Source organism: Erinaceus europaeus, chromosome 7, assembly GCF_950295315.1.
Source record: "Erinaceus europaeus chromosome 7, mEriEur2.1, whole genome shotgun sequence".
NCBI lineage: Eukaryota > Metazoa > Chordata > Mammalia > Eulipotyphla > Erinaceidae > Erinaceus > Erinaceus europaeus.
This window is the reverse complement of record NC_080168.1, coordinates 9,051,328-9,177,396: the sequence shown is the minus strand read 5'-3', so window position 1 is coordinate 9,177,396 and position 126,069 is coordinate 9,051,328. Positions and strand designations below refer to the sequence as shown.

At 42.9% G+C, this 126,069-nt stretch overlaps 1 protein-coding gene across 1 annotated transcript; it reads left to right on the top strand.

The window, feature by feature from the left end:
• The first annotated feature begins 5,615 nt into the window (after nt 1–5,615).
• IRS1 (insulin receptor substrate 1) lies at nt 5,616–72,916 on the top strand. Its single transcript, XM_007520070.3, has 2 exons — nt 5,616–9,770; nt 68,478–72,916. Exon 1 carries the CDS (start codon nt 6,006–6,008, stop codon nt 9,747–9,749), a length of 3,744 nt encoding a protein of 1,247 aa, XP_007520132.1. The 5' UTR covers nt 5,616–6,005; the 3' UTR covers nt 9,750–9,770; nt 68,478–72,916.
• Nucleotides 72,917–126,069: the final 53,153 nt, after the last annotated feature.

Here is a 126,069-nt window from a genome sequence, read left to right as displayed (position 1 = left end):
TGAAGAAATTCTTTTTAAGGTACCTGCTCTGTTTTGCAACCACCATGGGCTGGGGAGACAGTATGATAGTTATGCAAAAGTCTCCCATGCCTGAGACTCCAGGGCCCCAGGTTCAGTCCCTAGCACCACCATAAACCAGAACTGAGCAGCTCTCTGTTTAAATAAATAAAAAAGAGTGGTGAAGCAGTGCTGCAGGTGTGGCTATGTCTCTCTTCTTCTCTATCATCCCTTCCCTCTGGATTTCTGGCTGTCTCTATCCAAGTTTCAGCCTGACCTCCACTGCAGGGGAGGAAGAAGTTTCAATATGGTTAGTCTCTCTCTCTCTGATTTTTCCTATGTGTAAAAATTCGCTGATGAAATAAATAGATGTTCTAACTTTCAAATGGTTGATAGCACCTCTGGCCAACTCAGTTCTAACTTCTGTTATTTATTTATTTATTTATTTATTTATTTATTTATTTATTTTTTCCAATAATGGTAGTTACTCCCTGCCTTAATCCAACTTTCTAGCCCCTTTATCTACTCTGACACCATTCTCTCAAATAATCTTTTATTTATTTATTTATTTATTCCTTTTGTTGCCCTTGTTGTTTTATTGTTGTAGTTATTATTGATGTCATTGTTGTTGGATAGGACAGAGAGAAATGGAGAGAGGAGAGGAAGACAGAGAGGGAGAGAGAAAGACAGACACCTGCAGACCTGCTTCACCGCCTGTGAAGTGACTCCCCTGCAGGTGGGGAGCCAGGGGCTCGAACCGGTATCCTTGCGCTGGTCCTTGTGCTTAGCACCACCTGCGCTTAACCCGCTGTGCTACCGCCCGACTCCCCAACTTCTGTTATTTAGAGCAGTGATATACATCTCTGAGTTGATATAGAGAAAAATCTTTCCTTCAAAATAAATTAGGACGGGGCTGGGTGATGGCACACCTGGCTGAGCGCACAAGTTACAATGCACAAGGACCTGGGGTCAAGCCCCTGATCCCCACCTGCAGGGGGAAAGCTTTGCGAGTGGTGAAGCGGGGCTGCAGGTGTCTCTCTGTCTCTCTCCCTCTCTATTTACCCCTCCCTCTCAATTTCTGATGGTCTCTATCCAATAAACATAAAGGAAAAAGAAAGACTGTCTCCCCTGCCCTATAACAGATTAATTCATAACCAAAATAATTTAATTGCTAAAAGTCATAGCATGAAATATACATATATCCATTTATAGAGTTGGGGTGGTGATGTCCCCATTAAACTATCACACACAGCTCCATACTTCCATTTTAAAGCTAATTGTATTCATTCAACAACACACTACTGAGTTTCACCCAATTTCCCCTATTCCTATCCTTTATAGTGGGTGGAAACTGGACTTTGGTGTTGGTCATGCTATAGTGTACACAGATGTCAAACTGTAATGCTATGTACCAGAAATACACATAGTGTTACAGACCAATGATCCCTCAATAAGGAATCATTAACAATTTTTCCCAACATGTTAGTTTCTGAGTAATGCCTCGGAAGAGTCAATGAATACACTGCGATTTTAACAATTATCAATAGGCCCTTTGATCTCTAGACTTATTATTAAACAGTATATTCGGTAAATTATACTTAGTTAAGAAGAAATAAAGTGGGGCTGCAGGATGACTCACCTGGTTGAGTGCACATGTTACAGTGCACAAGGACCTGGATTCAAGCCCCCAGTCCCCAGCTACAGAAGTGAAGCTTCAGGAGTGGTGAACCAGTGCTGTAAGTGTCTGTCTGCCTCCCCTCCTCTTTATCTCCCCCTTCTCTCTCCATTTCTCTCTGCCTCTAGCCAAAAAAAAAAAAATTAATTAAAAAAAAAGAGAGAGAGAGAGAGAGCAAGTTCTAGATATTCTGCCCACAACACACCATGGAAGGCAAAAGCTTTAACACCTGGAATCATAACAGAATTTATGGCATCAGAATACCCGTCAGCACTATTTTGATAAGCTCAGTTTTTCTAGTTCTTTCAGTTTAAAAACGCATTTTAAGCAACCTACAATGTATTTTAGGATTGGTCACGCTTCTTCTCTGACTTCCCTATAGATGGCAGCATTGAGCAAAACTTTTCGTAGTGGGTTTCAGAGGCTTTTTAGTTAGGAGTGAATTTTTCATACAGTGTATTTCATTACAGTACACCACAAGACTAATTTAGTGGAAGATGACAATATAATACTTGTACCTGCTCAAAATGACTTCAGTTAGATTCCACAAAAGCTTTGCACCGTGTGTACTGTCTGAATCAAAGATGCATCTCCAGAATAATCTCAACCATTAATATCTTTTAAAAAATGTAAGAACTTGAGAACTTACTACAGGATAATTATAATAAATATTAGTTCTAATGTCGGTAGTAAACCATCGACAAATAGGAAGAATGGCAACATCCTATGATCAATGGTTCTCTTTGAACCGAATTTACAATAATCTAGCGCGTTTATTTCTAGTGAATATTTTAGCTGCTTAAGTTACAGTTATTTTACAGCAGAAATCTTTCCCCACCGAGACATTAAAAGGCCTTTATAATAACAATGGCCTTTATATGACCCAGATTCTAGTATTTTGGTGAAGGCCACTGTAGGTCCAGACCTTTGATAGTATTTGATCTATCATATAGATGTATTGCCTTTATTTAACTGTTTGTAGGTTTTTGTTTTTTTTTAAGGGGATGAGGGGGTGTAGTTTTAAAAGTAAAGGTCTCTGGGTCAAGGTTGCTTCCCTACAAAATGTTTCCCTACTCCCTACTCCCTACCCCCATTCTACCTCCATCCCAGCTACAGGAGAGCCTCAGAAAAAGCCCTTTGGCCTTAGATGACATAGTTCCCGGTAAACAACCCTTTTATCTTCCTTTTTTCGTGCCAAGGGCAAAACCCCCACGTAGTTAACACTTTGCTAACTTCAGGCTTCCTTGCTCCGTACCCGCCTCCCCTGCTCCCCAGGAAGCAGGCTGTACCCTCAGATCTCGGTCACTGTTATTGCCGCCTCATTACCAGCCCCGAATAACTGCTATTTATAGCACTGTTGGAGTGGGCACGTGTGCCCAGAGCACCAGGCTGACAGAGGGGGAGTAGGGCGGGCTCTTTCCAGTGTGCACACAAATTATAGATGAACCAGCTTTCCATGCGGCTGGAAGATGGCAGGGGAGGAGATGGTGGGCGCAGAAAGGAGACGTTCCCAGGCTGGGGAGAACAGCCCCTATCTTTGCAGAATCCCCCTCAAATCCAATCTCATGCGCCGCTGAATGGCGCCCAGGGTTCTTTTTCTTTTCCTTTTTTTGACTACGCTTTGCAACCTACCTTGGTACCCTGATCCTCTATCACCATCTCCCCTGCTGCAATGCCAGGCTTGAAAGGCAGGGGGAACCACCAATCAGCAGGCTGCCCCGAGACACTCCCCCGCCTGCAGCCCGCTGGAGACCCCGAGACACTCCCCCCCGTCCGCAGCCTGCAGAAGGCCCGGGCGCGCTCTGCAGTCGGGCAGGTCCGGCCACCGAGCATGCCCAGCGCCTCCGCCGCAGTCCGCCGGCCGCATCTCGCAGTGCGCGGGGCCCGAGGCGTGTGTGTGTGGGGTGTGTGTGGTGTGTGTGTGTCCCAACGCGGCAGGAATGGAGTGGAAAAACAGAGCAGCCTTCACTCCAGTGACAGACGTCATCTTTCTCGGCTACTTAATGCCCGATGGGCACGCGGGGGACAAACGGATGGTTTTTAGGTTAAAATAAATAAGTACATAAATAAATAAAAACTTCGGGGGTGCGCTTGTTAGACGTGGGACTGAGAGCACAGAGTATCCATCTGCGTAGCCCCAAGCTGGTGACCTTTCCTCTTTCCGCAGGACCCATCTTCCTGCAGGGTTGAGCTGGCCTTTCTCCGCATTGCCCTTGTCAAGGGTAAAAAATTTTCTGGGGGTGGGTCAGTGGGTGTGATGGGTGTGGAACAAACACCGAGCCAGTGTTTACTCAGGAGTGTTTTAGCTTTTAGAGTCGTAGGTCCCCTCTGTCTTTTTTATTTTTTAAATCAACAAATTCAGGGGTATAAGGGACATCTCATGATCTCCCTCACCCCTTAGGTGAGTCCCGCCCCCTTGCTAGAATGCGGGAAGGAGGGGCTGTGATATTTACATGTTCTCCCTAATGAATCAGCAGAGAACCCTAGAGCTTCAGATGCGGTGTGTGTGTGTGTGGGGGGTGGCCCCTTACCTGGTTCTGCAAAGACCAGAACCTCCACCCCCCCCCCCAGCCCCTGCCCTTGGGTGTCCGTCTGCGCCTTGGAAGGACCCCACTGCAGCAAATGCGGGGATTCCATGGTGGAGAGGTGACCCAAAAGCCCCTCAAATAAGCCTCACAAACACACAAAAAGACTTCCACATATAAATTTCCCTTGAAAATGAAAAGCCAGCAATTTTATTTTTATTTATTTTTTTGATGGGGGGGTAGGTCTAGACATCTCTCTCTGGAGGGGTCGTTCTCACCTGTTAGGTAAACTCCAGCCGGGCTCCCGCGCCCCCTCCTCCCCGGACCCTCCCACTCCGGGCTCCGCAGCCGCAGTGCCCCCCCGCTGCCCCCCACCCTCGCTCCTGCGTCTTCCCGAGCCCCCCACTCCGGCTTCCCCCGCTTTCCCAGCCTCCCTTCGTGCTCTCCGGGGTGGTGCCACCCAAACACCGCCGCCCGCGCCCGCGGAGGGGACTCCTGCGGGGCCCAGGGGCGCCCTGGGCGGCGCTGCGCCGGGGCAGCGTGGCCGCGCAGGGGCGCTGCCCGAGCGTTGCAGCGAGGCTGGGCGCGGGTGCCGCTGCGGCACGGCCGGGGGGCGGAGAGGGGCGGGCGCGGGGCGGGCTCGGCCGGGAATGTAGAGACCCGGGCGGTCGGGCAGGCGGAAGGCTCCGGCGGCGGCGGCGGCGGCGGCCGGGCTGCGGAGCGCGGAGGCTCCGTCACGTGCTTCTCCCCTCGGAGGGAGACGGCGGGCGGCGCGGTCGGAGGGGGCCGGCGCGCCGAGCCAGACGTTGCAGCCGCCGCTTGTTTTGGTTGGGGCTCTCGGCAACTCTCGGCTGCTGCGGCTGCCGAGGCGGCGGAGGAGGAGGAGGAAGAAGGAGGGAGGAGGGAGGGGAGAAGTAACTGCGGCGGCAGCGCCTCCCGGGGCAGAGGCGTCCTCCCCGGCCCCTTCCCAAACCTCCCCGCCCCCCCACCTCCACCCTCCGCTCCCCCCCCCCCGCGCCCTCGTCCCCTCCCCTCCGCCCCTGCCGACTGGAGCGAGGGGCAGGGATGAGCCTGGCCCCGCTCCGCGTCCCCAGCTCCCCTGGCCGCCTGGCTGCGATCCGCGTGGGGAAGCCACTTGCTCTGGCCGCCGCGATGGGCCCGCGCGGGGGCTGCGGAGGACGCGTCTCCGGGCGGCGGCAGCAACAGCCGCAGCGCCGCGGTCTCCGCGATTGAGCTGGTATTTGGGCTGCAGGGACGGTTGCGGGGGGGGGGGGGTTGTTGGTGTCGGTGGGAGGAGGAGGCGGAGGAGGAGGCGGCGGCGAAGGAGGAGGAGGGAGAACCCCGTGCAACGTTGGGACTTGGCAGCTCGCCTCCCCCTGCCCAAGGATATTTAATTTGCCTCGGGAATCGCGACTTCCACAGGGGAAGTCAGGCGGGGAAGGCGCGCGCGCCTGGAGGGACAACGCGGGGACCCCCGGCCGCCGGACTCCTGCCGGAGCGGCGGGGGATGTCCTCTAGCCCCTGCGTGGCCGCCGCGGCGGGGAGAAACGGGGCTGCTCTCCCCAGGGCATGAGCCGCCCCTGAACTCCGTGCGCCGCGACCTCCCGGGCGCAGCCGCCGAGTCCCCGGGCGACCGCCCCTCCTCGCCGCGGGGGGCGGCGTGGCCTTCGGAGCCCGGGGTTCTGCCGCCTGCTGCCCTGCGTGCATGTGCGGGGCCGCGGCCCGGCGCCTCCGCCCCCCACCCGGTGCTTGTTACCCGGCGGCACGTTTCCCCGCTCGGCGGCCGCGGCGGCGGTGGCTGCAGCAGCATGGCGAGCCCCCCGGACACCGACGGCTTCTCGGACGTGCGCAAGGTGGGCTACCTGCGCAAACCCAAGAGCATGCACAAGCGCTTCTTCGTGCTGCGGGCGGCCAGTGAGGCGGGCGGCCCGGCGCGCCTCGAGTACTATGAGAATGAGAAGAAGTGGAGGCACAAGTCGAGCGCCCCCAAACGCTCGATCCCCCTGGAGAGCTGCTTCAACATCAACAAGCGGGCTGACTCCAAGAACAAGCACCTGGTGGCCCTCTACACCCGGGACGAGCACTTCGCCATCGCGGCCGACAGCGAGGCCGAGCAGGACAGCTGGTACCAGGCCCTCCTGCAGCTGCACAACCGGGCCAAGGGCCACCACCACGATGGCGCCGTGGCCTCCGGGGTGGGAGGCGGTGGCGGCGGGGGCAGCTGCAGCGGTGGCAGCTCGGGCCTGGGCGAGGCCGGGGAGGACCTGAGCTATGGGGACGTCCCCCCGGGGCCCGCGTTCAAGGAAGTCTGGCAGGTGATCCTGAAGCCCAAGGGCCTGGGGCAGACAAAGAACCTGATTGGTATCTACCGCCTCTGCCTGACCAGCAAGACCATCAGCTTCGTGAAGCTCAACTCCGAGGCGGCCGCCGTGGTGCTACAACTCATGAACATCCGCCGCTGTGGCCACTCTGAGAACTTCTTCTTCATCGAGGTGGGCCGCTCAGCCGTGACCGGCCCGGGGGAGTTCTGGATGCAGGTGGATGACTCCGTGGTGGCCCAGAACATGCACGAGACCATCCTGGAGGCCATGCGGGCCATGAGCGACGAGTTCCGCCCACGCAGCAAGAGCCAGTCGTCCTCCAACTGCTCCAACCCCATCAGCGTCCCCCTGCGACGGCACCACCTCAACAATCCCCCACCCAGCCAGGTGGGCCTGACCCGCCGCTCCCGCACTGAGAGCATCACCGCCACGTCCCCCGCTAGCCTGGTGGGCGGCAAGCAGGGCTCCTTCCGGGTGCGCGCGTCCAGCGACGGCGAGGGCACCATGTCCAGGCCAGCCTCGGTGGATGGCAGCCCTGTGAGCCCCAGCACTACTCGAACCCACGCCCACAGGCACCGAGGCAGCTCCCGGCTGCACCCACCTCTCAACCACAGCCGTTCCATCCCCATGCCTTCTTCTCGCTGCTCGCCCTCGGCCACCAGCCCGGTCAGCCTGTCGTCCAGCAGCACCAGTGGCCACGGCTCCACCTCCGACTGCCTCTTCCCGCGACGCTCCAGCGCCTCGGTGTCCGGCTCCCCCAGCGACGGTGGCTTCATCTCCTCCGATGAGTATGGCTCCAGCCCCTGCGACTTCAGGAGCTCCTTCCGCAGCGTCACCCCGGATTCCTTGGGCCATACCCCGCCAGCCCGCGGTGAGGAGGAGCTGAGTAACTACATCTGCATGGGAGGCAAGGGGGCTGCCACTTTGGCGGCCCCCAATGGCCACTACATCCTGCCTCGGGGTGGCAATGGGCATCGCTATGTCCCCGGTGCTGGCTTGGGTCTGAGCCCAGCGCTGGCCGGAGAGGAAGCGGCCACTGCTGCCGACCTGGAGAACCGCTTCCGAAAGCGGACCCATTCGGCTGGCACCTCGCCCACCATCTCCCACCAGAAGACGCCCTCTCAGTCCTCCGTGGCGTCCATCGAGGAATATACAGAGATGATGCCCGCCTACCCACCAGGAGGTGGCAGTGGAGGCCGGCTGCCTGGCTACCGGCATTCCGCCTTCGTGCCCACCCACTCATACCCGGAGGAGGGTCTGGAGATGCACCCCCTAGAGCGACGGGGGGGCCACCACCACCACCGCTCTGATGCCTCTGCCCTCCACACCGACGACGGCTATATGCCCATGTCCCCCGGGGTGGCCCCTGTGCCCAGCGGCAGCCGCAAGGGCAGCGAGGACTACATGCCCATGAGCCCCAAGAGTGTGTCGGCCCCGCAGCAGATCATCAACCCAGTCCGCCGCCACCCGCAGAGAGTGGACCCCAATGGCTACATGATGATGTCCCCCAGTGGAAGCTGCTCCCCTGACATCGGGGGTGGGCCTGGTGGTGGTGGGAACAGCACCACCCAGTCTGGGAGCACTTACGGCAAGATGTGGACAAACGGGGTAGGAGGGCACCACTCTCACGCCCTCCCGCACCCCAAACTGCCCTCTGAAAGCCGTGGCGGTGGGGGCAAGCTCCTGCCTTGCACAGGGGACTACATGAACATGTCGCCGGTGGGGGACTCCAACACCAGCAGCCCCTCCGACTGCTACTATGGCCCAGAAGACCCCCAGCACAAGTCGGTCCTCTCTTACTACTCCTTGCCAAGGTCTTTTAAGCACACCCAGCGGCCGGGGGAGTTGGAGGAGCCCCCCCGACACCAGCACCTCCGCCTGTCCTCCAGCTCGGGGCGCCTCCTCTACGCTGCTGCAGCTGCAGATGACTCTTCATCCTCCACCAGCAGCGACAGCCTGGGCGGGGGCTATTGTGGGGGGCGGCCTGAGCCCGGCCTCCCGCACCTGCACCACCAGGTGCTGCAGCCCCACTTGCCCCGCAAGGTGGACACAGCCGCCCAGACCAATAGCCGCCTCACCCGGCCCACCAGGCTGTCCCTAGGAGACCCCAAGGCCAGCACCTTACCGAGGGCCAGAGAGCAGCCCCCACCCCCACAGCCGCCCTCACTGGGCCACTACCCTCCCGAGCCCAAGAGCCCAGGGGAATACGTGAACATAGATTTTGGGAGCGAGCAGCCTGGCTACTTATCCTGCCCTGTGGCTTCGCACAGCTCGCCTGCGGTCAAGTGTCCAGCTCAGCTCCAGCTGGCTTCCCGCCAGGAAGAGACAGGCACAGAAGAATACATGAACATGGACTTGGGGCCCGGCCGGAGGGTGGCCTGGGAGGATAGCCCCAGAGGCCCACCAGGAAGAGGGGTCCCTGCCCCCCCAGGGGCCCCCAGCCTATGCAGACCGCAGCGGGCGGTGCCCGGCGGCCGGGGCGACTACATGACTATGCAGATGGGCTGTCCCCGCCAGAGCTACGTGGACATCTCACCTGTGGCCCCCGTGAGCTATGCGGACATGCGGACAGGCTTGGCGGAGGAGGCCAGCCTTCCTGGGGCCACAGCGGACACGCCCTGTTCATCTTCAGCTGCCTCGACTTCCCCCACGGCTCCTCCGGGAGGGTCTTCTTCCCTGTTGGGGGCCCCCCAGGGCCCCGGGAGCGTGAGCGCCTTCACCAGGGTGAACCTCAGTCCCAACCACAACCAGAGTGCCAAAGTGATCCGCGCCGACCCGCTAGGGTGCAGGAGGCGCCACAGCTCCGAGACCTTCTCCTCCACACCCAGTGCCACCCGGGCAGGCAACGCGGTGCCCTTCGGTGCGGGGGCTGCCATGGGGGCCAGCGGGGGCGGCAGCAGCAGCAAGGAGGACATGAAGCGCCACAGCTCGGCCTCCTTTGAGAACGTGTGGCTGAGGCCTGGGGAACTGGGGGGAGCCCCCAAGGAGCCAGCCCCTGTGTGCGGGGGCCCCGGGGGCGTGGAGAATGGGCTGAACTACATAGACCTGGATTTGGTTAAGGACTTCAAGCAGCGCCCTCAGGAGCGCCCCCCGCAACTGCGACCCCCGGCACCCCCATCCCCGCGCCAGCCTCTGGGCAGCAGTGAGAGCGGCTCTGCCAGCCGCTCCAGCGAGGATCTAAGCGCCTATGCCAGCATCAGTTTCCAGAAGCAGCCAGACGACCTCCAGTAGCTCAACTGGACATCACAGCAGGTGCGTTTCAGGGGGACAGAGTCCGAAGACACACCTCCTCTTAACCTTGGGCTGGACTTCTGCCTGTGTCCTCTTCCCACTGAGCTCTTAGGTTGTGTACAGACAGACATGGGAGGGTGTGGGGAGATCGGGCGCCCATAGGGCACAACCCCACCATGACACCTGGCAGATAGTTGTACAGGAAGAGCCCGTCTCTTCCCTTGAAGCCCCCGAAGTGAAGAAGCCAAACTGTCAGGTAGTATTTTCAGAACTGTGGTCTGTAAAGACCGGTTCTGAGATTTTTGAACTTGATCCACTAAGGACTTTGGTCTCTTTATGGAAGTTTTCTTTGGACCATATATTTTAGGTTAATCCCGGCAAAGGGGCAATTCTGCACAAGCATTTGTGGAAAACGGCTCAGCCCCTCATTTAAGATATGCTTTCAATGCTCTTAAGGGTGATCTGACCCATTTGCTCTTTGTACTTTGTTTCTACAATTTCACAATAACAAGGCAACATAAGTAGCAGTGGGAAACAGCCATTTTTATTCATGCTGCCTGAAAAAAATATATTGAAGAGGGCTTACATATCTAGAGAGAAATGGACAATCTGGCTGCATGACCGTCTTTGCAAAGTAATTCTGGGTGGTGTTTTCTTTCTGTTTCCCGACCAGAATCTGGGAAACATTATTCACACACAGATCCACCACCTCCAGGCATGACTGCCTTTGCTTTTTTTTTCTTTTTCTTTTTTGACAGGGAGTGAACTCTACATGTGGCTGGGACCCATTATTAGTTAAGAGCTATGGAAATTCATCCCCAGCCTCCCTGCCTTAAGAGGTGTCTGTTCTTGCAAAGACTTGCTCAGAGCCATCACACAAATTATTTGGGGGCTACTGTAACATCTTCTATAGAAACCACTTACTTTTTTTCTTGCTTGATTATTACTATTATTTCTTTTAGTTGAGATAAGGAGCATCAAGTAGGGACATGGAAGGACTGTTTAGTTTGGGGTTCCTTTGCCTTGGATATAAAGGCTCAACCTTGCACTTTTCAGCCTTCAGATATTTATTGTTTGCCTTTTAAGTTCAAGAGAGGCCTCAGTCCATGTTGCAAGTTGGCTTTAGATCTGTGGCTAAGGCTGTACTGAAAATGAAAAACATTTGTAATAGGAAATTAGCCTGCCCTCAGTTCTGTTGAGACTGGTGGTCATAATTGTGGGAAGAAGCGAGGAGTGTAGTTTGCAAATAATATGATGAGTTGGCATTGTAGAAGTTTCCAGCATTTGGAAACACTTTAGTTTGACAAACTATCTTGTGATAGTCTTTTTATATATGTTCCACAGAATGAGGTTTAAAAAAGTGTTATATTCTTCTTAATATGTGCCTGTTGAGAATAAATTAGTCTGTGCATGGGCTCCTTCCGGTAGGTGTTTGTTTACAATATAGCTGCTATCTTTTTCGTTCTAACTTAGTTGATGTATTTTTTAATGTGATTTACTTATAATGTGATTTTTTAATGTGATTTACTTATAATTTGATCAGTATTTAGTCTTTTGTTTTCATGGTTCACCAGAAAAGAGATGTTATTGATGTGTCAACATCAATGTTAAAAAAAAAAATCAGTTCTATCAAATTATGTTTTTAGGACTCTGAACCCCTCTAACACTTTAGCCATCTGTGTTTGCAAGTGTTTCATATGGAAAGTAATAAGGTTGAGGGGAGAAAAACCCTAGGAGAACTAGACATTTGTTTATATAGGAGATGAAAGAAGATACTGAGAACACAGTAAGTTTTCCTCACCTGTTTTCTTAATTTGAACTGATATATAACATAGGATAAATGATATTTGCTCTGAAGAAGATTGGGCCAAGTTGAGTTTTCATTTAAAAAATGCTTTAGAATAAAATCTTTGTTAAGTGGAAGATATAAAAAACAATCAAAACAAATAATTTGTTCTCACTGTTCTCAGCTTTCTTGTAAAAGAAAAAAAATGAAATATTCTGGAAAAAAATCATATAATCACAGTCCTAATGATCGTGAATTAACAGACCATGCTTTGACAGCACCGTGCTAGAAAATAAAATCTACACTGTGTATTTATAAGATGTAAATGGAAAGAGAGGAGGGGTGTGTGTGTGTGTGTGTGTGTTGTCTTAAGTGAGAAACCAAATGCTACTTGGCACTTTTACATCCTGAATTCTGCTGCCTGCTTGCTTTTGCCTTGTTTAAAGATGGGATTTGATAGTTCTCATCATCTGAAACAAAAAGAAATCAAACCTATACATGGCAGATAACTTGTAGCAAATGAGGAAGCTATGCTAGCTTGTGAAACATTTGTTTTCTAACAGCCTGAGTAATTGCTGCCTTTGCCTCCTTTTTTTTTTTCTCAGATGAAGCGCTCCTAGGAGCAGACTCTCTTGGCCCCTTATTTTTAAAGCTCTGGGCTTGTTGGGAACATCTGTGAAGTGTTTAGCTCAGGTGCTTCAGCTTGTTGGTGGCCCATGTGCTGCCCTCCTGTGAAGTTACCATTTATTCCTCTTCTCTGGTCTGTGTGTTCGCTGAGTTTCTGACCTTCTAGGCTGCTCTCCAGAATCACTCCTCTCCCATTCTCTTTGTTTCCTTCTGTCAGCTCCTGTTCCTGCCACTGGCTTGTTTGTCTGTTTGTTTCACTTCAGAATTTCTCTGTTCTTGTGGCCTCCTTTCTGGATAGAAAAAATCCAGAGCCCTTGACAGGCAGAAAAAAACCAGCCAGGCTCAGCTGTGACAACCCAGCTACCTTTCACACCAGCCTTAACCCGCAGATTTGATTTGTCATTTGTGAAACCCCTAGGCCAGGCAGATGGATGGATCAGGCTGCAGCCCAGAAGCAGCCCCCAGCCACCCCTTGAAGATTCCATTTTGATGTTTTTGTCTTCTTCTTGTTATTAAGACCCCCCTAAAAACTGGATTTCCTCCTTGTGGTTGTAAGAACCCCGCTCCACCTCCGGGTCTACCTCCCTCTAGCTCCCTGCTTTCCCCTCCCTGTGTGGCCTTTTTGTCTGGCGCTCTGGCTGGGGCACTCACTCCTTAGGGTCACCTCTGCTTCCTGTGTTCCTCCCTGTTTATTCGCCACTTGGCTCCTCCTCCTTTCACCAAATCCCCTTTCAGGCCTAGGGCTGGAGGGGGCCTTTGGAAGCTGTACTGGGAAGGAAGCCCCCTTCCCTTCTCCGCAGCTCTCTGTCGCCTGTGTGTGTGTGTGTCGTCTTGCAGGGCTTCGTGGACTGCTAGGTGCTTATAGGGGTGGTGGTGGTGGGGTGGGGCAAGGTCCCCCAACCCACTCTGCAAGTAGGCGGAGCAACTTGGCTCTGATTGGCTTCTCCCCAGCCAACCAGCGTGAGAATCAGCCTGGCTGTGGTGGGTGTGGGGCGGGGCCTGGGGAGGGGGAAGGTTCCTGGGTGGTAGGTCACCCTGGTTCCAGGCCCGGAGGACCCCCACCTCCATCCATCCGTAGTAACTGACTGGGCGCCGCCTCCTATACCCTCAGGCTTCCTGAGGAGGCAGTGTGAGCCCCCTGATTCTGGCGCCGGCACCCGAGTCCCAAGAATGAGAGTCCACCCAGCCCACTGACAGGGGCCGGAAATGCTCACTTCCTCTGCTTGTTAATTGAGAAAAATCCGGGCTGGGAGCATGTGACCTGCCCCATGTTGTTTGCCTGTGATCGTTTTACTACGGTTTACTACAGCGCAGCCCTGCCGAGCCTGCTCCTTCCTGTTTGCAGATCCATCCGCAGATCTGGGAGCTCCAGCACGTGGCTTGAGAGCTTCACGTTTCTGTCGGAGCAGAGAACTAGAAGGGAAAAGAGAAAAAAAAATTATATATATATGTCCCGACTGACACTGTCAGGAATTCGTGAGGGACAGGGAGGATTTGACTGGCAATTGCACTAGAGTCAACAGTTTTCCCAGGCGCCTGCATTTTGCAAAAACTCTGGCACGGGACAACATGAACAAAAACAAAACCCAGGCACCGGGTAGAATGAAAACAAGAGGATATGGCTTCCAAATCTTGAGCAATTAGATCTGCTCTGAGAAGCTCCCAGTGGTGGGTTCCTTACCCAGACTGGAGGAAGTGGTGCTTAAATTCCTCGGAACAGATTTGCTTTTTGACTGTCACAACTGCTCTGGGCCCTTTGGGCAGAGAGGTTTTGGGAAAGCTCCGAAGCTTTGTGTTCTGCTTCCTCTCATCACAAGAATGATATGAGATCTGTTACTGTGTGGGGTGGCGAGTGTTTTCTGCATTTGCCCGTTTCCTAAAATGCAGAGGGAAAAAAAGACACAATATCCTGGAAATAATTTCTCCTCCCTGTTCCTGTCTCTAAATAAAGTTATTTCTCTCTAGCCACTTGGTCCTCCTGGATCATAGCCTTCAAGGGCTCCGTCTGCTTTCATTGGTGCTGATTGAATCATCATTACTGAAAATGTAAAGAAGATCTGGCCAGGTGTAAATTTTATGCCCCATTATGGCTTCTGAGCCATGAGAGAGAATGTCTTTGTTGTTTCAGAGAACTTAGAAAGCCTAACACGTTTCTCAGTTCCTGCCACTTTATTTCAGGAGCTTTTAATGTTAAAAAGAAGTATGAAAATTGTCTATATTACAGTCATTGATTTGTCTCCCAAATAAATACAATTTTCAGTATTGCTTGGGAAGATATTTCAGATTTAGAATCCAAACAGGCATACCTGCTTTTTAAAAAATGGTTTTTCTTTTTTAATTAGTTTTTAATTATCTTTATTTATTTATTGGATAGAAACAGCCAGAAATCAAGAGGGGAGGGTGGTGGAGAGAGAGACAGACAGACACTTGCAGCACTGCTTCACCATTAGCAGAGCTGTCTCCCTGCAGGTGGAACCTGGGTGCTAGAACCTAAGTCCTTGGGCACAGTAGTAACATGTGCACTTAACCAAGTGTGTTACCACCCGACCCCAGGCATACCTGCTTTTATCCCCCCCAACACATTTTTTTTTAAGTCAAAATTCCTCGAAATCAGCTCTCTGCTATCATGAGTGATGCAATGGAAAAAGCAGTTCCTAGGAGCCAGAAATCTTGAGTTGTAACATACTGTGCCCTTCACTGAATGACCTTGGACAAGTCACAGCATTTCTCTGAACCTGTTTTCTCTTCAGTTGAGAGTGTTGTTCTAGATAATTCTAGCCTCCGGTGAAGCTCTGAACATGGGAATGTTTAGGAGAAAGTGGCTGTTGCTCTGTAATGGGTCAGTTGTAGTAGGGATTCCTCTCCAAGAAGCTGTTGACAGAATCACAAGGTAATGAATTAGAATATTCGCTCTTGTTCTGGCTTGTTCTAGCATGTGGCTCAGACAGACTCCCTTTATAGTTTGGCTCAGGGCTGATTTTCACCTTTCTTGTTTGGAGGGACGATCATTGGGTTTTAACAGATCCGAAGACAGAGACCTGGTGGAACCTGCTGCCTTGTTTGAAGAATCTCTAGATGAGTTAGCTGCTTCCCACTCTTCTCTCTCAAAGATAAAAATGTGTGCAGGAATGTGGCTCACCTGCTGGTTCCTGCACCCTGAGCTCAGCTGTTGGTCACTCCACAACATAGGTCAAGCTTTAACCAGCCAGTGTCTAGAACATTATTTTGTGGATTCTGTTGGAAAGCATTCTTTCATGTAGGGGTGGTCTGTTTGAGTATAATGTCTTTCACTTCTGACACTGGAATACTTCAGCGAGGTATCCAGATGACTGAATGTAAAAGGAGATCCCAGAGACCAATTGGGGACTACAAGAAGGTTTTGACTTTTTTGTTGTTTAACTAGAGTACTTATTCAGTCTAGGCTTATGCAGGTGCTAGGGACTGAACCTGGGAGTTTGGTGCTTCAAGCACGAAGTCTTTTTACATAACCATGATGCTAGCTCCCTAGCCCATTCATTGTTTGTTTGTTTGTGTGTTTTCTTCCTTGGTTAGATATCTGAAAAAGCTCAGTAGCTCATCCTGCTAGCAAAATGAGTGTTGTCCATTCTCATTCTTTCTCTGTCTCTCTCTCTCTCTCCCTCCCCCTCTCTTCACTTTTGAGAATTTTGATTAGTTAGTTGAACTGTATTCAGAAGTTGCAACCCTGGGGGCATCTCCATGTGCATTTCATGAAGCATCAGAATTGTCTACTGACCCTTTCGTTCAAACCTCTACTGACTGACTCTTTTCCAACCCTCCTGCTATAATCAGATATGTTTCTCAGTGGCATGGTATATAAATGGTTCCTTTTATTTTGGTGGGTTGGTCGTTTTAGTATAATGGAACACTTCACAATTTTAAAGGTTTTGTTTTGTTTTAAAGAAAGCCATTTCCTCAATTATTTCCTCATGTTACAGAGTTACTGGAAATTGTAGTCAAGGAAAATAGTTTCTTGTGAATATACTTTGAAGTCAGTTTCACAATAAAATTCTGTCACTTTTTTATACCAGGTTTTGTGTGTGTGTGTGTGTGTGTGTGTGTGTGTGTGTGTCTGTCTGTGTGTATTGAAAATAACATTCTCTCTATTATTTGTATGTGGTTGACTTAGCATTTAATTATGTTATGAGTATATGGTCATGTGGCAAAGTCTGAAAACTATATTGTTATTGAAACATTCAGTAACAATTTCAGTTACTTTGAATTTTAACTTTGCAAAATTACATTTTAAGGTTAGCATAGGATCATGTAACACACAGTGATCTCAAACTAAGGTCAGAGGGTTTCAACAGTTTTTGTAAAACATTTAAAGGCTAGGCTATTAAGTAGTTATTTGATTTTATTCGTTTCTTACAGATGGCAATGGTAGTATCTCTCCCATTCATAATTCACAGGCAAAAAGGGAGAAGGATAGATTAGTTAAGTATTAGGTACTGCCATCTATAGAAGAAAGAATATTTTTCCATTTTAATAATTCTCTTGCCACAGGCTCTGCTGAAATGGATTTGTGGGAATATATTTGGATAAATGTTATTTGTGCTTCTTCAGTGTATCCCTGATCTTTTGAATAATAGAGCTTTTAAAAAATGATATCTTCCTGTCCTAAAGACCTCTTGTTTTTCAACCCCTTTTCTGCGTTTTCATCAATAATGGCAGTGGAATTGAATGTGTGTGTGTTAGTCTAGCATTTTAACTATATGTCTTCAAGCGCAGAGATTTTGAGGTGTTTCTACCTTTTGGGGATGTTCTAAATTAAGTTTGTACTTGTTATTTTCCATTTGCCATCCCATGTTATTTATTTGTCTTTTCCCCTCCTCAGTGTCACACCACCACTCACCAATGGCCCTCTTGGAAACCAGACCCAGATCCTTTGCATGTTAATTGGTTGGACAGAAGAAGGTAGCAGGGAAACCCAGGCTCAACTGATAAATTTCTCAAGTTAAATTGATAAACTGATAAACCCCCTCCACACAGAGACATTCTTTTTCTATTGGTTGAAAATATACTTTGATGCCAGTTCTCTGATCCGTTCTGACATATTTAGGTCGTGTTGATGAACACTATCTCTTTATCTTGAGCAGTTGATTGTTGTCTTATGTTTGTTGAAACCATCACAGACTTTTTTTTTTTTTTGCTTAATTATAGGTAGCATATCAGGCTGTATTTTGTAGAGAGTGATGATTCTTTTAGTAAGGTTATGATCAAAATGAGACAAAAAAAAAAAGAAAAGAGCAGTATATCATGTAAGTTTTCTGAAATTCTCATGTTTTTCAACTATTGTTCACCTGAAATTCTTCCATTATAAGCTGGAAAATAATCTTCCCCTTGGACTTTAGAGGTTGATTGTGAGAATAATTAGAATTTAAGCACCCCCAGTGCAGTGTCAGAGGTCACTGGCCTCCCTACCCTGACATAAAATATCTGTCACTGGCCCAGCAAACCCCAGACTAAGACTTTTTGTTGGTGCTTTGTTCTCAAGAAATACCACTGAGCACCTGTTGTGTCCCAAATAACACATATTTTATTGAAAGGGTTGGGATGGATACATGGGAGTGTGTGTGTGGGGGGGTGAGATTAAGGAGAACTCATCCAAGTAATCACCACATATCTTATAGTGTCCCTTATCTGGGAAAGAAAGCCAAGATTCACAACATGCAGCCCAAGAAAGTCAGTATTTTTCTCATGCACTATTGGAGCAAACATGCTGCTTTACTTTGAAAGTTCTGTGCTTTCCTTTATCATTGTAACCAAGGCTTCCTGCCTGACAGTAACACCAGCCTCCTTAAGTAGTTGGTGAGGCTGTTGAAACTCATTTGGAATAGTGTTCTTTTTTCTGGGGTATTCAGCTAGCAAGCACAGTCTTGGCAAGAGGCAGGAGAAAAAGCTATCTCAGGATCTTTCATTCCAGTGAAGCAGCCAGGAGAGAGGCCCAGGTGTTAAAGGAACAGACTTGTAATGATTACTTGTTAAAGTGGTGGTCAGTGTTAGAAAAACGTGATCAAGGGAAGACCGCACAAAAGATACTGGCAAGTCTTTTTGTCTTAGACACTATTATTATTTGAGGACCTTTCCCCTCCTTTGCAGGATTTTTTTTTTCTTTAAGCAGTGAAAAAGGTCTAACCCCCTGAACTCTAGTTCCCTTTCTTGCTTCTAGCTGGAAATATAATTTCCTTTGAGACTCTATCTTTGCCCTCTCTTAAATACACACACACACACACACACACACACACACACACACACACACGTACTCTTTTTTTTTTTTTTTTGGCTTTGATGGTATCTAGTCATATTTGGCTTTCAGTTCATTACAGAAGCTTTTTTTTTTCCCAGACCACAGCATTTTATGGTGGCTTCCTAGATACACACACACACACACACACACACGCACGCACGCACGCACGCACACGCAGGCACGCATGCATATTGGTTGGCCATAGGTAATATCTGGACATGCACTAAGTTTCAAACAATTATGCACTTTTTTATTTAAGGTACAGAGTGCAAAATAAAGCTCCCTCCCATTCTTGTTCGGCAACTTTCTTTTCTCTTTCTTTCTTTCTTTCTTTTTTCTATAGGCCATCATTCAATGCTGACTTTTTGTTTATCTTTCCAAAATTGACCTATGTGTAGATTTCAAAGCTTAATAATAGTGAGTTGATTAAATGCCCAACTGCCCAAAGTCTTCCATGGAAGAATGTGTTCAGATCCTAAATTTTTGCTCTGAAACAACACAACAATGGTCTAACAATTGGTTCAGCTTTCTTTCTTTCTTCTTCTTCTTTTTTTTTTTTTAGGAAAAAAAAGATGTTCACTTTCATATTCTTGTTTTCATCCTGTGGGTGAAAAGGTGTCATCTAATGTAAACCATTAGTTATACAGTGATTCACTTTTCTAAATTGGTTAAGAAAGGAAAGATGCCTAGGTTTTCAAATATTGTCATTTAAGATCCTGGTTATTTTCTTCCTTGCTTTACTTTCATGCCAGCACTCAGGATTCTCCCCTTCCTTCAAGTCTGAATGAGCATCTAGTTCTAATGTAGTGTAGAAAGGCTAAGGATACTTTGACAAACTTTCTGAATACTAAGAGCTCATATTTTTGAGAGTTGAGATTGTATTTTATTGGACTGGAATTTTCACCACTTCATAATCTGGGGGTTGTATATTTAGACATACTATTACACATAAATTATAGAAGACATTCTCTTTTTCCTTGAGGTTTCCTATTACTCATTTTCTCCAGAGTTATTGATACTGGGCAGGAGTAGCATTTATAGACTCCCTTACATCTCCAAAGGAAGTTATGTGATTGACTGAGATAATTTCAACTTTGAACTAAAGAGGAACTCTTCAGTGGTTAGATAACATTATGACCAATGCCTTGATATTCTTGCTGATTGTGGTAAAGTACAAAGAGAATAGGGTACCTGCAGTTACAAAGTTAAAATCTTTCAAGAACATGAGAACAGATAACATTTCAATCAAGATTATCAGGTTTTTTGTTTTTTTTTTTACCATTTTTTTAGTGGCTCGTCAGTAAGAGTATACTCAAATCCATGTCTGTCTTGTTCCAGATTACCTAGGGTAAGGAGGAATGAAAACAAAATATATGGAGGTGCAGAGAGATAGCTTAATGTTAGAACAGAGGACTTGCATAATATAAGTCCTCAGAGACAATAGGTTCAGCACCTGCCATCACCATATACCAGAACTGAGCAGTGCTTTGATCCCTTATTTTAATTTTATTTTACTTTTTTTTTCCTTATTGATTTAATAATGATCAACAAGACCATAGGATAAGAGTGGTACAATTCTGCACTATACATACCACCTGAGTTCCGTATTCCCTCCCCTCCATTGGAAGCTTTCCTGTTCTTTATCCCTCTGGGAGCATGGACCCAGGATCATTATGGTGGAAGGTCTGGCTTCTGTAATTGTTTCTCCACTGGACATGGGTGTTAGCAGATCAATCCATGTTCCCAGCCTGTTTCTATCTTTCCCTAGTGGGGCGGAAGTCTAAGGAGGCAGGGTTCCAGGGCACATCGGTGAGGTCATCCATCCAGGGAAGTCAGGTTGGTGTCATGGTAGCATCTGCAACTTGGTAGCTGAAAATGCATTAAGCTATAAAGCAGAACAAATCGTTTAATAATAAGGAACCTAAAGATAAGACAATAGCTGATGAGATTTGGGATCTCCATTTTGAAAAAATAAAAAAGCTAGTAGGTCTATTTTAGGTATATTCCAAGGGGCCCACAACTTTACTTTTGCCTGAACACGACAGCTTACATGCAGGTGGGCCAAAGGTGCTGTCTGGGGGAATGGTATCAGAGTGGGAAATAGGACTGGAAAAGCTAGATCAGGGGAGAGAGTAGCTCCCAATTATGGGGAAAGTATACAAATATTGTTAACTGTAAGCCCCATCAATTTGATCTGGGGCCCATAGTCAGCACAGGAGCCTGTGCAACCTCCACCTCACTGCAGATCTGAGCTCACATTCTGTGGTCATAGCTGGGAACATTCTAGGTTGCACTCATTGTCTTCCTCGAGTAGCAAGAATGCCAATCCAGTCTCCCTTCAGAGAATGAGGCAATCCCCACCAATGTTTACCCACATTGAGGGCAAAGTCCTGTAGAGGCCCACAAGAAGGTCCACTATGCTGTTCCTGATGGCGATGACCAGTGACAGTGCGGAGAGGGACCTGCTAGAGTCTAGTTCTATCATATCTACCTGGGGATCCCTTATTCTTTCTCATAAAAATAGTTAAATAGATGAAGCTATCAGTTTATATTTCTCCTCCTCCTCCTTTTTCTACCAGGACCTTACTGGAGCTTCAAGTCTGCATGATTCCATTGCTTTTGGTAAACTATTGGTTTTTCTTCAAAGAGAGAGAGAGAGAAAGAGAAAGAGAGGAGTAGACACACTGAAACACTGCTTCATTGTTTCTGAAGTATCCCCTTTACATGGTGTTCCCATGTGGCTGTCAAGGACTTGGACCTAGGTCCTTGTGAATGGTAAAGTGTGTGCTCTTATCAGGAGAGCCATCTCCTGGCCCCAAAGTTAACTTGTTTCTTGGTTTTGAGATAGAATGAATCATCCCCAAATGAATTGCCTTAAAACACAGTGATTTGTTAGATTACATTTCTGTGGGTTGATGAGTTGGGCTGTGTTCAGCAAGGCAGTTCTTCTGCTTGTCTCTTGTGGGCAAGCTTGCTTGGGTATAGTACTGGAGGGTTGTGTGTGTGTGTGGGGTTTGCTGGTGGGATTTGGCCGGCATCCCTCCGTTGTCTACAGCATGATGCTATCAGCAGGTGTTTGCTATTCACAGAGCCACATAGATGAGTTCCTCTTAGCAAGAAAATGAGCATGCACCAGCTTCCCTTATACTCCTTTTAGTATTGAGGTGCCAGCAACATTCTCAGCAGTGCCTTGCATGCATGAGGCCCTGGGCTCTGCTATAGTTCCTCCCTCTCTTAAAATACATTAAAAGTCTCTGTTGAGCCCATATTATGCACCAGGGACCAGAAAATGAAGTAGGAATGTCCCTGTCCTCACAGTACTTCTCAGAAATACGGATCTTTAACAATGTAGACTGTGATGTGAGCTCGATACCGGTGGCTGGTCTCCAGATGGTATCTTCTTGAAGTGGCTTTAAGGGGGGGGGAGGATTTATTTATTTATTTATTTATTTATTTATTAATAGGTGAGAAAGGACTGGTGTATTAATGTCAGGACCTCATGCTTGAAAATTTAATGCTTTATCCACTTTGTCACCTCTTGGATCTCAAGAAAGCCTTTAACTAGAGGAGTGATGACTGGAAGTTTGTTTTTGTTTATTTATCTAGCCAGAGCCTCATATAGGCATATCACTGATGCCTTGTTGCTTTTTCATTCAGATAGACAGATAGGCAGGTAGACAGACTAGCTGACCATAACACCAGAGCTTCCCCTGGTGTCATGATGCCTCCCTTATGGTGCTAGGGCTCCACCCTGGCCTCTGCACGTAGCAACACACATGCCCTGCCTGGTAGACTGTCTTCGCTCTGGAAGCTCAATTCTAAGAAAAACATAGAAAACAAACAAATGAAAAAAGATCAAAAAGATGACATTGAGGTTTCCTAACCTCAAAGGCTGTTGACTGTATTTTTCATGCCAGTGGTAACTGTGAAAATAGTAGTGTTATTTGTCTTAGTCTTCTTACAGGGCTAGAAGATTCCACTTTCTCATGGTCCTAAGGTGGCTTCTATAGAATTGAAGATCCAAAATGGGACCAGCAGAGAACCCAGAGCAAGAGGACCATGGTTAGTAAATACCTGGTCCTGTCTTCCCTCTACCCTACTTCACCACTTGTGAAGACTCCCCCCCAGCAAGTGGTGGCCAGGGACTTGAACCCAGGTCTTTGTGCACTGTAGTGCATGTGCTTAGCCTGATGTGCTGCCACCTGGCCCCACTATCTCTGTCTGTCTGTCTGTCTATTTTGACTAGAGCACTGCTCAACTTTGGCTTTTGGTGTTGCTGGTGACTGACTGAACCTGGTACCTCTGGCTCTTCAGGCTGACCATGGGGCTTCTCCACCCCTCCCTCCCCCTGTACCCTTCCCCCAGCTATTTATTTCTGGACCTTGACAAATTTAGCATGTATATGTGTGTGTGTGTGTGTGTGTGTGTGTTTGGAGGCAATAACCCTGTATAAAGGGCTACATTCCTAAAAGTAAGTCTGTAAGAATATTTCACTATTTTACTGCCTAGGCCTTTGGTACCTCTCACAAGTGCCTACAAGGGACTCCCTGCAGAAAGTGTGCTGGCTTGTTTCTGGGGCCTTTGAACTGGGTGAGGAATGTGTCTCTAGATGGAAGAATGAATGGCTGGTGCTTTTAACCCCCAGCTTGAGGAATGCTATTGTATCTTCAAAGCGGCTCCTCACCAGGCTGCTTGAGACTCTCTCTCTCTCACAGGAGACTTTGCATTCTCAAGCACATAACAAAAACCCATGCCACCCAGTTTGAGCTCATTCACTGGCTACTTTTAGGTGGATTTTTCAATTAATGTGTCTGTCCCCTAAGAATGGAGCCCCTCTTCTCCCCAACTGAGGTAATTTATTATCACTCACTAGATAAGGAACTTTCAACTGTGTGTGTGTGTGTGTGTGTGTGTGTGTGTGTGTGTGTGTGTGTGTGTGTTCGTTCACTAGGGCTCAGAAGGGGGACTTGGGAAGACTGTTTTAAAGAATAGTGGTGGGGGGTGGTGTCTGTAGATGGGGATGGTAAGGTAGCTCACCAGGTCAAGCACACACAGTATAAAGCGCAAGGATCCTGGTTCGATCCCCCTGCTCTCCACCTGCATGGAAGTTACACTGCAAGTAGTGAAGCTATCTTTCACTCCCCCCTGTCTCCTCCTCCTCTCTCAATTTCTCTCTGACTTATCTAACAACAACAGCAATAGGAACAACAATGGGGGGGAAAAAGGCCTCCAGGAGGAGTGGATTCATAGTGCCAGCACTGAGCCCCAGCAGTGACTGGAGGGAGAAAAAAAGAGTAGTGGTTGGAGGTATCTAGGAAGTCCTAATTCCTGAGGAATTCAGAAGGAAATTCCGACCCAAGTTAGATTGCATTTACAGTGTAAAATCAGCACATTTAGTTGATCAAGGAAATGTATTGATTGTGTTTTTTATTTGTATATCTGTTTGTTAGATACAAGCATACCTGCAGCTTCTTTCCTTTCAAAAAATCTGCCCTCTCCACTCTTTTTTTTTTTTCACTAAAATTATCCCTAGACCTGTGTTTCTAGAATACTTTTTCTTTCTCTAAGCTAGACCCTGAGTGACAGAGAGCAGGAGAGAGAACATAGCACTGAGCCATAGCCGCTGAAGCTTATCCTGCACAGGTGCTCCTTTATGGTGACTGGGGGCTTGAGCGTGGATCCTAGCTTAGGGTATGCACTCTAGATGGAAGCGAAATGGAAAAAAAAAAGATGGGTATTGTTCCTTTTTTATTTTTTTATTTCTGAGGTTCAGTGCCTGCACAATGAATTCACCACTCCTAGTAGCCTTTTTTGTTTGCTTGTTTGTTTTTCTTTTGAGACGGATCAGTTGAGAAGAAAGGGCAGACAGAGATACCTGTAGCACTGCTTTGTCACGAAGGCCAGTTGGGGATCAGGGGCTTGAACCCAGATCCTTGTGCATAGTGACACTCAACCAGGTGTATCACTGCCCAAGCACACACCCCCCCACACACACAGGTACTACCACTTTTTAAAAATTATTTATTTATTGGATATAGACAGCCAGAAATTGAGAAGGGAGTGCTAGGGAGAGAGACACAGAGACACCTGCAACACTGTTTCACCACTTGCAAAGCTTTCCCCCTGCAGGTGAGGACCGGAGGCTCGAACCCAGGTTCTTGTACATTGTAAGATGTGCGCTCAAATTGGGTGCGCTACCACCCGGCCCTGATACTACCACTTTTTGAAAGATGCTCATTCTTGCTGTAGTGATTGGGTTCAAAGCTCTCTCTCTCCCCTACTAAATCCCGTGTTCTTAGAGATAAGAATGACTTTATTTCATGACTCCTGTGTCTTAGGCAGCACTCACAAAACCCTGGCCATATTTAAAGAATTCTGATGAAGGAAGACGACATCTTTCAAAAAGTCCCAAGTAGAACTAGGGTAGTAGCACACACAGGAATCTTGCTTGCAAGAGGTCCTAGGTTCAATTCCTGACACCACCAGTAACCAAAACTGAGCATTTCTCTGGTCCTGAAACAGGGAAACAAAACAAAATAGAAAAGTTTCAAACATGGGGCTGCTAGCTAATGGTGCAGCAGGTTGAGTGCACATGTTACAGTGTACGAGGACCAGGGTTCAAGGCCCTCGTCTCCACCTGCAAAGGGGAAGCTTCAAACTTGGTGAAGCAGGGTTGCAGGTGTTTTTCTTTCTCTCTTTCTCTCTGTCTCCCCTTTTTTCTCGGTCTCTCTCTGGCTCTATCCAATAAATACATAAAATGTCTTTAAAAATCATTAAAAATAAAGGTCCTAACAAAAACATTATAAACAATACTGGGGAATCTGGAAATCCTCAAACCATTTTGTTCATCAGGTATTTTTAAAAACAAATCCAGATTTACTGATGTGTGTGCATGCGTGTGTGTGTGTGTGTGTGTGTGTGCCTGTGTGTGTATAAAAGTTACAAGACTCTTCCAATTTGCTATCACAGGATGTGAAAATGGAAGTAAAATTAATTACAACTACATAATTTCTCTGCCTGAAATCCGTGGATACTTCCTCTGTTCCTCCAAACCATTCCTTTAAAGATTGACAGAAACTTTGCTTTGTTTTGACAAGATTTATTTCTCTACTACCAACAGGAGCTCATCAACTTTTCTCCTACTAATATAGTTCTTCTGATGTTAACTGTAGCTTGCTGATCTAGGTCAGAACATAATATTTGCACCGAGGTTTAAAGATATCAAAAGCAATGAAAAATTGCTTGAAAAATAATTATTGTGTCGTAGTTAGCTCTCTTTAAAAAAGAAAGAGGCCAGTTATTAAGTGTGTGATTCACAGAACTCCCTTGTAATTTGTCCCATATGCAAATATGGATAATGTCTGGGAAAAGGCATTCCATTTGTTGTTTTCTTTTTATTTGTGAGTCTAGGGAAGGCATCCAGGGATTTGAGTATATGCAATACCTTTAATCTGCTTCCTTGCTTGGCCTAATTTATCTCTTTAAACATTTTTTTTAGAGAGAAAGAGAGGGAGAAACACTAAACACTGCTCCACCATCCCTAGAGCTTTCTCACTGTGCTGTTCACGGTCCTCCTGTGTGTTGCCAAGGATCACACTCAGGGGCTGGAGTATGCAAAAGAATATGTGCCTGTGCTCTTTACCTGCTGAGTCCTCTCCCAAGAAGTTAAATGTAAATAAGTTGATTTTGCCTACGTGATCTTTAGTGACTTCTCTACTAAAATGTTGTCTAGATGTTGAAACCTGAGCCTGGTTGCCAAGATACACTGTTTCCCCCTCCTGCATTCTATTTAGAATGTGTAGCAATTCATATGTTTTTTTTTTCCTTTTTTTCCCTCATGCACAGGGGTTATCACTGCACCAGCACTCCACTGCTCCCAATAACCTTTTTATTTATTTTTTTTCTTTTCTGATGGAGATGGAAGTAAAGAGGGAAGGAAGAGGGAGAAAGAAACACCTGCAGCGCTGCTTCACCTTGTGAAATGTCCCTCCCTGCAGGTGGGAATTGGGAGTTTGACCCCAGATTCTTGAGCTTGGTAACCTGAGTGCTCTAGTGGGTTTACTGCTGCCCAACCCTGCAGCCTTTTCCCTTTTCTCCTCCTCCTCCTTTTTTTGTCAGCTGTTTCTGCTTTAGAGGAAGGGAACCCTGGGCTTCATATATGCAATGCATACTCTGTGCCACTGAACTATGCCCCCAGCCTCTTCTGGCTATTCTTACCAAATATTGCTGGAGATTTTAAGGTTTAAATGAAAATGTAGGATCCAGGCCATTTGGTCTAAATTCGTCTCTCTTTAATAGGGAAACCCTCCACCCCTGAAGATTCTGCGATCTAAATTTTGATTTTTAAATAGGACTTCAGTTTTCTTGGCCCTTCCTGCAGCCATTTGACATTTAAAGCTACTTTCTAAAACTTGAAAGTGTTTTCCAACAGATATGTGTCTAGTATTTAGCTCAGCTATTTTTCTGTCTGCCAGCTCAGTTGACTAAGTTCAAATGCTGAATGCAGCAGGCCTGGCATTTGGTAGATACTGTTTGTTGTAGATACTGAATGAATGAATGTGGGGGCTGTATGTTTTTAAACCACAGCTCGGGAAGGACGCCAACACTTTGTTTTTCTCTAGACCAGAAGCACGTTCTATTCAGGGGGATTGAGCACTTTTCATAACATCACCACTGTGTCATCCTCACTGGGCATTTCTGCTCTTCAGCATTTCCGGTCATGCCACAATGAATCGAAGTTTGGAGAAATCATAACTGGTCACAGAGATGGAGGTGGGGACTTGCCAAAGACTGAAATGTTTGTAGACCAGACATGAGCCCATGCTCTTACTTCATTTATATGACAGGAGTCAGTGAGTTCCCTCTTAGTGCCGGAAAGAACTCCTGCATTCTGGAGTCAGGACCAAGGAAACAGGCAACAATGCAGGCTTTCTAGAGCTTTTATGAGGACTGGTTAAGGGAGAAAATTGTAAAGGGGACAACTTCGCAAGGGACAGTGAGATTCTTGGAGAGCCACCTCAAGTGCTTCTGGACCCTTTAACAGATCTGATGGGTAACAATGTCTGTTTACATGTAAAGTTTTGTTTGATTTTATTTGGTTTTTTTTTTTTTTTTTTTTTTTTTTTTTTTTTTTAGTATTTTTAAATTTTTATTTTAATGAGAAAGAGAATGCTCATCTCTGGCTTACAGTGGTGTTGGGATTGAACCTGGGACTTTGGAGTCTTGGGCATTGTACATCTTCCCTTTAAAGTTCATCCTATATAAGTCCAGGCAGTGGCTCACCTGGCACTTCACCATGTGCCAAGGATCCAGATTCAAGCCCCTAGTTCATACCTGCAGGGGAGGAAGTCTCATGAGCAGTGAAGCTGTGCTGCAGGTATCTCTTCATCTCTCTCTCTCTCTCTCTCATATCTCAATATCAAAAAGGAAAAAAGACAAGCTTAAAAAAAACTCTCATCATGTTCTTTTGCCTGGATTTGAGGTATCCCTGGATTTATCAGTCCTGATGAAGGTTGCCTTGTGGCTCATAAGTGAGCCAAAGGCAGAGGTTACTAATTCAGCAGGACAGATGAACAGGAAGACTGAGCTGAAGGTGATGTGTGTCTGCTAGTGGTTAACAGTTGTTATGGGAGGGAAATAAATATATACCTAACATTAAATTTTGATATTGGAAGTTGTGATGACTGATGGCTCCTGTCCCTGTTTTAAAAAATTAAGGGGTGGGGGGATCAACTATTCTTCCTAGAGGCTGCAGGTTCAGTCCCCAGCACCATCTCTTGCCACAGCTGAGCAGTGTTCTGGTCCTCTCTCTTCCTCTCCTATCTTATAACAAATAACCAGAGAAAGCTTTAAGAAGAAAAATCACATTCAATAATCAGGACTATAAATTATATTTTTATCAGATGATTTACACTTGTATGATGGATCGATTGTAAATCTCAGTGAGGATTTAGACCCAAACAGAAAGCGTAGCATCAGTTTTGACTGCACAGAAGATAAGATGTGAACTACTAACAACTGTGGGACCAAAAACAATCTGTTTGATCAAAGAGGAAATATGTCTGGGGATGAATTCAAACAGAAACTCATAGAAGAAAATAACCATAAACATAAAGTGTTTCAGAAATGATTAAACAATGCTAATTATCTTGAATATGCCTTTCTGGGTTTCAAACAAACAGATATTTATTTGCTGAAATTTAATTATAGAGTCAGTTTCCTCTGAAAGAAATTTCTCATCAACTTTTCCATAAAAACAATAATTCATCAAATACAGTTTATAATCAGAGGTTCTTTAAAGTGGCCAGGAAATTAAAAGGTGTTTGAAAACCATTAGGAAAACACATGAACATTTATATAATTACATAAACTTCTTCAGCACTCCTGTTTTTTTGTTTTGATTTTTTTTTATAAACTCTGCAGAACTTTAAGTATTTCCTTAAAGTTATATTACTCCAAGGTGCTCCAGAATTTGTGAATTTCCTCCTCTGACCTTAGAGTAATGTTTTTCTCCAAAGGCCTTTTATTGGAGGATGGTGTTAGAAACCAAGATGTTGGCACAAGATGTGTTTGTGGCTATCAATGTGCCATTACTCTTTTGCCTTCTTAGCCACCAGAGCAAGGAGAGACATGAATACCTGTGTGTTTCTGTGTATGCCACCTGCGTCTATACTGAGTTAGGCATTCGTTCATCCTACTGTCTCCTAACCCTAATCCATTTCCACATGTTTCAGTCTAGTTTCCTCCCCCTTGATTTTCTGTCTTCTGTTCCAACATTGAGAAAACTGGCTGTCACCATTCTTGCTCACTTACCTGTTCATTTCCACTACACATGTGTACACACATCGTTGTCGGAATTGTCAGTCAGTTCTTGCTTTTGCTTACCACTGTTAATGCTCAGTTCTCAGGAAAGCAAGTTAGTCAAGTTCATTTGAGCATCAGTTCTGGGACCCAGTGGGTATCTGGAACTGACCAAATTCTCTTGCCTGATCTGGGCTAAGGCTGGGTGGAACAAGGTTCATCTCTGGATTACCATGCTGGACTGTGGGGCATTCTAGGACTCATAAAGAAGTCATTCTGAGTGAATCCTTCCTTGTCACCAGTGCATGAAAAAGGCAGCTACTTCAAATTTACTGTTGGCTAATGGACAGGAAAACTGAGTCTTCCAGCACTCAACAAACGTGAGCATTTTCTAGATACAAAATGTAATCAACCTTAAAGCTCCAGCTTTGGGTGGCTGCTGTTAGTCCCCGGAGTGGATATGTGGAAGAGGTGGTGAGAAGAGCAGGTGATAATGGAACCATGAAGGCTCAGATACCAGATTCAAATACCAGGAAAGAGAGACAGACAGGTAGACAGGCAGACAGACACACCATTTAATGCTCTGTTCTATTTCACATAGCCTTTTCTTTCCTATCAATAATATAGACACTGGAGGGATGACAGGTGACTCTCCCAATAGAGCACACCCATTTTCATACTCAAGAACCTGGGTTCAAACCCCAGACCACTACGTGGGAGTGCCTGCAGAGGGGGAGCGTGAGAAGCAGCGGAGCAGTGCTGCAGGCATCCCTCTTTCTCTGCCAGTGTCGCCCTTGCTCTCATGCTCTGTTGCTCATGCTCTGTCTCTAAAGAAAAAGAAAGCACAGACTTGATTTTTCCCCCCCTCTCTGTTCTGGAATTGCCTCAGCTTGTTGTGTAATTCTGGCAGTAGATTCCTGACATACTAGATCATAAAGATGATAGCTGGGCATCTTTTATAACTCTGCGTGTGTGTTTGTTTGTGTGTGTGTGTGTATGTGTGTTCTCTCCATATATTTAAGCTTGGGCTACATGTGTAATTTTTAAACACATCCCCTTATAATCAGTCATATTGCCTGTACTTGTTGACTGTGGAAATCTCTGGAGAAGCCCTTTCCCGTACAAGACGCTGGTTTCTTTCCATGCTTCCTTTGCAGGAAAATGAATGTTGAGAAAAACATTGAATTCCAAACTCTAAAAATTGAGTGACTTGAAACAAGCCTTATGTTCTTTTTGACCCATGTGTGAAAAAAAGAGGAATCTGTATCCGCTTACTGGCCTTTACTTCAAGATTTCCAGAAATATCCCAATAGCATTCTGTAGGTCACTGACTGGAGACATTTATAATATCCTTCATTGGTTTTTGTGGCTCTCTGATTGTGTGTGGCTGGGTTCTGTTTGCATTAAGAGTGTGAGCAGCCCTTCAGAGGCCATATGCTGGGCTATTTATGAACCAACTTTCCGCGGACAGCTGAAGATCAGAAGCGTCTATTTTGGAAAGTATCCTAAATGTGAGATTCTGGAGTGGAAAAAAAAAAAATTAGTGCCCTGCAGATAAGAATACTTAAAACAGGAAGCAGTAGTAATTTATTGCTTCCTGTCTAAGTCTCCTTATCAGTATGATAAGCTTTAGGTTTCAGTTGTGCTTTCCTGATCTGAAGATTTCTTTTCTGGTAATCAGCCTCTTTAAGAGGATTAAAACATTTTATTATCTTTTTCAAGTTGAAAAGGCCCTCATGTGCAGAGGGAGATAGAAAATTTCCCAGCATAATTTGTTGTTGTTGTTGTTGTTGTCATAATAAGATTCTGCTGGTGACTCCCAGTCCCACAGTAGTATTTGCTCCTGGAGAGAAGCACCATGTGCTACTCATTTCATTCACTCATTGAATTTCTGTTTTGTGTACGTGCATATTGATACTCCAGATACCAAAATGCAAGACTGAATTATATGTGAAAAATATCGTTATACCTGAAAGTTTGAATGGGAATGGAACCCAGGCATGGATGGGCAAAAAGAAGAGTTGAGAATTTTTTTTTAAATCTTTTTATTATCGTTATTTATTGGGTAGAGACAACAAGAAATCAAAGGGGAAGGAGGTGATAGAGAGGGAGAGAGATACATGCAACACTGCTTCACCACTTTCAAAGCTTTCCCTCTTCATGTGGGGACTGGGGGCTTGAACCTGGGTCGTTGTGCATTGTAATGTGCACTCAACCGGGTGCGCCACCACCTGGCTCCAAGAGTTTTATCCCTGATTCTGGTATTACCTGGGATTCTGTCTTTTTTTTTTTTTTTTTTTTTTTACCTAATTTTCTGGTCCATAAAATCGCAAGTAGGAATAGTATTTTCCCTACCTAGTCTCAGAGTGCTGTGTTGGGGATCAAGTTGAAGAAGGGGGTGGGGAGGGATTGTTACGGATGACCTGCCTTTTAAGCTTTGGGCCTCTTAATGGTTGGAGACAGTCCTCAGCAACTTTCCTCTTTTGCCCTTAGGACCAGGGTCTCCTTCCTCCTTAAAATTTGTTTTCAAATTCCATCAACTTCCTAGATTTCATGGCTGGATGAGTGTGTTGTGATTGAATGCATGGAAAAAATGCAACATTGTTGGTGCTCTGGTTCCCATATTTGTGTCATGCTGTGTGAGTGTGCTATGCAGTCAACTTCTAAGAAGCTGGGTTGATTTTATTAGCTCGGCTGGCGTAGAAATACAGAAGATCTCCATGTGGGCCGCATTGTTCTGTAAGCACTAGGTATAAATCAGGAATAGAGGCTGACACACATTTGTTTTTCGAAGGAGGTATGTCCATGCATTTTATCTTTCCTAAGGATTTAATCTTACCCTAAATTTGGAAAAACAAAAGTATTGTTGTGTAGCACTGAATGTTTTCTTCCCAAAAAGCTATCTTTGGTAAAGAGCTTTGTGTGATGTGCTATGCCAGGCTGAGAGGATGAGGTATTGAAGAGATGGGTAAAGGAAAGACAACAGCATGACTCATCTGCTTAGTGAGGGAACTGCATCAACTGTGATGATGATGATGGAATCTCAGTGATCCAATTCACTTGTCCCAAAGAAAGCAAGCTTTGGATAATGGAAATTAGCTAAATCCTCTCTTGATCTCTTCCTCTGACTGTTGTAGAATGGTGTTGGTAGTGCTGGCTGGGTACGTAGCCATGAACTCATCCTTGATCCTAAATTGCCCTACTGAAGGTCGCAGACGGTGCCAAGGTCACAGGGTAATGGCAATAGGGTACATAGGGCTACAGAGGAGCTTAAGCAGAATTCTGGTTCCTGTGTCCAAGTGCATGGTGTTAGTTAGCTTAGCAACTCACCAGGCTGATTTGTGTTCTAAAATGATTTCAAGCTTTTGGCTCCACTGGTCAGGAAAAGGAAGGAAGGAAGGAAGGAAGGAAGGGAGGGAGGGAGGGAGGGAGGGAGGGAGGGAGGGAGGGAGGGAGGGAAGGAGGGAAGGAGGGAAGGAGGGAAGGAGGGAAGGAAGGAAGGAAGGAAGGAAGGAAGAGAGAAAGAGGGAAAGAAAGAAGTAAAGAAAGAAAGAAAGAAAAGAAAAGGAAGGAAGGAAGAAAGGAAATGAGAACAAAGCCAGAGGCTAGAGGACTTAGATTCTTAACAGTTTTATAGATATCCATTAACAATAGCTAGTGATTAATCATTACCAAGAAAGAGTCAGAAGTTCGAATTTTAGCTATTTTGTCATTCCATGTAGATTATATTTATCGAATGTGTCTCTCTATTAAGAAAGATTTTAGGCCTGAACATGTCCTTAAAGATAACAAAACTTGGAACGTTTATCACAACACAGTGATGTATGTCAGTTATTTCTCAGTAACATTGAAAAGCAAAATAGAAGTGTTTGTTGTATACATAAAGAAACCCAGATTCAGAGGAGTTAAGTCAGTTGAGCAAGATGATACATCTAGTGACCCAATAAGATAGTGGTAGGAATTTGGAGTTAACAACCATGGGAGTCAGGAGTTCAATCCCTAGCACTGCATATGCCACAGTGTTTAGGTCTCTGTCTCTGTCTCTCTCCCTCCCTCCCTCCCTCCCTTCCTCCCTCCCTCTCTCCTCCCCTCCTTTCAGTTCAGCTCATGGACTAAAAGGATTTTTTTTTTTTAAGATACATCTGTTTCATGGGAAAGTGTGCAGAAACAGCATGCTGGATTATTGCTGCTTGATGCTTTTACTCTGTGCTGCTCAAGATGAAGATACACACACACACACACACACACACACACACACACACACACACACACACACACACGTTGCTTTCTCCATAGTACAGATTTGTCTCTGTCTTACAGGAAGTGTGTAACAAATGTGATGGCACACTCATCTGAACTGAAGATATTGATAATGCCAGGTGCTGGGAGTAAGGGCAGGAAGGCTTGGTTTCTGCCCTTGTGGAATTTACATATCCTAGTAGGAGAGAGAATGAGCAGAAGTTACTTGGTTAGTGACTAGGGCTTTTTCCCCTGCTCCCTCCAGAGTTATCACTGGGTCTCGGTGCCTGCCCTATAAATCCACTGCTCTTGGTGGCCATTTTTTGTTTGTTTGTTTCTTTGTTTTTCATTGGGTAGGACAGAGAGAAATCAAGAGGGGAGAGGGAGAGAGACACGTGCAGATCTGCTTCACCACTTGTGAAGCAACTGCAGCTGCAGGTGGGGAGCCGGGGGAGGGGGGGCTCAACCTGGGATCCTTCCGAAGGCCCTTGTGCTTCGTGCTATGTATGTTTAACCTGCTGCGTCACTGCCAGTCCCCAGGAGAAGTGCTCTTGAGAATCAAGGAGGGCAGGGGAGTTTATGGGAAAAATGCATATTGTGACTTAAGTAAAAAAAGCTAAGTGAGCCACACTCAAATTTGTTTTTTAATTTATTTGAAGGCTTAAAGACAGTTTTTTTTTTAATTGAGCAAAGAACATTCAGATTTTCTAAGATAGATTTTGGGGGGAAAAATCTCATTTTTTAGCTTAATTAGAGGATTTAAATCATGGCTTGTTAAATGTAGTTTCCTCTGTTATTTGTAGAGTGTCAGATTATTAGCCGCACTTGAAAATAATTTATGAATAGTGGTAATTAACTCCCTGTATCTACGATTTAGTCAACCCTCGCCATAAAGCTTTTAAAAATCACATTATGACTACTAGGATTTTATTAGTGTCTTTTTCTTTTCTTTATGTTCTTATTTCCTTTCTGGAAAAGGAATGCATTTCTTGCCCTGTGCTAGCACTGCTCATTAGTGGGAATGCAGTGAAGCTGGGGTGTTGTGTTTTATGAGACTTGAAAGGCCTCACCTACATAATAATAAAGCTGATTCATCTTCACTGAGATAAATGTCTACATGGTATCAGTGATTGGCCCCAATTCATTAAGAAAAGCTGGAGCACATCATTTCATTGCTTTCTGACTCTTTCTGTGTTTGCGTCCTTGGAGCCATAGACTCAAAGTTTCCTAGAGATAATGAAAAAAATGAATCCTCCCTCTTTGAGAGGTGGTAGAGGATGAGAGACAGAGAGTGAAGAATGGGGGAGAGGGAGAGAGATGGAGAGAGAGAGGGAGAGAGAGAGAGGGAGAGAGAGAGATGGAGAGAGAGAGGGAGAGAGATGGAGAGAGAGAGACTGAAGTAGTAACACCTACATCATTACTCTGCTATTCTTATAGCTTCCCCACTGCAGGTGGGTACTGAGGGCCTGGGCCTGGGTACTGCACATGGCAACATGTTGGGTGGTGCCAGGTGAGCCACCACCTAGCTCCTGGCTTTGTTTTTGTTATCTAGAGTCCCCTACAACTCTTTGGTATTGGTGGTGCCAGGAATAAAACCAGATTTTCTCACATGCAAGTCTTGGTGGGCTATCTCCCAAGCCTCAACGGAATGACTTTTTTACTGTTCTGGTAATGGGTTGAAAAGTTGCTGCTTCTCAAAAGGAAGCTAGGTCTCTGGCCTCCTGCAAAAATCTTAGGAAGCCTAAAGTGATATCCTGCCTTTCCTGATCTTTCCACATATGGCTGTGTGTGGTTCTCTGGAGTGCTTTGGTCGTAGTAATGTTTAGCTTTCCTGAAGACACTCTGGGAAATCCTGCCTGACCTGTCTCCTGTATCAGTCACTGATGATTTGAAATCGATTTCTTCAGATTTTCGTTTCCATCCTTTGGCAGAGTGAAAGCCATCCTTCTTAGTTATCTGTAGTTGCCTTATCTTGTCACGATTCTTCTGTCTCTGCTCAGGGGATTGCAGTGTTTGATCTATCTTCTGTGCCATAAGAGTGTTGTGATTTGCTGTTGATGATAACATTGAATAGGAGAATTCTCATCCCTGTCTCTTAGTTCTGATGGTGTCTCTTCAGTTACAGAAACAATAAAGAAATAGATGGACTCTAGTTAAGTTACACAAAGTTCATAGGGCATAAACAGGGCTGTTATACAAACAGGCTATAACATGGGTGGATATTGGATCACAGAAGATCCCATCTGTCCTACATTGGTCAGCTTTCCTGACTCTGAGGAAGAACCAAAATCTTGGGGGCACTTCTCAGAGCTTCACATTGGTTTAGTAAGAGACAGCAAATTCGGAAGAGTCCTCCAGGCAGTTAGAACAAGCAGCTCTTAGCAACGTATAGAAGGACACATGCACCTGAATTTTTGACTTTGCTCTTTGACTTCGGGCTGACAGGTTTTCATCACATCGGTGATTGTTTTGATGGTTGTGATGATTTCATTAGTGCACAGAATATGTTATGCGAATGCAATTAATATAGTCTATTCATTCCACAAGTATTTCTTACAAAGCAGTCACTCTAAGCCCAGATAGGGCTTTTCTTTCTTCTTCCTTTCTTCTTTTCTTTCTTTCTTTCTTTCCTCCTCTTTCTCCTTTTTTTTAATAGCAGACTCTGTAATGAATCAGTTCTGAGTCATGCATTTTGTTCTTCATGCAGTGTGCATTATTCAGGTGAAAGAAACTCATGCTAATGGAGTTGTCAAAAACAAAATAGATTCAGAAAGTAAGAGGTAGGAAGAAAATCAAGTATTGTAAACTGACAAAAGAGAGTAAGGTGAGCGAGCTGGTGTTTTTTTTTTTTTTTTTTTTTTAATAATGTGGGTCAGAGAACTGCTTGAGAAATACCTCAGTGACATGGAGGGGTCCTGAGACCAGGTGCCGGTGATGAAGGGTGCTTGCAGCAATAGCTGAGCTGCTCAGCCCTAAGAACAGTTCCAGCATGGTCTACTGCCTCCAGAGCAGCAGAGAGAGGGCTAGCAGGTTTGGTGCCAGATTTGGGAGGGCTTGCATGGTAAGCTGTTTGGGTTTCATGCTTAATGTGGTGAGAAGCCTAGGAAGAGAGCTTAGTGTGTGTCGGGACCACCCAACCTGCCCTCTTGTGTTTTCTGTTGGAGAGACATGGTGTTCTTCTATGTCGTCTTTCTTTCCCGTGTCATCACTTCCAACAGAGCCAACTAACTGGGACCTCTTAGACAAGAACTGAAGCCACCTCTGACCCAGATTCTCATTCTCACCATCACTCAGGCCCATTTTAGGGATGGTTCCAGAAGATCTCTTCTTTTGTCTAGCTGTGGAAGCACATTACCCTAGAATCTAGATATCCATTGGCCAAATCACAGGCTCTCTGGCTGTTGTGACTGGAGTTGAGTCTTAGATACTTGAAACAATGGCAAAGGCCCTTCAGCTCCTAGGGCAGGGGCCTTGACTTAAGCCTCCCCTAAGCATTCCAGCTGCAAGTGATTTAATCCCATTTGTACATAACTGTACTTGGTCATTCTTGTTTTGGAATTCCTGTCACCTGACAGGACCCGTTGGCATCTTGGCCTCATTTACTAGTCCTTGTACATATTTTAGGTTTATTTATTTATTTATTTATTTTTTATCTTAAGTGGTTTTTAGGTTATGAGATCCAAATTTAAACTTGCTGATAACACTCAGCTGCCAATTGACTAGCCTTGAATGGAAGTCTATATGTTTTAGGAAGTGCAGTATTAACTCATTTTAAGCTTTTAATCTTCCTGAGTGCCAGACAGTGGTCTGCTCTAGCACCTCTATATCTCAGAGTATTTTCCACAGTAATATTTAAAAACTCATTATAGAAACAAGGCATCAGTTAGGTAGAGTGAATTAGGTTTGACTTTCACTGTTAAAAAAAAATAGAGAAAAAAATTAGACCCTAGAAAATGTTTTCCAGGCTATTTAAAAAAAAAATTTTATTTATAAGATGGAAATATTGACAAGGCCGTAGGATAAGACGGGTACAGTTCCACACAGTTCCCACCACCAGAACTCCATATCCAGTCCCCTCCCATGAAAGCTTTCCTAATCTTTATCCCTCTGAGAGTATGGACCAGGATCATTATGGGGTGCAGAAGGTGGAAGGTCTGGCTTCTGTAATTGCTTCCCTGCTGAACATGGGTGTTGGCAGGTCGATCCATACTCCCAGGCCAGGCTAATTTTTTAAATAACAGTTTGCATATAGTTTATTTTGCTTTTAGGTGTTAATTCTGTGATCACTCTTGTTCTGAGTTGCTCTAGACAGCTGATGTTACTGGGTTCTTTAGGGACAAGTTGGTGGATTGATGGAACTCATGTCCCACCAGATGGCTGGGCGATGGCTCTGAGAGAATGATCTTCATTATCTGAGTTCTCATTATTAGAAAGAATAAGTCAGAGAGTAGAAGCTTTGAAAATAAACACTCTTCTTACTTATTAACTCTCTATTTAATATCACGAAGTACCCCTTCATCCGTTCTGCTCAACATTGACAGTGGACATTTTGTAAAAGACGTGAGATTTCATAAAGCCAAGTATCTCTTGGCTCTCTCCAGGATAGCATTTCTTCCCTCCTTTTTTATTAGTGACTTAAGTTTTTCAGAATTGTAAGATGACAGTGACAGTTTCACAACCATGCATGCTGTAAGTCACCGGTCCCTCCGCCCGTGTTCTGTGCCCTCCACCTCCAACTATCATGATTCTCATAAAGTCCAAGAGACAGTTTGATTACCATGACTTTTGCAGGTTCATGTGTTCAATATAAAATGTCAGCATTCTTACTATAAAAATTGCGTCCCAGTCTGGGTGGTACCACTTGTGGTTACTTATCAGACTTTCATGTCTGAGGCCCAGGAAGTCCTGGATTTAATCTCCAGCACTACCATAGCCAGAGTTGAGCAGTGCTTTCTAGTCTCTACTCTTCCTTTCATGCAAACACAGAAATCAGTCTTAAAAACTGAAAAATCAGTCTTAAAAATTGAAAAAAAAATTGGAGCATTTTATGTGGATTTTACTTCTTTTTTTTTTTTTTTTAGTTTTTTTATATTTATTTATTTACCTTTTTGTTGCCCTTGTTGTTTTTTATTGTTGTTGTAGTTATTGTTGTTGTCATAGGAGAAAGAGAAATGAAGAGAGTAGGTGAAGACAGAGAGCGGGAGAGAAAGACAGGCACCTGCAAACCTCCTTCACTGCCTGTGAAGTGACTCCCCTGTAGGTGGGGAGCCGGGGGCTCGAACCAGGATCCTTACGCCGGTCCTTGCGCCCGCTGCGCTACCGCCTGACTCCCGTGGATTTTACTTTTTGAAGTAGCCTTATATTTTCTGGTCCCAGTTTCCTTTTTCGCTCCCTCCCTTCCTCCCTTTCTTCCTTCTTCCTTTCTTTTCCAGCTGAGAAAGACATTCTGCCTATTTTGTTTTATGCAGGTGGCAGAAGAGAGCTGTGTGTGGAAACCTTCCCTCTTCCCCAAATTTTGCAAAGTAAAAGTTGGGGTTTCCAAGTGTGAGCTGTGAGTCCAGTTGTTGAATAGTTGGGTGGTAGAGCTCCAGGATAGTTCATTCCCATAAGCCCAGAAAAAACCACTAATGTTTGTAGCTTATATTAAAGAACTCACTGAAAGTAATGATCACTTTGTATAAAACACAAATAGATTGTCAGTTCCCACTGGGCCACCCTAGGAAACACTCTTAAAAGAAAGAGAGAGAGAAAGAAAGAGGGAGTAGGGTGGTAGCACAGCAGGTTAAGCGCAGGTGGCACAAAACACAAGGACTGGCCTAAGGATCCTGGTTTGAGCCCCCAGTTCTCCACCTGCAGGGGGGTCGCTTCACAAGCAGTGAAGCTGGTCTGCAGGTGTCTGTCTTTCTCTCCCCCTCTCTGTCTTCCCCTCCTCTCTCCATTTCTCTCTGTCCTGTCCAACAACGACAACAATAATAACTACAACAATAAAACAAGGGCAACAAAAGGGAATAAATAAATTAAAAATAAAAAGAGAGAGAAGTAGATTTATTTAATGAGAGAGAGAGAGAGAGAGGATCCAGGGCATCATTCCAGCAAATATGCAATGCCAAGAATCTGTCTTGGGGTCTCCCACACATGTAAGTCTGGTGTTCTACCTGTTATGCCACCTCCTGACTCCTGGACTGCCCAATCAGCATTCTCTACAGCACACCTCAAACAGGTTTGGTTGTTAGCTGATAGCCATTTGTGAAGAACTTTGCAGTAGTTGCTAATTAATCAAATTTAAAAATGGGGAGGCATTTTCTTATTTCTAAACCCAAATTTAGCTCAGCTGTGTGTTTCTTGAAGGAGGTGAAGATTTTCTTCCTCTAAGAGGGACATAGAATTGGTGAATTAGTAAATGTTGAGAATAGGTAAAGGTGTAATTCAAGTGGAGGGAAGTGGGATTATAAGCAGATCTTCTTATATATGGGGTGTGTGTGTGTGTGTGTGTGTGTGTGTGTGTGTGTTCTAAGTACTGTTGGGTTGTCTGAAAAGCCATGGCACATTTTTTGCATAGAAAGACATAGAAAAATATAGCATGACTTTTCTGACAGCCCAATACATTGGTGGCTTTTTCAGAAACACCACTTCAGTGTGATTGTGCACTGTTGGGTCTTCAAAGAACACTTAAATCGGTCCTGTGCAGTCTAGTACAGCACCAGTCAGGCAGGTGATCTTTTCATATGTTGATGCACATTAGGATCTTGGCAGGGAAAAACGGAAAATAAATTGTAGAATATTGACATATACCAATAGATATACTACTGATTACCTTCACCATGATTAGCTTTAACTAGGATTCTTAAAGCCATTCTCATTCATTCTTTTTTTTTTTTCCCCCTCATTTTCATGTTTCGAGCATATGTGGTACTCTGGGCAGCAATTAAAGAATTCATGTTGTAAGTCCGGAAGATAGCTTAATGTGTAGAGCACACACCTCAGCAGGCATGGGACCCAGGTACCCCATAAGAGTACCATGGAGAGCACCAAGAGTCTGTCCCTGGATGTTGTGGTGGTGTTTGAATGTCTTTCACATTTCCTCTCAGGATGGGATGGAAGAGCTCTGGGCTTCTAGTGTTTGATGGAGGAAATGGCCCTTCCCCTTTCTAAGTTAAGTAGGATAAAATTGGGTGGTGGAGATTGTTCAGCATTCCTCCACATGTGTAAGACCCTTTATTCATTCCCTGGCATTGTATTTTTAAAACCATATTAAATTTTTTGATATATATGTATATATATATAGTCTGACACCTTTAGTGCCATAAAAGCAGAAAGCAGAATGTTCTTTAGAAAATCTGGTGGGAGAGAAGTCATAAAATTTATTTCCAACTGGAATGGAAATTGTGTTGAACTGTATGCTCCAGCATTCATCATTTGGCTTGAAATGCTGAGTTTTATACAGGGAATGTCATTTTATTTGTATCTGAAATTCATTTATTATACAGTACTGATACAAATGAGTTTTGAAGTCCTGATTGCTAAGTGATTGACCCAAAGATGATTGATTATGTTAAGTAGGATCTGTTGATACCTTGAGATTCTTTGTTGGTAATGACAATGAAGACATGAATACCTTGGATATTACTAAAGAGACTGGATACAAAATCCAAAGATTTTGTGAAGGGAAAATTTATATAGGCTCTTTTAGTGGCATTTAAAGTTGATGGATGATAATTATGAGTAAAGTAAATAATTCTAGATGGAATAAAAAATAGACTTCAAGAGAGAAAGACCACGGAAATGTTGATACATTGGCCATTAAAAATCATATGTACTGTGATCTGATGTTTTGATTTGCTGCCATTTTGTTTTTGGAAAGCAGATAATACCTTAAAAAGAAGGAAAAAAAAACCTTCTACAGTCAAGTTCTCTGGACTGTTGATTTTTATTTTCATGTTAACATTCCAAGGGAGGAGAAACCACCACAGCCTGAAAGTGGCTATTCTTTTGTTATCTTTCCATTCTTGCATCTCCTTTTCTATGAAAGTCATTAAATGAAGATAATGGCACCTTGTCTGAAGCATCTTTGGGGAATCCCTCCCCTGACAGACTACTTACTTGTTCTTCACTATATCTTTACCTATTTCCTTTTATTACAAAGGTGGCTTGTGTTTGGAGGGTTATTACTCTAAACTGGTTTAGTTTTTCTGTACAGTGCCTTTTGTATTGCTGTTCCTGATTTACCATGAAATGGTTTGCTGATTTTAAGCTGGAGCCAGAGTCCACAAACTAAAGGCTAGACACGAACCTGTGACTTGACTTGTTTCTGTAGTTTTACTGAGATGACTACAACCATTACTTTATATTGCTTTTGAGCAATTAGCAGCAGATCATAGTAGGTGAAATATGACTTTTTTCTCACATGGTGTTTTAGGTGGCAATATCTCAAAAGTTATGAATTATATGTCCTTAATCACCAGTACAAAAAGGATGTATGAATGAGATTCTAGGGAATTCTGGTCAGTAATTGCAAGTAAGGATGCAATATCCAAATGCTGATCTTGACTTTTTTTAATGCACTCAGGAGAGCTTTAAAAAATAAATTGCGGGAGTCAGGCGGTAGCGCAGCAGGTTAAACGTACATGACGTGAAGCGCAAGGACTGGTGTGAGTATCCTGGTTCGAGCCCCCGGCTCCCCACCTGTGGGGGGGGGGTCACTTCACAAGTGGTGAAGCAGGTGTGCAGGGTTAGGGTTAGGGTTAGGGTTAGGGTTAGGGTTCCCCCTCTCTGCCTTCCCCTCCTCTCTCCATTTCTCTCTGTCCTAACAACGACAACATCAAGAACAACAACAACAAAAAACAACAAGGGCAACAAAAGGGAAAATAAATAAATATTTTTAAAAATCACATTTGAATCCATGTTTCTCTGGAAAAGTAATGATTATTAGTTGTTGGAAGAGAGTGAATTTCAGAGTGTGTGTCTAGATTGTCTCTGGTGTGAACAAGAGTTGTGTTACCATAGAGCCATAGACCAACCCATTGTGTTGCTTAGCTTTCTTGCTCTTACATGCTTCTCAAACCACTAGAATGAAATGCCCTGTGTGATCTTCTAAGTAGCCAGGAATCTTGGCCAAAAGTAATGAGAAACTTGTAATTGACATGGGAAAGTCATGCCACTTGGCAACCTGTGTGATTTGTGATGCTTGATGGTTCTGTCATGACTTCTAGATCACACTCCTGAAGCTGGTGTTTATGCTGGCGAACTCACAAGCTGGAGTTGAACTCGGTCAGACATGAACTATGCGCCTTGGGCAGGTTCCTTGGATTTGAAGAATTTCAGGTCTTTTGAGGTGTGCCTATTGAGTTCTAGTTCTGCTAAGACATGAACCTGTATCATCTTCAGTTTGGGATTTTTTTTTGTGGGTTGGAAGCTCTTTGAAATCTTACCTTACTGAGTTTAATGCCTGCTCAGCAGCTAAACTTCCAGCCAAGGAGATAGCTTTGTACTAGAGCACAGGAATGAAATGTATAAAGTTTAATGGGTGTTTTGATCATTCTCTCTTTCACACGCACTAACAGAAATAAATAAATCTTTAAAGGAAACAAAACTTTGTCACTGTGAATGATGTTGGGTGTAGGGACGCTGAGTGGGAAGTTAGGCAGATAAGTGCGGGGTAAGAAATGTATCATTTTCCTGTCTTTCCTGAGGATTAGCTATTGGTAACTGTTTTAGAATGACTCCATGAAGTCCACAACCACCTACCTATACTGTGAAGAGGAGAACTCCAGGAACTGTTTGCACTCTGGCGGTAGTGTAAATAGTACCTCCTGCGGTGGTACTGACAAAACCTTAGTTACAACAAAGGCCAAATTTAAGTGCCAAAATACATTCCAAAGCAATTATGTTGTTGTTGTAGTGAAGTTATCTAGGGAGCTGGAATTTATTGCCCGGCTTTGCTTATTAGAATCAATCATTCAGAATTGCAATCGTCCACACGGTCACATTCCTGCCCACAGCCTGTTAGTCCGGTGGAGCTTGATAGAGAACCCAACTCTAAGTTTAGCTTCACAACGCCAACCAGCAGGGAAACTTAGAGGTGTTGGTTTTCATGGAAGCAGTGTGGAAAAACCTCAGCAGTTCCTTAATCTCTGCTGAGATGCACATAATGTGGTTCTGTTGCCCCGGCAGGGGAGCAGGGCTGAGTTTCACAATGCTACTTGAACAAGTTTGGCCCTCACCTCATGCATCTTCGCTTCCAAGGCTTCTAGTGCCAGTCAAAGGCAGCACCTTGGACTTGAGGCAGCTTTGATGGCATGTTTCCAAGCTTTGTCCTTACAACACCCTTTCAAGGAGGACTCATTTGGTGTCTGAGTAATAGTATAGGATTCAGTTAAAGACCACAACAACTGATTTCCTTGCTCGCCTCCTCTGGAAACAGGCAGAAGAGCGTGTTGGAGGGATTAAACACTTATCCCTGTGTAGTGTGCACATAAGTGGGTTCCTTTCTACGTGCCCAGATCTCCACCAGCTGTGTACTTGTTCTTCTTCCATGGGGGCGGGGGGAGGGTTTTCCTCTGACGTAGGGACATTCCAGATGGAGCAAAGTGTAAATGCCAGGTTACATTTTTAGGGGCTTACTAATGGAGCCACAGCAGATTAAGAGGGCAGGAAAAAGCCTGACTGCATATGCTTGTAGGGAAATGTGGATCGGACACCAGTAGATCTGCTTTCTACCCACAAGCTCCTATTGACATCTTAGAAATGATATTTTTCAGCTCCTCCCCAAGGAACAGAAGATGTTTAATGTCAACTTTTGTTAAAATAATATCCCAGGCAACCTTTTACTGTAAAACCACGTATTGACTCTTGGTCTTAGAAATTAATTTTTAATTTTGGCCAAGAGTACAAAATAAACAACAAAAAAATGCAAAGGAAGAAAAAAATCCACCTAAGCTCAAATGAATTTATGTACATACATTAAATGACTTTTCTCTGGAGGGAGGGCTTATTCTATGGGAGACTTTTCCTTTCTCATCTAAGTCAGGCGCGTGTGTTCTCACAGTGCTAGCAGCAAAGCACTTCAACGTGTTTTTGTCACTTGGTTATTCACAACCCTGACTGTGTTTATGTCTTACTGGGCCTTTTGAGTCTCTTGAATTTTTTTCAAGTGTAAATAAAATGCCATTCTTTAAGTCATATTCCTTCCACGTCCAGTTTCTTTTATTTGTTTCTCCATCCAGTTTTGAAAATTAAAGTTGCTGGGTTGCTGTTCATTCAGCTTGTATGTTCACTTAAAGATGTCTCTCTTGACATGATCTTTATTCAGCCTGTAGGAAGAAATAGATTTCACTGCAGATCAACAGTGAACTTTACTATAGGAAATGCAAAACGCTCCAGAGCGTTGGAATGTGAGTGGCCTCAGCTGCTGCTTGGTCGTTCATGGTCCAGGACAGATGCCAGCTGTCATGGTTTGCTGGTTATGTCAGAACCTTTGTAACTTGAGACTTGAGAGCCCTAGTACTGGTCTACCCCTTTATTAAGTGCAGGTACTATATTTAAAAGTTCTCTTGCTTCAGGCCTCTGTAAAAGTTTTCTCTGGACAAAATGTTTTGCTTTGCAGAAAGAACTTTTCCATTTACCACCATGGCATTATAAAAATACAGCAACTTTATCTCACATTTATAAATAAGCATTTGGAATCAGCTTTCAAAAACCACACGGATACTTTGTGGAGGTTCCTGGCTCATTTTGACTGTTATAAGTGCCTTGAGCCCTGTGTGATACTTTTTTTTTTTTCATTATTCTCCTCAGCCCCTTGGCCTCTATGAGTCATATTCTGGGCACAAACAGTAGTGACTGTGTAATTGCACAGCCTCTGTCATTCTGTAATTACTGGATAAAATAATTTGTAATGTGCACCGAACATATTTGCTAAAGGAACTAAAAAAATAAAAATTTTCAAGACAGTTCTCATATTCATCTGGAGAATCTCAAAATTCCACTTTCTTGAACATTGTAAGGTTCTCAGGCCAGCTGACTGTGAATGGTTAGCTATTTGCAGCTGATAATTTCATACTATCCTTTCTTCCCTGCCACTTTCTTAAACTTCCTTTTAGCATTATGCTCTTTGTGTCCTATTTTTATATTCCTGACTGTGTAATTTATACTCATAAAGATATCTTTTAAAATATTGCACTCCTTTGCTCATAGTTGCATTATTCACAATAGCCAAAGAGTGGAAGCAGCCCAAATGCCCATCAACAGATGACAAAAGAAGTTATGGGATATATATATTCCATGGAATATTACTCTACAAAAAAAAAGTGAGATTGTCTCCTTTGGGGCAAAATGGATGAAACTGGAGGTAGTTATGCTTAGTGAAATAAGAGATGAAAGACAACTATCTGATGGTGTCACTCATGTGGAATCTAGAAATCTGATTTACATGAACTTGCCAAAAAAAAAAAAACAGGCAAGCAAACTGCTTGTAAGACTTGTGAGGGGCCCAGTGGTAGTGCATTGATGCACATAGTGCTAAATGCAAGGACCAGCACAAGGATCGGGGTTTGAGCCTGCAGCTCCCCACCTACAGGAGGGCCACTTCAGAAGCGGCGAAGCAGGTCTGCAGATGCCTATCTTTCTCTCCCCCTCTCTGTCTTCCCCTCCTCTGTCTCAATTTCTCTCAGCAACAATAGCAATGGAAAAAAGATGGCTGCCAGGAGCAATGGATTTGTAGTGCAGGCATCGAGCCCCTGGAAGCAAAAAAAAAAACTTGTGAGAACTATGGTTGTTATCTTTGGGCTTGGTATGGAACTATACATTATAATCTTGTAACAAACCATTAATAACAAAAAATTATTTTAAAATATTACATACCATCACAACCTTCTGGAAACTACAGAAGGGAACAAAGTAATACTGAGTCATTATAATTCTTTCTATGTTAGCTGCACTAAAGTTTAACCCCATAAGTTAAATTATTCTACCTGGGCCTAATGTTCACATTTAGGCATTCAAACTTTATATTTTCTGAAAATACACAACTGTATACTCAGAAAGTGTGTAGAATGAAAAGTAGCAGGTCATTCCCACTGCCAGAGTCCACATCCCATTCCCTCCCTTGAAAGATTTCCTATTCTTTATCCCTCTGAGAGCATGGACCCAAGATCATTACAGGGTGCAGAAGGTGCGAGGTCTGGCTTCTGTTACTGCTTCTTCACTGGACCTGGGCATTGGCAGGTCAATCCATATTCCGAGCCTGGCCCTATCTTTCCCTAGTGGGGCAGGGCTCAGGAGAGGTGGGGGTCTAGGGTACATTGGTGAGGTCCTCTGTCCAGGGAAGTCAAGTTGGCATCATGGTAGCATCTGCAACTTGGTGGCTAAAAAAGCATTAAGATATAAAGCAGAGCAAATTGTTTAATAACCAGGAATCAAAAGGCAAGACAAGAGCAGATGAGTTTTGGGATCTCTTGTTTTGGAAAAAAGCTAGTAGGTCTATTTTGGTCTATTCCAGGGGTTCCATGACTTTACTAATTGTTCCCGGAACACAACAGCTAATATGCAGGTGGACCAGAGGTATTGCCTGGGGAGATGGTGTCAGAGTTGGAAATAGGACTAGAAAGCTGGATCAGGGCAGAGTTTATCTCCCAGATACAGGAAAGGTATACAAGTGTCATTTTATGCTTTTTTTTAGTCTTTCTACTTGCTGTTGTGGCTCACTGCAAATTATTGTACACTTTTGTTTTATGGTGTATATTTTCCCCTAACTTATGAGTACATGTGCATATGTGTTCTGTCTCATGGGCCCAGGTCTGTGTCTAGGTTCTGTGGCTTTGTGAGGAGGTGCACCACCCAATATGGGTTTGAGGAGTCCTATGAGCTAAGAACAGTCTCACTAGAGTACTGGGGCTGAAGGGTTGACTTTCTGTGCCTGGTGTCTCTAGACAAAGTCCGAAGTGAAACATGTTGAGGTGGTACTTGTTGCATTGATTGAGTTGAACTCAGTTGATGCTGTATCAAATGGTATGGATGGAGTGAAGCCTGTGGGAAGATAAGCCATGCCCTGGAGTTTCCAGGACTGGGAGAAATATGGGTTTTATAGAGAATGGGGAGGGTTCCTGCTGTCTTGGAGATTAAGAAGGCAATAGGTAGTTACTATTATTGTAACCAGGTTATTAGGGAATTTGGCTAACTTTGAAAAATCCCATGGTTAGGATTTGCTGTATCATATAGGACCTTGTCATGACTTATGTCTTTAAATGCTATTTGCCTATAGCTGTAACTTATAAAGTGACACAAGCAGTTGCTTCTGGTCTCCCTGGTCTAAGACTATAGGTGATCTAATATTTCACTTAAGCAGTCATTATTACAAATTTGAGCCCACTGTTAAAAGTCAGTCAGATTACCAATTTGAAACCTTGAGTGCTTAGATTGAAGAAATATATACTCCAAGCTGGGGTCTATGCATCAAAAAGTTTGAGAGTTTCAATCCATTTCCCCCCTCCCATGCTAATTAAATATTGATTTACAAGATTATAAGTTAATAGTGTATATTAGCACTGTACCCACCACCAAGGTTCTGTGTCCCAGTCCCACCCCCCTATACTGAAGCTAATTATCTACCCTCTCCACCCACCCAGAGTTTCTTACTTCGGTGAAATACTCCAAACCCAGTCAAATTCTGCTTTGTTTTCCCATCTGTTTTCTTTCTCAATTTCTGTTTGAGCAGGATCATCCCATATTTGCCTTTCTCTTTTTGACTTACCTCACTTAACATGATTCCTTCTAGCTCCATCCAAGATGGGTCAGAGAAGATGGGTTCATTATTCTTGATAGCTGAGTAGTGTTACATTGAGTATATATACAAATGTGGTAGTCTTAAAGTATATTTCTGTGCCTCATAAATTTTATTTTTCAACCTAAAATACATTAATTTTGTTGATACTTGTGTGTAATATATATGTGTGTGTGTGTGTGTTTTATATATTTATGTGGATAGTCTAATATTTTATCAGAATACTTTTTTTGAATAGTGACATCAGGGGAAGATATTTCTGGAGGAAAATTATAATATATAAAAGTATATCTCACAGAATGTTAGAGTTGATATGGAAGAGAATTGACTGCTTGTAAGTTTAGGAAACAGCGTTAAACAAATTATCAGTGGTCTAATGTCAAGAAGATCTTTTTTAAATGTTCCTTCCCACAGAACCTTCTTTCTCATGGAATACATTTTCAGACTGCTGTCCAGGAATGGTTCTTTGGGGCAAGGGGGGTGCTCTGGCTTTTTGGGATCCACCATCTTCCAACACTAGAAGCTTCCCCTATACATTGTCAGTCTCCCCCCCGCCCCCAAAATGCTGCATGATCTGAAGCTATGGCCATGACCCATTAATTGCAGTTATTTCTAATAGGTCAGATACCATTGCACTTTGGGCACATGCCTTTCGTCTTTGAAAGCAAGCAGACAACACACATGACTTTGACTACATGTGAGCCATTCTTGCTTCTCTGTATTTCTATCCCTTGTGTGGTTTGCACTGTTGAGTCTGAATTCACGTTGCTGTTGTAATGCACTGATAAGCATGTAATTGATCAATAAGTCATCTGATCTCATAAAAGATGACCTTCCCTGCTTCGATTCTAATGGGAAAAATACATGTTTTTCATGTATTTATCCTCATTAAACTTTGAGTGTGCGTTAACACTTGAGCCAGTTGAGACATACGATTGCCATGGGTCTGCTGGGCTCGTGTTGACAGTTAGCGCTTGGGAACTTTTGAGTGACAGTGATTGGCTGACACAGGAGGCACAGCCGGAACCATTTTCTCCACCTTCTGTGGATAGTGTGCTTTGATTCATAGGAGGCCAGATTCTAACATCAGAACTTTGCTCACTGAAATGTAGTTGGCGGTTCACCTTGGCTTGTGCCTCAAACACGTGAGTACAAGATAAATGCTTTCTTAATGGTAGGTCAGGCCTGCCAAGTCATTTATCTGTCTCAACTTAGTGGCTCTCCTACCATTGATAATTTGCTCTTCAGGATGGAAGTGGGCTTGTGTTCAGTTAAAACTCAGAAAAAGATACAGCTGGAAGTAAATGAATGAGGCCTGCCGGTGGACATTGTTTTTTAGATATGTCTTGCCAACTACTGATCTCATACATATGCAGTAAACCAGAATCTTGAGGGTTTGATGCTCCCCGGCTCCTCTCCCACATACAGATATGATGTTGGGAGAGGGAGTGCTTTCCTCTAAACATAAGCTTTGTGTTGGATTTGTGTCTTCATGCTTGAAGGCAAGAATTTAAAAAGTGGTTGTAGGTATGGGACCACCCAGTTTTCTAAGCCTGAGATACAATAATGATGATGACAGGTATTTGCGAGTAGTGCTAATTGATAGGGAGAAAATATTCAGGGAGAGGGCTGTCAGTTGGGAAGAAGGAAGGGTTGGATGAAGGCTCATAGCACCCCCCTCCTACTCCCAATAACTTCAGCCAGGCGTGGAGCCGCCCAAATGCAAATCAGAAGAGTTTAGGGGATTATTCAGATTTGTTAAACCATTTGGATCCTATACTATACAATAGAGAACATACGCTCAAATACTTGAGCCCTGTGCCATTTTAAAGGTTACATACATATTTTAGAGTTTTCTGTAGACAGATAATTAACGGGCTTAATTATGGCTCTCCACTTGAGCCAGCCAGCCCAGCCTCTGCCAATTAGAATAACACACATACGCTCAGTTCTGTTTATATGTCAACTGTATCATATCTTAAAGCCCACGTCATTGTTTTCCCCTTCTAGAAGAACAGCATGTTTTGCTGCACAATAGGGGATATTTTTAAAGGGGGGGTGTCTTCTTAGAATGTAAACAACCGAGCCAGGGAGGTACAGCTGCTTCTGCTTTGCTTTTTAATCTTCTGCTCTCCCAAAGGACTTCATCTCCTTACCTATTATAGTGCATGGTTTGTGACTCTATATAAGGATACTCCCCCCCCCACCCCACCAGGGTTTTCTAAATAAAGGACAGAAGAACTGAAAGAAAAGTTGTAGTATAAAAATATCCCCCCACATATTCTAGATCTTGCATTGGCAATGGGCTGGGCGGCATAGTCTGAGCTCTGGAGTGAAAAGTGTTTCTATGCTCTGAGCTTAATAAATGTCAGGCGTCACACTTTGCCTTTGGTGTGTGTGTGTGTGTGTGTGTGTGTGTGTGTGTGTGTATACACACACCAACCTATTAATCTCACATTCACTTGTGTTTACTGCTGTCTAGACTTCAAGGAGGTAGAGAAGAGATGTCATATTTAGTGATTTTATAGGGAAGCGTGTGATGAGGGGTAGCCAAGCTTTGATGATGGTAATCTCTCCTGCAGACCATTTTGCAGAGGGGAGGGTATCTCTGATACTCAGGTGCCTACTAAATGAACTGTTGTCCTAAGCGATTTGATGCAAGTTTATCAGAATGGCCTTTCACCATGTCAGTTCTCATTATCCTTTGTAAACACCAAGCTCCCCCCCCCAGCTTCCTTTTATAAAAATAACTTTGTATATTCCAGTGGACTCTATTTAGATGAGCGGTTTGACAACACTTCCACCCAGGCTTTTTATAGAGTTGTCTCTAAATTTGTGGTTGAGAGCATGGAGTTGGAATCCCACTCAGCCCCCATAGAGGAGTTTTGAGATCTGGAGGAATTTGCTCAGCCTTTTTCGAACCTCAGTTGCCTTGTCTTTCAAGCAAGAATCTGAATAAGATTTTCAGGATGGTTGTGTGGACTAAAGGAAGTGATGGATGTTGAAGCCTCATATGTAATAATGTTGGTCCTCTAGTTCATGGAAACTGTGTGTATGTGTGTGCATGTGTTCACATACCATAGTCTTGAAAACAATGTGAAACAGAATACGATCAATACTAAAACTATATTTTTAGTCAAGATACTCAATTGATAGCATTTTGATAGCATTTAAAAGTTAATTCATTTTGGGAGTCTGGCGGTTAATCGGGTTAAGTGCAGGTGGCACAAAGCACAAAGACTGGCCTAAGGATCCCGGTTCGAGCCCCCAACTCCCCACCTTCAGGGGAGTCGCTTCACAGGCGGTGAAACAGGTCTGCAGGTGTCTGTCTTTCTCTCCCTCTCTCTGTCTTCCCCTCCTTTCTCCATTTCTCTCTGTCCTATCCAACAACGATGACACCAATAACTATAACAATAAAACAAGGACAACAAAAGGAAATAAATAAATACATATTAAAAAAAGAAAACTTTAAAAAAGTTAATTCATTTTTTAAAAGGTGTACAGAACTACACTGTAATCGTCACAGAGTGGGGGGCTAGCTTATAAATTCTGAAGAACTCCTGTTTCCCCCTTGGCTGGAATTACCCTACTTCAAGTCATAACGGTACTCAGAGATGCATGAGTGTATGTGCCTCTTCTATAGTTTCTTAGACAGCAAAAACAGCGAGTGCCCATTGTGTATAAAACACAAGCACTACTGCACCAAACTTAAGGACTCTAGGGCTGGGGTAGGGGGATTATTCAGGTCCTGGAACATGATGGCGTGGAGGAGGACCTAGGTGTGGTGGGTTAGAGAGTTATGTAGAAAACTGAGAAATGTTACACATGCACCAACTGCTATATTTTGCTGTCAACTGTAAACTATTAATCTCTCAATAAAGAAAAAATTAAAAATAAATAAATAAAGGGGCAGGAGTAGATAGCATAATGGTTATGCAAAGAGACTCTTATGCCTAAGATTCCAAGGTTCCAGGTTCAGTCCCCTGTAAGCCAGAGCTGAGCAGTGCTCTGGTAAAAAAAAAAAAAAAAAAAAGATAAATAAATGAACAGACTGTAGGTATATCTAGTAGAGAATTGGAGATGAGAAGCCCAAAGCAGGCTTATAAGACCATCATGGCAGGCATCCCAGTGTTTTTATGTTGTTAGATGCTTCTGAAGCCCCTCTTTTTTCTTTCTCTGACTGTTCCAGAGGTTGGAATATTAGCATTCAAGCAGACTGCCCTTGATTCTGACACCTCTATTTAGTAAAGCTCCAGGGAAGCCTCTACCTGAAGTTCTCTAGGGAGCATCCCAGCGGTTACTTGTGGCAGGTCATTGTCATCTTGAGGAGTCGTGTTGGCTATGGCTGGTGTTTGGTGTGAGCAGAGTTCAGGGTGGGGACAGGAAGGAAGAGAAACATGTCTGAAGAAGAAGGCTCAGCAGAAACGTTTACCTGGTCACGCTTTTCCTTACATTATTGTGGAAGGAAATGTTAAAGAAACCACAGGGACAGGTAGTCCGTTGTCATGTGGGATATGGCCTTATAGAAAAGATTTCTGGCAGGCTTTATTTTATTTTATTTTTTTAGCAGAATTAAACAAAGCTCATCAGAGAGCTGTTGATTAAGTGTGTTAATTATAGCCTGTCACTGTTTGATAGGAATGGCAAAATTGTTTGGTTAGGTTTTATTTTGAAGGCACTTTGTCAATGTTTATAGAGTTTAGAGAGAATAGAAGCTTCTGTCTTGATTTTTCTTTCTCTTTTACCAGAGCACTGATCAGCTTTGGTATATGGTGGTGTGGGGGACTGAACCTGGAACCTTGGAGCCTCAGGCATGAGAGTCTCTTTGCAGAACCATTATACTATCTACCCCTGCCCAGCTTTTGTCATCATCCTGTGCTTTAGGACCACAGCAGTGCCTGGAACTATATTTAAAGAGAACTTTCTCCTGTGACAACTACCTTAAGGGTCAATCTGAAAAATGGTGTATTCACCCACCTGGAAAACAACTTGTTCTTTCTATTCATTACCTGATTTTTAAAAGGATGAAGCCTTTATTTTTCGATGAGGGTGGGATATGTGCCCTGTTCTCTCCCACCCTCTTCTCTGATTGTTTTTTTTTTTTTTTTTTTTTTTTTAATTTTGGGGAAATGGCCTTTAGAGTGTCTTCCTAGAAAAACTTCTTAGAAACAACCAGCATATTGTTCCTCGTATTTCCGCCTTTTTAAATTTTATTATATTATTTATTTATTTATTTACTTACTTTCCCTCTTGTTGCCCTTGTTGTTTAACATTGTTGTGGTTATTGATGTCATTGTTGTTGGATAGAACAGAGAGAACTAGAGAGAGGAGGGGAAGGCAGAGGGACAGAGAAAGACAGATAACTGCAGACCTGCTTCACCACTTGTGAAGAGACTCCTTACACCGGTCCTCTTTTTTTTTTTTTTTTTAAATAATAAAACCATCTTTCAAGACTGGGGGAATAGTTTAGCAGGAGAATGTAAGAATTGCATCTAGGAGGTCATTATCACATATACTAAAACTGACCAGTGCTCTGGTGCTTAAAAACTACATGAATAAATTATGCAACCCAGGAGATAGTGCAGTGGATAGAGTGTTGCATTCACAGGCATGAAATCTAGAGTTCTCTCTCCTGCATTGCATGTGCCAGAGTAGTGATGTCCTGGTTCCCTCTCTCGTTAATGAACACATAAATCTCTTTAACAATTCAAAAGATTGTCTCTCTTCCAAGGTGTATAGGTTTTCACAAAGGTGAAAAAAAAAAAACCCTTCAAAAGAGTATTCTGTCTTATGAGCCGTTTCTTAAACAAAGTTAATGGGCATATTTTTTAAAAGTTCACAATTATGGCAGAAGGGACTTAATCCTTCAGTTAATTAACTAATTAATTGTCACCAGGTTATCTTTGGGGCCATACAGCTGCATGAGAACTCCAGCATTCCTGGTTGCCACCAACCCCTCACCACACACACACACACACACACACACACACACACACACACACACACTCACACACACACACACACACTCACACACACACACACACACACACACTCACACACACACACACACTCACACACACACTCACACACACACACACACACTCACACACACACACACACACTCACACACACTCACACACACACACACACTCACACACACACACACACACACACACACCTTTTCTATGATAGAGGGTGAAAAACAGAAAAGGAGAGACACCTACAGCATTGTCCCACCACTCCTGAAGCTTCTCCTCTGCAGGTAGGGCTGGGGGGGGGGGGGGGCTTGAACATGGGTCCTCACATGGAACATTACAACCTGACCCCATAGTTCTTCCGTTTTAACTTCTAGATATTTGGAAGATGATGAGCCTCAGCTGGTAACACTGTGTCCAAAAAATACCCGTTCTTCTTTGGAGAAGGGAGTTAGGAAAACAGGGGCCTGGAGTGATCAATCAGGTTGATTAACTGTTTTCTTGTATAAGATTGTGAAGGGATGGGAACCAGCAGAAGTTAGTTTCCACCAATGACTTTTTTTTTTAAGATTTTTTTTCTTTTTTATTCATGAGAGAGAGAGAGAGAGAGGGAGAGAGAGAGAACCAGACATCATTCTGGTACATGTGCTGCAGGGGATTGAACTTGGGCCTCATGGTTGAGAATCTAATGCTTTATCCACTGTGCCACCTCCTGGACCACACAGTGACTTTTTAAAATTATTTTTATTTATATATTATTGGATAGAGACAGAGAAAATTTGAAAAGAGTGGGAGAGAGATACCTGTAGCCCTGCTTCAAACTCATGAAGTTTTACCCCTGCAGATGGGGACCAGGGGCTTGAACCTGAGTCCTTGTGCACTGTAATGTGAACGCTTAAACAGGTGCACCATCACATGGCCCTTCCACCAGTGTAATCACAATTCATAATTTTCGGGAAGTCACTGAAGGTGGTTGAGCAGGCAGGCAACCACTGGGTCCTTGAAGCTCTTCTCTGGAAGTTAGGAATAAAGGAAAGGCCCCCTGAACAGGAACCACAGACAAAAGCATCTCTTCTCAAGAGCTGGTATGGACCCAGACAGACATGTTTGATGGCTTCCTCAGTTTCTCTAGTTAAAGGCAGCTGACAGTTCTAGTAGAGTCATGTTACAGATATATATATATATTTCCTTCTCTTTATGTGGTGTCATGGAACAAACCAAGCACCTTGTACATACATAAGGTCACTGAGCTGCCTCCCTGATCCAATTTTTATTATGAGTTTGAGAGAGGGAAGGAGAAACACCAAAGCACTGCTCCACCATTCATGGAACACCACTCCTTCCCATCCTGAGTGCTGTCCATGGTGCTTTCGTGCATGACCAGGCATGAAACCCAGGGCCTCACTCATGGAAGGCATGTGTCTTACTGCCGAGCCACCTCTCAGACCCTGAGCCAGAGAATTATTGAAAGGGACCATGCTGTGTGTCTTAGTACATTAGTGGAAGTCCATCCGTCATCACCCTGACCCCATTTGTAATGACCACAACTATTCTAGACTTGGCTAGATGTCCAGGGAAGAGAGGGACACATTATTTCTACACTTCAAATGGAAATCAAGAGCACCTGCTCTACAGACATGGCCATGTGTTTGTTTGGAGGCTAAATAGTCCCTGCAAAGAGAAGTCGACTTGGTTTTCCCCCAGGGGCATGTTCCAGTTGAAGTTCAGTTGACTCCTCCTTGACCATTTCAGGAGTCTCCTTCTTGAGATGATGATTTTCTTCTGTCACTGATACTTTTTCCTTAATACAGATTGGCTTGGGGATTCAAGAGAGAAAGCCAGTGAGTGCATCGCCCTGGCACATGTGGTGCCAAGGGTTGAGCTTAAGGGACTCACACATGTGAGTCCTACACCAGCTTCTGGGCCATGAAACCACCTGTGAGTTAAGAATTGAAGCAGTTTCAGAAGCTAGACCTTCCACCTTCTGCACCCCATAATGATCCTGGGTCCATACTCCCAGAAGGATAAAGAATAGGAAAACTTTCAAGGGAGGAGAGGGAATACAGAGTTCTGGTGGTGGGAATTGTATGGAAATGTACCCCTATGGTCTTGTCAATATTTCCATTTTATAAATTTTTTAAAATGTTAAGGGAGTTGGGCGGTAGTGCAACGGATTAAGTTCAGGTGGTGCAAAGCACAAGGACTGGCCTAAGGATCCTTGGCTCCAGCCCCCGGCTTCCCCACCTGCAGGGGAGTCGCTTCACAAGCGGTGAAGTAGGTCTGCAGGTGTCTGTCTTTCTCTCCCCCTCTGTCTTCCCCTCCTCTCTCCATTTCTCTCTGTCCTATCCAACAACAATGACATCAATAATAACTACAACAGTAAAACAACAAGGGCAACAAAAGGGAATAAATAAATAGATATTTAATAAATAAATAAATAAAAAGATTTGATGAGGCAGCCCTCAAGGTGCCATGATAAGACAATGCTAGTCAGCTCAGCATGCCTTCAGGGTACTTTTCAGCTAAAGTCATCTTCATAATGAATGAGGAAGAAGGCTCAAATGTCAGCTCTTGTAAAAAAGAGTGAGGAACAGGAACAAAGTGGAAGTGAGACTTGAGAAATGAAAGCAAAGAATTGGGCACTTCCAGGTCAGTGGGTGAGAGGTCAACCCCCTCTGGGTCAACCGGAAGAAGTTTGCCTCCACATTTGAGACAAGGAGAAGTGCTTGCAGCCCCCTTAGAAATCGGCACCAGTGTCAGCTTCAAAGACTTTTAGCGATGCCAGCAGTGTGCACTTTGTCAATTATTCTAGATTATCTCTCTGATTTTTCCCCCTCTTCCAGCTGCCAGTGATTAGAAGAGGACATCTGGCAGTGATTTCACTTTTTCTTCACATTACTCTGGCAGCACTGAGGGACTGTGTCACCCTCCTGTTCAATTCCTCCAGATGAGAGATTGGGAGAAAGAATGCAGCAACAAAAGCCACCCACTTCCTTGCCCAGTAATTACAAGCATGCTGCAGAACCTGGAAATGGGGCCTCAGAACATCCCACTTAGTTAGGCCTTTTCAGTAGGATTCTTTGTTAAATTCTTTTCATGGAGTATTGGGAGCCTTTCCTGAACTAACTCGGGAAGGGTGAGGCCTCAGAGAGGGTGGGGGCCTCCACGCTTCTCCTTCCTTCAGGTAAAGCGATAGAAGGGGCCAATCCATGGTCCTTTTTCTAGATGGCATTAGTTTAAGATCTGCTTTGTGATATGCTAATGCCCCCCTGCCCTCGTATTTAACTCTGCGATCCTGTGTGTAGTTAGTTGGCCTGTCTTTGTGGGAAAATCTTATCAGATACTACTGTATTTACCTTTTCTTTTTCCTCTGCTTTTTTTTTTTTTTTTTTTTCTGTATCACCTCCTCACTGAAAGGAATCATCTCTCTTCCCAAGATATATACCCTCTGATCCTGGCTTCAACTCTTGTCCTGCTCTGGTATCTGCTCTGTGGGTTCATCTTTGTTGGTGGTTCCCATCAGGGACTTTTTGACAGGTGTGTTTTTCAGGGATCGAGAGAAGCTAGAAGCTGTGAGGATTCCTAGTTCTTAGAAACAAGAGTTGCAGTTAAGAACAAGTATTTGGGAGCTTCCTTGTGTCAAGCATTATGATAAGAACTTCTCAGTGGGCTATTTTTAGGAAAAGAATTCTTTTAACCCCTGTTACATGATGAAAATATTGAGATTCAGAAGACTTAGTGCTGGGGCAAATAGCACAAAAGAAAAAACAACAAGGGTGCTGGAGAGATAGCTCCCTTGATAGACTGCCCTGCCTTGGCACGTGTGCCACCCAGGTTTAAGCCCTACACAGTACCCAGGAGTGCCATGGCCTTTGGAGACGTTCTGGCGCTGTGTCCTTTGGAGCACTCTTTTTGATCTTAGTTTTTAAAATATAAAGTTGATCTTATACTCGAGAGTTGGGCAAAGCCAAAAAGACAGGGACAGTAGGAGAGAAAGAACGTGACTGACTCCTTTTAAATTTTAGCTTAGAAATCAGTTCTGGGTTGAAATTGACCAATCTTTAAAAAGCATTCACAGGGTTCGGGGAAGCAAGACTTATGCAAAAGACTTGATGAGTTTCCAGGTTCGAGTCCTAACACCGTCATAAGCCAGAACTGAGCAGTGCTGGGGCAGGGGTGGGGGGGGAGAAGCCAATAACAACTATATAATTCTACCTTTATTCCCCAAAATAACCTTTTGCGGCTCAAATTCCTTCCTAAATTGCCTTGTAGTATTCAAAATTGCAGACAGTCTTCACTTACCACTCTGGCAGTGGCCACTCAGGGAAACATGTGTTTATTGCCTGTATTTTAATTTATTGCAAGCAACTTTAGAACTTTAGAACTTTAATAGAACTTGATTAAATTAAGCAGCACCCCTCTCCAGCTTTCTGTAACCTGGGATAGATGGGCCACCTCCATATATATATATATATATATATATATATATATATATATATATATATATGAATAAACTTTATTTTATTTGATAGGGGAGAGGGAGAGGAGAGAGAGAGAGAGACAACCTGCAGCACTGCTCCAGCCCTTGTGAAGCTTTCCCACTGCAGGTGGGGAGTCGGGGCTTCAGCCTGAGTCCTTATGGAGTATAATCTGTGCACTTAACCAGGTGCACCACCACCTGGTCCCCCCATATTCTTGAGTATCAACTTGTGTATAGGAATCATTCTCAAAGCCCAGAAGTCTTTATGACTTGCATTTCTTTGGCAGGAATCCATAAGGTGAAACAGGGGGGCTATGTGCATTGAATATAGTTGAATTATGCCTATGTATTTATAACCCATTTCTGAAAATGCTCTTTCATTATTTTTTTTCAATGTTTATATGTCTTTATTTGATAGTGATTGAGTGGAGGGAAAGGGAGAGAGAGAGAGAAAGGCAGCTGCAGCACTGCTTCATCACACGTAGGGCTTCCCCCCATAGGCAGGGATCAAGAGGCTGCAGTCGGTTCCTTGCACATAGTAACATGTGCACTCAACCAGGTGCACCACCGCCTGGCCTTTTCTTTGATTATTTTGATTCGTTTAACGATAAGAAAAGGGGGTGGGGGAAAGCACTTAAACTTCAAAGAATCCCAGAGGAAACTCCTCTCCACATTTTTCCTTGGGCTCTCTCCAGGGAAGAAGGAAAGCAAAGGTGATCACCCTTTGTGAGTAATGGGTGATGATGAAGATGGGTTTTCAGAAGATGCTGCCTATTTGTGGGTCGTGAGGAAAGTCAACTACTGAGAAGGCTTTGCAAGGGATAGTTGGGAGTGACCCTGTCATCCACCAGGTCCATGTAATAACCGAAAACACTTCTAGGAAGGAAATTTGGGTCATAGCTGGGGTGCTTTGTGGTTCTTTAATTTTATTTTATTTTAATTTTACATATACATTTATTTGTTTTTATTTTGTCACTAGCTTTATCACTGGGCTTAGTGCCTGTATCACCACACTCTTCCTGACATTTTTTTTTTTTCATAGAGTGTGAGAGATAGAGAGGAGGGGGGAGTCAGAGAAGAAGAGACACCCAGAGTACTGCTCTAACACTCATGAAGCTTCACCCCCTGTAGGTGGAGACCTGGGGCTTGAACCTGGGTCCTCACACATGGTGACACATGTGCTGTACTGGCAAAGCCACCACCTGACCTGTATGTGTTTAGTTTCTCAATGTGGCTTTGGGGACAGAACCAAGGTGTTCACACATGTAGACCATCACCAGGCCTCCTAAGCTGCTTTTTTTTTTTTTTTTTTCAGTTTCTGTGTTTATTGGGTTGTTGGAAAAGCCATGGCATGCTCCTTCTAAAAATGCTTTATAACTTTTCCAACAACCCAGTAGATGGAGGGAGGGAGGGAGGGAGGGAGAGAGAGACCATTGCACCACTTCATCTCTGGAGCTCTCTTAGGCACTGTCCATGGTACTCCCATGTGGTGCCAGGAATTGAACTCAGGGCCTCGGATGTCATAAGGCGTGTGCTTTACGTACTGAACCACCTTCTGGGCCCTTGTGGTTCCTTTAAAAGATGCTTGTTCTATTCAATGCATTTTTCTTCCATGACCCACTCCTTCCATAAAGTCAACCACAGCCCTTTTTTATCAGGTACTCCAGCTAAAACTTGCGGTGAGTAGGAAATAGATTAAACACAGGTTTTCCCTTTTCACTGGGTGCCAAAAGTGATGTCAGCGGTGTTAATTAGCCCTACCTAACCCACTGCTAGACTCAGAATGTTTGTTCTGTCTTCTGATTCCTCGGCTCTGATGCAGAAGTAGATGGCAATAAGAAACAACTGGGTCATTGGACAATTGCTCTCATGTCAAAATGGGTTCTTGCATTTTTTTAAGCAATCCAGGGAGCAGGCAAAATATGCAAAATGTATTTTGATTTTAAGAGGAAAAGTAAAATCAATAGGACTCAGTCGACTTAATTCCCTGGTGCCGAATTTCAGAAATAGTGTTGCCAACGCATTTTACTATCTCTGCACTACACTGTAAACCATGTTGTGATTTGAATGGAAACTCTACTGGTTTGAATCAAAGCCAGACCAGTGAAACCTCTATTCTTCTTCTGTAAGAAGAAATGATGTGGAGTTACAGTATAAACCTCAGAGCAGGGATGTCATTCTGGAGAGGGAGAAAGATGACTGCAGAAATCACTGTTGTGAGAGGGAGAAGAAAGACCTGACTTTGATGATTTTCTAAAGTAGGGGGGTTGTTGGGGGGTATGTGTTATCTTCAATTCCTGAGCCTTGATGGCCCCATCTGTGGGAGTACATTATCATTTGGGTAGAAACACTGATTTACATTGATTTTCCTGATGCCTTTATTAGCATGCTCCTTTTTGATTTGTTTGTTTGTTTGTTTTGTTTTGTTTAAGAGGGTGGGAAATAGCTGAAGTGAATATCCTTGGGCTTAAAAGATTTCTGAGTGTTTATCCAGATTTCCTTCACACACAGTTGACAGAAGACTTTCATTGTAGAGAACCATATGTCTTTGTTTTAATCTACCTTCCCTGTCAGCTTCTAACCATCTTGCAAAGTTTCCCAAGCCTCCCTCCTGCCTTGCATGGGGAGCTCCCAGACTGGAAGGTCTTGCCCTCTCTGCTTGCCTTTTAGAATACACCTGCCTGTCTTCCTTGGTGGTCTCCTGAAGTCTCCAGCCCCTCCAGAAGGTCTTTCTCTGAGACAGGGGGGAGCTGGAACAGGGTGGCCTTGCACATGTTGGCAGTGTTCCCTGAGTTTTCTGCCTTGGCAACCCTATGCGCCAGAAGGGCTGGCCAGCCAGAGACCTTGTGATTTTTCCCTGGTCCGTTCACATGTGACTCGCACCAGGCAAAAGTGCTGTTTAAGCAGCTTCATGAAAACTCTGGCTTGACTCTTCTTTTTTCATTGAAGACCCTGAGATCCTGAAATGACTAGAGTCAGGGACATCTTTGACCTCTAACTTTTGTTCTTGAGCTAATTCTGAACTCCATTTGGAGGGAGAACGGAGGTGGATTAAAGTCTGAAAGCTCTAAGACAACTGAGAATGTTTTCTTGTTGCATAATTATGTCCTATCCCATAGTCCCCATATAATGGCGTCCCAAACTTAAAGCTCTCTTCATTTAGCTTGTCTGTTTTTTCCTGAGATGGTTACCACAATTAACAGAGCTGAGCTCATAGTATTCTCCGTGCCTTAGATGCCATCCAACATCTATCCCAGTTGGTAGAGTTCAAGCCCTAAGCCAGGAAGTTCTTTCAGTGATTCCTTTTCTAAGGGTTTTACAGTCCATTAGCTACCTCAGGAGTCTTAAAATAAGATGTTAAAATAAGAAACACCTATACCCCATTATACTTGTAAGTGGATTCCATACTGATGATTGTTGACATGTTGCTGGGTCCCATTAGCTAGATTTCAGTCATGTTTGCAAAGTTATTTTTGCAGTTTATAAGAGTTTTTTTTTATTAATACACACACATTTCAGAAGACCTAGACTGTTGTGCATTAGTGGTATGGTGAGTTCATTGCATCAGCATCAATGAGATGGCTGAAGAAATGAATGGTGGTCAGAGGAGCCTTGTCTAGTAGAATATAAATGTGTGATTGTATGAAATAAGAACCACACAGACTTGGGAAAGCAAGAAAAAACATGTCAGGTATCATGCTCAGTATCCTGACAGCAACAAGGCTCCTCAGCAACCTCTCCTCTAGCCTCTCTCTGCACTCAGAGGGAATCTTTGAGAGGAATCCTTGTCCTCTTCTGGTTCTTCTAAATCCTCTTATCCATTTGATTCCCATAAGGAGTTCAGTTTTTGAAAATCACAACTGGAAAATGCAGGGACTTTCTGGTTTCACAAGCTCTACCCCAAACACACTGACCTGACTGGGAGATGGCTGACAGTGGTACAGAACCCCAAGAACATTTCAAAAGTTGCTTAGAGTTTTTCTTTTTTAATTATCTTTATTTATTTATTGGCTAGAGACAGCCAGAAATTGAGAAGGAACAGGGAGATAGAGAGGGAGAGAAACAGAGAGATACCTGCAGCCCTGCTTTACCACTCGCAAAGCTTTTCCCCTGCAAGTGGGGACCGGGGGTTCGAACCCTGGTCCTTGTGCACTGTAACATGTGCACTCAACCAGGTGCACCACAGCTCAGCCCCAAAAGTTGCTTAGCATTTCAACGTTTTCTCATCATAGATATTCAAGAATAGGGAAGATCTAACTACTATTAAGACATTTGTTTCTGTTTCTCGTTAAACATTTTGGGCATTCAAGGCAGAATTTTAAAAGTTCAAATCTAGTGAAATTAGAACTACAGCTGCAAGTGGTCTCCATGGTAGTTTTCCCTGGGTTGTAAGATTCATGCATAATATCCATTCATTTTCTGTATTTTGTAAATTTTCTGTATTGTACTCAAAATCTCTCTCTCTCTCTCTCTTTTTTTTTTAAGTGAGAGCTATTTAAGAGAAATAAAGTAAGCTGTTTTGACACAGTTCCCTAAATGGAGGAATTTATATGAGCTTTTTTTTTCTTCCAGTTGAATCCACAATATACGATTTTGAACAATGATCTCCATTGAGGAAAAGTCATTACTGTGTCTTTTTTTTTTTTTTCCAAGCATAGTTCCATGAGAAAGAGTTTCTTTCTAGCTGCAATATAATATATGGCAATAGCCAAACCCTGTATATTACACTCCTACTAGTAACGGTAGAAACTACTACTAATGCTCTGACCAGATACTCTTAAACTTCATTGCCCTTGACTAACGCAGTCAACAGAAAGATCAAACCTTTCAATCAGTGAGGTTGGCTTAAAAAATACACTGCTGAAAAAATGCCTCTCTTCCTCCCTCTCTCTCTTTCTCTCCCTTTCTCTCTCTCTCTCTCTCTTTCTCTCCATAAAAACCCTGTGCTGTTTTCAGCTGCGTTCACAGTAAACACTAATCAGGAGGCTGAGCCAGGGTGAAAGAAAGTGACAGCTTTTGTTTTGCAGTGTTCCTAGGCATAGTTTTAAGTGGGTCAAAGCCAGAAGATGTAAATTCCTACTGGCTGCAATAATGCAATAATCTATAGGTCTCAAGTAGCATGGCTCAAGTGTTGACTTACTTGACAGTGCTTTACAAATTACATTTTTTTCATTACTGGCAACAGGATTAGGTGGGTTTTATCTTTCCGGAAGACACACATGGAAGGGTAGAATAGATGTTGATATGGTGATGAAGTCTTGTGCAAAATGTAATTTCCTGCTGCTAAATCTTGTGACAGGTGCATGGATCTCTGGGCCCCGAAGTTATTCCCCCTGGTGTTACTAGAGGGAATGTGTCCTAGGAACATCACCATTTGATATTTGCACAACTCTTCTCCAAGGAAATGCTTTGAATTTTTGTTTCTACTCTCTGTGTTACAAATGAGTTTTATGTATCTGCAAAATTCCGTAGCAATATTTGCCTCTTGTGCTTGTCCCTTGGTGTTTAATATACAGAGTACATAAAACATACTCATGCCTATGTCTTTTTTTTTCAGTGCTTATTCCAGATTTTGTCAGGTTTTTTTTTTTAATCATTTTTATTGGTGGCTTAATAGCTTATAGGGCAGCTGTTGACACATGGGCATAGTTTCTCATCTCTCCATGATAGGTGTCTGAAAAAAACTCTCATGCTCATTCTTGTGTGTCACTCAAGAGATGTTTAGTGAATTGAATGACTAACTGAAAGGCACCTGTGTGCCTTTTTGCTTTTTCTAAACAAGATATTGACAAATTACAAACATATGGGCTATTTGTGGTTACTTTTCTTCAAGGGAGTTAGTTGCTCTGCTGAAGTTCCATGTATTAGCAGGGCAGCTAGGCCCATGCATGTAGAGCCCTCGAAGCACACGTCCAGGTCTATCCATAATGTTCAGAGGGAGTTCCTTTCCAGTAAAACTTATTAATATAATGAAGAATGGCTGTTTGAGGGACTTCAGTTCTGGAGTTGCTTGACTTTAGAGAAAACCTCTCTGGGAACCACAGCTGAGCTTCACCAGCCCCTTTATTCACCACCATATTTGGCCGTCAGAGCTTTTTGGCTATCTCCAAAGATCAAATATGTCCTCCTGAGGGCCAAGAGGGGCAGGCAACTATAGAGACCATTCAAAGGTATATGCCCAAGGCTGAGGAAGTAATTGCAAAAAAAAGAAACAGGAACTTGAGCAGGCATTCCAGAAATGCCTGGGACAATGGCTGTGTGAATAAGTAGGCAGAGCTCAGCATGGCTACAGCGACAAATGGTTCTCACTGAGGGGACGCCTGTTTAACATCCATGTCATTACCTGGTAGTAAAGCTTTACATACACACACACACACACACACACACACACAACTCACACACACACACTGACACTAATACTCATTCTCTCCCTCATACTTACACAAAAATAAGCAGATGTGAACTTGAGAGTTTCCCTTTAAGTCTCTCCAGGAGTCTATTGCCTGTTTACAACCTCCTGTCTCTGTTTCTTCCGCTGTCAGTGTTCCCACTTGGTTTCACCTTTTTCCTAGATGGCTCTTAGGCAGCATTCCTGGCAGAGGCACACATTGATCAGTTTCTCTGATAAAGGCCTTTGCTAAGCAGTATGCTAAGAAGTGGGAGGGAATTGATGGGATCAATAGCACTTTTTTTTATTTCCTGCTTGTTGAGCATGCACACTTGCGGGAGATTACAAGGATGGTTTCAGAGTGACCCAAAGCCATAGATTCTGGTGTCCAGGGAAGCCGTCTTATTCCTTTCTCCTCAGAGGACCATCAATCTCCACCCACTGCACCAGGCTGGTTGGCACAAATGGTGGCAGAGCTGGATATAGCTTGCTCCTGCACTAAGCTACTCATCCAGCCACTTTGAATGAGAGCCAGATAGAAAACGGGAAGCATTATGTTGTCCCTGCTGCTTCTACACCCTATAATGATCCTGGGTCCATGCTCCCAGAGGGATAACAAATAGGAAAGCACTCAAGGGAGGAAAGGGGAACTCTGGTAGCGGGAGTTGTGTGGAACTATACCCCTGTTATCCTATGGTCTTGTCTGTTTTTTATTTTATAAATAAATTTTTAAAAATAAATTTAAACAGGCTGTTGCACAGCGGGTTAAGCATAGGTAGCACAAAGCACAAGGACCAAGGACCAGTGTAAGGATCCTGGTTCGAGCCCTGGCTCCCCACCTGCAAGGGAGTCGCTTCACAAGCGGTGAAGCAGGTCTGCAGGTGTCTATCTTCCTCTCCCCCCTTTGTCTTCCCCTCCTCTCTCCATTTCTCTTTGTCCTATCTAACAACAATGACAGCAATAATAACTACAACAATAAAACAACAAGGGCAACAAAATGGAGTAAATAAATAAAATAAATATTTTTTAAAATAATAATAATAAATTTTTAAAAAGGAAAAGAAAATGGAAAACATAGCAGGTGCCCTTCTTTCTACCTTCTTGTTTTACATTGAGCAGTTTGTTTGTTTTAGGCCCTTTAATAGCCTACAGGTGTCCTCCTTGATTTTAGGCCTGAAGTTCTATCCCAGAAATGTGGACAGGAGCATTCTGGGAGATCACTACATGAATCCAGGAGACACTTGAAAGAAGACACGAGCTATGGAGATTATTCTCTGGGGTTTTGAAAGAATGAGTTTTTCCTTTCACTTATAGAAGGCACACAAAGTAAATCCTGTTTCTCTGGCAATTAGGGATAAGCCAGGAGTGGCTTGTTTTTACAGCATTGTTGGAGCAGTGTCAAGTCATTATTTCTACTTAGAGAGACTGCAAACATTCCTGCAGGGGTGGAGTTGCTGTTGTAAACAGAAGTCTCCTAAAGCTAGTGTCCTAGTTTGGTAAATTTTGAGTTAATGTGAAAGCCGGGTAGATGGTGAATGCAAATTGGTCTCATAAAGCTCCTTCACCCTTCAGAGGGAGGGAGAATTACATTGGCCAGTGATGACATTATGTGAATTTTGGGTTTCATCAATGTCAGTGTAACTGACATGGGTTGTTACAGCAACATCTTAATCTCATCATAAGGAGAGCCTTTACTGTTACAGATGAGTGATAATACCTTAAACTGACATTCAAAGCTCTTTGCTAACTACCCAGCCTACATCCATGGACTTAACTTCTTCTGTCCCCTATCACATACTTTGTGCTCCAGTGAAACCATGTTCATCCTTTGGCCTGTCCACAGCTGCTTTCTGTCCCTCCAAGACCTTGTTTTCTCATGTACCCTCCATGGGAAGGATAATTAGCACCTTTGCTTCCGGAGTATGCCAGTTACCAATGAAGTTTTTTTTTTATTTGTAAATCAAAAATCTATATTATTATCCATTCAGACATGCATTTGTAAGTATAGATTCATGTATACTGGCATCGTTAGTATCTAGTGAGAACCTACATGCCAACCCTCCTGTTAAACTCTAGAAGGTACAATGCTGAATTAACACACACTATCAACAATACCCACATCCCCAAAGTATTCTTCCCTTTGCTAAGCCGGCCAAGGGTACCAGCAAGGAACTTCTTCTAGATCCCTAGCTAGAGGTTTCCCCTCCTCTGTTTTTCTCCTCCTCCTCCTCCTTTTTTATTTACTGGATAGGCAGCCCGAAGTCATGAGGGAAGGGGGTGATAGAGAGGGAGAGAGACAGACACCTGCATCACTGCTTCACCACTTCGAGAAGCTTTGCCCCTGCAGGTGGGAGCTGGGGGCTTGAAAGCAGGTCCTTGCACATTGTAACATGTGTGCTCAACTACCCGGACCCCAAACTGTAAAGCTTTCTTCTTTGCATTCCACTTAGAAAGAGTTTACCTTCCTTTTTTGAATTTCTTGGGAGCAGGATCTGTGCTAGAATTCAGCTTTGTATTCACCATAGTGCTTCATTCAGCCACTTATTCCACCTACATTTATTGACTTATTACTCTGTGGCATATTACCTACTCCAGGACATCCTGTACATATTGATATTCTTTAATAACTTATGAATGCATGGAAAGTATAGAACTCAGAAGGATTGTCTAATAAAATGTTTGAGAGGTTTTTTTTGTTTTTTGTTTTTTGTTTTTTTTTAAGAAAAAAAGGTTTTCTTGATCTGCTTTGTGCAGGGGAGTGAATGATGCCTATTGGAGTACTTCTTAAGTTACAATGGGAAAATGTACTTATGCCAGATGACTTATTTCTCCTAGGTCTAAATTGGAATCCCTTCTTTCACTTAGTAATCAACTAGGTCTGTAGTACCTGGGTCCCCTTTCGGCACTGAAAATACTCATGTCAAACAGTGTCACATTAAAAACTGAGTTCAGAGTTTGTAATGTAATATAATGCAGCTTCAAATCCTAAAGTCTGCTCAGTTGACTGTCTGCCAAAAGAAGATTAAACAGCCTGAGTATAACCTGTTTGCTATATTTTATAGTAATAACTGTGATGGACAGCTTTGTTTCCATCAAAGAATTTTGCATTGCTAAATCTCTGAAATCTTCAAGTTACAAGGATGATTGTTGACCGATTGACTATTGACTACTTTGAGTTTATGATCCCTTTAGACTTCTCTGCCTTTCAAAAGGAAGAGAAAAAAAACATGTTTTGAAAAGTCATTGGTTGAATGTAACTGCACAATATGTTTGCGCTTGCAACTTTATGTGGTACTGGCCCCCTTTTAAAAAAGAAGGCCTTAGAAAGTGATTAAACTGTCCATTTTGAGATACCTGAAATGATGACTTCTTTCCTCTTTCCTTTTCAGAATGAAGACCTAAATGACCTCAGCAAATCCTCCTTTAACTCATGGGTACCCAGACTCTATTTTGTCGTGATTCACAACCAGGACCTCGCATCTTCCTCCTCAGTAGATGGTACGATGTATCCATTTCAGTTTGTTTACTTTATACAATCCTCAGGAGTTCGTTGACTGAACTGCACATTCTCTATTATGCCAAGCAAAAATAATAATAATAATAATAATAAAATAAAATTTCAAAAGCACTGTGACACCAGAACAATGAGTCTGCATAAAGTTCATCTTCAACCTTAAGGACTTAGCTGGCTACCCAAGCTGATGGGCCCACCGCCATGCCATGAGAGAAGGGGTCTCCTCTCATCACACTGACAGGATACATTTTCATCTGCTGCTGGAACTGTGCACGACCACGCGTCATTGTAAATTATCTCACATGGAACTGTTCACGTGGGGTGGAGAGACTATTAAATATTTAACATAGGTTTTGATTTCTATGTGTAATTTTTTAAATTAAAATGTAACTTTTCTTATAGCACATCTTTTTTTTGGATGTGGAACTGAGGTATACAATGTTCTGTTATAAAGAGTGGAGTGAATGCTTAAAACAAGGCCTGGGAGGAAAAAAAAAAGTAGACTAGGGTACGATCCTTGTTTTAAGAGTGTAGTTTAGACGAAAAGAAGAAGAAGTATGGTTCTCAATTGTATAGTTCTATTTGCTGATACTTTCTCTTGTAATATAGCTCTGAAGTTGAGCTGAGATCCTGACAAGAGTTAATCCTAATTTTGTATTTTTTTCCCTGGAAGGCAGTAGGCTATGTTAATTAAACTGAAGAAGGATATATTCTACTGAGGATTTCCAAGTGTCAGCTTAAAATTGGCAATTGAATGGAAGCAAAATTACAAGAAAAGGAAATCAAAGTCTTCCATTGTATATACTGTAAAGAGAAGGAGACATGAGTGATCCCTTCAAATCAAAAGCTCTCTTTGGAATGAACAATGTGGGTGTTTGTAAATTCTGGAAATTTCTTTCTATTCATAATAAACTAGAGACTGTTGATCTTTTCTTCTCCCCCTCCCTCTCCACTTCTGTAAGCTTCCTGCTCCATTAACCACTTTTTCCCCCCTGTATACACGTTTAGGGTATTTGTTTCCTGTGTTGTCTCGAGAAAGATGGTAAGACAAGGGGGTGCTTGTCTTTAACTTCTAGCCAGAGATCAAAATTCCAGAAAGTGGTGTTTTCATGACCAATGCCACATGTCATGTTCCTTGAGACCCTCAGCTCACATTTTCTCAGAACCTCCAGTGTTTCATTAGCAAACTGATTGTAATTTGGCCCTTTTGCCCTGGTGGGTATGAGCCTATTCATGATTAGCTAGGAAGACCCAGTTCACAGAGAGCACACAACCACATAAAGACAGAACCTATGGAGTTTTTCATCTTTTCACTAGAAAACCCCTCAGGGTTAAGTAGAATGATACCCATCTTGGGCTCTTGAAAACTCTCCTCCATCAGGAATTCCCCATCCCGCTGCTCAGATGAGCAGTGTTTTATTTCTCTGCCGGGTTGAACTCTCAGGGTGAAGATAGGACTGCTAAGAAGGGTTCAGAGTTGGGGAGAGATGGCATTGCAGTGGCTTCTGCCCCTCAAGAAATGACATCTACACACACACACACACACACACAGACACACACACACACACACACACACACACACACACACACCCTACCTTTTCAAAGGGGAATGAGACTCAGTGGAACCCTCCACACTGCAGAGGCCTGTGTGAACATTGACTTTGCTGAATGGCCTGACAGACCATGTGGTCTGTGGTTCCCTGTTCTTCTCGGCAGATTCTAATCACTCAAATGCTCATCCACTTCCAAGATAACTAGGTATGGAGTCCTAGGAGCTCATTGCTTTCAAGGAATGGGCTGAATTCCAAAATTTCTTATTAAGAGAGAACATTAGAAATGTGAAAAATCTACTATGAAAGGGTTTTATTTTTCACTTTCATGAAATTACTTTCATGGTTCAGCTGCCATTTTTCAATTACTCAGACTCTTGCTAATGTAGGGAGCAGTAAGCTTTCTTTCCCCAACCCCCACCCTTGAATGCGGGGTGTAAGTCATTAAGGAAAAATCAATGAAAAGAATCAACTCCAATCATTCTCCTGTAAAGTTGGTTATTCTTTCCCAAGCTAGCCTTGGAATATATATTACCAAGGCATCTCTGCATGTGGATTCAAAAGCATTTTTTAGATGAGAACAGACTGGAAAATTCATCTCTTGACTTCATTTCTCTGATGTTTCCTTGAGTCAAGTAGTCTTTAACAGTAGAAATTCTTATTTAAGCTGTTCCTATTGTCCCCAAAGCTGGGTTGTAAGGTGATATCAAACTTCACCAATTGGAAACTGGAAGGTGCGTGGATTCAAGGCGGAAACTCAAGCTCTGGCCCCATTAGAAGTTGACCTTGAGCAATATCGGCTGTTAAGTCCTTGTGTTCAGTTCCTCTTGAAGAAAGTTAGCTTTTATCCATTTCAAAGTACTTCTGAGTAATGTAAGCTGAGAACTGGCATTAATGGAACTTCTAGTGGCCTCTGGGTGACCTGTAAGTCAGCAGCATTTTCCTTCTGATACAAACTTTCATAGTGTTCTTTCTTAGAGACTTGGGCAGAGGTTTAAAATTCTCCTTTGTGGAAAGAACAAATATGTTTCATGACTTTGATGCTATCTGCATTCTGGGTTTTAAAAAAAAATGTCCTAGAACCAGCTAGAAGAGAAGAGAATCCATTAATGATCAACTACGAGTCAATAGTGACAAGTCAGCACTGATGTGACACTGTGGCTCTTTTTTCCTGACCGTCAAAGGTCAGGGACTCTCTTGACTCATCTAGAGTGACTGCAAAAAAATGGACTGACTAAAAATCAGATAGCCAGAAGTGAAATTTTCAGACCTTCCCCTCCCCACCCCACCTTTTTTTTTTTTTCCTTCTTCCCGTCTATTATTTCTTAGCTGGGCTATCTTTTCAAATATTCAAAAAATAGCTTTACTCTCCATAAGATACAGTATTTTTGCAGTTTTGTAACCCTGTTTTGTTTGATCTCATATCCTTAATGTATTGTGCCACATAGTTGGGAACTTTAATTATACTGAAGTTGAATTCATGGTAAGTGCTCTGACTTCATTGGCAGAACTTCCTGGGTCAGTTTTTGTCACAAAGAGGCACTGAAACCAGACCACATGGAATTAAGACCTTGATGGGACGGAATGACAGGACTCTTCAGACATGTACATGGGAATTAATGTAACTCAAGTATGAAATCTCTTTTTAATGACTTGACAGGGAACCTGTGTTCCTAGGACATGTCAAGTACTAGTTGGAGGTAGTGTTGCCTTTCTAAAGGCTGCTGAGAAAGGAAGAAGCATGCTTTTCTAGGGAGACAAGAAGGTTTGACCTTGTTGATGCGTAGAGCAGACCTCCAGCCTGAATTTGATTCTGTGAACCTAAGTTGTCCTTTTGTCAATACAATGCCATGGTTTAGACATGGATACCTTTGCTCTTTTCCACAGCCATGTCAAAGATCTTAGAGGGCCTAGCCTACTTCCATTAATCAGTATCCTAATTGTGGGGGAAGAGTTATCAGATGCCAGATTTGGTATCTCTCTGAGTCCCCTGAACATCAATTAGGTCCTGAGAGGGAATAGGATTATACGGAGAGTGACCCTAAACCCTTAACAACATCAGTAGTAGAGAGTTCAGAAGTAGCTCATAGAATTGAAAGTGTGTGATTTAACTGGTGAGTTACCTTCCTTTGCTAGTGTCTTGAGAACTTGGTGTTCCTGGTGGCAGCACTAAGAGTTCTTAGACTGTTCCCTCCCCTGACCCGGAAGTCCCTTCTTTTGCTTAAGTCCCTACTGCTAACATGTGCCACATGCTAGGACAAATGTAGGAAAACAGGAAGAAAAAACAAACGTTAACCTGTATTCTATAGACATCTTTAGTTAGGTTTTTTTTTTTGTTTAAAGAACTTTGCTATTGGCTTAAGAATGTAGTTCCCAGAACAATTTTCCTTACACCTTTTGGCTACAGGGTGGGCCAGATTAAATTCATCTTTTTTTTTTTTTTCTCATTTAATGTCTGTGCAGTTTGGTTGATCATCTGAAGATAGTGGTGCTGTTCATGGTGCTACTTCATCTGTGTATAAAAGGACCAATGCATGGTCTCTATTGCTACCAAAACATTGATTGTATATATGTGTATAACATGTACTATGTATATATGTAATGGGTACCAGGCCAGGTATATATTTTTATTTAGAAGTGTTTCACTTTTCCAAGTTTTCTTTATAGTGTTATGCTTATTTTCAGTTTTATTTTCTTCTGATTCTGTCTGGTACTTAGAACTGTAGTGTCTTCATCGTTAATTAAAGAAAACTGTCTAAATGAATTCACGGATGTCAGTGCTTGTGATCTTTCCCTGGGACACGTGGAATAGAATTTAGATTTTAAATTTGGCTGCGGCATTTGCTTGGGTAAGAGCAGTGAACATTCCCTTTTCGGTCATCTTATTGGGGAGGGCTAATTGTTTATAGTACAACTGTTGATACACGGGTACTATTTCTCATCTCCCCATAATAGGGGTCTACAAAAACACTCTCACCCCCAGCTTAGTTCCTTTTCCTCCGTCATGCACCTGGACCGCAGTGCCTTCTCTAGCCCCTTTCTTGCCCAGAGTCCTTTGCACTGCTGCAATGCAACACTACCTAGCATACTTTGATAACACATAGGATCCCAGATTTGATCGCCAGCACCACCAGTAACCAGAGAAAAAGTCCAGTAACCAGAGTACTCAACTGACTCTCAGTGACCAAGAGAAAGACTCATGAAATCTCAAGTTGCTTTCAAAAGTGGTGGTATAAAAGGGGAGAAACAACAAGAGTCCCATCCCACACCCCTCCCTGGGTGGGGAAGAAAGCATTACGTGGACACAACAGCTGAGTTCCTCTCTTGGACCAAAGTCCTGAAGAGTTAGTTCAGATTTGGGTTGCCATGGAGAGGCTTTGGGGCGGGGCCTGAGACTCTATATTCCTGTCTAGATCCCAAGGGCCTCTGTGCTGCCTTGGTCTTCCTGGTCTGCTGATGAGATGATGGCACAGCGAAGAAAGAGTCCTGGCTCCACAGTAGCACCCAAACAGCTCAAAGGCCAGGCCAGCTACTGAGATGTTGCCTGGCCCTCTCCGGGGCAGCCTGGGGCCTAGTCCTCTCTGCTCCTGCTGCTTTTTCCTAGTCTCCTGGTATCCCAAGTTCCTGGCTAGGGCCATGGAGCATTGCTAGGTCTGCTGCCCCCATGAGAGGGGTCCCCAGCATTCCTGTATTAGGAGTGCTGATCTGCCTAAAACTGTCAGAAAAGGCATATTTAAACAAATGGAATCATCTCAGTCCTCCCACCATGGGGAAGGGCTTTGCTTTTGTGTTTCTTCTTTTTCTTTTTAATAATAAACTGTTGTCACTTGAAATAGTAAGACTTCCCCCCAAAACACACACACATACACCTGTTGAACTTTCTCGACTAAGCAGCAGGTGACTGTTGTGTCCTGTGTAAGGACACAGATCATTGTGAACTTCAATTATTAAGCCTTTTTTTTTTTTTTTTTGCCACCAGGGTTATTGCTAAGGCTTGGTACCTGCACAGCTATCTTACTGCCCTTCTTTTCATTTCATTTCTTTTCTTTCTTTTTTAAAAAATAGTTCTTTATTGGGGGATTAATGTTTTATAGTCCAGAGTAAATACAATAGTTTGTACATGCATAACATTTCTCAGTTTTCCACATAACAGTACAACCCCCACTAGGTTCTCTGTCATCCTTTTCCAGGACTTGTACTCTCCTCCACCCACCCACCCCAGAGTCTTTTACTTTGGTGCAATACGCCAATCTTTTCATTTCTGAATAGAGAGGACAGAGAAACCGAAAGAGGAGACCGAAGGAGAGAGACACCTACAGTAACAGTGCACTCAACTGGGTAATGTGCCACTGCCCGTCCCCTATTTTAGCCTTTTGGAAACAGACTTGAGATTAATTTTTTAATTGTTTTTTTTTTTTGTTGTTGTTGTTGTTGTTGTTTTTAAGTGAGCACTATGCTCCATGAGGGGTAGAGAGTCTGTCTTTCCTGCTTTTTCCATCCTTTGATGGGCCTGCTAAAGGCCTCTTCCTCCTGCCTGGCTTTGGGAAATGATACTTTCAGTGTTAAGCAGCATCACACAGAGCTGGCAAGGTAGCACAGCTGGTAGCATATAGAATTCGCATGGTCCCTGGTTTGATCTTCAGTACCACCGACACCCACAGCTGAGCGGCACTGCAGTCAAAACCCAAAAACAGTGGCTGGGTGGTAGCGTACCTTGTTAAGTGCCTGTTTTACCATGCACAAGGACCCAGGTTCAAGCCCCTGGTCCTCACCTGCAGTGAGAAAGCTTCACAAGTGGTGAAGTAGGTCTGCAGGTATCTTTCTGTCTCTCTTTCTCTCTCCTCCTCCCTTTTAGTTTCTGTTCTATCAAATAAAAAAACCAATTTAAAAAAATCATATCACCTTAAAAAAAACAACAAAAAGGCACAATATGATTGAATAATTACTTAGCGTTATTCTTTCATCTTCAGTCTGTTTGCTTTCTCCATTTACGAAAAAGAAAATAACACCGGTTTTCTTTCCAGTGGTGTTGCAAAGCAAACATCATTCTAACATCTATTGAAATTACATGTAAATAGCTCCAATTAATATTAATTGGAGGGAAGCCTGGTTAGAATGAATTAGTGGCACAATTTCTAACATAACTGTCTTATTGCCTTTACACACACACACACACACACACACACACACACACACACAGAGAGAGAGAGACTGTAGCAAGTAAAACACAGTCACTAAAAACTGTGAGAATTGATCCTCTGTGAGAGTTTGTAGCTACCTCACTGACCATACTGCAAACAGCCGCGTTTATTTGGCCCAAGCTCTAGGTTAGCCAGTTAGCCACTGGGGTGTGTTTCAACCATCTCATTGTAGCCTGCAGTACCCCCATGGAGATATTATCACTGCTTCCCATGTGTGCATGGAGGATGGGAGGTGAGGTGGGGGAGATTTCTGGTCACCCCCAGGCCTGCTTAATGGTGGTGGTTGTATGCTCATCAACAACACCACGGGAGAATCGGGATTTTTTTTTTTTTTTTTTTTTTTATAAAAAAGCATCTGGTACATGCTGTGTCAAGCACAAGCCCAGTCTCCAGCCCCAGGGAGTCCTACAGCCCTGTGGGGAGCTTGGGGGCTCCAGCACCTGACTCTGTCTCTCTGAAAACATCAACCAAGAGTAGTAAAATGCATGTGTGAAGCCTCCGATACAACAACAACAAAATATGTTTTGTATAGTAAAACAAACAAACAAAAAATCCCCCACCGCCTTGTATCTCTAATTTGCTAAGCAAATAGGACCTCACAAGCCTGAAAAATACAGCTCTGTCTGACTTAGAACTTTCATCCAACAACATAACTGGAACTTAGTCCATTTAATTCCATTCTTTAGCTTCGTGTCTTGCTTAGTTCACAGGAGTCAAAAATCATTTTTGTTTCCCTATTGCTTGGAACTATAAGTGGATCCCTTTTTCAACTCTGGATTAGAAATATTCAGCTTCTTGTTAGGAACACGTGTTTAGAGGTGAAAGGCAAGAGCCATGTCAAATTCAAACACCTGTGGGGTTTAAATCACTTGGCTTTCACATAGTTGTTGCTTGGAAGTCCTTTCAAATCAGAGCTTATTTTTCTCTTCGGGATTCCTCTTATTAGAAAAGTGGGGGAGGGGGAGTCGGGCTGTAGTGCAGCGGGCTAAGCGCAGGTGGCGCAAAGCACAAAGACCGGCATAAGGATCCCGGTTCGAACCCCGGCTCCCCACCTGCAGGGGTGTCGCTTCACAGGCGGTGAAGCAGGTCTGTAGGTGTCTGTCTTCCTCTCCTCCTCTCTGTCTTCCCCTCCCTCTCTCCATTTCTCTCTGTCCTATCCAACAACAACAACAACAATAATAACTACAACAATAAAAAGACAACAAGGGCAACAAAAGGGAAAAAATAAATAAGATAAATATAAAAAAGAAAAGAAAAGTGGGGGAGGAGGCTAGACAGTGGCACTGCTGTTGGATTGCACACACGTTACCATGTACAAGGACTCTAGTTTGAATACCAGCCTATGGTCACCGTTCCATTGACCTTCCCGGGTTCCCAGTTTGTGTCTGAATATTAAGCTGGTACACCAAGTGCACAAAAACATACACACACATAATACATTTTAAAGGACACACAGAGCCTTCTTGAGGAACTGAAAAGTTGAGGAAACAGCTGGAGGAGGAATGTGCTTGTGCTGGCCTGGTGAACCGCAAGGATGGCTATGGACCAACAGGCTAGGCTGAGGGGGCTGAAGGTAGGATTGTAGCTGAGCAAGGCTTGTCTGCTGGGATCCTGTTCTGGGCCCCCTTTTTCTCTTCCCCAGGATAGGAAAGCTCTTTCCTCAATGTAGGGAGGGGACCGCTCACAAGAAGCTTTTATAGCCTGTTAAGGGGAGAAGGACTGGGAGAAGGTCAGGCTGACCTTCCTGCTTTTGTTGTTTTCTTAAACTCCTTCAGCTTAAAACACCCAGCATGCCAAGGCACCATATTTGGCAGTAGCCTGTCCCCAAACCCATCTGCCCACAGTGCTTCTCAGAGCTTGATCTGTGAAAGAACATAGAATTCACTGAAGAGCTAAAGAAGTTGATAAAGATTTTTTTAGCCATCACATTCTAGCCATCACTTATATCCCTGAACACACACACACACACACACACACACACACACACACACACACTCTCTCTCTCTCTTCCTTCCCCTCTGCAGGGTTGTGTGGGCAGCCGGGGGCTCGAACCGTGATCCTTATGCTGGTTCTTGCATTTTGCACCACGTGAGCTTATCCCCACTGCGCTACACCTGACCCCCTGCAGGGTTCTTTTATAGCCTGCCTTTGAAGGACCTTATTACTAGAGTTCCTTCAGTCTTACCTTGGCTGCTCCCTTCTCTGTGAAAGTTACTCTGTAGCTCTACACCCCAAGGATCACTGTATGTAATCATAACTCCAAGAGTAGAAGTTCTGTTGTGGGAGTTCTTCTGGAAAACAAAGCAAACATTCTGTAAAATAGAGACTAGTAAAATTAAGTCTGGGCTTATCTGGGAAAGAACACACAAACAAGGAAATAGCTAAACTACACTTACAACATTATACATCATCTGGATTCAATAACACAAGTAAACTCCAAGCAAAACAGAGTAGCTCCCAGGACTAAGAAGTAATGTACTTGATGGCATTATGGGGAAGGATTATTTTATCTTTTTGATATTTTTATAAATATTTACAATAATCTTGTCTCATTTTCTTAGTATATTCTGTGCTGTAAACAGCACAAAGGGATCAGGGAGATTGTACAGAAGAGGCAGTGCACCAGAGTTTCATGGTTGAAACTTCAGAGGTTACAGGTTCAGTTCTCAGCACCATCCTAGACCAGAGCCGAACAGTGCTATTTCTGCCTCTCACTCTCCCTCCCTTTCCCTCTCCTTCCTCTCTCTCATAAAGTAGTAAGAAAAACCCTTAAAAAAAAAGAATGAGAGTCTTAGTGAATCCAACTGATGTTATTAATATACACGTCATGATAAGTTAGGGGTCAGCCAATCATGGCCCTCAAGCAAAAGCCAGCTCAGTTGCTTACTGTCAACAAATTTTTGTTAGAATAAGGCCATGTTCATTCCTTTACAGGCATATTGCCCATGGCATTACAACAGCAGAATTAAGTAGCTGCAATAAAGACCAAATGGACCCCTTAGTAAAAAGACATACTGTCTGATTTTTACGGATGTTTACTGACCTCTGCAATAATGTTTTCCAAGAAGGAGAATTGGAATGAGGCAAAATTCTTTGTTCCAGATTTCCAAAATTCTTTTGGATAAGGTGAAGGAGTCATCATGGAGCCTTACTGTGATCCTTATTAAAGTGCTGTTGGACAGAGTTTATCACCTTCTAATCCCTGGGTGTTGGATCACAAGTGCTAAAAGGACTTAAGGTTCATGTGCAAACACTTTTATAAACTGAGTCATAATCACGGAACACATGGATGCATGTATACACACATCATCCACACTCAAATGCATGCACATACACACACAAACACACCAACTATTTGAAAATGCCCTTTGAAAACAAGATTTATAGTTTCAGTACACCAGAAAAAATCTGTACCCTTCCCAAACTCTCACCTCCCAAATACAACTTTCTTCTATGCTCCTTTTGAAGGTTGAGTCACAAAAGATGGCAAACACACATATCTATGCTTATGCTTGTACATACATACATGCACACACAATCACACTCAAACACATGCACATGCATGCACATACCACAACATTCATCACACACGCACACACACACACACACACACACACACACACACAATTCAAGGACAACAGTTATTGATGCATTTAAAACAGCCAACTAATTTTGGCATCAGCAGCGTGTTGTACTTGTTGATTCCATTGGAAATTCTCCACCTATCCCCACCACACACCAGCCAGTCACCTTGGCAGAGGTCTGTACCCCCTCAGTGAGAAGAAAATAAAAATTACTGTATTGAATCTGGTTTACGTCATCTGTTGAAAAACATAATATGTTTGACCGAGCTAAGCAAACTTCTTCCTGAATAGAGTAACCCCATTATTTGTGTCTACTGAAATGGTTGACCGATAGTTCTCGGATAAGGGCATGCTGTGAGGCTTCAGTTCTCATTTTGCTTTCCACTAACTGAAATGTATGACTTTGAGCAGAAGTCTCTCTGGTCCTCTGCTGGTTATAAAATGTGAGGGTGCTCTGAGCTTAACCTGGGGCTGAGTGACTTGTCAACGTTTTAAAATGGAATGCAGTAGTTTTCATAGGTTTGGTTGTGTGTGTCTTTGTTTATTGTTCTATGCCTTAGTTCTATTGTGCTTTAGTTCACTGCTCCTGGACTTATTTTTTCATTCTTTTTAATTTAGATAGAGAAGGTGGGGAGAGAGGACGCAATGGCATTGTTTCTCCCTCCGTGAAGTTTACCCTAGAGTTACGTGCTTCCTTATGGTGCTGGACTTCAAACCAGAGGCCTCAAGCACGGCAAAACTGTTCTACTAGCAAGCTATCTCCTGGTCCTGTGCTGTGGAGAATGTTTTTTTAATATTTATTTTATTTATTTATTCCCTTTTATTGCCCTTGTTGTTTTATTGTTGTATTTATTATTGTTGTTGTCGTTGTTGGATAGGACAGAGAGAAAATGGAGAGAGGAGGGGAAGACAGAGAGGAGGAGAGAAAGACAGACACCTGCAGACCTGCTTCACCGCCTGTGAAGCGACTCCCCTGCAGGTGGGGAGCCGGGTTCGAACCGGGATCCTTATGCCGGTCCTTGTGCCACCTGCGCTTAACCCGCTGCGCTACAGCCCGACTCCTGCTGTGGAGAATTTTTATTCCTGAAAGGAAAGGACTGTTATTTCACTTGAGTCAGTGTCAAGTTCAATACAGAGCAATATTCCTTTTTTATATAAGTTTTTATTTATAAAATGGAAACACTGACAAGACCATAGGATAAGAGGGGTATAATTCCACACAATTTCCACCACTGGAACTCCATATCCCATTCCCTCCCCTGATAGATTTTCTACTCTCTAGGGCCCCAGGTGATGGGGTGGCCTGGTAGTGACTAAAGAGTCATCACTAAAGTGTGCCAGTCTCTTGCCCTTATTCAGCTTCTGTTTCCTTACTTTGTCTGACAAGGTTAGCTTTGGAGTGATTGAGGGACGTGCAATAGAACGTAGATGACGAGGGTATCTACGTCTAAGTAGAAACTATTTCCTTAGGTACTTTATGGTGTTTTATTTATTTATGGTGTTTCTACTTGCTTGCTCCATTTACTGACTCACTGCAAACTACTGTGTGCTTTTGCTTTAAAGTCTATGTTCTCCCCCAACTTTTGGATATATGTATTTATGCCCTGGTCTATATCTAGGTTTTGAGATTTGTTAAGAAGTGTACCACCCAAAATGAATTTAAGGAGTCCTATGAGCTAGGAAAGGTCACACCAGAGTAATGAAGCTGGTGGGTTCACATTCCACGCCTGACGTCTCTGGATGCAGTTCAAAGTGAAACATGCTGAGGTGGTACTGGTTGCTTTGATTAGGTTGGGATCAGCAGGTGCAGTATCAGTTGGTATGAACTGGGAGAAGCATGCAGGAAGATAAGCTTCACCCTAGAAGTTTCAGGACTGGGAGAAATGTGGGCTTTATAGAGAAAGGGGAAAGTTCCTGCTGTCTTAGGGTTTAAGAAAGCAGTAGATACTTATAGCTATAACCAAATCATTTAGCAATTGGGTTAACTTTGAAAATCCCGTTGTTAGGATTTGCTGTAGCTTACAAGACCTCACCATAATTTATGTCTTTTTATGATATTTACTTATATAAAGGAATACCACTAGTTGCTTTTGTTCTCCCTGGTCTAAGCTTTTAGGAGATTTAGTATTTCAAAGAACAAGTCATTATTAGAAATGTATTAACAATTTGAGCCCACTGTTAATTGCCACCAGGGTTATCACAGGGGCTCAGTGCCTACAATATGGGTCCACTGCTCATGGTGGCCACCCCCCCTTTTTTCAATTTTATTTGATAGGATGGAGAGAAATTGAGAGGGATAGGGAAGATATAGAGAAAGATAGACATCTGCAGACCTGTGTCGCTATTCATGAAACATTCCATCCCCCCTTACAGGAGGGGAGCAGGTGTTCAAACCAGGTCCTTGCTCATGGTAATGTCTGTGCTCAACCAGGTGTGCACCACCCAGCCCCCCAGAATGATAGATTTTTTGATTCATATTTTTATGACTCCCTAGAAAGTTTGATAGGTTTGGGGACTACCTTAGGGCAATATTGGTGTGCAAAACTTGTCCCAACTTCTTACCCTCCTCCCTCATGTCTACAAACTGGCTGAGGCTGACTGGTTTCCCTCTGCCCAAGGCATCCACACAGTCCAGTATCTTTCTAGAGTAGAGATAAACCATTTGATAAACTATTGGGTTGTCAGAAAAGTCATGATGCATTTTTGCATAGAAAAATATGTCATAGCTTTCTTCCTTCCTTCCTTCCTTCCTTCCTTCCTTCTATTCTTTCCTTCTTTCTTTCTTTCTTTCTTTCTTTCTTTCTTTCTTTCTTTCCTTTCCCTTTCTTTCTTTCTTTCTTTCTTTCTTTCTTTCCTTTCCCTTTCTTTCTTTCCTTTCCCTTTCTTTCTTTCTCTCTTTCTTTCTTTCTTTCTTTCTTTCTTTCTTTCTGTCAACCCAGGACTTCTTTCCCAGATGAGTAAGAAGTCAATGTCACACTTGATAATAGTAGGGCTTGAGGGCTCAGTAGGGGCAAATTTGTAGCTTAGCTAGGAAAGATTTATCACATTATAGGCAGTGAGCATGGAAGAAGAATCTGACGAGTTGGCCCTTTTCCCCCTGCATGGAATCAACAGTCAGACTTGACCTTTACAATGGCATGAAACTCTCACATCTGCTCACTTGAAATCATTTCTCTTTAGATTTTTCTGAAGCATTTGGATTCTGAAAAGGTTCATCAAAACAAGCCCTTTTTTCTCCTTTGACTTGGGGAGTGTGAAAGGCAGGGTCCTAGTTTGGCAGGTGCTCCCCAGTTCTACAGAGTTCCTCACTCTGGCCCTCTCCTCTCTCAAGCCATCGTTTTGTAGGTTGACTCCCTTCTCCTCCCATTCATGATGCTGGCTCGGGCCCATTCTATGATGAACCTTGCTTAATTGTTGGCAGAAAAAAAGAATCAAAGCAGGAGAAGAATGAAAGAATTTCCTTTTGGCTAGCAGACAAAACCTACTTGTTGCTACTAGTGGGGAATCTATTTTTACTCTTCCGTACTCTGGTGATGAAGCTAATCTTAGTGACACAAAGAAATCCTCAGCCAAACATATTTAACAGAGCACTTTTTTTCTTTGGAGATTATAAACACAAAGCCTTATGTCTAGGAATGGGTACTATAGTATCTCAGGTAAGAGGACTCTGCTCACTGCATGTGTTCCCTAAAAAATGTTAAGTCCCCAGGGGCTGGGTGGTGATGCACATGTTGCAGTGCACAAGGACCCAAGTTCAAGCCCCCGGTCCCCACATGCAGAGGGAAAGCTTTGTAACTGGTGAAGCAGGGTTGCAGGTATCTTTCTCTTTCCCTCTCTGTCTCCCACTTCCTCTTGATTTCTGACTGTCTCTATCCAATAAATAAATAAAGATAATAAAAAAATTTAAAACGAACTTAAAAATGTTAAGCCCCCATTAAAAACATAATCTATTAGAAAAAAATCTATTAGAAAAAAATTTTAAACTTTTTAAAAATATTTTTATTCTCTTTTGTTGCCCTTGTTTTATTGCTGTAGTTATTATTGTTGTTGTTATTGATGTTGTCATTGTTGGATAGGACAGAGAGAAATGGAGAGAGCAGGGGAAGACAGAGAAGGGAAGAGATCCTGCAGATCTGCTTCAACCCTGTGAAGTGACTCTCCTGCAGGTGGGGAGCTGGGGGCTCAAACTGGGATCCTTACACTGGTCCTTGTGCTTTGCTCCACCTGCGCTTAACCCGCTGCGCTACTGCCCGACTCCCTTTTAAATTTTTAAAAATTATCTTTTATTTATTGGATAGAGAGAGCCAGACATTGAGAGGAAAGGGGGAAATGAGAGCGAGAGCGAGAGAGAGAGAGAGAGAGAGAGAGAGAAAGAGAGAGAGGTCTGTAACACTGCTTCACCACTCGCAAAGCTTTCCCCTGCAGGTGGGGGTGGGGGGCTCCAACCTGGGTCCATGCGTATTGTAATACGTGTTCTAATAGGTGCACTACCACTTAGCCCCCAGAAACTTTTTCTTGGAGGGTAAGAGAAATTAGTCAGAATTTAAGCATAGGGTTTGTATGCCTGAGATCCTGAGGTGTGCTGAGCAGGGCCCTGGTCTCTCTCCAACCCTCTTTTCTCTCCCCTAACCCTCATTGAACAAACAAACAAAAACCTTATTTGCTTGTTTATTTAGTGGATCTGGGTCCTTGCACATGCAAAATTTCACCAGTCTCAGGTCTATTTCCCACCCGTCCACACTCATGTGGACCCTCATTTAGACAGACAGAGAGGGAGAAACATCAAAGCACCTGAGTTGCCCCCAGTTCTGTGGTACTACCCAGGTGGTGCTAGGGCTCAAATATGGATCATGTGACTGACAAGGCACATGCTCTAGCTGGTGAACTATTTCTCTGGTCCTAAAGAAATTATATTTTATTTTATTTTTAATTTCAGAGGCCAGGGACTAAAGCACCCAGTAGAGAATATATATTACCATGGGCAGTGGCACCCAGAGTTGAACACAGTCACAAATGGTGGAGTAGGCCCATAGGTGTCTGTCTTTTTCTCTCCCTCTCTATCTTCCCCTCTCCTCTCAATTTCTCTCTGTCCTATGCAATTAAACAAAAAATTAGAAGGAAAACAAGAGGAAAAAGTTGCTGCTGGGAGCAATGGAGTCACGGTCTAGGCACTAAGCCCAGCGATCATGCTGACGATAATAACAATTAAAAAAAAATCACTAAATACGCAGCTCAAGTCTCAGCCCTTTAATTTTTCCTACTGTGGTCATGGAGAAAGGAGTTTTTCTTCTAGCAAAATGCCACAACCTTGGAATCAGACAGTCCTTGGTCAAGCTGGAAATCTCATTTTGGAGCAAAGAGACAGTGGGAAAATTTCTTACCTTTTTGGGCATTGGGCTTTCCCCATCTGCTGGTGTGTGTGTGTGGTGTGTGTGTGTGTGTGTGTGTGTGTGTGTGTGTGTGTGTGTGTGTGTGTGTGTGTATGTGTGTGTGTGAATACTTTGCAAAAATCTGCTAAGCATTAAGGTGCTCCTGATACAGGTAGAGTATTCACAGTGGTGGTATGGCGGTGTGGCAGTATGCTGGTTGCTAAACCCCATACACGGCAAGCATTTTATTTTATTTTATATTATTGCCTCCAGGGTTATTGCTGGGGCTCAGTGCCTGCACCACGAATCCACTGCTCTTGGAGGCCATTTTGTTGCCCTTGTTGTAGCTTCCTTGTGGTTATTATTATTGCCCTTGTTGATGCAATTCATTGTTGGATAGGACAGAGAGAAATGGAGAGAGGAGGGGAAGACAGAGAGGAGGAGAGAAGGATAGACACCTGCAGACCTGCTTCACCGCCTGTGAAGCGACGCCCCTGCAGGTGGGGAGCCAGGGGGCTTGAAATGGGATCCTTATGCCGATCCTTGAGCTATGCGCCACCTGCACTCAACCTGCTGTGCAAAGCATTTTATGAGGCTTGCTCTCTCTCTCTCTCTTTTCAAGATTTAGTTTTGATAGGGACCGCGAGAAGTGGGAAAGTAAACATGGAAACAGAGAGCTATTTACCTGCTCATCAATCATGAAGCTTCCCCCCTTAAACCCGGGTCTTTGTCCATGGTAACGTGTGCATTCTACTAGCTGCACCACTGTCCAGCTCCTGAGCACTTACATTCTAATTATCTTTCTCACTTGAGAATAAAATATCTTCTTTCCTATTCAGATAGCTCAGGTTACCTGTTTGTTATAGCTGTTTGATTTATCAAAGCTCCTCCCATTCTCCCAACTTTTTTTTTTTTAGATGTATATACAGATAGAGTAAAGCAGAGACAAGAGAGGCACAGAAACATCCTCTGAGGCTATAGTACTCCCAGGTGGAGCTAGAGCTTAAACCCATGTCTGTCTACAAGGTAGACAGCCTAGTAGATGAGCTATCTAGTGGACCCCTCCACCTTGTTATTCATGCGAGGCTTCAAGCCTTCAGCTAGAAGGAGCACTGCCTGGCTCAATGCCCTGATGCTCTTTTATGTTGAATAAAGGCAGGTGCTCCAAGGAAACTTCTTGAGGAAACCACAGATGAGATTGTGCAATCGTGGAACGTCTCAGAAACATACTTGGTGCAGCTTTCTGAGCACAAAACTGGCATCAGAGAAGAAACTGCACATTGAGCATAGCAACCTGAAAACAGCCACCATGGCGGTTGCAAATCCATCCTTTAATCCCCACCGCTGTGCTACTTTCCCCAAGAACAGGGCAGCACTGGTTTGCTCACCTGGAAGTTAGACTCAGATAGGGGGCCTCAAGTTCCCAAAGGTCCACACTTGTTACTGCTGGGTTCTTTGAACCAGCTTTTTTCTTTTGTAATAGTGTTTTTTTTTTATTTTATTATCTATTTATTGGATAGAGACAGCCAGGAATTGAGAGGAAGGGAGGATAGAGATGGAGAGAGAGACAGAGAGACACCTGAAGCCCTTCACCACCAATGAAGCTTCCCCCCTGCAGGTGGGGGCAGGGGACTTGAACCTGGTTCCTTACACGTTGTAACATGTGCACTCAACCAGGTGTGCCGTCACCTGTGCACCCCTCCCATTTTGATGAGGCTTGTGTGATTTCAGCAAATCCTCAGCTTCACTGGCACCACTGGGCCACTGGGCTAATTGGTTAGTCTTGAGTTCGATTCTTTTTGGGCAACTCTCTAAGAAGAGCCTGTTGCTGGCCTGCTCATGTTGAGTCCCCAAACTCCCCCCCCCCCCCAGTGCCCTAGGGGACAGATAGGGGCCAGGAAATGTTGTAGTGGCAGGATCCAACACCACTCTATGTTGTCCTCCCGTTTAGCTTCTTTCTTGCCTTTCCTTCCTTTCTTTTCATTTCTGAGATGGTCCAACCTTCCCTGGCATTTTCATTCTCTTAGGGGAATACTGCCTGTTCCTCTCTCTTGTGGCATCTTTTCCAAACCTTGACAAGGAATGTGTGATGATATTTCTGCTTGTGCGTTTAAGGGCGTCTGGGGATATTGCGTGCTGACGTTTAACCCCTTGCATCTCCCCGAGGTGCTCTGTTCAACTAGTTGCCCGTGAACTTTTTAATTTGTTCCAGGCTTGTGTGCTGTGTCCAGACTGTGGCTTTCCTGGAGCCAGGCTGGCTGCTTTGTTTGGGAGAAGCTTATTGCTTCATAGAAAGACCATCTGACAGTTGTAATCTGTGACCTGAGACACAAAACTGCCAGCGATGAGAGCCAGAGGCAGCCAGGTCCTGCTTATGGACCTCCCAGCAGTCAGCCCCTAGTGCCATCTGGGACCACCCCAGGAAGTAGCTGAGCATGACACCAAGTGTTCACTGAAGGATGAAAATTGCTCCACCCACTAAGGCCAGCTTTGGTCTATCCTTGGATCCTAGGGTTTGGTGACAACAAGGAGAATCTCAAGGTTTGCCTGTTGTCTTGTCTGCTAAATTGTGTTCTTCTACTTACCAGCTTTCTCTCTCTCTCTCTCTCTCTCTCTCTCTGCCTCTCCCTTCCTTTCTTTCAAATCAACACTTTGCAAAAACCTGTGGACTGGTTGCTGGGTCTCCAGGAAGCAAACCAGTGCTAATTACAACACTGTTGGCCAGCGAGCTGTGTCTTCTAGAAGGTTGTCAATCACATGGAGCATAAAATGCATGTTCTTTTCTGGTGTCAAAGGACCCCAAGGGACTGGCCCTTCCCTGCTTCTCCCAGTCATTGTCCACCAGGATTTCTTTACTCACTATATGTCTGCTTATTCCAGCTTTCTTCTTATTTTTTTAATTTCTTTTCTTTTTGCTGCCCCTCTCTTGTGCAATGCTCTGGCCCCAGCATTGCTCACAGGTGCTTCTCCAATCCTTCAACTCTCCCTTCCCCAGAGAATTTTACTTACTTCCCCTGCCTTTGCCTTTCTCTACTGCGTTTTTTTTTTAATTTTTAAAATATTTTTATTTCATTTTTTTTTAAATTGATTTAATAATGTTTGACAAAACCGTAGGATAAGAGGAGTATAATTCCACACAATTCCCACCACAAGTTCTGTATCCCATCCCTTCCCTTGAAAGCTTTTCTATTCTTTATCCCTCTGGGAGTATGGGCCCAGGATCACTATGGGGTGTAGAAGGTGGAAGGTCTGGCTTCTTTGACTGCTTCTCTGCTGGACATGGACACTGGCAGGTGGATTCATACTCATAGCCTGCTTCTGCCTTTTCATAGTGGGGCAGGGCTTTGGAGAGGTGGGGTTCCAGAACACACTGGTGAGGTCATCTGTCCAGGGAAGTCACATTGGTGTCATGGTAGCATCTGTAACTTGGTGTCTGAAAAAGCATTAAGATATAAAGTAGAATAAATTGTTTAAAAATCAGGAACCTAAAAGTAAGAATATTGCAGATGAGATTTGGGGGTCTCCATTTTTGGAAAAAGCTAGTAGGTCTATTTTATGTATATTCCAAGTGGTCCATGACTTTACTAATTTTTGTACTATGTGTGATTAGGTCAGTGTACCACCACCCAGCCCCCAACTTTACTAATTTTTGCCTGATCCCTACAGACAACATGGAGGTGGGTTAAAGGTATTGTCTGGGGAGATGGTGTCAGAGTTGGAATAGAACTAGCAAGCTGGATCAGGACAGAGAGTAGCTCAAATATGGGGAAAGTATATAGATATTGTTTATATAAATATTGTGTGACCTCTGCATCCCTATAGGTCTGAGCTCGCATGCATTCTGTGGTCATAGCTAGGAACATTCTAGGCTGTACTTATTGCAGGACCTGTCTTCCTGGAGTGGCAGAATATGATGACGCAACCTCCCTTCGGAGAATGGGGCAGTCCCTACTAATTGTTGACCCATTTGTTTTGTTTTGTTTTTGTCTCCAGGGTTATAGCTAGGGCTCAGTGCCTGCACTATGAATCCATTGCTCCTGGTGGCCATTTTCTTCCATTTTACTGAACAGGACAGAGAAAAATTAAGAGAGGAGGGGGAGGTAGAAAGGGAGAGAGAAAAAAAGAAACCTGCAGACTTGCCTCACACTCGTGAAGTGGATCTGCGGGTGGGAAACGGGGGCTCAAATCCTAGTCCATGTGCGAGCTCTTACACTTAGTACTATGTACACTTAACAAGGTGTGCCATCACCCAGCCCCTTGCGGTTTTTATTGTCCCTTCTTCCCAGCCCTCGCTTCATCTAAGAGTCTCTCTGTAGTTGTCTGTGGGCTTATTTTCTCTCTGTACCTCCCCAGGCCTTCTGTCATTTTCTTCCTGTGCCCGATAACTTCTGTCCTCAGTCAAGATCTGTTAAAAGAATGGATAGTGTGGTCCAGGAGGTGGCGCAGTGGCTAAGGCACTAGACTCTCAAGCATGAGGTCCTGAGTTCAATCCCTGGCAGCACATGTACCAGAGTGATGTCTGGTTCTTTCCCTCTCTCCCCTATCTTTCTCATAAATAAATAAAATCTTTAAAAAAAAAGAATGGATAAATTAATACATCCATAAGGCACCTGGAAAAGAAAAAAATAAAGGAGACAACTCTGTACACAATGCTAGCCTGTATTTTATCTTTTATTTTTATTTCATAAGTACTGCATTTAAAAAAAATATTACCTTTATTTATTTATTGGATAGAGACAGCTAGAAATTGAGAGGGAAGAGGGGGGTATAGAGAGGGAGAGAGGCAGAGAGATACCTGCAGCACTGCTTCACCACTTGCGAAGCTTACCCCTGCAGGTGGGGACCAGGGATTCGAACCTGGGTTCTTGTGCATTGTAACATGTGCGCTCAACCAGGTGCACCACCCCTCGGCACCCAGCACTGTGTTTTTTTATATATTAACTCCAAGACAATTAGTAGGAGAATGTTGTTTTTATCTGTTGCTAAAAATGGCATGGAGAGGGTCCTGAGAATTTGTATTTTTCCCAAGACCACCCAGCTCGGAAAGGACGGCCCTGGAATCCATCCTCAGACAGGTCTGACACCAAAGACAGCAGCAACATTTTCCTTTTGACCTTGATGTCTGAGACATGTAAACACAGCTAACACAAGCCAGAGAGAAGCACCCGGAGAGGCAGACGCCCAGAAAAAGACCCAGGGTCTCAAAGGAGGAAGAAGTGGCCTCTGAATGAGGGAAACAGGAAAAGGTTGTGATAAGGTGATTATTCTTTTCAAGGCCAACCCCCCCCCCCCCCAGACTTGAGGGAGGGAGCTGAGGGGATTTGAACCACTGAAGGTACAATGTAAAATCCCGGGGCATATTGAAGAAATATACCAGAAGGTTTCCACAGAGCCATGTATGTATGTACTACAGAGAAAGACAGAGAGGAGAGAGACAGAGCAAATTCAAATTCTACTCAGAGAAAGGAAGGAGTTTTAATCAGGATTTTTTCCTTCTTTTTCTATCCATTTCTATCCTTTCTTCCTTTCTTTGCTTCTTTCTTTGTTTCTTTCTTTCTTCCCTTCTTTCTTTCTTTCTTTCTTTCTTTCTTTCTTTCTTTCTTTCTTTATTGGGGGATTAATGATTTACAATTGACAGTAAATACAACAGTTTGTACATGCATAACATTTCCCAGTTTTCCGCATAACAATACAACCCCCACTAGGTCCTTCTCTGCCATTATGTTTCAGGACCTGAACCCCAACCCCAACTCCAGAGTTTTTTACTTTGGTGCGATACACTCTAATTTTTATTTTTATTTGAAGACATCAAAAAAGCAAGCACTCATATCTATTAGATGACACATTTAATATAAACATCTGTAACCCCACATTTCTGATTCAGCAGACCTCCCTATTTAGAATATCTGCACACTGCATATTCACTTGCCTGCGGAATCACATTGTCTTTCAGATGTAGTCAGAACGTTCCCAGGCCAAGCTCACCAGGAGGGTCACATGGGACCACTAGCCATGTGAGGTGACATTTTCCTGTGATTTGCTGCATTCGTGTCCTCTGGTAGGATTTCTGCCTCCTACTACATCTCTGTCTGCATTTTCTTGGACTCTGCAGGGACATATGTCTGTGCTCAGTGTCAAGTCCATTTTTTGCTGATAATGCTCTGCCTTTTCTCTGTTCCCGGGCACTGCAATCTTTTCCATGGGCAACTGGACTCTTTGGGTCACTTCTCAATGCCTGTAGCTCCAAACCCCAAGAGTCTTAAGTTTCCAAGTGGGCTGTAGAACTTCTTCCGTTTCACACTGACGTTCATACAGTGCTTTTCAGGACACAGACAGAAGCTTCTTCTCTTTTGAGCTGTCTAGCCCTTATAGGGGAAGGCTGGGAACCAGAATGGAAAGCACAGCAAAAGCTCTGGCAGTCATGATAGCTTCCAATCAGACCGATAACAATGCGTTGTTATGGAAGCCACTGTAAAGGTCACAAAGCCTGATGATGTCAATGAGATAGGCATAGCACAGTGTAATGGAGGTCGTGGGTGTACACTGATACCCTGATCTTTCAAGTGGAGAGGCAGGACATAGGATTCATAGCTGATAAAGCACATGGTAGAAATAAAAGTAAATTGAAAGCATGCAAGTAAATATTAGAAGCTGAAATGGAATAGCTACAAAAAAAGAAAGAAAGAACAGTGGAGAGGAGACAGAGCAAGGATAATTCTGATCTAGTGATTGCCTGTGTCACTATGACTCTCTCTCAATTAGATATGATAAATTGGGCAATTTATGAGTCAGCGTGGCTGGGTATGGTGCCCGGATCTGTGGTCAAGCAGTATTCTGGAAGTTTCTGCACGGCTGTTTTTGGATGACACTGGCCTTGGGTAGATCTGAGGAAAGCAGATGGGCTCTCTATTACAAGGGTGTGTCTCTTGTAGTAAGTCACGGGCCTGAATAGAACAAAAGATGAAGTTGCTCAGAGAAAGAGGGAATTCTGTAGCAGACAGTCTTTAGTTGACTTAAGCTGCAGTTCTTCTGTGGGTCTCCAGCTCCCCAGCGTACCCTCCAGATTTATCATCAGATGTTTAACTTTGGTATATTGACATTTATTTATCTTTTTTAACTTTCTTTTTTTAATCTTTTATTATTATCTTTTAATTTTTTATTGTAGTCGTTGTTGGATAGGACAGAGAGAAATGGAGAGAGGAGGAGAGAAAGACAGACACCTGCAGACCTACTTCACCACCTGCGAAATGACTCCCCTGCAGGTGGGGAGCCGGGGGCTCGAACCAGGTTCCTTTATTTTTTTAAAGTGCTTTTAAAAAATTTTTAATTTATTTATTTTCCCTTTTGTTGCCCTTGTTGTAGTAGTTATTATTGTTGTTACTGATGTCGTTGTTGTTATATAGGACAGAGAGAAATAGAGAGAGGAGGGGAAGACAGAGAGGGGGAGAGAAAGATACACCTGCAGACCTGCTTCACTGCCTGTGAAGTGACTCCCCTGCAGGTGGTGAGCCGGGGGCTCGAACCAGGATCCTTATGATGGTCCTTGTGCTTTGTGCCATGTGTGCTTAACTTATCGCTGCACTACCGCTGGACCCCTATATTAACATTTATTAAGAAAAGCCTCAGTGTGCCACATAGGGAGTCATGGTCCAACCAAACACCACAGGAGCGAAATAAGTAGGGAAGGTGATTAGTCACAGATCCCGGAGGAAGCCCAAGGCATGCCTCAAGGGACATATGGGGAGACAAGGGGGACAGACAGAGAGGCAGATCCTGGGGTGCAGACCTTTCTTAATGCCACTGGGTGAAGTGCTTTGGGTTCCAGGCTATGGCCAGATGGGCTGATTGAAACCAAGAAGAGCTGGATGTTGGTAATAAGCTCTGTGAGCTTTTTATCTAAAGAACACATAAATGGAAGGTTCCGGAAATGGGGGAGGTTGTTGATTACAAGGGCTGGGGGAGAGGCAAAGCCATATCAGGAATTTACATTGTGAACCTGGGGGGGCCCTTATCTTGTCATGTGCTCAAATAAAGAACTGTTTCAGGCATCCCACAGGCAGTGTGGTCCAATAAAATGGGTGGCAGCAATACCATGGAGTAACTTATGAAAATTCTTTTTTAAAATTTATTATATAGTTTGTTACAAGATTATAATATTACAGTGTATATAGTCCCACACAATTCCACCACCAAAGTTCTGTATCCCTACCCTCCCTCCCACCTCCCAAAGATGAACACCGTAGTTCTCACAAGTCTTAACAGTTTGCTTGCTTCTTTTTTCTTTTTTTTTTTTCTTTTTCTTTTTTTTCCCTCCTCCAGGGTTATTGCTGGGCTCGGTGCCTGCACTATGAATCCACCGCTCCTGGAGGCCATTTTTTTCCCCCTTTTGTTGCCCTTGTTGTAGCTTCGTTGTGGTTATTATTATTGCCCTTGTTGACGCAATTCGTTGTTGGATAGGACAGAGAGAAATGGAGAGAGGAGGGGAAGACAGAGAGGAGGAGAGAAAGACAGACACCTGCTTCACCGCCTGTGAAACGACTCCCCTGCAGGTGGGGAGCTGGGGGCTCGAACCGGGATCCTTACGCCGGTCCCTGCGCTTTGTGCCACATGCGCTTAACCCACTGCGCCACCGCCAGACCCCCGCTTGCTTCTGTTTTCTTTGGATTTTTTTTTTCTTGGCAAGTTGATGTAAATCAGAGCTCTAGATTCCACAAACAAGTGAAACCATCTGGTAGTTGTCTTTCTTCTCTTTAATTACTTTGCTAAGTATAATCACCTTTAGTTCCATTTATTTTGTCCCAAAGGACACACTATCATCTTTCTTCCTTCTTTCCTTTCTTCCTTCCTTCATTCCTTCCATTCTTCCTTCCTTCCTTTTCTTCCTCGCTCCCTTCCTTCTTTCTCTCCTTCCTCCCACCTTCCCTCCCTTTGTTTGCCTCTCTCCTTTTCTTTCTTTCTTTCTTTCTTTCTTTCTTTCTTTCTGTCTGTCTGTCTGTCTGTCTTTCTTTCTTTCTTTCTCTCTTTCTTCCTCTCTTTCTCTTTCTTCCTCCCTCCCTTCTTTTCTCTCATTCATTCATTCATTCATTCATTCATTCATTCATTTTTTTCTTTCCCAGAGCACTGCTCTGCTCTGGTTTATGGTGGTGTGGGGGAATGAACCTGGGACTTTGGAGCCTCAGGCATGACAGTCTGTTTGTATAACCATTGTGTTATCTACCACCAATATCATCATTTCTGATCACAGAGCACTGTTATGTGGAATATATATATCATAACTTCTTTAGCCAGTCAGCTGTTGATGGGTATTTAGGCTGCTTCCATTCTTTAGCTATTGTGAATAGTGCAGTTATAAACATAGGGGTACACATGCCTCTTCTAATTAGTGTTTGGGTGTCCACTGGATAAATGCCTATAAGTGGTATTAATGTATCATGAGGTACTTCCATTTTTTCAGGTAATTTTATTTTATTTTTATTTTTATTTATTCTGTTTTGTTGCCCTTGTTGTTTTATTGTTGTAGTTATTATTATTGATGTCATTGTTGTTGGAAGGGTACTTCCATTTTTATTTGAGGATGTTGTGTATGATACAGCAAATCTTAGCAAAGGGATTTTTCAAAGTTAACCCAATTACCAAATACTGTGATTATAGCAATAACTATCTATTGTCTTCTTAAATCCTAAGACAGCAGGAACCTCCCGCTTCCTCTATAGAGCCTATATTTCCCCCAGTCCTGGAACCTCTAGGGTGGGGCTCACTTTCCTGCATGCTTCTCTCAATTCATACCAAATGATATTGCATCCGCCGATCCCAACCTAATCAACACAACGAGTACCACCTCAGCATGCTTCACTTCAGACTGTGTCCAGAGACATCAGGCATAGAATGTCAACCCTTCACCCTCATTACTCAGGTGAGGCCTTTCCTTTCATAGTATTCTCTAATTCCATTCCAGGAGGTTCACTTCCTAACAAAATCTCAAAACCTAGTTATAGACCAGGTATGATAGAGCATATGTTCACATGTATCCATAAATTAGGGCTAAATATATACCTGAAAGCAAAAATACACAATAGTCTGAAGTTAGTCAGTGTATCAAGTTCATAATGAAATGTGTCTACTTAGACTTAGATAACCTCACCTACTTCCTATTACAGTTCTCTCACTCACTCTCAAGCTAACCTTATCAAAGCAAGGACTGCAAAAGCTGAATAAGGGCAAGAGACTGACATACTTTAACAATGACTCTTTAGTCACTATAGGCCACCCCATCATCTGGGGCCCTAATCAGGGAGTCCTGAGATTCCCAAACAGACATAATTAAGAAATTCTTACCGACCAATGAACAAAACAGAGTTAACTACCTAGAAGAGGAGGCAAAAGTAATGAGCATACATATTCATGAGAACACCCTCCCAAACCAAATAATATTTGATAAGAAGTCAAAAATCAAAGAAACAATGATATATCTCTTAGTATACCTATTGGACAACAGCAGCTAGAAAATTAGAAAGTCACTGGGGAGTGGGGATTAGAAATCTTTGCATGTGACAGGTGGGAGTGTCTGATGTTGGTCCACTATTTTAGTCAGATTAAGTAGAGACATAGCCTGTGATTCAGCAACTGAATTTTCACATAGCTTCCTATAGAACTTGCCACAAGGGCATTAATTACAGTCACTTGTGATGGCTGGGGGTTTAATGATAACCTGGGAACCTACCACTGGCACAAGTGAAATGAGATATTTGACACAATAACTTTGATGTTCCTAGAAGAATACATGTGTCAAGGCCTGTGTGACAACTCACCTGGGAGGGGGGCAGCTTTGTTCTGTGCAAGACCCAGGTTCAAACTCGGCCCCCACCACACTGGGGGACATTTTGGTGTTTTCATGTCTTTATTTCTCTCCCTCTCTCTTTTTCTGTCGCTACCTGATAAAGCTGTGATGAAGCCCCAGTTAAGATAGCAAGAACAAAAAAAAGCCTGTATGCTCACAGTTTTCAAGGACATGAGTTCACATTAAATTGATAAGAACAGTAGCTTGCGGGGAGATAGGGAACAGGAGGGAAAGAGGAGGTCTAAAAAAAAAAAAAACAGAAAAACAGATCTTTACAAAAATGAATAAGAGGGGTCTTTGTAAAAACAAAAGATGATAGGTATAGCACGAGTTGAAGAGTCTGATCAAACTATCCTTCTGTTTCCAAGGCTTAAGAAACAAAAACCAAGCTAAACTATAAACTGGACAAATAGCATAAACAAAATAAAAAGCTCTGTGAAAGCAAAACTTTGGAAAGCCCCAGGCCCAGATGGTTTCACTGAGAAGTTCTACCAGGTCTTTCAAGAATAGATTACGACATTCACAAGCTGTTTCAAAGCAGAGGAAAAGAACACTTTTAAGTAATTCTTATGAAGCCAGGATAGTATTGACCTTACAATCTAACAAGGATAGCACACAAAGAATCATAAACAATAGTACCTGGCTGACCTTGCAAATATCTGGAATTAAACATTAGCAAATGTAAACCAGCAACGCAATAACAAAAATACTCCACCATAATCAAATGGGCCTTACTTTGGAAAACATAAGGTTATTTTAAAATAACAAAGCTGAATATAATTTAGCAAGTCAGCAGCTGAAATTATGTAACTTGTTTATCCTAAGACATGTGAGAAAGGCATTTGATAATAGTCAACATCTATCTTTTAACTAAACATTTCCCTTAAGTGAAGACTAGGTGGAATTGTCTCTGCTTACACATCAACACAAAAGCTATCATTATACCTAGTGGAGACACACTGGCAGAATTTTATTAGGGGTGTAATGATGGCATCACAAGCGCTCTGAGACATTGCCATGGACTAGCCAGTGCAGTTAGGGAAGAGAAAGCAATGAAGGTTCTGAAAATTAGAAACAGGAGGTAAATTTTTCATCATTTTCAAATCCTTTGATGGCTTACTTTGTAAAATCAAAATATATATTGGAAACTTCTAAGACAGGAAGGAATGTTCACTGAGTTGATTGCCTGTAAAACTCATATTAGAAGAATCAACAGCCTTTATGACTAAATACAGTTATGAGTAAGAGAAAACAATAAAGGAGAATTGACCATTCAGACTAACTTCTAAAACAGAAAGTGCTTATGAATCAACATAGCAAATACTGCTCAAACCAAATCGTGCACAGGAAAACGTGTATTTTCTGAAAGAGATAAAAATAAATATATGGGGGGTCGGGTGGTGGCACAGCCAGTTAAGCGCACATGGTACAAAATGCAAGGACCAGCTTAAGGATCCCGGTTCAAGCCCCTGGCTCCCCACCTGCAGAGGAGTCGCTTCACAGGTGGTGAAGCAGGTCTGCAGGTATCAGTCTCCCCCTCTCTGTCTTCCCCTCCTCTCTCCACTTCTCTCTGTCTTATCCAACAACGAACGACATCAACAATAACAGTAATAACCACAACAAGGCTACAACAATAAGGGCAACAAAAGGGGGATAAATGGCCTCCAGGAGCAGTGGATTCATGGTGCAGGCACTGAGCCCCAGCAATAACCCTGGAGGCAAAACAAACAAACAAATAAATATATGAAAAGATATCCTATGCTCTTGGTCAGGAAGACACAAATTCACAATGGTGTTAAGCCTCCCTCCTAAATTCACCTATGTACTCAGGGCTGTCCCAATACAAATACTTTTTTTTTTCTTTTTGTTTGTCATGAGAAATTGTTCCACACATAACTGTATATTTGATATCTCCGTAACCCAGAAACTCTCTACACCACCATCTTGAATCCCCTCCTTTGTTTTTTTAAATATGAAACTTGTTTTCTCAAATTGTTTGGGTAAGTAAGCAAAAACAGGCAGATTCCATAGTAAAATGAATTATGGGGGAGGGACTAGTTATAGAGGTATTGAAACATGTAATCACATTTTGTTTTTGAATAAGGGGCCATATTTATTTTTTTTAATTATGTTCATTTATTTATTGGATAGAGACAGCCAGAAATTGAGAGGGAAGGGTGTGAAAAAAGGGAAGTGACAAAGAGAGACACCTGCAACACTGCTTCACTACTTGCAAAGCTTTCCCCTTGCAGGTGAGCACTGGGGGCTCTAATCCGGGTCCTTGAGTGTTGTGATATGTGAGCTCAACCAGGTGCGCCACCACACAGCCCCAATAAGGGTCAATGTTAAGTGTACAGGGGAGATAAGTCTTTTGCTCAATGTTTGATTCTGTTGTTGGACAGGCACACACAAGAAGGTTTAAGAATATAGCAGCTGTTCAAATGTAATTTAGTGTTTATTGGGGAAGGACAATTTGACATTTGCTAGAAAAGCTACAAATATACTTACTTTTTCATTTGTGTTGATTTACCAGTGTTTTATAGCATTATAAATTTCAGGAATATAATTTCACTCCATACAGTGTAAATCATTATAACCTCCTCCAAGTTTTTGTGCCTCTCCCCTTGACACATACCCCTTTAATCACCATCGTTCTCACAAAGTCCAAGTCACCTGGATTCTTTTTTTTCACATGTTTATTAGTTTTAATCTCCCATATTCGACATATGAGTGAAACTGCGTAGTAGTTGTCCTTCACCTCTCTGCTTATTTCCCTTCATTAGTATCATCCCTAGTCCCACACATTTTTTTTTCCACATAATACACTTTCATCTTTTCTCATTGCAAAGTAGTATGTCTGCTTTTTTGTCAGCAATGCTAGTTCACTGATTTCACTCAGTAGATGTGCTTGCTTGTGGGCATATGTGTAAGATCCTTTACTACAATATTGCTGATAATAGTGGAGGACTGGAACACATGGCTTCACCACTGGGTAATAGCTGTGTAAGTTAGGATGTATGCACCCAATAGAGTTCATGTTCCTACAAGAAAGAATGAGAAAAAAATGTTTTTCTTGCTACAAAGATTTCAGAGCTTTGGTTTGACTTTTCAAGAGAGGGAGGAAGGGAGAGAGAGAGAGAGAGAGGGAGAGAGAGAGAGAGAGGATCCTAGGTCAAGGCACCTTCTGAGATTAGCTATATCGCCTGCTGAAGAAAAATCTTTATTTTTTTGATGAAAAAAATGTCTCCAAGATGTTGGTAGGTGAAGAAAACAAGATGAAGCGAGAGAGCATTCATTATACACTGCCAGAGTGTAGAAAAAAGTTACGTGGACGTTGCTTTGCATGTGTAAATTTAAAAAAAGTAAAAACAGCATTTCAAATAAAATCAATAATTTAGTGCTCAATAAGGACTTTCAAAATCTCATTTTCTACATAAAAAGAGTTATAGTCTATTACTTTATTTATGGGATGCATTGGATCGACCTTCTCGTGGTGCATCCCGTGAGTACCCATTCATTGGGGAAACTGACGATCCTTCCTAGCCGACTGAATCCACATGGATCCCAGTCACTTTCCAAGCCAGCAACAAGCAGCTCCTGACAGCTTTCAACCTGACCTGTTGACTGGCTACGGAAGAAGGGCAAACGCTAGAAGAAGAAGAACTTTATTTATTTTTGCCTCCAGGGTTATCGCTTGGGCTCAGTGTCTGCGCCATGAATCCACTGCTCCTAGCAGTCATCTTTTCTTTTCGTTTCCTTTTTTTTTTGTTGTTGTTGTTGTTGGTTAGGACAGAAAGTACTTGAGAGAATAGAGGAAGACAGAGAGGGGGAGAAAAAGATAGACACCTGCAGACCTGCTTCATCACTTGCAAAGTGACCCCACAGCATATGGGGAGCTGGGGGCTCAAACCGGAATCCTTGTGCTAGTCCTTGCACTTTGTACTATGTGTGCTTAACCTGGTGCACTACCACCTGGCTGCCTATTACTTTATTTTCTTTTATAGCACATTGTTTAAAATATTTAAACTGTTTTTCCTTAATTTTTTTCCACTTGTTATTTACAAAAATAGAATTGATTTTATTTTCTTTTTGACTCCAGGGTTATTACTGGGGCATGGTGCCTGCACTACAAATTCACAGCTTCTGGTGGCCATTTTATTATTATTATCATTGGATAGGACAGAGAGAAATTGAGAGAGAAGGGGGTTGTAGAGAGGGAGAGAGAAAGATAGACACCTACAGACCCGCTTCACAGATTGTGAAATGTTCTAGCAGCAGGCAGAGGAGCCTGGGCCTGGAACCCAGGTCCCTGAGTGGGTCCTTGTGCTTAGTACTATGCATGCCCAACCTCTATAACTGATTTTCTTAGGTAACACAGTGCTGAGTGGAAGATATTAATGCAGTGTCAAGATATAGTAAGTGCTCACATTGTACACAAATATTTACTCAAAATAGATCAAAGCCTTGGTATAATAGCTAAAAATGATAAAGCTCCTTTTAAATTTTTTATTTATAAAAAGGAAACATTGACAAAACCATAGGATAAGAGGGGTACAACTTTGCACAATTCCCACCACCAGAACTCCATATCCCACCCCCTTCCCTGATAGCTTTCCTATTCTTTAACTCTCTGGGAGTATGGACCCAAGGTCATTGTGGGATGCAGGAGGTTGAAGCACTGGCTTCTGTAATTGCTTCCCCAATGAACATGGGTGTTGACAGGTTGATCTATACTCCCAGCCTGCCTCTCTCTTTCCCTAGTGGGGAAGGGCTCTGGGGAAGTGGAGCTCCAGGACACATTGGTGGGGTTATCTGCCCAGGGAAATCTGGTCTGCATCATGCTAGCATCTGGAACCTGGTGGTTGACAAGAGAGTTAACATACAAAGCCAAACAAATTATTGACCAGTCATGGAACTAAGGGCTGGAAGAGTGTAGATGAAGAGTTGGGTCCTCCATTTTGTAGATAGCTAGTGTCTGAGAATCAGGTTAGGGCAGGGGTTGTGTTAGGACAACACTAAGCTAGTTGAAATTTTTCTCCTGCTGACCTCTAATCCCTCTTCTCTGACTGGATATCAGGCAGAAAACAATGTATTAGTGAGTTGGGGAGGAATTTGGAAGAGAGAAAGAATCATCCCACTCCTGCACTTTAAGTAGTCCCTAAGTTGCTCTGGGATACATGACTGGTCTCTAGGGAGAGTTGGACTCCTTTTAAACATCCCTCACTTTGCTACTGTACTGAGACAATTTTGATTCCTAGCAGTTAGCACAGAGCAGTGCAGAGGCAAGACTGTGTTGTAATCCAGTAGGAAGCACAAACAGATCAGGAGCAGAAATAATAAACATATAAGGCACGGATTTCTGTGCATCTAAGGGATCACTGCAATAGACCCCAAGGTTGCCAGGAAACATTCATTTGTGACAAGGGTTCTCCTAACCTGCTTCTGCCATGCCGATCAACACCTTCCTCTACAAAAGATGCAAGCAAAAAAAGGCCCTTGCAAAGTCAATAACAGGAGTTGAACAGTCTGATGAGCTACAAATGCATTTTTCTTAGCAGGTGTATACCTGTAGAGAGTAGTCACCTGTAAGTGCTTTCTCACCTATGGCATTGACAGAGAAATTAATTTCTCTAACCACTTACCATCAGCACTTTCTACAGAGTGTGTGGGTTTTGTCAGGATCAATAAGTTTATTTCGGGAGGTGCTTAGAGGCAAAGTGCAGGCTGTGACAGCTTCTCAAGTTGATCAGCAGGGCAGACACATAGCTCTATCAGGCTCAGATGAGGGAGCTGGGGATGTGGCACTTGAATAAGCGTTTGGTGAAGTTAAGCATTGGAGTTAATTCAAATAGACATGATGGTTGAAGAACCTTATTGACATTTTCCCCCTTTTCACTTAAAATATTCTTTTAAAAACTGAAAGTAAGGGGATGGGCAGGGGTGCTTCTGGTAGAGAACACATACTACAATGCACAAGGACCCAGGTTCAAGACTCCGATGGTCCCAGGGCTGAGGAGATAGCATAATAATTACAGAAAAGATTTCCATGCCTGAGCTCTGAGGTGCCAGGTTCAATCCCCAACACCACTGGAAGCCAGAGTTGAGAAATGCTCTCATCAAACAACAAATAAAAATTTGGTCCTTCCCTTTAGGGAGTTAGCTTCACTGGTGATGAAGCAGTGTTGCAGGCGTCTCTCTTTCTCTCTCAGTGTCTATCTCCCCTTCTCAATTTCTCTGTCTCTATCAAAAATAAAAAATAAAAATTGATTACTTAAAAATAACGAGGTGATCATACATAGTGAAGTAAGGAGGTGAAAGATAGTTACTACTGATAGATGTTTTCACTCTTATGTGGAATACAGAGAACTGAACGTGAAAAAAAAAAAAAGAAGAAAAAGAAAAGAAAAAAGAAGAAGAAAAGTAAAGCGTAAGACTTAGTGAGAACTATGGTGGTTTCCAAGTTATTATTTGGAGGTGAGGCACAGAGCTTTGGTGGTGGGTGTGCCGTGGAATTACACCTCATAATACTACAATATTGTTAAACCACCGATAAAATTTAAAAATAGTAATAAAATTCTCATCAAAGAAAAAAAGAAAAAGAAAAATACACCCTTAAAAACTAGTTGTTTCTACTGAGAATTTTCAAATGATACTGCATATATATATGTCTTCCAAAAAAAGAGTAATTTTCATTGGTTTTCTATTCTACAAAAAGCAACATTCTTTCTAAGCTGTTCATAGAGCAATTGTGTTGAAACTGTTTTAGCAACTCAGGCCAATGAACTCAGTGAATTCTAGAGATTCTGATCTAGCTCATTCCTCATGTGTCAGAGATGAGGGCTTTGAGACCCAGAGAGGAAATGTCAGGGGTGAATTTGATTCTAAGACCACCTACTTCCTGTCACCTACTGCTGTTGGGAGCGGGGATATGAACAGCATGTGGCCAAACATGATTTGTTAATTTTCTCAGAGCCTTTCGGCCAGGTCAATTTGATCCGAAGGAGTTACAGTGACTGAGATTGCTTCACCCTCTAATAACTTTGTTGCTGTCTTAGTGAGCTGAGAGGTGGGGGTGTTATTACGCCATCCTGCTGTCTTACTGTTTCAGACTGTCTACCTTGTGTGATAGGAGAAAGACATAATTTGGGATAATGGCTCCCAGAAAGGTGTGGATTTTCAGTGTCCTACCTTTATACTTGTAAAAGGAGAAGAAGAAGAAGAAGAGGAGGAGGAGGAGGAGGAGTAGGAGGAGGAGGAGGAGGAGGAGGAAGAAGAAAAGGAAGAGGGAAGAAAGAAAAAAATGTTAATGGACTTGAGCCTCACCTTCTCTCAAACCAATACACCAAAGGTCAGAAGAAATGAGAAGCAGATGAGTTACAGTGGCTTTGAGTGACTGGCTATTTTCAACCTTTCTTTGTGAAAGATGTGGTCACTGAATTTGTTACATTTTTTTTCTTTTTGCCTCCATGGTTATTGCTGGGGCTCAGTGCCTACACTACAAGGCCATTTTATTTTTCTATTTTATTGGCTAGGACAGAGAGAAGTTGAGAGAGGAGGGGGAGATAGAGAGGGAAAGAGAAAGAGAGACACCTGCAGTTGGGCTTTGCTACTTGTGAAGTGACCTCCCCTGCAGGTGGAGATCTGGGGGCTTGAACCCATATCCTTGTAGAGGTCCTTAGGCATAGTACTATGTGTGCTTAACCAGGTGCACTACAACCCAGCTTCCAGTTCGCTTTTTTATTGAGAAAGGAAGATGGGAAAATTAAATGAGTATAGGATAAACATGTGCTAATATGAGTGTTAGTTTGCTTTGACTGCTGAGACAAATGACGACAAACTTGGTTGCTTGAAAACAACACACATTTATTCTCTTATAGTTCTGGGTGTAAGATTTTAGGAAACAATTTCACGGGGCTGAAATCAACTGGGCTATATTCCCTTCCTCTGAGTCCATCTGGGTTCTAACAACATTTCTTTCTTTTTTATTCCCCCTCTAGGGTTATTGCTGAAGCTCAGTGTCTCCACCATGAATCTACAGCTCCCAGAAGCTATTCTTTCCCTTTTGTTGCCCTTGTTGTTTATCATTGTTATTATTATTAATGTTATTATTGCTGTCATTGGATAGGGCAGTGAGAAACTGAGTGAGGAGGGGAAGACAGACAGAGAGAGGGAGACAGACAGACAGAGGGAGAGAGAAAGACAGACACCTGCAGACCTGCTTCACCTCTTGTGATGTGACCCCCCTGTGGGTGGGGAGCCGGGGACTTGAACCAGGATCCTTATGCGGTTCTTGTGCTTCGTGCCCTGTGCGCGACTGCCCAGCCTCCTTGAACATTTCTAACAACGTTGAATCCTCATAATAACGTCTCTAGCAACATCCTCATCTGGAGAACTTTAATCTCATTTCACTTATAAAATCTTTTACCATAGATGATAACTGCAACATTTTCTAAGGATTGCCTCCTCAGGATCTTTGGGTGCGGTGGTGTAAAGTCATTATTCAGCCAATGACATCCTGGAGATGAGTAAATTACTAATGAACTATAAGAACCCCCTCCCCCTATGCCTCCCTTTAAGTATGATCAGCTCTTCAGGGCCAGTGGGTATACTATTACAGAGGCTCCAAGAAGTTCTTTTACTTCCCCCAAACTTTGCTAATTTACATACAAAGATAAGCTTGAGAGCCTGATTAAATTCTTGTCCAGTACAGTGGCTATTACTTCTTTCTATTGACTCTGTACTCTCTGAAGTAGGCCTTGCTTGCTTGAGTTGGTACAGATATGGAGGTAAAGAAAAGGGTTACTCCTTTTTCTTCCCCTGCTTTTCACTCTTCCAAATCTTATTTATTTATTTATTTATTTGTCATCAGAGTTATTTCTGGAGTATAGTTCCTGCATAGTTACTCCACTGTTTCTGGTGGCCATTTTTCACCCCCTTTCCTTTGACAGAGGATGAGAGAGAGAGAGAGAGAGAAAGGAGAGACACCTGCAACACACTATTCAATTGTTTGTGAAGCTTCTCCCCTGCAAGTGGGAGGCTTGAACTATGGTCCTTGCTCTTAGCAAGGGAAGAAATACTTTAATCTCCATTTTCTTACATATAACGTGTATCAACTGTACTTCTTAGCTTTGTTGGTTCTTACAAAGACTGATCACACACCTGAGACTGAGCCCTGGCACCACATAGGAGCACCATGGGTGGCACCAGAGGGAGGCTCTACGGATAGTACAGTGGTGCTGTGGTAGTGGTTTCCCCTCTCTTTCTCTCTCTCTCATAATGGGGGTGCCACCATCCAGTCCTCCAATTTATACTACTGAGTCATCGTTTGCATCAATTTCTATTCTATATAAGGTTATTGTGTGAGTGTGTGTGAAAGAAAAGGGAGAAAAAGAGAAAAAAAGAGGGGCGATAAAGTCAGGGAAGAGAAAGAGAGAGAGGGAGAGGCAGAGACACCACAGCACTGCTCCACTATCCATTAGAATCTCCTTGTGCTGTTATTTTCATACTTACCTGATGCCAAACATTGAACCCAGGACCTCATACATAGTAAGGCAAGTACTCAACTTGCTGAGCCAACTCCCCAGGCTGAGAAGCAATTCTAATCGCCATACTGGAAATCCTGTTGGTTGGGATCCTTTTGAGCCTCTGAAAGATCTGCAAGTTTCTCTTGGCTGCTTTCCACGTCACAGTTGTAAGCCCCAACTATGACACTGCTCAGGGAACTCTGACTCTCAGTCTTGGCATCAGCCTTGAAATGTGACCTAGTATCTGAAACCTTCAAAGCTAGGGGTGGTATCACGGAGGGTGGGAAGCGATGTGGATTTTGCTTCTGTTACCATGAATGAACCAGATAGTCAAGGAAACCCGACTTGAGAGTCAGCTGCCCAGATTCTGTAATTAGAATGCCTTGGTGTGACTCTAGTCTGTGTACCTCTGGGCAAGGGGAGAAATCCTTGAGTCTCCGTTTCTTTACCTCTAACATCAAGTGTATTTCTTAGTTGCATCAATTGTTACAAAAAAAAACAACTGAACACACTCCTGAGACTGAGCCCTGGCACCACATAGGAACACCATGGATGGCATCAGAGGGAAGCTTTATGGATAATACAGTGGTGCTGTGGTAGCAGTTCTCTGTCTCTTTCTCTTTCTCTTTTTATCTCTCTCTCTCTCTTTCTCTCTGTCATTTCTTTTTCTAAGGATGCAGAATTAAAAAAAAATGGTATTATATATACACAAGATGCTTCTTGTAGGGTAGCATACATATATATAAGAGAATCCAGAATGTTCTTACATGAGGCAAAAAGAAGGAAGCAGGAATATTGAGTATAGTCCAGATGGATAACCTTTTTTAAAAATTTCTTTCTTTGGGGGATTAATGTTTTACAGGTGACAGTAAATACAATAGTTTGTACATGCATCACATTTAGGACTTGCAAATACCCAAACCATTTATGACCACTTGTGCCTGAGGCTCAAAATTTGCATTCTTGAAATGATGAAACATCTGGGAACCTCGGACTTCTGCCCATGGTGAAAAAAAAAAGTATGAAGATACCACTATACACATTGCCCCCAGTCTGATGTGACAGGGACCCAATCTCTGGATCTCTGTCCTAGAGACTGACATGGAAATCCCAGCTGAAGTTACCTTAATGACTAAGACTCTGTCTCTGGTTCCTACCCATCTGTGACCATTCCATAACATTAAGGGTCCTTTCCTCTTCCTGTGTCATGCACCTGTCTATATAAATTAAAACTAATGGATTTGCTTTGTGTGGTAATGAGTGAATGAGCTCTATTGGCACTGTGGAAAAAATTATATTTATTTATTTTAATTGCCACCAGGATTATCACTGGGGCTTAGTGCCAGCACTAATAAATCCAGCATTCCTGGTGGCCATTTTTCCTATCCTACCTTTTTTATTTTATAGGACAAAGAGAAATTGAGAGAGTAGGGGGAGCTAGAGGAGAGAAAGTGAGATGCCCGCAGACTTGCTTCACTGCTCATAAAATCCCCACCCCCACCCCCCGCAGGTGAGGAGCCAGTGCTCAAACCCAGGTCCTCAGGCATAGTATCTGCCTGGCCTCCAGGTGGATAATGTTTCAAGTATTTGATACAATAGCCAATACATCTCAACATTGAACATGATATAACAATATGATGGTCATTTGAGGTGTGTTGCGATTGACAAAAACAGAACTATATAGAATAGAAGGAAGTATTCTTGCTTGGACTCAGTGGACTTTATGATGAAACCTCCCAAGATAGTCACACACCACCATCTCCCTACTCTACCCCACCCTGCCTTGGGAAGGAGCAGCTGCCAGGTTCTGTGAGTTGGAAGAAGAAATGTGAATGTGAAAGTGTTCTTGACACTGATTTGCAGAGGCACCAGATTCTTGAGTAGTTGAGCATGGCCAATCCTCCCTGTCATGATGGCACCAGCTCCTTGCTGAATCCTCTTCTGCAGGGACACCAGTCACATTCCATTTGTTCATCTGCTTCTGCTCTTTCAAAATTTCCAACCTTTACCCTCCCTCTTTAATTGGCTATCTTTGAAAGTATTTTATTTGCTTCTTTTAAATGTATTGTGTAGAGACAGAGAGAATTTGAGAGAGGAGAGAAAGATAGATAGAGATAGAGATGATAGAGATAGAGAGACTTATAGCTCTGCTTCACTGCTGGTGAAATAGCCCCTGCATGTGGGGACTGGTGGCTTGAATCCATACTGGGACATATGCGCTGAAGCAGGTGTGTCACCACCCAGCCCCTCCCTTTCGTCTTTCTACTTATTGATTTTCCTGCCAAATTAGTGGGAGAAACACAGTGAGGGAAATGGTTGTCTAGGAGCTGGGAAGGAGTGGAAAGAAGTATATGTGCTCTGTGTGATTTTGTGCAAAGTGGGGAGTACAGTAAAAAATTCATTTTGGCTTTATTTTTATGTTAAGGGACAAGAAGTAAAGAATGACGAGGGAAAGAAACCTCAAGTAATTTTAAAAAAATGAAATGAGTGAGGACATGAAAGCTGAAGGGCGATCTCAGATACTGCTAGTGAAACAGAACGAACAGGGATTGTCTAGAAGGCCATATTTAAGATTTTCACTTTTATGCAGTGCTGGGAAATTGACCCTGGACCTCACAGATATACACTATTTACCTTCCCAGCCTAATTTTGATTCTATAATTTTAAGAAAAAGAGAGAGGCAGAAAAGGGGAGGGAGAGACATGAGCATCGATCCACGAGGAGTTCTCTGCTCCATGGCAGTGCCCGGGATTGAACCTAGGACCACACATGATAAAGTATGTGCTTTATCTGCTGAGTCACCCAGGAGAACCATCAGCTATGTAACATCAACTCCCAGATAAATACGCATGGCCATTCACCTCCAGGAAGCCACTGTGAAGAAAGAGAGATGTGTTGTGTGCATACAGGAGGATAGGCATCAGGAATTTGTGTTGCAGGTCTGACTCTGCATGAGGAGAGGACATGGCAGGTGGCATGTCCTATTGCAGGAATAGGTCCTATTGTAGGAACAGGTGCATTCCTGTTTTCCCGTTATTTGACAGCTACTTATTTTCCACACTAAATGTACCGATATATGTTGCTGTTGTGCTAAAAATTAGCATGACAAAGCAAAGACAAGTAGGCAAAATGAACATTAAGAGGAAAGGAAAACACACACACACACACACACACACACACACACACACACACACACACACATACACACAGGAAAAACAGCAGAGTTCCTGCCCTTGCTTTTATCCTAGTGTTCTGTGCATGACAAAGTCAGGCTATTTAGGGAAAGGCTTCTCAAGCTCCACACTCTTCGACCAACTGTGTCATCCAACCTAACCCTCGTGACATAGCTTCCCAGACTCTCTGTCCCCCATATGATTCTCTAAGCTTCATCTGTTCACATAGTTTGGTTGGGAGACTCTTTGGATCCAGAGAAGTTATTTATTTATTTTTTTAATCTTCTGCTTTCAGACAAAATTTGAGCCATCGTGTAGATGACCTTCCCAGACTCCAAGATGTCCCCTTTCTCCCTGTCTCCGAAAGTCAGCAGCTCAGAGAGCTCATTGCACAACTATTATGTCTGGGCTTCGCTGCACAAAGTGGGACTTGACTCTGGTCCTGACGTGTAGTTGTTAGCTTTACCCAGAAAGCTAATCTTTTGGCTAGACAGACTATCTGGAATGAATTCAACTTTGGGTATTAATCAAGTACTCGAGGCTATTTTATTTGCTTCAAAGGTGTTGATTGATCAGTTTTTTGTGCTTTGGGAAAAAAAAAATCTACACCCTGCTTTGTCTCTCTCCCCAAACCTCCTCCAAACCTGCTTACTTGAGTTACCAGAGCAGAGGCAGTCTTTTCTGAGCCCTAGGCCATTGTCTTTGCTGGTCGCTTCTTTTTATTTCCACCAGGATTATTGCTAAGTCTTGTGCCTGCATGAGAAATCCACTGCTCCTGGAGTTCCCTTTTTCCTTTATTTATTTATTTTTTTATTTTTACTTTTAGTTCTTGTTTATTCCATAGGGTAGAGAGAAATTGAGAAGGGAAGAGAGATAATGAGAGAGACAGAGAGACAGAGAGACAGAGAGAAACCTGCAGTACTTGCTTCATTACTCGTGAAGCTTCCTCCATGCAACTGGCTGGATAATGGGTCCTTGCTCACCCGCCCTTCCCACTACCATTACTCACTTTTTTTTTTCTTGATTTCTTACAAGCAAGACACCTTCCTCCTGATTGCCTTAATTTTTCTCTCAATTCTTTGTAGGTACTTAACACTTGTTGATAGACAGGAAATAATAGAATAGCAATTTGTATGCCAGTGATAATCAGGGCTTAAAAATATAAAGCCCTTGTGGCTAGATGCTGACTCACATGTTAGAGTAGACATGTTATCGTGAGTAAGGATGTGGGTTCAAGCTTTTGACTCCCACCATCAGGGTGGAACTTCATGAACTCTATTTCTCTCTCTCTCTCTCTCTCTCTCAAGAAAAAAAAAGTCACAGGGAAATGGTGGTAGAATCATGCAGACAGCAAGCCCCAGCAATGACCTTAGTGGCAGAAAAGACTATTCAAATTACATTTGTAACTTTTTATATATTACTTTCTTATTTAGGTAAATCTTAAATTCTGCAAAAAGAAAAAATAGTATAGACTCTTGACAAAGAACTTTTTTTCTTTATGTTAAAATAGCTGTTTGGTTAAAAAAAAAACTTACAAATAAATAAGAATGAAATAATGTCTAGTTTTAAAGTTACCTATGTTGATAAAACTGAAATTAAATGCCCGTAAGTAAGTCTATACTAGAAAATTCCAGTGACTGACTACTATTGTCTTGCTTCCTTTTGTTGCAACTGCATGCGTGTTTTATGCTTGCAGATGTTCAGTCTACTCTGGATTATTTATTTATTTTTATTAGAAGAGAAAGAGATGGGATGGGAAGAACTGTGGCTTTGGAATATGGGGGAGGGGGGATTAGGACTAAAAGTTGGGACCTCACACATGCAAGTCCTGTGCTTTGCCCTCTGAGTCCCTTTCCCAGTCAATCAACCTCTCTGTGTAGAAGAATGTTATGCCAATAATCCCCAGGATATTAAACTATGCACTATCTCAGCTAGCATCAATCTTTTAACTTATTAATGTTTCTATTTGGCTTTTTAGTTATCTTTATTTATTTCTTGGATAGAGAAAGCCAGAAATTGAGAGGGAAGAGGGAATAGAGAGGAAGAGAGACAGAAAGATGCCTGCAGCACTGTTTAACCACTCGTGAAACTTACCCCCGGCAGGTGGGGACTGGGTACTCGAACCTGGGTCCTTGCGCATTGTAACATGTGTGCTCAACCAGGTGCGACACCACCCAGCCCCTGTTAACTCATTAATGTATCTGTCCCAAATGTATTTAACACGGAGTAGCAACTCTTCATGGCAGGGTACTGCTTGCTGTTCTCAGCTGTCAGAAGAAGAGATGCGAGAAAGGGCTTTGTGGACTAGGAAACTTACAATTAAAAGAATTCTTCATAGGAAACAGAGAGTAGAAGCTTTTTGTAGAAGGATTCCAGAATCCTGTGACTTGGGCGAGTGTATTACTGTTATACCCACTCCATTATGTATCTGAGTTTGAAAGTAGCTTACTGAAAGTAAATTTTAAAAATAGTGAAATACAGAGGAGCATATGGAGAAATAACAATACAATCTCAATGCCTGGAATCAGTATCTACTAAGACTTTGCCTATCAAGATAATTTTCTGATAGAACCAGGCTGGCGTATGGACAGACCTGTCAATGCCCATGTCGAGCAGTAAAGTAATTATAGAAGCCAGAACCCTTTACTTTCTGCACCCCCAAAAGAGTTTTGATCCAGACTCCCAGATGAAAATGCTAGGGGAAGATGTCGAAAAGACTCTGAGCCCAATTCCATCGGGCCACAGACAGAGAAGAGGAAAAAAGAAAGAAAGACACTCAAAAGTGTCTTTCATAGTGTCTACACAGGTGTAGGTGTGACCTAGAATTAAGAGAAGGCAGGACCACAAAAAAATGGGCAGAAATGGAAAAAAAATATATGGAAATGATAGTCATCCGGTATCTGTGACCCTGGGAGAACCACTGCAATTTCCGATTGAGGGAATAGGATCACAGAACTCTGGTGGTAGGAATGGTGTGGAATTGTACGTACCCATTACTTTGTAATTTTGTAAACCAATATTAAATCACTTATAAAAAAAGTTTTTCATTAAAAGACAATCTTGCTGGGAGTCGGTTGGTAGCACAGCGTGTTAAGCGCATGTGGCGTGGAGTGCAAGGACTGGTGTAAGGATCCCGGTTCCAACACCCGGCCCTCCACCTGCAGGGGCGTCGCTTCACAAGCAGTGAAGCAAGTCTGCAGGTGTCTGTCCATCTCTCCCCATCTCTGTCTTCCCCATCTCTTTCCATTCTTCTCTGTCCTATCCAACAATGATGACACCAATAACAACTACAATAATAACTACAACAATAAAAAAAAACAAGGGCAACAAAAAAGGAATAAGTAAATAAATATTTAAAAAAACACAACCTTTCTGTGAATGTATGAACATAGGAATGCTATGCTGAATGTGTCATTTTCATACTGCTTGTGCACTTCATCAAATAAGTTAAACACTACTTTGTATAACCTCAAACTCTTTTTTAGAGCTTTATGTAGTACACATGTTGGATATTCACATGAAACAGAAAAAGAGAAATCAGAACACCTTTAAAAATTTTTTTATTAATATTTATTTATTCCCTTTTGTTGCAGTTATTATTGTAGTTGTTACTGATGTCATTGTTGTTGGATAGGACAGAGAGAAATGGAGAGAGGAGGGGAAGACAGAGATGGGGAGAGAAAGATAGACACCTGAAGACCTGCTTCACCACCTGTGAAGTGACTCCCCTGCAGGTGGGGAGCCGGGGGTTCGAACTGGGATCCTTATGCCGGTCCTTGCACTTTGTGCCACGTGCACTTAACCCGCTGCGCTACTGCCTGACTCCCAGCAGAACACCTTTTACATGAGGTATTGAGCAGCAGACTGGGAAGCTCAGGCATGTAAGTCAGATGCTCTACCAGTTGAGTTATTTCCCCTGTCACTAACCTCAAACTCCCCAGAACACTGCTTGTTTATTTTGTTTTAATTCTGGAGACAATAATCTAGTAGAGATTTTTGTTTTTCTAGCCCATGTCTATCAAAGCTTAGGACTGTGCCTGGAGCAGGTACACTTAGTTGTTACAGAGTGAGTCTACATATTTGTGAGTGTACTCTGATTTACTTATTCACTCTTTACTCATGGACAATATTTTTCCTGCTGTAAATTATATTGCTATGAATGCTTTTGGTCACATTTGTAAATTGCCTGCTTTGAAGATTATTTCCTAGAAATTGATTTCCTAAAAGCAAAATAACCAAGTCTAGCAGCACAAACATTTTCATAGCCTCTGATGCAAATTATTTTTCAATATGTCTCCCAAATTCAAGACCAATAGAGATTGCAGATGAAAATAATCTCTATGGATAGAAGAACACACATAATCAGTCAACATGCTAAGCAAACATAAAATAAATAAATAGGAAAGGCTACTTACTAATTAAAGGTGATAGTAAACAGTTTGTCCAACATGTCTAGATGTTGACCACTTTACAGATTAAACTAAAAAGAGTTTCTTATTTATTCAGCAAATGAATACTGAGTGTCAATAACTGATGATGTCCTAAACCTTGAATAAAACCTGGTGTGAACAGTCCCTGTTTCTGTGGGGTTTATAGTTGAGTGTGTGTGTATGTGGGGGGTGGAGGGGGAGGAGGAATATTGAAGCCTATGAAACAGTACCATCTGGGAATGTTGAGTCAGAAGATTTCAGAGTTCATTTCCTTGAGTGGATTGGGTGAGGGTGCAATGTTAACAATCTGCTTGTTTGTTAAGTTATGATCTTTATTATCATGGTGAAGGATTATTCAACATCCTTAGGTAAATTCTGGAGATAGATGAGACTTAAAGCAAACCACCTATATGAACTTAAGACCTAGGGACAGAGAGGTCTGAATATACACAGCTGAAGAGTGCTATCAGAGGTCTTGGGCTCGACATTTAACTTCCCAAGGTCCTGTATGTTAACTCTCTTTTCAGCCATCAGTTTCCAGATGCTAGCATGATGCTGACCAGACTTCCCTGGACAGACAACCCACCAATGTGTCCTGGAGCTCTGATTCCCCATTAGCCCCGCCCCACTAGGGAAAGAGGCTGGGAGTATGGATTGACCTGTCAACGCCCATATTCTGTGGGGAAGCAATTACAGAAGCCAGACCTTCTACCTTCTGCACCCACAATGACCTTGGATCCATACTCTCAGAGGGTTAAAGAATAGGAAAGCTATCAGGGAAGAGGATGGGATACGGAGTTCTGGTGGTGGGAATTGTGTGTAGTTGTACCCCTCTTATCCTATGGTTTTGTCAATGTTTCCTTTTTATAAATAAAAAAACACGCACACACAAAAACCAAACCAAACCAAAACAAAAAAGACCTAGGGGCAGAGAGGTATGAATATACACAGCTGAAGAGTGCTATCAGAGGTCTTGCACTCGACATTTAACTTCCCAAGGTCTTGACATTTCACCTGAAACTTTAAAATAAAAGTAATTTTAAATTTAGCTCCAGCCTGAATGAAAGCTCTCAAGTCCTCTGCCCGTCTGCTTAGAGGTGATCTCTGCATTCTCACATAGTATTCATTGCTCTCTAAAGGTAGACCTTATGTTTACAGACAAACAGGAGGCTTAAGAAGCTTCCTGAGATAGTCTCATGATGAGTTTATTTATAAAAATCTTTCTTTAGGGAGTTGGGTGGCTGCGCAGCGGGTTAAGTGGCAGGTGGTACAAAGTGCAAGGACCAACGTAAGAATACCGGTGAAAGCCCCCAGCTCCCCACCTGTTGGATAGTCACTTGATAAGCAGTGAAGCAGGTCTGTAGGTGTCTATCTTTCTTTCCCCGTCTTCCTTTCCTGTCTCCATTTCTCTCTGTCCTATCCAACAAAGGCGACATTAATAATAACAACAAAAATAACCACAACAATAAAACAACAAAGGCAACAAAAGAGAATAAATAAATAGAAATAAAAAAATCATTCTTTGCATAAAAATAGTCAAAATAGAGCATCCCATAAACATTGAACCCACTCATTTGAATGAATTATCTGCTTTTAGTTTACCATGTCCAGTGTCCAGTGATCTGGGAATACAATCTTGACTATTGACACAATTTCTTGACTAAGTGTGTGACTTAGCATGACAGAATGATATTCTATGTATTGCTGTATAGATACTGAGTACTTCTCTCTATTCAACATATATATATATATATATATATATATATATATATGTATGTATGTATGTGTGTGTGTGTGTATGCATGAGATGATAGATGATGTTCTGTCTATGTCACTTCCTGTATGGACAGTAGCTTGAGACTTTTGTCGTATGATACCAAGGCATATAAGGCTCCCTACTTCTTGGTTCTAGTGTTAAGTCATGGAAGAAAGAATCCTAAGGGGAAGTGTGTGAGGGAGAAACTAACAATACAATCAGATCAAACCAGCTGGTTAGTTTGTCAGTCTGGAGCACACCATGCAGCAGAAGAGAGTCCAGCTAATTTGAGGAAAACAATGAGTCAGGAGAATGAGCCACGGTGGGAAGAGGTGGAAACCAAATAGCGACAGTAGTCAACAACAGCTTTTTATAAGTGCTTCATCACTTCTGGGGATGGTAGAGCATTGCCATGAAGAGCAACCACTAGATCTCACAAACAACTAAGTGACTAGAACACTCCTAGCAAACAGGATCCTGATTGAACAGAAGCCAGCAGCAGATTTCCCTGGAACTTTCATCCCAGCTCAGGGCCAAGTAACATATGGCAGCACACTGAGTCATCTGTGCTCTCTTTATCACTTCAAGTGACACTGTGGTGTGTTCACGGTTGGATCCTGAGTGATACTGAATGGATATGTTTGATCTGTTGTCTCAACTGGAATCACAATACTTTTTTTTTTTATTATTAGAATAAACTTCCTTATGAAGCTTTTCAGGTGCATGGTTGCTAGCCCTCAAAATTGCTCCCTGAATTCTTTTTTGATGAAGAGTCTTTAATATTGACGAGACAGAAAACAGAGTGTTTGGGGTCTCAAAGAATCAACAAGTGTTCAACAGAAGGGAAGCCGAGTTAAAAGAGAAAGAAAACATTTATTTTATGAGGTGTGATCACTGTTCCTAAGAAACTGATATTCTTCCCATCCTCTCATCCAGCAAGAAAGCTTCCATTTCCACACAACCATGATTTATATCAAGGAGACAGTGTGGTCATCTCATTTGTCCTTGAGTATGTGGACAACTTGAACTTTACATGCACTTCAGGCTAGTACTCTCAGGCTAAATTAATGCTATGTCTACTAGTGTGAAAATTTCCATCCAGAACTTGTGCTATCTCTTCTTATAATATTAATTCCTCCTGTTTTCAACCGCAGTGACTATGCTACCTGGATTTTTCAGTGAGTTCTTCATGATACAAACATACATGTCAGAAGAAATGACGGGCTAGCTTTGCTTGATGCTGCTTTTGAAAAAATTGATTAGTGAAAGAGAGGAGGCAAGAAAGAACCAGAGCATCAGTCTGGCTTATGAGATACCACAGATGGAAGTCAGGACCACACTTTAGCTGCTGCTCTGTCTCCTGGATCTCTACTTGATGCTTTGTTAGACGTTCAGGTCTTTATTTGAAAAGACAGTAGCAAAATGTTTACACTGAGAAAACGTATTTACTCAAGCATCCTTTGACTCCAATTAGGATAAAACATGTTTTGAATTCAGAAGAGATGAACTGTTTACCTGGATGAAGATGTATTGAAGAATCAACAAACATCTCTTACTCTTGTCCAGGAACTATGTTACATACTATGAGATAAATTTTGATAAATGATATAATCTCTGCCTTAGATCACTCAGTCTCAGGAGTTAAGTGAATGGTACCCTATGTCTGATGTTTAAGTCTATGTAAACACAGGAAGTGCTGGAGACACTTTTCTGGTTCATGAGAGGGAAGATGAGACTCAGATCTCCCACTGAAATATCAAAGATTGAAATTATGTGAGTCCTTATTTCTTGGGGCAACCAGATATTTAATACACATAACAAGGTATGATAACCCATTGTCTTATGGTGTTTCCTCAGAGACCACCTTCTTCCTGAGGTCATGCCTGATCGTCCTATTTAAAACAATAAATGGTGATTAGAACTCCTATAATCTCTAATTGTCTTCCATGCTTTATGCCCTGCTCTCTAGTAACTAACACCACAAATAGAGGACTTTGGGTGAGGAATTTAAGGAGATAAACATGACATTTATGGGAAGAGGTGATGGAGACATAGAAGTGTACTCAGGGCACACTTATGAGCAAGAGTATGCCAAGTTACTGGAAGATACACTGGAGCATGAATAGAGCTCAGATATCTTGTGAGGGTTCTTGAGAGAAGTACATTTTAAGATTATTGTCCATCTGATGTAGGACAGTAGTGCAATGAGTTAAGCGCAGGTGGTGCAAATGCAAGGACTGGCATAAGGATCCCAGTTCAAGCCCCTGGCTCCCTACCTGCAGGGGAGTTGCTTTACAGATGGTGAAGCAGGTCTGCAGGTGTCTGTCTTTCTCTCGCCCTCTCTGTCTTCCCCTCCTCTCTCCATTTCTCTCTGTCCTATCCAACAACAACGACATCAATAATAACAACAATAATAACCACAATAATAAAACAACAAGGGCAATAAAAGGGAATAAATAAATATTTTAAAAAATCTTAAAAAATATTATTGTTCATCATCATCATTATTATTTAACCAGAGCACATCTCAGTTTTGGCTTTTGATGGTGCTAGGAATTGAACCTCTGGTGCTTCTGGCATGAAAGTCTGTTGCATAACAACTGGTGCTACCTTCCTTTAAAGAAGTTATCTTGAGAACCATACACTAAACTTGTTCCAGTAATGCTTCCTTGGAGCCAACTATTGTGAAATGACCTTTGGAAATTATTGTAGAGATTGTGATTGTTCTTTTGAACTTTCTCACCATTGGCAGCCTTCCTTATTGGAGAGTTTGTTTGTTTGTTTGTTTATTTTTCACCACCAAGACTCTCCATGGGGCTTCATGCTTGTGTGATTCTACTATTTCTGATGTTTGTTTTTTTTTTTTTTTTCTTTTCCCAGATAAAGGGTAAGACAGGGACAGAGAGGCGAGACACTAAAACACTGCTCCACCATGAGTGAAACTTCCTTTTGTGCAAAGTATGCCCATGTGATAGCTGGGAAGTTGGGCCCAGGCCCTTGTGCATGGTCAAGTGTATGTTCTACTGGGTGAACTATTTCCCCAGGTCCCATATACTTAATATCTTGAGAAAGTCCAGTAATACTTCAGGTCAACCTGGATGTTACAGACTGATGTGTCCTTACTACCCTTCAAATTCATATGGTGAATCCCAAGGTTCAAGACGATGGTAGTAGGACACCCACTCCACTTCTCTTATTTCTTTATGCACTGCCATATCTAATTATATTCTTCATACAGAATTTGGTTGTGTGTTGAGTTCTAAAGTACTCAGATGTCTGACTAGCTATATTTATAGGTAATCTGTAAACTTTGCCTTAATTTTCTTGGGTAGATACCATTTCCATGTACTTCAACATTTGAGTTTTTTAATAGTGGGTAGATTATAATCATCAAATTATTTTTATTTTACATGTAAAAGGGAAGACCAAATAGCAAGATTCAGTGTTTGGAATTTGTGGGGTTGATGCATTTAGAAGTGCTTGCAGATGACTTTGACAGCACCAAGTGCTCATGGATAAGATTAAAAAGACAGTCCAGGTTTCTATTACCTTGAAAGTCATTCATCTCTGTGTATACAACCCAGTGTAAGTTATCAGAGAAGAGAGAGAGACAAGTATAGATAAAAACTAGGGTAGAGTTTCACTAGTTGCTGACAAATATGTCCTAAGTAGGAAGGATCACTTAGTAAGAACCAGCCTTGTTAAAAAGTGACAAGTTCAAGTTTCAGGAATGACAGTTCAATTGTCACCTCCTGTTTTAACAGCCAGCGAGGCATAAAGAAGCTCCCTTTGTGTTCTACTATCAAAGTGATGTGTCTTAACAGTAAGGTAGAAAGGGGTCAGGCTGCCGGAGAATTTATTTCCTAAAACTCACATTTAAGTAATCTACAAATTCTCTTTCTTGCTGACTGTGGACTATACTTAACCTCCAAGGCTAATTTGGATGTCCGTTGAGTGTTCATAAAGAACATTTGTCCTTATACTCTTTCCACTTGGGTCAGCAAGTGTTGAATTAGTTGGAAACAATCAATTAAATATTCTTGGAGTTACTCTAAGAACTAAACATTTTCAGTTGTTTTTGAGTCTCACAATGTCTGTGAAAGATGTAGAGTACAGAACTAAAAGGCACAGTGAAATAAGGTGCTTACTGCTACGGGCAAAATGGCAAGAGACCAATGATTTTACAGCAGATTTTTCTACCCCTGTGTAATCCTCATAGCCGGGGAAATAATTTAGCAATGTGGTTTGAGTTCTTTATTCATGATTGTTTTCAGATCTGTAATTTGAAAGGTGGTGTAGTAACTAAACCTTAAGCAGGAAAATTGGGACTGCGGTCTTTGCAGTGGAACACAGGAAGGGCAGGAAAACAGCTTGGCACTTTGTGGGTCATTATTGTCCTTGCTTAATAAAGTAATAGAGGCCTCAGAATTGCTTTGAAGTGGTTGCCAGCATCTTCATGGCGCTGTGAAATCTGATATTCTGCCTTTAAACTGTGTGTGAAAGTGTAAGCGGTAGTACTTGTGAATTCATTCAGTAGCTTCCAAACTGTTTAAGCAGGGCCTCAGAATCTGAGAAAAGAGGGAGAAATGGCCCCTGTAGGACTCGTGGTTGGATGCCAGATCTGGCTGATTCTTAGTTATGCAGACTTGAACTTTACAGAGATAAACACTGGCTTCCCCACAGGATCCAAAGGAATTAAAGAAAAGAACTTTGATAATCTTAACTATTTTTTCTATAATGTAATAACTCTCATGGGAGAGTTAAGTAAAAACCAACTCTACCCACATTTAATAAAACAGTTATTGGGCTACCAAGTTTAATAGGTATATTTTTGAAGGTGGAAATTAGTGTCCAAATGACCAAGGGGACTAGGTCAGAAGTATATCTAATGTATTTGAACTGAGTTAAGTACTAAAAAAGGTTGGCCTAGTCCTAAGGCTGAAATAGTTTTGTTATCTGTCTTCCCTTCCTGAGCAGGTGGGCCAAGTGTTGAGGTTCTTGAAAATGTCAAGAGTAATTTTTATTAGTGTCACAAAGGCCCCACAGGAAACCAAGGAAGCCTGATCTCCAGAGCCCGTATCATGGCCTTGGCAATGAACTCACAGCCTCTGCAGCATTTGTGGAGAACATGATAACTAGATTGTACTCCTTGCTCAATTTGCTTGCTCACAAAGTGGTTGAGAGCAAAGGTTGACTCCTTGGCTGCTCATTGTCTGCTGAATTGTGTCAGTGGGCTGGAAGTCTTGATCTGTGACTTTACAAGTTGCTGAAGCCACAATCCATCAAGTCAGAAAAAAGTGTAGCACTTGGGCTGGGCAGTGACACATGCAGTAGACTGTACATGCTAGATACAATGTGCAAAGACCCAAGTTCATACCTGCAGCCCCCACATGCAGGGAGGAAGCTTTACGAACAGTGAAGCAGTGCTTCAGGAATCTCTCTTTCTGCCTTTCTTTGTCCCCTTTACCACTCAATTTCTCACTGTCTCTGTCCAAAATAATAAATAAAATAAAATTTACACATTAAAGAAAAGTACAGCCTTTTCTGTGCTACTTGCTGTGAGCGCAAAATAGATTTTTATTTGCATGCAATTCTGAAATCCATCATCTGAATGTAGTATAGACTGTTTGATGATTTTGCACTGAAAAATCTATATGCTGGAACACCTTTGTCCAGTAGAATTTTTTTTTTTTAACCAGAGTTCTGCTTAGCTTTGGTTTATGGTGGTATGAGGGATTGAACCTGAGACTTTAGAGCCTCAGGCATGAGAGTCTCTTTGCATAACCATTATGCTATCTATCCCCACCCCAGTAGAACTTTCTACAATGTAGGGCATGCTCTATAACTGCACTGTCCAACATGGTGGCCACTTGTGGCTACTGAGGCTCCCCTTGTCTTTAATCCCTTTTAAGGTAAGTAGTCACATGTGTCTAAGGGATTTTACAGTGGACAGCACAGTGCTAGAGGGACTAGAGAAAGGATGTGAGCATTTGTTTCACACAGATTTTAAATTAGAGGAAAAGGTCTGAAGTAAAATGCCCATTAATTTTTTTCCCCAGGGGGCTGGGCAGTGGTGCACCTGGTTAAGTGCATGTATTACTAAGCACAAGGACCCAGGTTTGAGCACCCCTAGTTCCCATCTGCGGGAGGTGAAATGGCTTTGCAGGTGTCTACATTTCTCTCCCTCTGTCCTCTCCTTGTCCTCTCCCAATTTCTCTCTACCCTATCTAATAATAATAATAATAAAGTTAAAAAGAAAAAAAAAAGGAAGAACTAGCTGCTGGGAGTTGTGGATTCGTAGTGCTGGCACCGAGCCCTAATAATAACCCTTGGGGTAATAAAATAATAATGAAAAAATTTCCCATGAAGCAATAATGCTGATCATAAAAATAAGAAACCTTCTTGCAGTACGATAAGGATTTTATTAAATAAAGGCACACCCACAAAGATGTAAAGAGGAAAAACAAGAAAGTTTGAACTCACAGGTGTTTCTAGAAAGAGGTTAATGATGGGGCTGGATGGTGGTGCATCTCGTTGATCTTACACATCACAATGCGCAAGGACCCAGGTTCAAGCCCCCAGCCCCCAGTCCCCACCTGCAGGGTAAAGCTTTGCTGGCAGTGAAACAGAGCTGCAGGTGTCTCTCTGTTTTGCTCCCTCTCTATGTCCCTTTCCTTCTCAATGTCTTTGTCTGTATCCTAAATAAACAATATTTTTTGAAAGAAAAATATTGGTGAGTATTTCTTGGCCCCACATTTGCTATGATGGAAAATGGAAATGTCTTAGTAAATACATCACTCTCTCACTGTCACTCATTTTTGGATGCTGGGCTCCTGCACTTTTACCTGCATCAGAGAGCTAGCTGTCTTTCTCCTTTCCAAAGCCACATCTTAGAAAAACAAAACAAATCAAATCAAAACAAAGCAAACAATGAAACAGAGAATGGAAGTGTATGAAAAGCAGGAAAATGCTTAAGGATACAAGTTTCACCTTACTGGCAGGCTGCCACTCATTAGGAATTTGGAGCACAGTCGATGTACGGAGGAGCCCTGTGACACTTTGCTGATGTCCAAGGCTGGTGTCTTCCACAATCTCTCTGGGGGCTATTTTGCCCATCACGAAACTGACTCATCGGAAATTTGCATACACATCCTAAAAATGCTTGTCCTGAATATTAGTAATTGATGAAAACTTACGCCAAAACACAGCATTAGTTGATTACTCTGGGCAGCTCTTCAGCAATATATGTGATGTTTGAAAAGTTGATGAACTAATTTTCTTGTTTTGCTTCATTTTAGCTACTCAAAGAAAGGTAGACTGAACTTAGAAGTAGGGGAAAACTTCTGGGGACAATCTGGAGAAGAAATTCTGGATTCAGACTTTTAAAGAATAGCTGTATGGGTCAGGGGTTAGATAGCATAATGGCTATGCAAAGAGACCCTGAAGTCCTACGTTCAATCGCCTGAACCACCATAAGCCAGAGCTGATCTGTGCTCTGGTAAAAAGAATAGCTGTATTTACTAACCACAGTTCTACTTCTTCTTTTTTTCAATCTTTATTTATTGGATAGAGACAGCCAGAAGTCAAGAGGAAGGGGGAGATGGAGAAGGAAAGATATAGAGAAACATCTGCAGCCCTGCTTCACCACATTCAAAGCTTTCCCCCTGCAGGTGGGGACTGGGTGCTTGAACCTGGGTCCTTGAGCATCGCAACATGTGTGCTCAACCAGATGTGCCAACACCCGGCCCCACTAACCACAGTTTTATAGTTCACTTTACACAGTTCATTTCATAGTTGATGACTTCCTTTTCCTTGTCTGTTGGCCTATTGGATATGCTACTTTTAAAATCATTGAGTAGCCTTGTTTTGATTTGTGAGGAGAATGAAATAGGACAGAAAGAAAAACATTGTGGGGTGGGGAGGGAGGAGAGAGAAATGCACGATGGGAAGAAGTTTAAAGACAGAAAGGAGGAAGAAGTTGAGGTTTAGGGTGACTGCCGGAGGAAAAATTTGTAGACTTGTGAATCACAATGGTCCTTACTTACAGAGGATTTCCTTCTAGCTAGACATGAATTAATTCATGTAATTTTGAAAATTTAGGACATAGTTCTTTCTTATGTCTCTGGTGAGGAAAACAAAGTTTTCATGTTTATAAAATTTTATAAACTTAAAGTTCATAAAGTTTTCATGTTTAAAGTTAAAGTTTATGTTTAAAGTGACTACGTACCTCTCCAAGTGAAAGCTGAGGAATCTGGATTTAAATGGTTCTTCTTCTTTTTTTTTTTTTTTTCTTGCCTCCAAGGTTATCGTTGGGGCTCAGTGCTAGCACTACAAATCCATCGCTCTTAATAATCTTTCCCACCCCCATTTTTTTATTGGGTAGGGCAGAGAGAAATTGAGAGAGGAGGGGGAGATAGAGAGAGGAAAAGAAAGAGAGACAGCTGCAGTCCTGCTTTACGGCTTGTGAAGCGTCCCCTCCGCAGGTGGGGAGCCAGGACCTTGAACTCGGATTCCTGCATGGGTCCTTGTGTTGAGAACTATGTGCGCTTAACTAGGTGCACCACTGCCCGGCCCCCTTAAAGACTTCTCTATTGGTGTCAGAGCCCACACCCTTGCCATTCCATATTGCTTAAACTATATGGAGTATGACAAAAGATAGGCGTGAGGTCAGGGCATGTAGGAGCCCCCTTTTTAGAAGGATGAAAGAGGTACTGGAGAGGGAATTGGTGGATCCCTGGTGATGGTCCCCAGTGCCCAAGAGAATTAAGGAAACAAGTTGCTAGTTGGGGCAGGGTGGTGCTGGTTGCAGGTATCAAAAAACCTGACAGGCTGGGGGTTCCAGTCTTGGAAAGCTCTTCCTCACAGGTCAAGTTGTGGAGGCAGCTTGCATCTAACCCTTCCATCCAGTGCTTGGCAGTGTGGCGGAATGTCTGTGACTGCAACATTTCCTCTCCAGGGAATTTGTGACGGAGTCTGCTTCCCTGATCTCAATAGGTAAACTGTGTCGTCGCTTTTTCTGAATACCTGGTCCACACACTTGTTTTTCCTTTTTTATTTCTTTTCTTTTTTTTTTTTGCCTCTAGTCACTGGGGCTCAGTGCCAGCATTACAAATCCACCACTCCTAGCAGAAGTCATTAGTCCTTTTTTTTTCTTTTACATTGTTTTTCCTTTCCATTTTATTTAATAAGATAGAAAGAAATTGAGACTGAAAGGAGACTGAAAGGGAGAGAGAAATATAGGCACCTGAAGATCTGCTTCACTGCTTGTGAAGTGACTCTGCTGCTGGTGGGGGGTGGGGATTTGAACCCAGGGTCCTTGTGCTTAGTAGTATATACACTCAACCAAGTATGCCACTACCTGCCCCCTCCCCCCAGTCCACACTCTCAATCCTTCCACATCCCATAGATAGTGAATGAATAACTACTATGTCTTATGTGATTTTTTTTCTCTTTTTTTATCTCCAGGGTTATCACTGGGGCTCTGTGTCTGCACTATGAATCCATTGCTCCTGGAGGCCACTTTTTAAAATTAAAAAAAAAATTTTTATAGTCTAAGGCAGAGAGAAATTTTGAGGGAGGGGGAGATAGGGAGAGAGAAAGATAGACATCTGCAGACCTGCTTTACCACTTGGGAAGTGACCTCCACCCCTCCCCTGCATGTGGGGAGCCAGGGGCCTTGAACCGAGATCCTTATGCTTCTTACTAAGTGCACTTAGTCCAGTGCGCCACCACCCACCCCTCTTATGTGCTCTTCAGTACCTTTCCTGAATACCCACTCCACAGTTTGGACTAGTGCCCCTTCCTCCCCAGTTACATTTGATTTATTTAAACTCTTATTTTCATACACACTCTCCTTTGCTCTTTTATACCTCAGCACTCTGTGGTGTTAAAATCCTACACAAAGGAAGAGAGAGCACTGTCCTCATTGTATTTATTTATAACTTCCTTTAGATTGCGGGGCTTGCCTGGCTGCACAGAAATAGAAATGTAGCCAGTGTTTGTATTTTCCTTCATAAGTCCAGTGGGGATTATAAAAGGAGGAGGGAAACAGAAGCTTCCTGAAAAAAAAAAAAGACCCCCAGCGTTAATGAGCAGCTGGCTGTATCCGGAGGAAGAAGTTTGCAACTAAAAATAGATAGAGGCTCCCTAAATATTGGGACTCCAGCATGGAGTACACAGATTCTCCATGGGCAGAAATAGATTCCAAAAGGGTATGTAAGAAGGAAGAATGATGCAGTAGTGTTGACGAGAGGCCCCCCAAACCAGGGCTTCATGAATCTTCTCCATGAAATGTGCCTATGTGCACTCACAGGAGACTATTCTAATCTCAGAGACAGTGAGAAACCCATTTGTAACAAGGAAAAGGAGAGGAAAAAATGATACACACAGGGTTTTTTTTTTTTTTTTTTTTTTTTTGCACACTAAGCCATGTTAAAAAAAAAAAAGGTTGGTGGGGGGCCAGGTGGTGGCATACCCGGTTAAGTGCAAAATGCACATATTACCAAGCTCAAGGACCCAGGTTGCAGCCCACCTGCTGGGGGTGGGGGTGCTTCACATGTGGTGAAGCAGGTCTGCAGGTGGCTATTTTTTTCTCCCTGTTTCTATCTCTTTGTTCCCTCTAAACTTCTCTCTGTCTTATCTAATAAAAATTAAAAGATGAAGGAAAAAGAAGAAGGAGGAGGAGGAGAAGAAGAAGGAGAAAAAGGCAAAAATGCCCCCCAGGAGCAGTGGATTTATAGTGTTGGCACCAAACCCCAATTATAACCCTGGTGGCATAAAGATAATAAAAATCAAAAAACAAATAAATAAATAAAAATTACATTAAAAATGACTGATGAGAGTAAGTAAAAAGAAAAGAAATATAGCTGTCTAAAGGAAAAGGAAACAGAAGTTTCTGGGCTGGTCTATACCATATATGTACAAAGACAGAGCCAGAACATTGAGTTGAGGACATCAGTTTTGTAGTGACAATCACTATATTTTACTCATATTTGACAAATTCAGATTATTTAGAAAGCTACCTTTGAAGATGAGTTGAAACTTTTCATTTTTAATCAAAAGTTTCCCAGTGACTCAAGATTAGTTCTGAGGCTCCAGAAAAGTTCTTTGAAGATTTATTTATTTATTTATTTTAAAGAATTTATTTATTTCCTTTTGTTGCCCTTGTTGTAGTTATTGTTGTTGTTACTGCTGTTGTCCTTGTTGGACAGGACAGAGAGAAATGGAGAGAAGAGGAGAAGACAGAGAGGAGAGAAAGACCTGCTTCACCTCCTGTGAAGCGATTCCCCTGCAGGTGGGCAGCTGGGGGCTCGAACTGAGATCCTTACGCCGGTCCTTGCACTTTGCGCCATGTGTGCTTAACCTGCTGTGCTACTGCCTGACTCCCAGATTTATGTATTTTTATGAGAGAGAGAGAGAGAGAGAGAGAGAGAGAGAGAGAGAGAGAGAGAGAGAGATCAATGCACCACCACTCTTCCCTAGCAAATGCAATGCTGGGAATCAAACTTGGGACCTCAGGCATCAAAGTTCTGTGCTCTTCCATTGAGTTACTTCCCTCAGCCTTGAATTAGAACGTCCAAGATGTGCTCTTGTTGTTATCCACTATGAAATGAAGTCCCATCCCTCAGTGTCAGTCACTCTGGGAGGCATGAGGGTCTAATTGTCGATATCAGAGTAGAGGCCGGATAAGGAGACAATAAGATGCTAGGGTACTGCTTCTTCTCACTCTATTCTCTCCCCACCAGGACATGGTCAGAAGGCAAGGTCTATTTGCTTGTCCACCTGACACATCCAGTTTCTGGAACTGTTAATGTATTCCACTCTGGGATCTTTTATTGTAGTCAGCTGAACTAAGACATCAGCACCACCACTCTTGTGTTGGAGAGAGAAATTATCTGATTATTTTTCCTGGGTCCTTGTGCATTGTAACATCTGTGCTCAACCAGGTGTGCCACCACCCTGCCCCTTTTTAATTTTTTATTATCTTTATTTATTGGATAGAGACAGCCAGAAATTGAGAAGGAAGGGGATGATAGAGAGGGAG

What these genes read in the sequence shown, in the direction of transcription:
- IRS1 (XM_007520070.3), top strand. Translation starts at nt 6,006, where the DNA reads ATGGCGAGCCCCCCGGACACCGACGGCTTCTCGGACGTGCGCAAGGTG.